Source organism: Pavona decussata, unplaced genomic scaffold, assembly GCF_977016875.1.
Source record: "Pavona decussata unplaced genomic scaffold, jaPavDecu1.1 SCAFFOLD_114, whole genome shotgun sequence".
NCBI classification, from domain to species: domain Eukaryota; kingdom Metazoa; phylum Cnidaria; class Anthozoa; order Scleractinia; family Agariciidae; genus Pavona; species Pavona decussata.
The window spans coordinates 6,312,501-6,435,897 of NW_028145528.1; the positions used below are offsets into that span (position 1 = coordinate 6,312,501).

Genomic DNA, 123,397 nt, shown 5'->3' on the forward strand with positions numbered 1-123,397 from the left:
TTATTGTCGAAGTCTAACACAGCAATTGTCCCAGTTGTTTTATTTACACCAATAGCCCAAGGCTCCTGAAACTCTCCCTGTCCTTTCCCAGTTGATCCAAACTGAAACGCAAATTGATACTGACGCGGGACCCCCTGCACAACCCAGGAACTATCAGTCAGCGGATGTCCATTAACTTGGATCTCCACTCTATGTTGTTCAGCACACCGTGGTGTGTATGTTACCGTATACTTGCCGTCTTTGGTGTCTTTGATGTCTGTTTTCAGTTGATCACCTCCTGGAGTTAAAATACTGACTTCTATTTGATCGTCTTTGTTATAACACTGCAAACCATTCGAATCTCTTGTTACAATAGTAAAATGTATTTCTGTCTTTTCGGCTTCTCCTTTGTCACATTGTCTTTCAACTAACGACATCGAAGGAACGGTGTTACTAACCACAATTCGATCCAAAAAATTCAGTTCATTTTGCAATATGTGATATACCTGTGGTGGTTTATAAATTTGAGGTTTTCTAGCATTCAGTAGTTCTTCAGAACGTCCAACGATAGCCTGACTTGTTTGTACAATTTCAGCGTTGATGTTTCTTTCTAAGATACTCTCGCCTCGTTCAACGCAGCTTTTCAATTGAGTGATCATCAATTCAAAGTTTTCCAGTCGTGTTGCGTGATGTTTTTGTTGGGAGTAATAAATTCCATCCAACTCAGCGTTTAAGGTCCTGTTTTGTTCCCGCAAATCACGAATAAATTCTTCCACAGAGTCTGTCATTGTCTTTTCGGCGGCCAAAATTTCGTTTTCGTAACTCTCCATTAACTCTTTCTGCTTTTTTATGAGGTCCTCGTACATAACAGTTTCCGCTTTCACTTTCTTCGCAGCTTCTGCCATTTGCATCTTTTGTACTTGTGCAGCTTTCTGAGTGTCTGTCATGGTGTGTCGATTATGACTCACTACACTACACTTGTGGCAAATAGGAACCTGGCATTCTTCGCAGTAAAATTCCAGGGCTTGATTTTCATGATATTGATGTGAACACATGACGGGTCTGTTGATCAATTCTTCGACATCTTGCGCTTGCAATTTGTCGATCAAAACATTGCGATGACCTCTTGTGGCCTTCAAGCGTTGGTGAGCCTCAAAACAGTCTTCGCAGAGATAATTATGGCACACGAAACAGTAACTAGTTGCAGTGTTGTTGTCTTCACAACTATCGCATTTCTGAGCCTGTGCGCTGCTTTCTTTCAGAGCGAGAACATCCACCAGTCGGTTGAGATGAAACGATGTGGGCAAATTATTGAATGTGTTTTCCTCGGGTATTTGAAAAGACGTTTGGCAAACTGGGCATTTGATCGTTGTTTGTAGCTGTCTTCTTGTGAAGCCTGCCAATTTTTCGAGACACTCCAGGCAGAATGAGTGAAGGCATGGCAATGTCTTGGGATTTTTCACCGTTTCTATACACAGTGGACATTCTGCTTCTTTCTTAAGATTGTTAAAAAGCTGTTGAACATCCATAATCAACTCAATATGGGTGCGCGAGAATTCATGCGACGTAACCCGAACCACATATTTAACACCTACGGTATGTGCAGTGGCGTGTGTCCATCACGCCACCCGCTGCTCCGTCGCTCCGTCGCGTGTGATCGATCTTGAAATTTTGCCAATGAGGGAGGGGCGTCTCCAGGGAAAACGTTCAGTCTGGCATTACGTTCCACTTGACTGAAATTCAAAATGGCGGGCAAACAAAACCAGGTAGTCTAGTAACTTCTACTGGTTTAGGTCAAAGCCTGGTGATCCGAAAGCCCGGGTTAGAATCTCGCTCTATTTATGTAACTTCTTTTTCTATCTTAAAAAAAATATTAAGTGTAATTTATACTTTGTGTATTAAAATTTTAAGAGAGGAAGGGCAGTTTGAGATGTGGAAACGAGTGCTTACCAACAAAACCACACACTTGCGCCTAAATACAGGAATCGATCCGACATTGTTTTTTTTTTGCAAATAATCTAAAAAAAGAGCAAGGCTGATTTCACGGTCAGGGAAGTATATTTTCCGATATTTCGAAAGGCACGGCCTTTCTTCTTCAAGCACAGGCATCCCAAGCTCGCGTCACTAGAGAGCGTGTAATAATTAATTCAGTAGTGGGCATGATGACCTTTGAGTGCAAGCAGCCATTGAGAATTTTTAAAAACGCATTATAAGACTTTGTATGGGAAATAAAATGCTGTCGATTATGAAGGTTAAAAACGCTAAATTTAAGTTTCATTCAATAAAACGAATAAAACTGCCAAGTTCGCGGCGTCAGGCGTCGTCAGGGAGCGTGTGATAATTAATAACTAGTGAGACGATGACCTTTGAGTGCAAGCGGTATTGGGTTACGGGCAGCCGTTGAGAATTTGAACGCATTATAAGACTTTGTATGGGAAATAAAATACCGACGATTCTGACGCTTAAAAAAACGCTAAATTTAACTTTCATTCAATAAAATGAATAAAACTGACTCACCTCTTGTGTATTCTTGTGCGTTTTGGGGTTTATTTTGCCGTTTCGGGCATTCTTTGAAATCACTGTCATTCCCTTCATAAGACGGAGTCAAGGCAGCACACTCAGATTTCGATCGTAAGCTCACGTAGTCCGTTCAGAGGCGGTTTGCACCTCGAAAATCCATCCCAGCCGCGATTTTTTCACGCAGAGCTAAAGCCCCATCATTCTCAAACCTCGGTGAATGTTTCGACGTCAAAAATCCCCACTCACTTTGCTGGAAATGAGCATTTTCTGCTTCCGATTCCACGATAGCGTCGTTTCTCCAACAGCTGATGATTTTGAAAATGGTAACGGAGCTTGGGTCCGAGGTCAAATTAACTCCACCCGATGGGGTACAGTTATTTCATGTACAACACTTACCCCATCCCCACGTCACAGCATCTCGGTCAGTTCCTTTGTTACGAGCCACCAATAGCGTAACTGTGGGGATGGGGTAAGTGCCGCCTCTGAGCGAACTATGTGAGCTTACGATCGAAATCTGGGTGTGCTGCCTTGACTCCGTCTTATGAAGGGAATGACAGTGATTTCAAAGAATGCCCGAAACGGCAAAATAAACCCCAAAACGCACAAGAATACACCAGAGGTGAGTCAGTTTTATCCATTTTATTGAATGAAAGTTAAATTTAGCGTTTTTTTTAAGCGTCAGAATCGTCGGTATTATATTTCCCATACAAAGTCTTATAATGCGTTCAAATTCTCAACGGCTGCCCGTAACCCAATACCGCTTGCACTCAAAGGTCATCGTCTCACTAGTTATTAGTTATCACACGCTCTCTAGTGACGCCGCGAACTTGGCAGTTTTATTCGTTTTATTGAATGAAACTTAAATTTAGCGTTTTTAACCTTCATAATCGACAGCATTTTATTTCCCATACAAAGTCTTATAATGCGTTTTTAAAAATTCTCAATGGCTGCTTGCACTCAAAGGTTTTCATGCCCACTACTGAATTAATTATTACACGCTCTCTAGTGACGCGAGCTTGGGCTGCCTGTGGAACGAAGGGCTGGATTGTATGTGACGACAAGGGGTACTCGTATAGGTTGGTTGGTGTCGGAGGTGTCTTTCGTAGCTATAGCGTCGGAACGTGGGATGCCTAGTCCTATTTCTTGGTTGAGGAATGAAAGATTGTATCCCCGTTTGTTGAGATACGTTCTGAGTTCGTTTGTTCGGAGTTTAAAAGTTTCGTCAGAAGAACAAATACGTCGAAGTCTGAGAGCTAAGCTGAATGGAATGGCTCTCTTAGTGTGTCTAGGATGACATGAAGATTGTAACAAGTATTGACGTTTGTCAGTAGCCTTAGTATAAAGGTCGGTAGTGATAGTGCCGTTATAGAGAGGCACACTGACGTCCAGAAAGGGTATAGATGTGAGAGAATAATTGGATGTAAATTTAATAGTGGGGTGAATGTTATTGAGATGAGCAGTGTTCAAGGTTTGGAGGTCGTCGAGAGAGTGTGTCCATATCATGAAGATGTCGTCTATGAAGCGCCGCCATATGTGTGGTTGAAATGGAGCACGTAGTAATGCGTCCGTCTCAAATTTGGCGAGATACAAATTGGCGTAAGAAGGAGCCATTCTGGTTCCCATAGCAGTTCCGGACAATTACCCAATAACGCCATTCTTGTCACTCTGGACGTCTCTAAAAACGTTATTTACATGGTACACTGCAACCGCTGCCACAAACAATACATAGGAGAAACAAAACGACGACTTAAAGACCGTTTTAACGAACACCGTAGACCAGTCGACAAACAAACAAATAGTTCCAAACCCACCATAGTTTCAGAACATTTTCTTTCTAACGACCATAACGCTTCTGACATGCTACTAATTCCTCTCGAACTCATCAAATCTAATCATGACAGTGTACGCAAAGCTAGAGAGGCATACCTCATCGACAGAGGTCAAACTATTAAACCCTTAGGTCTTAATAGGAGAGATGAGACATGAACATTTTTCCCGTCTTTCATCTTCCTAAGTTATGTAATTAACTCATTGTTACGTGTTTTGTTTTCGTCTACCACCTTGTAACGTTAGCTTATTTGCTTATACCTATTTACCAGTTTGTATTTTCAAATTTCAAATTGTAACGTTTTTGTTTATGTAACTTTTGCCTTTTTTCAGGTATCTATTGTAACTGTTTAAAATTGTAACGTATCTTGCCACAGGGTCAGTCTCAAACATACCGTGCCTTTCGAAATATCGGAAAATATACTTCGCTGACCGTGAAATCAGCCTTGCTCTTTTTTTAGATTATTTGCTTTACAATTTTTTTGCTGATTAGATCCTTCACTACAGGATCCGGTACTTTTATTTTGTCACGGTGGTCCTTGCAAACACAGTTTATCACTGGTTTTTACTGAATTGTTTTTTTTTTTTTTTTTTTTTGCCTCATTCCGAAGACGGCATGTCACGACATCACGTGTGGTGACAGCTTCTCGCATATTTTCGAGGCGTGACAGTGTGTTTGGTTCATACATACGGCATGATAAATGATCATTAAGGGACTCTGTATAATGAGGATACGGACGGGCGGAAGGCGGACGGCGAATGGCGGATGGCGGATGGGGCTTTTAAAAAAAATAAAATAAAATAGTTTGTTGGTGCTGTTAAATTTATCGGTTAATTGTCACCTTCTAAGAAATGCTAGCTTTGGCTATTTTTTTTTTTTTTTTTAATTTGAATTAATTTTTTTCCTAATGTCAGTCAAATAGCGAAAACGTTATAGAATGTTTCTTGTCGTTTATCAACCAAATCAGTCTGAGTTTGCAGTGGAACTCCGTACATTAGTACGACACACCATCCGGCAAAACAACACGTTCACATTCATGGACATTTACGGGATAATCTGATTAACGGGAAAAGTACTGTATGAGCTCTTGTTAGGCATTATAGATTGTGTCACCTTTTAACGAGGAATAGTGGCTTTTCTAACTCGTCTTCCTCTACATCAGACATTTTGGCAGAACGTAACTTTTTCGTTACCGCAAACGTCCAAATATGGAACCTATAAAATTTTCCCAGAGAAAAAAAGTGACATTTTTTCAAGCACGAGAAGTTCATGTTTTTTTCAGCGAGGGATTACAAACAAAATCGCGATCTTTAATTCGTCACGATTGTTCAAGACCAAGCTGATTAGCGACCAGCTCTGCTCTAAATCAAAACTTGAAAGGAAACGTCGCTTGTGTGCAGATTTCCTGGGAGGAACATGACACGTTCGCAAATTCTACCCAGGGAAATCTTTGGACATCTTAAAATAATTTTTTAATAACTTGTATCGATCTGTCTGATCGAACAATAACCACGATTTCCAATCTATAATGCCTAACAAGAGCTCATACAGTACTTTTCCCGTTAATCAGATTATCCCGTAAATGTCCATGAATGTGAACGTGTTGTTTTGCAGGATGGTGTGTCGTACTATTAAATGTACGGAGTTCCACTGCAAACTCAGACTGATTTGGTTGAAAAACGAGAAGCGTTTTCGCTGTTTGACTTACAATAAGAAATTAATTAATTCAAATTAAAAAAATAGCCAAAGGTAGCATTTCTTAGAAGGTGACAATTAACCAATAAATTTAACAGTATCAACATCCTATTTTAATATATATATTTAGCCAAGCCTAAAAGCGGAGCTCCAATTTTTTCATAGCGGAGCTCCCGCGCGCGCCGCAAGGCGCGCGCGAGCGGAGCCCCATAGCTAAGAGATTTTGGTAAACCCATCAGTGCGAAAAATTTTGGTTTGGTTATGACGTCACTTCCGTCCGACCGACCGTACAACGTACGTACGTACGTACGCTCCTCCATGTAAGCAATGTGAAATGAGACACTCAAACCTTGTGCTGCAAATCAGGTTTTTTTCGGCGGGAAAATGCATGGCCAACTGCGCTGCCGGCCGCGTTTGTTTGGCAGGAAATTGCATCGCCAACTGCGTTTGAGAAAAAAATAATAATAATTTTAAAGACGACGTGTACGACAAAACACAAACTCAATTTATGAATAAGTCTACAAACATGTAAAGCAAAGAAAGGGAGATAGAGAGAGATCGAGAAAACAGGCGACGAAGAAGCGAAGTTCAACGTCATAGAGAGCGATTGAGAGCGGTAGCAAACAGGCGAAACATGAGTGACGAACAAAGAGAGAAAGAACAGGAAAGGGTGCCGAAAAAACCCCGTGTTGCGGCACAGGGTTTGAGAGTCTCATTTCACATTGGCTTACATAAACGAGCGTATGTGCTGTAACCCAGGTTATTTTTTTGGCGGGAAAATGCATGGCCAACTGCGCTGCCGGCCGCGGTTGTTTTTCGGCGGGAAGTTGCATCGCCAACTGCGTTTGAGAAAAAAACAAAACAAAAAAAATAATTTTGAAGACGACAAGATACAAAGTCAATTTTTATATGTGACCAAAATCAGGAGAAAGAGCAAGGCAACTAGCGGCGGGAGAAACAAATCGACTGGCACATCATCAGAATCATTTTACTCCGATCCGGCGCAACGAAACGTTGGATTTTTTCTCTTGAAGTGAAACGTTTCGCTCACTTAACGTTGTAAAACGAATGGAAAAATCAGCAATGGAATAAAGGGACTGGTTATTCTCAGAAGAGGCGAGTACATTCATGCAATTTTGTTGACAAAACTTTGCTAGTTTGCTGGTTTGCAAGATATTGTTTTCTTGCATTGTTTCGTTCCATGTTGATTATTTTCCTTGGAGTTTTATTTTCTGATCTCGTCCAATTTTGCCGTCAAACAGCGGGAGAAAGAGCAAGTTGGATCGCGATGGGAGAAACAAATCGATTCTTTCAGCAGCTTTTAGAGGCGGCACTTCATAAACAGCGGCCGAATCTTGAAGAGAAATTATTTTACTCTAATCCGTGTCTAATCCGGCGCGATAAAATGAAATTAAGATTCGATGGATTTTTTCCTCTTGAATTGAAACTCAACGTTGTAAACGAACGAAAAAATCAGCAGTCGAATAAAAGGACTGGTTATTCTCCAAAGAGGCGAGTATATTCATGTGATTTTGTTGACAAAACTTTGCTGTTTTTGCAAGATATTTTTTTCTTGTAGTGTTGACACTGCAACTTGTTTAACCTCAGAGCAGCCTTTTGAGCTCATTTTTCGGTCCATGTTCGTTATTTCCCTTGGAGTCTTATTTTCTAATCTCATTTCATTTTGCTTCATTTAAAAAAAATTGATTCTGAGCTAAAATAGTCAGTCAAACAAACGTCTCCCAACATTGTATCGTTGGCATAAACTACTGACAAGTTTTTTCTCGCATACATTTCTGACAATCTTGACAGAGAACAAACAAAAATACTTAAAACAGTAGGATATAACCGCAAAGATTAAGATGTGTGAGTAATTTTGACTGAAAGTCTTTTCAAGGAACGTTAAAAGCGAATGTAAAATTAAAGTGTGATTCCATTTTCATCAAAACAAAGTTTACGCAAAACATTGATTCGCTTGTTTTTTGTGAATTTTTCAAAGATCGTTGTTTAGTTTATTTCTGTAGTTATTGCTATGAATTATCACAGTGCTTTTTTCATTTATTACTCAAAGATATATTTGATGTGTGTTTTTTGGTTAGTGTATCCATTTTCTCTGAGGTTTATAGCGTACGGCCTTCTTGATAAGCAAAATTTACTAGACAGTGACAGTGCCGGTAGCGCGCGTTGGCTGTTCACCAACCGTTTTGCCTCGATCATCTTAAAAACTAAAAACAATAATAAAAACAGAAAATATCATTTTGAGCCATTTAAATTCCGCTTTTATAACACAGAGGGCAAAATGTTCCTAAAACTATCAAGGAACTTCGTAAAACAGTCAGTAAAACACTCATCGAAGGCGCAAGCAAACCAATGAACAAATTATTTAATTTTTTCGTAGCGTACAAAACAAACAAAACCGACGAGAACAGTTCCCATTAAACACATGTAATTAAGAGAGAATACAAGTTTAATTCAGGAGCAAACTAACAACTATAAATCAAATGTTAGGCATCAATTAATTGTTCACCTGCGCTGTAAAGCTTCCTACCGCTTGGAAATCACACGAACATAGATTTATACTAAAATAGCAAACGATGGATCCAAAGAAGGAACTTGCGGAGTAATTTCTTCCTGCTCCTTACTCCCATCAAAAGGACACTTTCATGCTCGGATACCTTTCGTTGAAAGCACTTGGACGCCATGACTGATTACAGTTTCTCAACCAAACAAAATAAAATCAAACCGATCCAAGTCTTTAGCTTTTGACACAAATAATCTTTTGCTGTTTCTTGTGAGAGACACCAAAATTAACCTTTAGGAATTTCCCTCCTAGCTGCAGCACTTGATTTCCATGTATTTTTGGTACAAAGAACCCGGCTTAAAGAGTCGAACTTCGAAAGAACCTCAAAGAACTTGTTTATTTGGACACAAAATGCAGAAACCAACAAAATGTAAAACTGTCGTGCTCAGCCAAACAGGAGCGAGTATTTTCGCCGCTCGACCAATCAATCGGTGAAAGGAAAATTACGAAAAACTGCCCTCTGTTACAACAAATCAGCATTCAGTAATTTTGCCCTCTGTTTTACATTGTTATTGTTGATGAGCAGTTAGCTGCATATGCATTAAAAATGTACTGTATAACTGCAGAATTCGGATGAGGAACTCAGAAGGTTATTTTCTTAGTCCTTTGAGTCCTCCCGTGGGGCATAGGGCCGCTATAAGGTTATTACGTTCATACAATAAGCAGACTTAGGAGCTCCGCTTTTAGGCTTGGCTAAATATATATTAGCATGAGGAATCTGCTTATCGTATGAACGTAGTAACCTTACCAGTTCCTTATCCTTTCGCCAGTTATATATATTTTTAGTGCATATACAGCAAACTTCCCATCAGCAATAACAGTGTAATACAGGGGTACAATCATTTAATGCTGATTTGTCGTTACAGAGGGCATGTTCGCTTCATTTTCACAATTTCGTCCCAGAGCCTTTCGCGCGCTTTAGGCCAAAAGGAACCAAAAGGAACCTAAAAAGGAACCAAGATTGCTAGTACCCAGATTCTTCGTACACACGCGCGAACTTGAATTTCATAAACAAATGAGGAGAACTTTGTTCTGTTGGCTTTGTTCTAGAGATTTGGGTAAGAATAGCAGTATTTAGACGTGTTCCTGTATTAGGATGGTGGATCTTATAAGCGTAGTGGATCAAGAATCTTTTTAAGCGCTAGAAAGCTTTGCAAAATTTAGTTTGGAGGCGATCGAAGATTTCCTACGCCTCCTCTTATTTTTCCTGCGTGACTGTGTGAAAAAGGTTTCGTTCTACAGCAGATTTATTGGGTTAAAGGAAAATTTAAGTGTGATAAATGTCAAAAGTAGAAGGGATTTTGCTGTGTCGGTGGAAGACGAAAGGTCCAACGGTTCTGTCAATCAAGGAGGTAAGATAACTTCAAATCTTTATGTATGGTTGATTCACACCTTTCTACTTGAGGGAGCAATTTTCTAGAAGAAACCTTTGATCTTTAATCAAGATAACGTTAAAATTGCAAGCTAATATGGACAATAGTAGGCCATGTGGTCGGTAACATAATAATGCACAATACTAAGAGATCGTTTCAAACTGCAGACCAATTGAAAAACGAGTCATTAATTATGGGGATTTTCAAAATATTTTAAATTTCATCGTTTACAACGTTAAATGAGCGAAACGTTCCACTGCAAGAGGAAAAATCCAACGTTTCATCTCGCCGGATCGGAGTAAAATGTTGGGCTGCCGGTGACAATAAAAGAAGGAACGGTGGAATGGCGGAAAATCACCCCAAATCCTAAATAACGGAACGGCGGAAAATTACCCCATTAGAAAATAAAACTGCGAGGGAAATAATGAACATGGGCCGAAAAAAATATCTCAAAAGACTGCTCTGAAGTTAGCGGTATTTAGCTTAAGCTTAAATTAAACGGCGCTTCAACACTGCAAGAGAACACGATCTTGCAAGACAGCAAACCAGCAAAGTTTTGTTTACAAAATCACATGAATATACTCGCCTCTTCTGAGAATAATCAGTCCTTTTATTCCATTGTTGATTTTTGTCGTTTGTTTTACAACGTCAAGTGGACGAAACGTTTCACTTCAAGAGGAAAAGTCCAACGTTTCGTCTCTCCGGATCGGAGTAAAATGGTTTCCTTCAAGATTCTGATGATGTGCCAGTCAATTTGTTTCCTCCACCACTAGACGTCTTCCTGTTCCTCCCGCTGTCGGTCACATGAATTGACTTTGTATTTTGTCGTCTTTAAAATTATGTTTTGCTTTTCTTTTTCTAAAACGCAGTTGGCGATGCAACTTCCCGCCGAAAAACAAGAAAAACGCGGGTTGACACACAGGTTGAATGTGACATTTCACAATGGCTTACATAGAGGGGCGGAAGGACGTACGGACGTACGTACGCCGGACGGACAGTGACGTCATAACCGAACCAAAATTCTCCCATTCACGGGTTACCAAATTCTCTTACCTATGGGGCTCCGCTGCGCGCGCCTTCGGCGCGCAAAGCTCCGATATTATTTTTTTTTTTAAAAAGCCCCATCCGTCATCCGCCGTCCGCATCCGCCCGTCTGTATCCTCGTTTTACAGAGTCCCGAACAGACTAAGCTACGCATCAGTACCGTTTACATCGAGCAACTAGCGTTATCTCGTCCAATCAAAAGTCGGATCGATTCCAGTATTTAGTCGCAAGTGTATTTCTTCCGTCATCTTGGCTTACTGCGATCGCGTTGGCTTATGGGACTGTCACGAAAGAGGAGGCTCAGATCTAGTCACGCAGTGGGAAATAAAACGCCGAAATAGGAAACACTTCCCGGGTTTCTTGGGATTTATAGAAACAAACGTTTTCCGCAAGTGAGTGTTTGGAGATCTCTCTACTTCGAGAGTGTCATTATCCTGGGGGAGGAGGTAAGTAGGTTCCTCTAAGGGCCCCTACCCAATTATGGTCTGTGCTGTGGTCACAATTATAGACCGCCTTTTGGTCACTCTTTAGGAAATAGGAATTACGTGATCCCAACTAAGTCACTCTCTGTTTGTATGCCTCTCTTGTGGACCGTTCCGCTAGGCCGTCCTCAAATAAAATTCTTATCTAGGTTTTCAAGAACTGAACGTGCAACTGCATGGAACAAGAACAGGTAATTTTCTTATAGATACTTTATTATGGATACTGTTACAACAAATGAGAAGTTTTTTTGGTGCACAGCTGTAAAAAAGAACACTTAGCAGTGGTTAAAAGACGGAGATACCACTACCCTGGTTGGCTCAGTTGATAATGAACGATGACCAAAAAAACTATCCCGCCATAATACAGTCGAACTTGTATTAACCCTCGTGGAATGGCTAAGTGCCCGCTTTTAAAATACAGGTGTCATATGCGTCAAACACAATAAGTGACATTTTATACAACATTTGATAACTTAGTATACAGGCAGGTTAAATACCAGTGTCAAGAAAGTGCAGAAATAAAATTGTATGACAAGGGAGAACATGGTATAGAAACGGACTATAATAAAACATTAACGCCAAGATCGTACAGTCAGTATTGCATTTATTATAATTCAATTGCCTGGCACATTTGTTACCATAATTGAGTGGTTTCCTTTTACAAAACACACTTTTAAAACAGGTCAAGACAAATATTGAGAAACACTGGAGCTCGTTGGAACTTAGACGTTGGACTTTAGCAACTGACTGCTTAATTCACAATCTCCTACCCAGAGTCCTCAGGCTTTTTGGTCAGCGGGTGGGTGCCAGGAGAGACTCTGGGGACTTCGAATTTTTGATTTGCAGCTCCGTAACGGCTTCCATTGTTCTACCACAGAAATCCTGCGGTTCCCCAGAGTCTGTCCTGGCGACTAACCACTGGCCAAAGAGCCTGAGGACTCTGGGTACGAGATTGCTTAATAGAGGGTGATCGCTTTTTACGGTGCCGCTTAATATAACAATAGCCCAAGCCGCAGGCGAAGGCTAAAATGACTGTTGAGAAGGGCCAAAAACATATTTATGCCCAAGATCATCAACTCTAAGGGCAATCACAAAAGGAATCAAATACAGTACACCGTAAGGCAGTAAGCGATATCTTGAACACTGCTTGTCGTGTGGCCTTTTTTATTATTATTGTACAAAAGCTTTCATTGTCACATAAGTTTAAAACTTTGACAGAACACCGCAAATTTGTCAAAAGAAAGGAAAACAGAATTTTGTAAAAAGCGAAGAAATAGTCACAAGTGATAAAATAAATTGTGCAATTGTTAAACTGAGCGGGTTTCGCTCGATGAAGACAAATTTACATTCACCTCGCCTCCGGCCATGGAGCTACCACAAGCATTATTTCCACCATCGTTCACGAGTTTCTGTATTAAAGTCTTCTTCATCTAGCTGGGGCGACTGAGAATTTGCTTCTTCGTTAGGTTTTTCAGCCATTTTGTAGCAAACAATTTCTTTCCAGATGACAGTGCTTCCAGTCAAACAAGCAAGAAAACGGCACAAACAGTTAAATGGTTCCCAGTTCTGATTGGCTGGCTACGTTATTTTTCTTCTTTCTTATTGGCTTAGAGCAGCGGGCTAAAATATATTTTAGCTCGCTGAATTCCCCATTTTAGCCCGCAAAATAGGCCGCAATGCTCGACGAAGGTCCACTGTTCGAGGTTCGTCTGCACGGAGTATAAACTCTTGCATGCAAAACGTCGTGAAGCAGATAAGAAAAAAAACTATCAATACTGAAGTCCGTGGAAACGAATTGGGATGGGGAATGTAACGGCCTCTCAACCGTTTAGGCATTGCGTGAAGCAAAGAGACACACACGTGTGATGACGTCATAACAGTCCCGTATGAAAAAAGCTCCACGTGGAGCAGAGACGTCGCTGAACGTCTTGACAAGGTTTCAGCTCAAAGCGACAGTCTTTTCCTACGTAACTCGTGCAGATTAGAAGCCTTGCAGTCTTTGATGGTCTTGTATGCAGCTCAACAGTAGCACTAGCTCAAGCTGTACGTATGTTTGTTAATTTGATGCCTTTCGATGATCGCCTGATCTCAGCTACACTCTGGGGTTTTTTTTATATATAAACGTCTAATTTTGGAGCTGAGACTAAACACTCTTATATTTTTTTTTGCGATTTGAGGCTGAAAACGTTCTTAAGATGTTCTTAAATTACGTGGTAAACACCACATGTATTTCAGTAAATCAATGCGAACGTGATCAGGAAACCTATCAAAGTGCATTGCCTGCTGAGATATGGTATCAAGGACTGCTGATTATGACAAACCGATATGTGACAACATTGTTAATGTTATACAAAACATTTTGGTGAATTTACATTTGTTACCTTGATTTTATATACAGATAAGCAAAATAAAAAAGTCCTTAATCGACTCCCAGCCTGAGAAATGTTCTTAATACGTTCTTAAAATTTTGATGAATCTCAACCTCGACGTTCTTATAAAAAAACAGTGTAGTGACTTAAAATCAGCCGATACGGATCATGTTAGACTTGTTGGGCATTTGTAATCGTCGTTTCCACCCGCCTTTTCTTCGAAAGAAAAGCGGTCGTTACAGGGAGGGAAGGGTGTGATTGGATTTGAAAAATTGCGCGCTCGTGTGAAAAAATCCTTGCTATGCCCCTGTTAATTGGCCCATCTGTTGAATGTAAAAGAATTTGCTCTTCACCTACCCAGGGGCGGATCCAGGATTTTTGAAGAGGGGGTGACTGACGCGACAGAACGATATCGGAAATTACGATGATAATCAATACAGCGATAAAATAGCACTATATGGTGATTTTAGTTGTAGAGTAAGATTATATTTTACGTATAGTAGGCTGTGATCACAAACAAGCAACTCTTTCTGTTATTACTGCGTTCCTTAGCCATGCGTGAAGTGATCTTTCAGCTTCCGTGCTTCCCATCTGTAGCACCGCAAGGATCGTTAAAAGTTCTCGGATGTTGGGAAAGAACATGTTATTAGCATGTGTCTCTATAAGGCAGGTTATTGAAACTTTGTCTGACACTGCTTGACGCTTCCAGTAATCGGTCCAGCGAAACAAGTCACTTTCAAAGGTTGGCGGAAGTTGCCGCAGTACGAGATCTCACTTCTCTTGCAGTACTTTACCAATTTTGTACATGGCTTCTTTGGACTTCGTGACGATTACAGCAAGAAAGAGAGCACAGAGTTCGCAATTGACCGTTTTTTGTTTGCCGAAGCGAGATTTCAGTTCTCAGAAAATTATATCCAGTAAAGGTATTGCCACTGTTCGCTTCCAGTACTGTACCACTGAATCTGTTGGGAGTGTAGTCTGTAGACCCCACTAGTTCTGAAAGAGTTTAAAAAGCGTTCGAACGACGACTTTCGATTTCATTTCCAGTATACTTCAACCAGGTGGCCTTGTAGAGCAGCAGCGAATGGTCTCATTGGTTCCAAAAGTTCCTTTGCGCAAATAAAGCTCAAATATGTGAGAAGTTGTCATGGTGTGCCTCAGTTCATTGTTTTAGTGTATGTGTGTCCCAGCTCCATTCTTCATCATTCGAGTAAAAGCGTTCGTCGAGTCATTTGTGATACTGACTTTGGATCCCTTTTATATTTTAACCTTAAACGACCCGAAAGAGGGGGGGGTGGCTGGCCACCCAATCCACCCTGCCTGGATCCGCTCCTGCTACCAATATTCTATCTTATTATTCAACACATTGTAACACTGCCCGAATATGGTCATGGTGCACTGAATATTCGTCGTCCTTAGTCAACAGTTATCCTGCGATGTGCGTAATTTCGTGTGTCGCGGGAGAAAAATGGCAAAATAAAGATCGTCCACAGCTCTTCCGCAATAAAACTGTGTTTGTTGTCAATGTGTTGGATAATAAAACAATTATCCTACTCAATCTTGCGGAATATCTTCAGGCAATCATACCGAAAATGTTTGAAAGCGCGCTGTCAAAATAAGTGAATTGCAACATTCTTATGTAACTAGAACCTTTGTAAAGAAGAGAGAAAACAATTTCAAGTATAAATTAGAATTGTCAGACTGATGCAGCTGTTCCAACTGTCCTTCCAAACACTTTCTTCAGCAAAAAGTATGCCGAGTAGAACATAAAACCACTTGCTCGAAACCACTTCATCAAAGCTGCATGAGAAGGAGTTTTTAGCAATGGTCGACTGAGCGAAATAGTGGCCTACCCAGGCCCTGGTTCTTAATCTTAACGCAGCATCAGCTATCTTCGGTCTGACTTGAACTTCTCGTCTTGACATTAGCAGACATTTCCCGAAGACGACGAACCCTCCTAGTCATATTTGCAATCATGAATGCTGAGAATTGGCCATAATTTTAACCGTCACTGACTGAGAAAAAGTATTTTTTTTAAAACTGATACTGAGAAACGTTAACTGAAACTGTAAACTGAGATTTTCCAAGATTTGCCTGAAAATGGTGTGAATTTTAATTGCAAATAACTTGCCAATAACTGTGTAGCTAATACCTGAAGGATACTGTTCCTAACGAAGATGACTCGGAGTTCCTCAAGTTTTTTAGTTGTGAGGTGGTCATTAGGTTCGGAAATTTTCGGATGATATTCGACACGGTTCGGTTAATGAGAGGAAAACCGTTGATACGACACAAAGCAGCAAAAAAACGTGAGAAGTAAAAGCTAACTGAAGTCCGTCAAAATTAATTGCAATTGAAACTCTGAAAAATGGCCGAAATTTTAGCAGATAGCTGACAAATGGCTTACCTTTTAGCTCAAAGCCGAGAAATAGTTGCACTTTGAACTAATAACTGACAATTCACACCACCCCCCCCCCCCCCCGATGATGAAGACCCGATGAAAAATAGAACTACAACGACCCCTTAACCAAGCCACTGCTCATTTTGTCAAAGGTGGGAAAATAAATTACTTATTATAAAATTAAAATTCTGACATATATCGCTTCACATTTTCAGCTGTATCGAGCCCCACCGATAAGGATTGGCGACTACTCAGCACATGGATGCACTCGACTAATCAACTCCTATATACTTACGCATAATTTGCGCGCGCACCCAGATTGCGTTGATCATGGAGGTTCAACACCTTTTTAAGAATCTTAAGAAGGAGGCCGAATGCCCACTGTGTATAGCAACAGTGAAAAATCCCAAGACATTGCCATGCCTTCACTCATTCTGCCTGGGGTGTCTCGACAAACTACCAGGCTTCGCCAGAAGACAGCTATAAATAACGATCAAATGCCCTGTTGGCCAGACATCATTCCAAATACCCAAAGGAGATACGTTCAATAACTTGCCAACATCGCTTCATCTCAACCGACTGGTGGAGGTTCTCGCTCTCAAAGATAGCGGCGCACAACCACAAAAATGCAGCAGTTGTGACGAGAATAACAACGCAACTTGCTACTGTTTCGTGTGCCAAAACTTTCTATGTACCCCCTGAAATTCTACGAACAAATCAGACCTTCATTGGACGCTGTGAAGAACTATTAAATGCAAAGAAACCTGAAATTTATAAGCCGCCGCATGTGCATTACATACCGGAAAATAAGCTGCATATTTTGGATCGAATTGTGGTTAGTAACACCGATCCTTCGATGTCGTTAGCTGAAAGACAAAGTACGAATGAGGTAATGGAAGGGAAAGAAACACATTTCACGATTGTAACTAGAGATTCAGATGGACTGCAGTGTTATCAAGAAAGTGATGTCATAAAAGTCCACATTTTAACTCCGGTAGGCGATCAACTGAAAACTGATATAAAAGACTTGAACTTGACTTACAACCTAAAACAACTTTAAACAGGGAACCTTTAGATTCCACGAGGTTTTTATGGAAAGGAACGAGCAATTCTTCGTCATTCAAAAGTGACAGAAAAGGTCCCAATGAAAAAAAGAGAAAGAAATGGGAAAAAATAAAAAACATATGCGTTGAATATAAATATATGCGTTATATGTGTTTTTTCGTCTTAGATGGGAATCAAGTCCTTGAGATTTCATCGCTAAACGGATATTTTGATGATAACTTTCATTTATAAAAACCAGTATTCCGCTTTTATCCCACCAGCTAGTAGTGGTTTTGAACTTTAACCTCAGCCCGAATCTGTACTGTAATGTGCTTTACTTGATCTTTATCGTAAATAATGCTTCAAATCCGTCTGTTTTCTCAGGCAACGCAAGAACCGAAGGTTGAGAGAGGTACACGCATTAAAACAAAAGAACCAGTCAAAACGCCATGCGTTTTGTACCCTTGTGCTTGCGTTTGGGTTTCATTAAGATCTCGTGAGCATTACGTTGCAAGATGAAGAAAACTTGTACTTGGTTAATGCTGCAATGTATCTTGCAACGTTTTTAAAAGTAGGCGCCTAGTTTACGTATCCTGCAAGTTAGAAAGCAATTTTTATCGCGAGACAAGTTGTAAGACAAGTTGCCCTTTTTGGAAAGAGTATAAGTAAGTATATTATCACTGTCATCGTCATTATTATTATCGTTGCCATTGCTATTATTATTATTATAAGATGGGATGTTACACGCGCAAACTTGTCTCGAAATTACATAACCGCGTGCCTGCGTCGCTCTGTAGAAAGCAATCAAACATTTGATCTTTCTTAGTTTCTGTAGAACAAATGGAAAACAAGGTAGTCTTTACTTAAAATTATTACATTGCAAATTAAAATGCAAATAACTGAACAAATAATAATAATAATAATGTTTATTTCTTATATTGCGCAGTCTAACATGCTAGATATGAGAGAGTGCGCATTACAAAATCTTAATATAAAGTAATGAATGGCTAATCTAAATAACAACAACAATAATAATAATTTACAATCTCCGGAAAAAACAATAAAATTAAAATATGAGTTAATAAGAGAACTAATAAAAAGCTAATTTAAAAAGATGTGTCTTCAGTAAAACTTTAAAAGTATTCAATGATTGGCATTGTCTGATTTCCAAAGGGAGTCGGTTCCATACTTTGGGCGCGACATTTTCAAACGCCCTATCCCCTAGTGTCTTAGTGTCCCCTAGAGTGCAGCCAGTGGCCTTAAGTGATAGGAATATTACTTGAAAAAGAAGGAGGTCGGTCATTTCTTTTTGGAATCAAAGAAAGTTAGCAGTAAATATTTGTTTCATGTATCACTCTGGACCACAAATATTCAAACGCTTCCCGTAATCTTTCTTTCAACACTAAGTATGTAGTTCAAGACTAGTGACAAAGGCCTTGGACGCTGATAAGTCAACACTTTATTAGACTTGTCAGTTATTGTTTTTATTACACTAGGTCACTGCAATTCGTAGAATAAGTACCATACAGTAGCTTCAATGGTAAAATGTCGTAAAATACTCAATGCAGTAATATTAGATCAGCTTGTTTTCAGCTTATAGTTTCAGTAGGAAGAAGCTTGTTCTTGATCGCCTTTTGAGGCTTCAACTGTTCAACTGATTTTACAATAAAACGAAGAGCTTAATCTTCTTCGGAGGGTTTTTAAACGGTAAACTTTTAAAGTTAATGTTATGCGTTACAGTACATTAGCGTACTGAAAAGTATAACAATAAAGTCAGGTTAATTTGTGTCGAGAAACTAGTCTCCCTACCGTCGCTTGGATAAGTGCCACCAACAGATAATAGGCCTCTGACATTGCATTAACAGGATTTCTAGCCTTTCTTCATTTAATTCCGCCCTGCATACCAAAGGTTTTCGAAATGATTGCTGTTGAGTTATTTGGATAAAACATACGCTTTAGTGAGCCTCACGTGTTTCGTGTCCAACACCATGTTTAATAGTCCATGAACTCTTGCGGGTGTAGACTCCATTTGTAAGCTAATACAACATCTCCCCTTTTTGTTTGAAAGTGCAAACAAGCAAAATCTCTATTAAGTGACTGACACAAAATGTATCAAAGTTTATCCCCTGTTCTCGAGCTCTGAAGGTCTTTCACGAAGACTTCTGTATCCGGTCCTACTGGAGACACAAACTTTGCTCGGTGTCTGCTGTTGAACACGGTTACCTGTTCATGCACTCTCGTGTATGCAGGTTTTTTTAAGTCGGTCTAATGCGAGTTCAGCTGGGTGTGGAACATGGGCACAATGTTCCTAATCTGCCTTCCCATCAGCAACTGGGCAGAAGAGAATTTGCATGTAAGTGGTTTTGATCGGTTGGCAAGGAATCCTTTAGCGGGGTCTATTTCTTTTGTGAGCAGGTTCTTTAGTGTTCTGATTTCGCGTTCGACTTCTCCGTTTGACTGGGGAAATTTTGAACTACTTGTGGTGGAAGGTCTTACGTTCAACTCCTGAAGGAGCACACGGATTTTTATTTTCGAGTATGCCTGTGACATTTACTGATTAATATATCATTCTCATTTATTCACCAAGCTTAATATATTCCATCAAATTGTTTCCATTGCGCATATGCCACACATTGACATTCCAATCCTAGCAGTATGCAGGATGTTTGTCCCATGAACCTAGTTTAATGGCCTTAGCTACCACGAGTCTCCAGTAGCTCAGTGGTAGGGCATCCGAACTAGTAATCGGAAGGTCTTAGGTTCGACTCCTGATAGGAGCACTCGGATTTTTTCCCAGTATGCCTGTGTAATTTACTGATTAATACATCATTCTCTTACTTGTGGTGTATTTGAATCCCTACTCTTTGGCAAAGTGTGAGAATTCTGCACTGTCAAACTGAGGACCATTATCAAATCGTACTAGTTCTGGTGTCCCGTACCTAGCGAATATGGACTTCAGTGCTCTGATGACCTCACTTGACTTTGTCGTTTATGTCAAAGCTGCTACCTCCACATATCTTCAGAAGTAGTCGATAATGATTCGGGTAGTCGACACCTTTTTAATTCGAAGAGGTCTGTCGCTAGGACTTGCCAGAGACGATCAGGTAGCGGTTCAGGTGGATTGTCCCAGTGTAAGGCACAAAATCTGCACTGTTGTAACAAGTCCTGAGTTTTTCTACTAAGTCTTGGCCACCAAACAGAGCTCTTGGATCGCTCTCGACATTTGGTTATGCCTTGATGCCCTTCGTGGATCTTGTCTAAAATCTTTTGACGCATGGATGACGGGGTTACAATTCTTGATGCTTTGAGCAGGACGTTCTGTACTAGAAACGCTCACCCCTGCTTGGCGGGTAGGGTTTCATAGCATCGTTTAATAAATGCTTGTTGGGCCATCCCCCCAAGCAGTACAGTTTTTTAACCTGACTTCAGACTGGATCCTCTTCTTGTACTTTCATAATCTGCTGTAGTCTTGTGTCTGAGGCACGTGGCGAGGAGATCACACTTCCGACATTCGCGGTCATCTCGTCATCGTCGATTGTCGACTGGGCCTTTTGATCTCGAACTTGGAGTCTCGAGAGCCCATCGGCTATGTACATCTTCTTTCTGGGAACATGATTTATTTCCTTAAAGTGGAATATTATAATTCGCATTCTGAATCTCAGGATCCAGTGTGTAAGTACTCGGCAGTGGTACCAGAAGTTTGTGGTCCGTTTCCACAACGATTGACTTCCCCACGATGTATTTCCATGATCGTTCGTACGCCCATGTGAGAACTAGGGCTTCCTTCTCTATCTATGCTTATCGCTGGTTTCGGTTGGTGTCATCGCTCTTGACAGGAACGATACTGGCCTTTAAGAGTTGCATGGTTGAAAATGGAAAAGGACCCTGCCTAAGCCATAGGAGGAGTTATGCACCGCTACTTTCGTCTCCTTATTTGGGTCATATAAGGCTGGTACCGGAATTTAATTGTGTGAGATCGGCTTTGATTTTCTCGAACGCCCTCCGCTGCTCACTTCCTTTTATCCACTGGTTCTCTTTGTGGAGCAGGTCTTTGATGATCTTTTTCTTGTCAGCAAGGTCTTCTGTAAACTTGCTTCATTGGTTCACCATGCTCAGAAATGTTCTCACTTTTTGCATCAGAGGAACATGACATGCTTTGTGCTGAGCTTGCACTTGGCAAGGTTGAGTGTCAGGCCACCTTCTAACAGACGCATAGGAAATACTTCAAGCCTTTCCTCGTGTTCCTCCTGGTCTTTGTCGTGGGCCAAGATGTCATCTACGTTGCATCCCACACCCGCTAATCCATCCAGAATCTCATGTTTTTCTGGAATTTATCTGAACCAGATCCGATGCCAAAGGGTAAGATGCTGAAACAGAAGCGTCCCTATGGAGCGATGAACGTTGTTGGTGGTCTTGATTCACAGGCTAGCTTGATCTGCCAGAAGCCTGAGCAGGCGTCAAATTTTGTGAAAACTCTGAAACCTTTCAATCTTCCCAGCGCTGTGTCTACCACTGCAAGTGAATTGTTCTCTCTCTTGATGCACTCATTGACCTTTCTCGGATCTACATAGACGCTAACTTTCCGTTACTCTTAGGAGTTACGACCATAGGTGCTGACTAATCACTGAGATAATGAACTCTGGATATGAAGCATTTTATCCAACCCTTCTTTTGCTTTCTGATAGAGCGGCAGAGGCACTTTCCTTGGAACAGTCACTTGGAACGATTTTGCATCCTCTTTGAGTGTGATACTCTAACTCTTCTTCATGACACCAGGTCCCCTGACCAGCTTAAGATGTTGATCTGCTCCTTTTGTCTTGCAGTGATCACTGCTCAAGCTGTCAAGTCTGCTTATCAGCCTCAGACGTTCAGTGGGTTCTCTTCCAAATAGAGATCTCTCTAAATATTCAATCATATACACCCATTCTCTTGTCTGATCGAGGTTTTGCCCGGTGACCGACTTTGGAGCACTTCAAACATTTCCATTCTCTTGCTGGACAGAGTCTCTTTGCATGTGGAGGGCCAAAGAATCTTGGACATCTTCCTTCATCAGTCTTCTCAGCCTTGTACTTTGGTTTGGGTTGCTTTTTCCAATCCCTGTATTAAGCATGCACTTCTTTTCCCTTTCCAATCCCTGTATTAAGCATGCACTTCTTTTCCCTTTCCTTAGGATAAACGATCCGCACTAGCTGGTTGGGGCTCCAATGTATTTCCATGTAGGAACGTTTGTTGTTTTTTCACGGTCTCAGACTGATGGGTTTTTCGCTTCGGTTGTCAACGAAAGTGTCGGTAGGGCATAACACTATTCACAAGTACACAGGACAGCTATGGGAACCAGCATGGCACCTACGTACACAAATTTATTCATGGAAAATTTGAACAACACGCCATGTTCAAGCCTTTCGTTAATTTGGTGGAGGTTCATCGATGACGTATTCATGATATGGACAGAAGGAGAGGGACACCTTAAAGATTTCATCAGCTACTTAAACTCTATTCACCCGATTATCAAATTTACCCATGGGTATTCAAATTCCTCCCATCAGACACTACCTTTCCTACAGGTCCAAGTCCACTTAAACAACCACACATCCAAACAGATATCTACGCACAAGCTACAGCAAGCATCACTACCTTCTCAAAACTTCATGCCACCCAAACCATACCAAATAAACTATCCCAATTAGCCTCTTCCTCCTAATTCGTCGCATATGCTTTACCTACGATTGCTTTGACAAAAGAAGCAGAGAACACATCAAGCACATAGTCAAGCTTGGTTATAGCCGCTTTTCCCTACAAAGAGATTGCAAATCGAGTGCTTGGTATTCCCACGACACGCAACACTAACACAAGAACAGAAAGCCACAAAAACAGACCGAACACCCTTTGCCATATCCTTTAATCCTGCTCTTCCCAAAATCTCATCTGTTGTACCATATCCCCATCCCCCATTCCTCCGCCAACTGCAAAAAAGCCTTCCCTCATCCACCCGTTATTGCCTACATACGTAACGCAAGTGTACGTGATCTCCTGGTCCATTCCGAGCTACCTGAAAACAAGCCCTTCAATCAATAACCCGATATAATTCACAAATGCAGCCACTCACGATGCCTAATTTGCTCAAACGAACTACACTTTTTTCACCACTAACGAAACACGTACAATTACTGACTACATATCTTGCCATTCCAAAAACCTCATCTATGCTCAATCCAGTGTAAGAAGTGCCACTCTCAATACAATGGGGAGACGAAGCGCCAACTTAATGAACGTTTCGGGGAACACCGCAGATCTATCCTGAACCACTGGCTAAACAACCCTACTTCTGTGTCGCTACATTTCAACCAATCTGGCCACTCGAATGCTCACCTAATCCCGCTTGAACTTATACGCAGCAAACGTGACTCAGTTAGAAAGCCCTTGTGAAGCCCATTTAATCAACAAAGCTAAAACATTACATCTCTTAGTATAAATAGACATGACGAAGTACCCCAGTGACATATCTCACACTTGTAACAGTCCTAAACAACCAGTCATTGTCACTCATTTTAAATTTTAAACCTTTATTTGTGATGATCCTTTCATGTTTCTCACCGGAGTTTTTCCGTTCAGCTCCCGAGGAAGGTCTGTATCGCAAAACCAAAATAACGGGTAAATTTAAAATACCTTTCAGTTAGTCTCCGCCGTTAGGATCAGTCTGCCGTCTATAATTTGCATTTGCAACAATTTTCTGTACCAGGTAAACAAGAGATCCGACATCACTCATCGGTTTGTCGCTGCGGTCTTGGAGATTTTAATTGTATTTGTTTTGTTAGGCCACTTGATGCCGAGGATGAGCCGCAGATTTCACAGAGGAATGCGTTAAGCCCCTTTCCCCGTCTGGAGTTTAGATACCAAGACTCGTTGCCTTAGTGTGCTGAGGACCCAAGCTCTGTATATGGCCACCTTGGTGTGGATAGTCAGCTTGCCTTTTCCCTAGTCTATTTTGATCAAACTGGCAAAGGTGGAGACCGCTCGCCCGATACGCCGGTTGATCTTCAGAGTATCCAGGGAGAGGTAGTCTGACACTATTGAGCCCAGATACGTGAATTTGTTCACAACCCCTAGCTTGTTGTTATTGACTATGATTTTCGGCGGGTACTGGACACCCTGACCCATAACGGTCCAAGAGACAAACGTTATGGACAAACCTAATCTATAGTACTAATATAATACTATATTACCTGTAATACTAGTATAAAACTAATAAAACCTTGACAAAATCTCCCTTACATACAGAGTTGTTCTCGTTCCAGAAACGTTCCAGCATTTGTCTGTACTCCAAATCCTAAAAAGGCCCAATCTCTAATGTTAACTGTACTGTAAAATAGTAAGTCTTCTTTATTTGAGTGGTCACATTTCCCTTTCGAGTCTTACTTCACATCCGTTAAAATAACTGAGTGACACAACAGCCTCGCAACTAACTGTTCTTCGTTGAGCTCCGTCGCGAAGACCTAGAAACAACGCAGCACATGCATGGATTAAGCCTCCAACGCAGACGATCTTTGAATCTTCACGTCACGCACTCCTCTTTACGAAGGGAGGAGTAACGTGACGAGCAAAAGAACGATTGCGCATTCCGATGATTCCTTCTTCTGGCAACATATTAACTCCTTTCAAGTTATGCATCATTTACGCCCTTCAAATTAGTGTCAGCGCCGTTTGATCATGGAAGTTCAACAGCTTTTTAAGAATCTTAAGAAGGAGGCTGAATGCCCACTGTGTATAGAAACAGTTAAAAATCCCAAGACATTGCCATGCCTTCACTCATTCTGCCTGGAGTGTCTCGACAAACTTGCAGGCTTCGCCAGAAGAGAGCTGCAAACAACAATCAAATGCCCAGTTTGCCAGACATCATTCCAAATACCCGAAGGAAATACGTTCAACATATTGCCCACATCCTTTCATCTCAACCGACTGGTAGATGTTCTCGCTCTCAAAGATGGCAGCGCACAGGCACAGAAATGTGGCAATTGTGACGACAACAACACCGCAGCTTGTTACTGTTTCGTGTGCCAGAACTTTCTCTGCAAAGATTGTTATGAATCTCACCAACGCTTAAAGGCCACAAAAGGTCATCGCAATGTTTTCATCGACAAATTGCAAACGCAAGATGTCGAAAAATTGATCAACAGACCCGTGATGTGTCCACAGCAATATCATGAAAATCAGCCCCTGGAATTTTACTGCGAAGAATGCAAAGTTCCTATTTGTCAGAAGTGCAGTGTAGTGAGTCATAATCGACACACCATAACAGACACTCAGAAAGCTGCTCAAGTACAAAAGATGCAACTGGCCGAAATTGTGAAGAAGGTGAAAGCGAAAACTATTATCTACGAGAATGGAATTAAGAAACTAACCAAGTTAATGGAAAAAAACAAAAACGAACTTTTGTCTGCCGAAAGGAAGATGACTAACGCTGTGGAAGAAATTATTAGCGATTTGAGGGAACATGAAAGGAAAATGAAGGCCACGTTCCATGAAATTTATGAAGCGCAGCAAAAACATCACGCAGCACAACTCAAAAACTTTGAGTTGGGTATCACTCAACTAAAAAGCTGCACCGAACGAGGCGAGAGTATCTTAGAGAGAAACATCAGCGCGGAAATTCTGCAAACGAATCAGGCCATCGTTGCCCGCTGTGCAGAACTAGTGAATGCGAGGAAACCTGAAATTTATAAGCCGCCACACGTGTATTACATTCCAGAAAATAAACTGAACATTTTGGATCGAATTGTGGTTAGTTACACGAATCCTTCGATGTCGTTAGCTGAGCAACGAAGTGACACAGACGTAGTAGAAGGACAAGAAGCACAATTCACGACGGTCACCAGAGATGCAGATGGTTTGCAGTGTTATCAAGAACGTGATATCATAAAAGTCCACATCTTATCTCCAGCAGGCGATCAACTGAAAGCGGACATTAAAGACGCCAAAGACGGAACGTACACAGTAACATACACACCAAAGTGTGCTGGACAACATAGAGTGGACGTCCATGTTAATGGCGAACCGCTTACTGATAGTCCCTGGATTGTTCAGGTCGTCCAAGATCAGTATAAATTCATGTTTTCGTTTGGATCAACTGGAAGAGGAGCAAGACAGTTTGACAAGCCTCAGGGTATCGCTGTAAATGAAAAAACTGGCACGGTTGCAGTGGCGGATTACGACAATAAGCGAATTCAAATGTTTCGCTCAGATGGAAATTTTCTGAGAGAGATAACACTCGGCAGAAAGCCTTCTTCGTTGGCCTTTACAGAGTCTGGTGACATCATTGTCTGTCTTTCTGGCGAGGACAACCAGCTTTCTCTGTATTCAGCTCGTGGTCAGTTCATCAAACATATCAATCATAGACAATTGAATTGTCCGTATGACCTATCTCTTGGAAGTGATGGTCATATGCTCGTCTGTGACTGGACGGACAGAAATATCAAAGTCCTCTCCCCTGACGGCAATAACTTGCTTCAGTCCTTCGTTGCTCCAGGTTGTAATTCACGCCCGTGTTGTGCTGTTTATCACCAGGACACATTTTTTGTTTCTTATCCTCATGCTCATTGTGTCAAGGTATTCAACAATGCAGGAGTGTATCAGTATGATATAGGTTGCGAGGGATCTGGTGACGGACAGTTGAAGTTTCCTACCGGACTTGCTGTTGACAAGTTTAATCAACTGATTGTGTGCGATGCAGCAAACGAAAGACTACAGATTTTCACATTGGAGGGCAACTTTTTAACTAACATAGAAGGACAACATTTTGACAAGAGTAATCTTTCTTATGTTGCTGTTTCTAATATGGGACATTTGTTTGTAACTGATTTTAAGAAAAACTGCATTTATGTCTTCCAATAGAACAGTAAAAAATTATATTTTTAATTTCAAAGCATTTCAATATTTTAACATCGTGGACTTTTTTAGGACATTGATAATAATTTGTAAGCCCCGGCGTAGTAAATTTAATTATAAAACGGAGCAGACTGTTTAAGGCATAACTTGTGATCTATCGGCACCATTAGATTAAGATTTTGGTTAATTTGTAGTAGACATCCCTCACAAATGTGTCTAACACCTAAGTTGTTTAGATTTTACTACCAACAGAATGCTTCTTCTAATTTCAAACTTGCCTTTGATGAACGCCAACAGCATTCACTGTAATGGTGGTCACGGTTTTGTGGCATTGGATAAGTTCAAGTCTATTAAAGACAGTTGTAGCTCGGTTAAAAAATCATTTTGTTTCAAGTTCCAAGGAACCCGACAAACCTACGGTTGAGGTCTGGTACTCGTTATATTAAGTCTAAAACCGTCAAAATTACTAGCAGTTTCGATCGAAAAGCTTTGATCTTAATCAATATGATAGATTTAAGTTTTGTGGTGGTAAAAATATATATGCTTAAAAATGATGAAGATGTGAAAAAGCATACGAGAGGCAGCAAGTTGCCAGAAAGAGGTGTAACTATTATGAATGTCAATGCAATCATTTGCTGCATCCTATATTGTCCTATATTGTCTTGAGTTTTCACAAGGAAAACTATTCACTAGCTACATTATGTCACACAATCTTGACAGTCCTACAGAGAACCTTCAAAAATAAAGTGGACAGAAACTCTCCAAACTGGACGAATCTCGTCATTAGGTGTTCTGTTCCTTGATTACAAATACAGGAAAATGAACGAAGAAACATTTTAAAAGTTCTTCCTTCCGCCCGTCAGGGTACTGTGCCACGTCACTCCGAAAACAGTTCAATGACCTTTTTATCGATCAATATCTTGAAAGTGATAACACGACATCAGCTCAATCGCTATCTAATTACGCAGTTTCACCGAACCTAGATTTCAGAGCAGGTTTACCGAGTCCTATCGTCTATCATGGATGTTAAGCATTTAGAGGATGAATGCCCATTGTGTATAAAAACGGTAAAAAATCCCAAGACATTGCCATGCCTTCATTCATTCTGCCTGGAGTGTCTTGACAAGCTGGCAGGCCTCGCCAGAAGACAGCTGCAAACGAAAATCAAATGCCCGGTTTGCGAGACATCATTCCAAATACCAGAAGGAGGTACGTTCAACAACTTGACCAGATTGTTTCATCTCAACCGACTAGTGGATGTCTTTGCTCTCAAGCATGGCAGCGCACAGGCCCAGAAATGCGGCAGTTGCGACGAGAACAACACCGCAACTTGTTACTGTTTCGTGTGCCAGAACTTTCTCTGCACAGCTTGTTTTGAGGCTCACCAACGCTTGAAGGCCACACAAGGTCATCGCAAAGTTTTGATCGACAAATTGCAAACGCACGACGTCGAGGAAGTGATTCACAAACCCGTCATGTGTTCACAGCAATATCATGAAAATCAACCACTGGAATTTTACTGCGAAACATGCAAAGTACCTATTTGCCACAAGTGTAGTGTAGTAAGTCATAATCGACACACCATGACAGACACTCAGAAAGCTGCTCAAGTACAAAGATGCAAATGGCGGAAGCTGTGAAGAAAGTGAAAGCGGAAACTGTTAAACATGAGAATGAAATTAAGGAACAAATCGACTTGATGGGTAAAAACGAAAGGGAAATTTTGTTTGCCGAAAAGCAGTTGACAGACACTGTGGAAAAATTTATTCACGATTTGCGAGAACACGAAAGGAAAATGAAAGCGAAATTTTGCGAAATTAATGAAGCGCAACAAAAACATCACGTGAGACAACTGGAAAACTTTGAGTTGATTGTCACTCAACTGAAAAGTTGGGCTGAACGAGGCGAGACTATCTTAGAAAGAAACAACAGCGCTGAAATTCTACAAACAAATCAGGCCATCGTTGGATGTTGTGAAGAACTACTTAATGTAACAAAACCTGAAATTTATAAGCTGCCACACGTACATTACATACTGGGAAATAAGCTGCATATTTTAGATAGAATAGTGGTTAGTAACACCGACCCGTCGATGTCGTTAACTGAAGGAGAAACCGAGAAAGAGGTGAAAGAAAAGACAGTTGCACGTTTCGCAATTGTAACTAAGGATTCAGATGGATTGCAGTGTTATCACGAAGATGATCAAATAAAAGTGGACATTTTAACTCCAGCAGGCGATCAACTGAAAACAGATATAAAAGACTCCAAAGACGGAAAGTACAGAGTAACATACACACCACAGAGTGTTGGGCAACACAAAGTGCAGATCCAAGTTAATGGTCAGCCGCTGACTGGTAGTCCCTGGGTTGTGTAGATTGTTCCTCATGAGTATCAATTTGCGTTTCAGTTTGCATCAACAGGGAAAGGACAAGGAGAGTTTGACCAGCCTTGGGATATCGCTGTGAGTGATAAAACAGGAACGATTGCAGTGGCAGACACCGGAAATAACAGAACTCAGATGTTTAGCTCTGATGGGAATTTCCTGAGAGAGATAACACTCCAAAATGTCCCTTCTTCTTTGGCATTTACTGATTCTGGTGACATCATCAATATCATTCCTCGTATCCCTGAAGATGATATCATTCTTTCTCTGTTTACTGAAGGTGGTCAGTTGATCAAACACATCAACAATGAACAATTGAAGAAACTATACCATCTATCTCTTGGAAGTGATGGTCGCATAGTGACATGTGACTGGGCGGACAGACAAATCAAAGTCCTCTCCCCTCACGGGGATGACTTGCTGCGGTCCTTCAGTGCTCCAGACTGTGATTCATGCCCGTGGTGTGCTGTTTATCACAAAGACCAATTTTTTGTTTCTTTTCCCGCAATAAATTGCGTCAAGGTATTTAACAATGTGGGAGCGTATCTATATGATATAGGCTGTGAGGCTCGGAATTTTAAGCATGTTTTTACTAATCACTCTGGGTCGAGATTTTGCAACCGAATGAATATTTAAACTGTCTCCATTCAAAGTTTGCTTTTTAGGACTTTCAGGTCGAGGGCAGTCACTTCAATAATGTGGTTAAGTTCCTCTTATGTAGACTATAGCAAAAAATCATGATTTATCGGCGTCTCAATAGATCTGTCGACTGTTACGATAAACGAAAGTGATCAAAAGTGTTCTCAGTGAGTAGACAGCAGCATTTAATAAAGTTTTATGCTATAGAAGAACAAGTCACCCTTGGATTTTTCGTTCTTTATTTTACTCAATCGATAAATTAGAGACACCAGTGCACTGCTTTTGCATTGTCACGAGTAGCGGAAAAAGGAGAGTATGACAAGATCGTAAGGAAAAAGGAAAGTAAAAACTGTTTCACGCCTCGCCCTGTAATTGCTCTCTCTCCCAGAGAAGCCGTATCCTAATGTCTCAGATGTCTCAGTCAATTCCAAGCGCGATCATCCCGGGCATTTGACTCGATCGTGCTCAACTCAACTGCCGGTACATGTCATAGGCTTGGGCTTCCGTCAAAACTGCCTGAGAGGTTTTGCATAGTCAGCAAATTCAGTGAGATTATGTTCTCCTAAAATATTTCTGTAAAATATAGTACCCTCATAAATTCTACCCTAAAGATGTCAAGGATGTAATATTCCCAATGGTTCCAACGCATGTTTATCATTTTCAAGCTGTAAACTTGTTACCCTGCGTGCAGAGGCCCTTCGATCTTCCTAGATAAGTCGACTTATCTAGGAAGATCGAAGGGCCTCTGCTCGCAGGGTACAAACCTGTCTAAGATTTTCTGAATGTTTGGTTTTATTAACAGCGTGTATGTTAATTTAAGGTAGTCATTCGCTCTGACGAACGGCTAACGCTCGAAACGTCAACACTCGAATCTCCTTACCTGTTTACGGTGGTAAAATAACCTGATCAACGATCTTGATAAAACCAAACATTCTTTTAAGTCGTTTTTAGGTTTATACTAAATGGAAGGCAGGTTTCAATGCAAAAACGTTCTTGTTCTTGAGGTCCAAGTGAATGGACAGCCGCTGACTGGTAGTCCCTGGGTTGTGCAGGTTGTTCCTTATCAGTATCAATTTGCATTTCAGTTTGGATCTACTGGGAAAGCACAAGGAGAGTTTGAGGTGCCTTGGGAGATTGCCGTAAACGTTAAAACAGCAACGATTGCTGTGGCAGATTGCGAAAATATAAGAATTTGAATAATTAGCTTTCATGGGAATTTCGTGCGAGATATTGTTGGCATTTACCGATTCTGGTGACGTCATTGTCGTCTGTGTGCCTGATAGCTACAATCAGCTTTCTCTGTTCACTGAAGGTGGTCAGTTGATCAAAAACATGAACGATAACGACCTGAAAAAACCGTTCAATATATCTGTTGGAAGTGATGGCCACATGGTCACATGTGACTGGGAGCGGACAGAGAAATAAAAGTCCTCTCCCCTGACGGGAATTAATTGCTACAGTCCACCTTCAGTGTTCCAAATAGCGATTCGTTCCTGTGAAGCATTGTTTATTACCAGGACACATTTTTTGTTTCTCATCCTGCATCTAATTGTGTCAAGGTATTTAACAGTGCAGGAGTGCATTAGTCTGATATAGGCTGTGAGGGATCTGGTGACGGACAGCTGAAGGTTTTCTATCGGGTTCGCAATTTACAAGATTAACCACCTGGGAAATCCTTGTGGTTCTCCCCTATCTGGGCATCTGGATTGATGTTCGCGCTTGTGATTACGTAGCGTAACGGTAGTGAAGAAGCTAAAGTTGATACTGGCGAAGAAGAGGAAAGGAAAATCGTCTTTTAATTAACAGCACTCATTGTCCAATCGCTGTACTCCTCTGAGCATTGCGATCAATTATTTACCTGGGATTTATCAGGAAGACTATCTTTTCCATACTGTTAAGCGTGGGACGCAAGAGAAGTTAATGCGGAAGACTTTTCCTTTGCTCGTTGTTTGGTTTCTTTTCTTTGTCGATGGCGACTACTCAGTCATGAGGTAATCCATTTCTCATTTCAAAACTGTTCTTAGAAATATTTTTGCTTTTCTCTGGAATGAGGTTACTCACTAAAACAAACACAAAAATGAGACGCTGTTCTTTTTGGTACCCGATTGGTGGAATTCTGTGTTTATGCATTGTAGTATGTTCATTGATTGGCCTTTAAAAAAAAATTCGGCACACAAATAGAGCAGTTTCCAACTGAGTGTCGTAAAACCAAAACAAAGTAATTTTTTCTGGCCAATTATGAGAAATGAGCCAACAGCACAATGAACTAATGAGGACTTGAAGCGTGTACATGTAACCGGTGCTAAGCGAAGTAGACTGCGTGCGAGCAAGTCAAGTGAGTTTGGCTTCTCATTGGTTGACAAAGTAGTCAATCACAGCGCATAGCGGTGACGAAAACGAAAGCAATTACCATATTATTTTCGGCATTCAGAAAACTGCCCTATAGCAAAACAAGTTGATCTTCGCGAAGGTGCAGCAAAGCCTCTTAAAGACCGAATCGTTACTCCGCCGACAATTTCTGCAATGAAGCTACTATTTGTGTTGTTTTTTCTGGTCTGTCTCTCCATTGGTAAGTTCATTGGTTACATTTTTCAAGTTTTCAAAGGTTTTTACTTGATAACGTCATGTCTACGACAGAAGTAATGAGAAAGCTTAGAGGTTGGCAGGTGCAGCTCCATCGCTGTGCTTTCGAACGAGTATCCGCCAAACCTTACCCCTAGTTAACACTTCAAATTGGCGTAAGACCAATGAAACAATTCTTATTAACCATTCAAAATCCGAAATAGGTTTAACTCGTCAGCTTTGGCTGAATCAATCTGTGTGATACAGCGTCACTTCAAAACACAGGACTTACGACGTTATGTGTTAAAGTAAACTAAGCTACTGTTAAATCGAAATAAATAAAACCGCTAAATTTTATTCAGCTCCCTACTTCTACACAACTAAAATATCTTAAATTTCTTATCCTCTAACCTTTTTTGGTTCACGTAATTGCGAAAGGAAGCGTCTAAAATTTATTGCCCGCAAATTTCATGCGATTGTCTGGTTTATTGTTTGTCGACAAATAAGCTTGTCTTCGTGGATAAGGCCGGCAAGAAAAGGCGGCGATCACGTCCGAAGCTTGGTCTTTCCTCAATTTTCTTTTCTCCCAAGAAAGAGCCTAGCACATAGGAGCCAGTCAATTGTATGTGAGTCTTAATAAACCGATATTAAAAAGAGGAATACATGTTAAGTAGCAGCCAAATAATTTTTTCAGGCTAACTATGCAAACTGCTTATTTAAAAGTTCGGTGCTGTTTACATGAAGCTTCCGTGGTCCCCTTCCCGTTAATTCTTTCACCTGTACAGAGCTGTCGAGTTCATATTCATAATTTAACTAATATACCTTATCCGATATACTAAGCGGTCATGTAAGTCTTATTGCCATTATATTCAAGTGTTTTATGGCCGCAAAAGAATTTGCTTTAGAAAACTTTTACTTGTACAACTGTATCAGTTTTAGCTGTTTTCGTAACTGTCACGTAGTTAAGATGTGAGACTTGAGGGATTTCAACTGTAAAAGCTATATAAAGTGTTATAATTGAACAGAATGCAGTATGTAGTATTTTAACCAGAAAACTCATCGTTCTAAAGCAGGTCTGCTTTTCAGTTTTACAATTATCAATTATTTATCACGGAGTTCGTAAACTTTTTAATACTACAAGTATAAAGTGTGGCACTCGAAGTAAAAATGTTTTAGTGGAAAAATTTATCATTTTTAGTAATCGAAAGTCTTTATCTTTGTTAACACTATGGTTCCTCAGTTCTCATCGTCGGGGTCGATTTCTCATTCGGAAGGTATTTCACGTCTCGCTGAAAAGAAAATTCTAAGAAAGATATTTTTCCAGGAATAAATTGAGTCTCCAAAACAAACACAAGAATCTTTCAGTAGCCGATTGGCGAAATATTCTGAGTTTATGGACTGCAGTGTGTTCATTGGCTTGTTCTTAATGAAGTCAGTGTATAAATGTTTAAAATGATTTCGCTGAGCAAAACAAGTCCACCATCGCGAAAGTGCAGCAAAGATTATTAAAAAAAATACTCTCTCTTTCTCTTTCATTTTTCCGCGCTGAAGCCACTCTTGCTGTGGTTCTACTGTGTGGTTCTACTTTGTCGCGGTTAACATCAAAATATCACTTTAAAAAACTTTCAGCCCCAAGCGCTGGCTTTAACTAAAATCGTAATCAAGTTTCAAATATTATCGAATGTGATCGGCTCACAAGTCGCCAAAAATATTACATTGAGTTTACTTATTGTTTTACGGAAAGCAGGCAGAGGCATTCTTGAGTGTGCTTATAAGGCACTTTTTTGTTAACTTCAAACACAGGGGTCCGGCGTGATCAATTTGACTTGAATAAGGCTGTGTTTATTTGGGAGAATCCAAAAGCGGATTTATAGTCTCAGATCATTTGGATTCTTCTATCACCAAAAAAAAAAATAGGCGGAAAATCCGAAACAGGGTAATTTGTTATAAAAACACAGGATGGAGGCCAAAGGGTTGTCTGTGGTTTATATATTGAGCAGTGGAGCTACACTATATGACGGAAGCATGGTAGCGTGGAAAACGCATGATACCGTGGGGATTAAGACGGTTGCTCTAAACTTTTGCAACTTTCTGTGCTACAATGATGTAGACAAACGCCACAGACGGCCTTGTGTTTGGAAGAATGGTCGGACAGGTTTAAGCGTCGAGCGACTGGTTTGGATGCGTCTTTGTCATTTCTTTCAACGTCTCGAAGGTGTTAGCGGAAGCGGTCGTGTAGTCTTCTTCCTGTCTCACCAATGAATCACTTTCTGCATAAAGTGCATTTTATTGAATAGATCACATTAGCGGAGGTGCATGTAAAACGATAGGTTAATTAAATTGATCGCTTGGGTCCTGAAATTTTACTAATCGACGTTGTGAATGAAAGGGCAAGTTTTGCATCGTGCGCGCGCGAATTTTAAAACTACCAGGTTGATCGTCGGTTTTGAGTACACTTCTAACTCAAAAGTTAGCTATGTTTTTAGCGAATTTAAATGAAATAAGTGGAATGAAGTATACCACAATGAATGGATTAGTACTCCTTTCAGTCTCCACACTTTGTACCAAAACCTGACGTCAATTTCTGCTTTTGCCATTTACGATACGGCGAAAAAATACAATAAAAATAGTGATATTTGTGAAGGCAAAGAATGATAATACAATGGGTTTGTTGTATTTGTTTTAATAGGACAGGGCTTGAAGTGTTATCAATGCTCGACTACCAAGGATTGGGGCGAATGTTCAAAGATCCAATCAGAAGTCAAATGCCCCCCTGAGTCAGACCAGTGCTTTAAAGTCTTCTTTACCGGCCAAAAGGGGCACGTGTCAGGCGAAACGTACAGGAAGGGATGTACGACAAAATCATCGTGCAAACAAGCCAACGAGGAGCTGTGTAACAAGGCTGAATTTGGTCCAGGGATTAAGTGTGAACTGACTTGGTGCACGGGCGATCTGTGCAATGCCGCAGCACTGCCAGCTATCAGCTTCATCATTGTCAAAGCTTGCGCTGTTGTTCATTTCTTGAACTTTATCTACTAAAGAGTTTAAAGATAGCTTCAAAGTTAGTTTAGGCCTTCTGTTTGTGACCCAAGTAATGTTTCTACTCTAGCTGAAATGTTACAGGTACTGCTTTTGACGTATAGCGAGGTAATGATCCATTACAGTTCAACTGGATTGTACATGTATTTTTTTGCATAAAGAGAACGTTTAAGCGATGAGATTACCAAAACGAGTGACCAAGCCAAACGGCAGGAATTACTTTAAAATACTCTACTTGTTGTATAATTGAAAGGATACATGTAATATGTTAAGAAAAGCAAGGCTGATTTCACCAATGATTCGAAAGACGCAGCTTTTCCTCTTCAGGCTATTACAGATAATGGCGCTAAACATTTTCAAATTATTTAAAATAAGGGAGGGGGTACAACTGGATACCATGATAACAAAAGTTTAAGCGATATAGCTAAAGTCGCAACGTTTGCCGAAAGAAAACAAAAAAGGCGATTGATACCTCGGAGTAAAAGGTATTGTGAGCATGTTTTCAAACTTTGCTCGTTGTTTAATAGCACGTACCCATTCGAAACACACAAAAAGACAGGTCTTCTTTTCCGAGAAAGCGACACAAGCCACTCAAGTTAACCCATAATTACTTCCAATTATATTAACTTCCAAACATGGGTCTATTTTATTAGTTCAGGTGTGAACAGGTATTACACAGAAAGAGCAGAACCTCAAACAGTGTATGAAGCAGTTATGCACGATATCAAGCAGTGTTAACCTACTAAACGTTTCTTGTGCGCGTACGGTCAAGGTCAAGATTTCATTTCCAATGATAGTGGCAAGTACAAAACTTATATTTCTGACGAAGAATTCTTTCAAAGATCTGGCAAAGTAAAAATAACAGTTAATTGAGGCGGTTGAAAACGATGGGTAGCGTATGCTGACATGTTAACTTTAGCAGGCAAGAAACAAAATGGTGATCAAGAGATCAGGAAGAAGCATGTTCAAATCCTGCTCGGGGCAATACTCTCTTCTTTTCATACAAATATTTCAAACATTTCAATATTTCCGCTGATGTGGCAAGGAGGACGTCCAACAACATGGTGTGGGCTTCGCCATCAACAAAAAATCTGTTACAGCACGCCGAAACACCTGTTGGGCTCTTACCGCGGCTCGCGAAGCTGAAAATCTGAACACGGAATGGGCATCTTATTCTTTTCAGTACGTACGCTCCTACGATGAAGGCGGATGTAGATAAGAAGGATAGCTTTTACCGACTGATGGAGGAAGATCTAGAGGTCAAGAAAATCCACGCACTTGACTCTCTCCTGGTCCTCGGGGACAATGGGCCATGACTGGGAAACCTGGTCGAACTGTGTGGGAAAAGAGTGCGTCAGCAAGATGAACAATAACAGACAGCTGTGCGTGACTAACACCTACTTTGCTGGAAGATCCCCCCAAAAGACCACCTGGCAGCATCCCATTTACATCGCATCACTGGGATCCAGCTTAATCTGGTTCTGTGCAGGCAGGAGAAAGCTGCTCTGTGAAGTACTTCACACGAGAGCGTACCAATCGGCGGATGTGGATACCAGGGAAGGGATGAAAGATCGCAATGGGGAAGGCCACTGAGAAAGACTACGACCCTCTTGGAACCACCATGCATGAGCAAGCCCTGCGGCATTTCTTGTCGCAGACTAGAAAAGGGAATGACTGGTTTCACGCCAGTAGACTCGTGCCGCTGATTGAAGTGAAGCGGGCGACTCTTCAGCGGTTTCAGCACTTAGCTACCCAGAGATGTGCGAACAGTTATTGCTTCGATCTGTGCAGAAACATGCAAGTCGCAGCAGACTCGAAAACCTCTGTGGCAATTGTATGCCGGCATATAGACACCAATTGGGCTCACAAAGAGCAAGGTGGCGCCCGTCAAGGACTTGGAAGGAAACCTCCTTACGGATAAGGATCAGCACCCGTGGAGGTGGAATGAACACCGCCGGCCTTGTACAGTAATGAGCCCGACATCGAGCTCCAATTCAATAATCAGCTCCCCTACCTCCAGTGTCTTACTGACTTAAACGTGGCCATACCGACAGTAAATGACCCGCAGAAAGCCATCAGCGAATTATCAAACAAAAAGACAAACGGCAGCGACGGCCTCCTGCTGAACTGCTGAAACTATTTGCCGTTCGCAACAGCCCTCTCTAGTAGGAGCTCCATAGACATGTTGTTGGCTATTGGGATGGTGGAGAAGTGCCACAAAGGTTGGAGACCAAACTCACAGTCTACAGTGCGTGCGCACTATCAACCGCTACTGTAGGGATCCGAGAAGCGGTCAATCTACGTGGAGCAGATCACCAAACTTAACACGTTCCATTTGAGAAACTATAAAGGTGCATCCTGGGGGTCCGCCGGAGAGAGGACAGCATGCACACAATCCTCATGATCACAACCATTCGGCTCAGGCGGTTTTGACATGAATGCCGACTGCCGGATAACCGGCTACCTAAGGAAGCCCTCTTCAGCGAGACAGCATCCGGGTCTCGTCCTCTAGGTCGGCCAATCCCACACGTTTCCAAGATCCAGTACGGGATGACCTGTGGCACTGCGGCATTTCGTTGAACGGAGTGGAACGGGCATGTGCAGAGAGAAATGGGTGACGGAAGCTTGTGCACGACAGCGCTAAAAGTGGAGTAAAGATGGCGGGAGAAAGGTCAACCATGCCAGAAACAGGTGGTCTTGGCGTGGACGACTTGAACCACCTGGATATGAGCGGCGTGTGACTGGATTTATTGGCACATACCTGTAGAAAATTGGGTAGATTTTGAGACTTTCTAGATTGAAGGCATATACTATTGCTAGCCATTTTCAAGACTTCCGTTTGGGCTCATTGCAAGGAAACAAGGTCAAGGAATAGCATGTAAACATTCATTCAATCGTCTACTTTGTAGTTTCAGTTTGGTGGGTCAGCTGTAACCGCGAAAACACTTTTTAAAGAGAAAATCGTTACCAAGTCTTGCTTTTGCTTGCCTTTTTACTTCAATACCATATTTTGACCCAAGTCTTTGGCCTAAGCAAAATTGCCCCATAATTTCACCTTGCCCGCCTAGAAATAGTAATATATAGGAAAGGTAGGGGATAGATAGGTATAGGGGTATGGGGGATAGAGATATAGTGAGGCAATAAGTAACCACCAGGTAGAATTGCATTTCTTACAGTCAGAATGAAATACAGTGGAAAGACAACCTTTGGCATGCACGAAAGACACTATAAAAATAGACACATAAACAGATTAAGTTTCTTCGCGTCTGTTCATGTGACCCCGAGTCAAATGACTAAAAGTATTAAGACTTTAGCATTCATAGAGAGAAGTATCTCGGAAATTCTTAATGACTACTTTAAATCATTTCTGTCCAAACCTGTAAATATCCGGACTTGAACAATGATGACGGAAAACGCTTGCAAAAGCTTGCGTTTTAATACAATGCCAGTGATCACCACAAGATTTGGTAGAAAGCGTAGGACACTTTTAATTGAGTGTGGCCTTCATATGCACAACGATCATACCGCAAATTGCTGTTAGCGTCATCAATGCTCGGGGTCATACAGATATTTATATGTATTGAAAATAATCAATGTACAAATGGTGTCTGTCTCTAAATCAAAGGTGAAAACGTAAGGATTAAAGCCCGGGAATTAAAGCATCCCGGTATGAAGCACAAGGTATTCTACTTAACAAATGTTTTCCCCTGTATTTTAGTCGTACTGCAAATCATGCAATTTTATCTGGTGGTTACTTATTGCTTTATATCTCTGTATCTATCGATTAACGCATGAGACTTCGCGTCATCAGTTACGTTCAGTCGGTCGCGTTCTTTGTAGTCCGGCCGTGAGGTGCCGAGTTATAATTACGTGGGATGCCTTAAGGAGCTTATCGTGTCTAAAAATGGGTTCCAGACCATCGCGATCTCCCCCAAAATTTAAAGAATTTGATAACACGGCCGAAAACTTAACTCGTGCCGCCCGAGTACACAAAAAGAGACCGAGGACTTAACTCGTGGCCCGAAGTCTTATCTCGCCCATCGCGACCAAAAAAATAAAAAAGAATTTGATAACGCGACCGAAAACTTGACTCGAGCCACCTTACGGCCCGAGTAATAATAAAATAATCAATAGATAATAAGATTGAAATTTAGAAAAATTTAAAAATACTTTAAACTCATTTACAAAAATTTAAATGTTCTAAAAGATTTGTCTATAATTAGTTCAGTGGACCGTCGCAGCCATAGCGTATATGAAGGACTTCCTTGTCCGATTAGTTTTCAAATTGGGCACATGAAAAATGCGCTGTTTTCTTAAGTTGTAATAGTGTTGCAGCTGCAATTTGGAGGCAACAGGTTTCTAATCTTATGATTTGGGTCCGAAGGGATGCTGTTAAAAAGGGTGTTACAAAGCTGATCATGGTGGTCGCCCAGAGGTAAGATCGCCAAACCTTCCAACCCAGTGTTGTAACTGGTCCCTGGTACTATGATTGATATGGCACTAGTTCATTTTTAAGATACTGGGGAAGGGCATGGTCGAAGGCCTGTATAGCGTAATAAATTATTGACCTGATACATGCAGTATAGAAAAGCTCAAGGTCATTAGGCGGCACCCTAGCCCGTTTTAGCTGCGCCAGAAAATACACCCGCTTGCTAACCTTTTTTATTAAATCATCTACATGAAAGTTCCATGAGAGGGAACTACTTATTGTTACACCTAGCAACTTGACGCTGTCCACCACCTCCAGCCCCTTTCCGCCGACAATCACTGGGTCAAACAGTCAGTTAGTTCCTTGGCGAAGGAGATTCTCAGCTCTTGACATTTATCAGCGTTAAGGTGGACTATGTTATTATGAGACCACTGGATGACCCGGTCAGCTAAACACTAGACATTGCTGGCACCACCCTTCAGAACGAACTCTGACGCAGTGGTTTCGTCTACAAATTTCCAAAGGTGTGGTGAACTAATATCTAAATCATTAATCATTAAAACAAACAGCCAGAGGCCTAACTTGGTTCCCTGTGGAATTTTCTCCCCTGTGGGAGGGGAGAAAACTATTTTATTGTAAACTTCTGCTCTTAATGCCTCTATCGCTTCTTTTTTTTTAACCTGAACTCCAATAATTAATCTCTTAATAATTCCAATAAACTTAGGATCAGCCAAGATTTCTTGAGGAATGTTTTATCAAATCGGTTAGATATATATGTACATGGAGTAAATAAAACCGTACAGGCGGCTGGTATATCAGGGACTCTTTTAAGGCGTTTTAAGACTTGACATAAGCGTTGGACACGTTTAATCACTTAATTCTGATAAAAGAAATACTCTGCTCTCAGTGTAGCCTCCCGGAACAGGAGACGTCTACGCGCAAGCTACCTAGAATTCAGTCAATAGAATTCGGTCATGCACCGAGTTTAAAAACTTTCAATAGGTTGTTTCTAAATCCATCCAGTTGCCGACACATTTCTCAGAATTCCGATCACTTCCTGAGAAATTTGACTTCCGGTTCCAGTGAGAGGTTCAACAGCCTGAGTGACGTGCTTACGCATAATTTAACCCAAGCTACGTACTTTGGACATGGATGTTCAACAGCTTTTTAAGAACCTGAAGAAAGAAGCAGAATGCCCACTGTGTATAGAAACAGTGAAAAATCCCAAGACATTGCCATGCCTTCACTCATTCTGTCTGGAGTGTCTCGACAAACTGGCAGGCTTCGCCAGAAGACAGTTACAAACAACAATCAAATGCCCCGTTTGCCAGACATCATTTCAAATACCCGAAGGAGACGCGTTCAACAACTTGCCAACATCGTTTCACCTCAACCGACTGGTGGATGTACTCGCTCTCAAAGATGCCAGCACAGAAACCCAGAAATGCGGTACTTGTGACGAGAACAACAACGCAACTAGTTACTGTTTCGTGTGCCAGAATTTTCTCTGCAAAGATTGCTTTGAGGCTCACCAACGCTTGAAGACCACAAAAGGTCATCGCAATGTTTCGATCCACAAATTGCAAGTCCAAGATGTCGAAGAGTTGATCCAAAGACCCGCCATGTGTTCACAGCAATATCATGAAAATCAACCCCTGGAGTTTTACTGCGAAGAATGCAAAGTTCCTATTTGCCTCAAGTGCTGTGTAGTGAGTCATAATCGACACACCATGACAGACACTCAGAAAGCTGCTCAAGTACAAAAGATGCAAATGGCGGAAAATGTGAAGAGGGCGAAAACGGAAACTGCTATCTATGAGAACGCAATTAAGAAACAAATCGACTTAATGGACAAAAACAAAAACGAAATTCTCTCTGCAGAAAAGAAGATGACTGAGGCAGTGGAAAAAATGATTCGTAATTTGCGAGAACATGAGAAGAAAATGAAGGCAAATTTGAGCGAAATTTATGAAGCGCAACAAAAACATCACGCAACACGACTGGAAAACTTTGAGGTGATAGTCACTCAACTGAAAAGCTGCGTTGAACGAGGCGAGAGTATCTTAAAAAGAAACATCGGCGCTGAAATTCTACAAACAAATCAGGCTATAACTGAACGCTTTTCAGAGCTACTGAATGTAAGGAAACCTGAGATTTATAAACCACCACATGTGCATTACATGGTGGGAGATAAGCTGAGCATTTTGGATCGAATTTTGGTTAATGATACCGATTCCTCAGTGTCCTCGTTTGAAGGGCTATGCGAGACAAATACAGAAAAGACAGAAATTAATTTCAAAGTTATAACGAGAAATTCAGATGGATTGCTGTGTTATCACGAAGATGATCAAATAATAGTGGACATATTTACTCCAGCAGGCGATCAACTCAAAACAGAGACTATCGCCACAAAAGACGGAAGGTACACAGTAACGTACACACCACAGTGTGTTGGACAACATAGGGTGCAGATCCAAGTTAATGGACAGCCGCTGACTGGTAGCCCCTGGGTGGTGCAGGTCCGCGGTCATCAGTATCAACATGAGTTTCACTTTGGATCAAATGGGAAAGGGCAAGAAGAGCTTAACAAGCCTTGGGATATCACTGTGAGTGGAAAAACTGGAACGATTGCAGTGGCAGACTCCAAACTTAAAGGAATTCAAATGTTTAGCGCCGATGGGACTTTTTTGAGAACGATCAAACTCAAAAATGAACCTTTTTCGTTGGCATTTACTGAGGCTGGTGACATTCTTGCCCATATTCCTGACGAAGCTGTGTGTCAGCTTTCTCTGTTTACTGAAACTGGTCAATTCATCAGATACATCAGCGATAAATATATAAAGACACAACTTCACCTATCTGTTGCAAGTGATGGTCGTATAATCATATGTGACTGGGTGGACAAAAAAATCAAAGTCCTCTCCCCTGATGGGAAAGGTTTACTTGGATCATTTAGTGCTCCAGGTTGTGATTTGCCGCCACGTTGCGCTGTTTATCACCAGGACACATTTTTTGTTTCTTATCCTTATGCTAATTGTGTCAAGGTATTCAACAATGCAGGAGTATTTCAGCACGATATAGGCTCTAAAGGATCTGGTGACGGACAGTTGAGTTATCCTACCGGACTCGTTATTGACAAATGTAACGATCTAATTGTGTGCGATGCAGGAAACAAAAGACTTCAACTTTTCGCCCTTGACGGAAAGTTTTTGCGTAAGATTCAATACAAGTGTTTTGACTATAGCTATCTCTGCTATGCTGCCGTTTCAAATGAAGGCAATTTGTTTGTTACCGATTTTGAGAAAAACTGTGTTCACTTTTTCCAGTAGAACTGTGTAAAAGGAAATATTTCTGGTATCAAAGCATTCCTATATGTTACCAATAATGGACCATTGTAGAATGTAAAGTTTACAACTGTAAAGCCGTTGAGATAAGAATTTCGAATGATGAAATGGAATAAATTAAAACGGAATGTAACGGGCATGATTTCCTTCGATGCCACTGAAACCAGCCAATCAAAGGTTGCAATTTGAACTGACAGGAACACTTCATCACAGAATCCCTGCTTTCTTTGTCACGAGTTTACGATCTCATAACGAGTCTTAGACTTTTAAATTTAAAGCTTGTTTTTCGGGAAGAAAGCCAAGACAGCAGGAACAGCTAAACACATATTCACGGATTTGATTTAAGAGGACACCCTGTATTCCCTGTAATGTTCCATCTTGGCTATGATCTGAAGACAAAGCTGTTTACAATGAGGAAAGATGGTTTTCTTGTCAGTTAAAAGGAAGACATTTTAAAGCAATTCTTGACAATAACATTAGTTTACTGAATTATTTTGGTAATGTGAACGCTTCTACATTTGCTCTAACTATAGTCAGAAAATTTTCGCTTCGGCTGTGATACAGAAAAATAGGAAGTAACTATAGTTAGACCCAAGTAGGATGCACGGGTTAAGCCTTAGTTAAGAGGATCGCAGGTCATAACTTGCTCATCATAGTTTGCTCGAGCACGTATCATGATAGTAACGAGGCGATTAATCAAAACATGAATTGACTAAATGTTATTTGATGAACGTTTCCTGATGAGAACAATGATTTAATGCCTAGCTTAGGTCCACCATTAACTACACTTAAGTTCGACTTCATGTAACCAAGGATTAACTTAATTAACTGTAGCGTCGCTGATGTGGCCGCGATCATTCGACCGCTCTATTCGGAGTGCTAGTGAGCGCTTCAGATGAACAATAACAGAACCTGTGTCATTAGCAACTGGAAACCACATGAGTTGACATAGTCAGAAAAGCATTTGAGTGTCATTTCTGAGCCAATATCTTCGGCAACAATTATAACATTACCTTGAGATGAGACTTAAATATACAATTTACTTCAATAAAGAAAGAAAAATGACAGCAATTGATCTTGTGATACCATACTACAGAGAGTGTGTGTTACTGGGTTAGCGAGCGAGCGAGGGAGTGAGTGAGTAACAGTATATCTTTATTGCGCCTGACTCTCCAAAGGGAGTTAATGGTCTAGTTACAATAAAGGGTTCTATGTTAATGAATCAACTAAAACACTGAGTACTGAAAACAGATAATTTGAGTAGTATTAAAATTTAGATACGTGCGTGGATACTTCGACCTTAATAATGCCCCTAAAAGTTACGAAGTCGACATTTTTTGAACGATTCCTCGTCTTTTAATCAGATACAAGACTGAGTCATGGCGTTTTTATCGATGTAGTTTTTCCATGCAGAAGACTCCAAATCTGTCAGAGGTATTCCTGTTTTCTCGATCCTTGCAACTTGGGAGTCAGTTCCGGTACCCAGGGTACCTTTATCCCCGTGCGTCCAGTAGCATTGGAGAGGTTTAGAATTGCGTTCATGGCAAACGCAAACGTGAACTTCGCGTTATGACGTTTTCTTGAAAATAGATGAGAATAGCGCAAAATAATTTTGACCATTGATGCTAACGCAAAGCTACTCATTTTTACTGAGAAACCAAAAACAGCAAATACAAAATATGTAATTTTTCAGTACCCTTTTCAGAACTGGCCTCTAAAATTCATACCCATTCTCAGACTTTCAAACCGACCAAAATTATTAAAATCTACGAGACCAATTTTCCGACCAAAACGGCTAAAAAACACATACCCTTTGGCGCCGCACATAACTTTATAGCAAAGAAACAGAGCTCACAGTGATCACTATTCAAATTTTATTGTACAGCTGGTTTTACGTTTACAGTCTATCGTCAAGCACGGCTGTTACTTCATTGCAGTTTAAAATGTCCTTGCCTGATCTATAGTAATCAGGGATTTTGTTAAGCATTCGGTTAGGAGAGACCGAATTTAACTCAGTAGGGACCACATCATCGGGTAGAATTGCTCACACCCTTTTGAGAACAGTGTAACAACGGCCGCCGGTATGAAGAATATAATAGCAGTGCGCAAGTAATGGTCCCTGTGTCCTTGCTCTAACAAAAACCTAAGTAATGAACTAAAAGTACCCGGTTCCTCAATTAGCATATGTATCGGACTGCTTTCGGCTTTATAATTGAACGTGAACGAGGCTCTCTCGTCAACTAGGGAAGCCTCTTGCAGACAAGACCGCAGGGCAGTTGAGGGACCACTCCACAAATGAGGTCATTCCAGTACCCAGACGCCCTGAAAGGCAGGAGTGTGGTGTGCCCAGTCCACATGATTCCGCACGGTCCGCTTGCGTTTCCGTTCGGTTCATGTGGAGCCCAGTTCTTGTAGACTGGAACCGAGTAATCAGACCAGAGAAATTGCGTGGCAGTAGAGTCCCACTTGAGGCCGATCCAAATCTGTTTTAGCGCAGGGGCCCTTCCCCTTGTGAGCGCCAGGACGAACTCGTTTTCTTCTGCACTGTTAATTTTCACCAGTTCTCCCCCTAATCCTGTGCAGTATGCGTGGGCCTGGTCCCAAGTCTTTATGTTGCTTCCCACCAGATAACAGTAGTTATTGAATCTCGCCCAGGTAGTTGGACAAGGAGCACCTGGAAATGGTAGGTGAAAATTTTTTAGCTTTAGTAGGTTTCATGCAAATATTACAGCTATAAACAATGGCTCACTCCACGTAATCCAGTTTTATTAAATAAATATATGCTTCTGTCAATTACTTATAATACGCTATAATGTGAACTCTTTTATAATAAATTATACAAAAATTCTTCTGATACCAAAAAGATGTGGTACAAGATTAACTCAATAATGAATAAAAAACGACCTAGTTCTTACATAAGGAAATTGCATGTAAATGGCAAACATTATCAGTAGCTCAAATCTACGCAAATTTTCTTAATAAATATGTTTTTTCTATCCCAACCTCCATCATTTGCATCCTAATTAACCAAAACGGAACGTCGTGATGGTTGGCACCTTGCTCATAAAACATTCATTAAAATTCCCTACTTTTGTCAGCTTAAAGTCTTGACGGGAAGAAGTCGTGACGGTGCTAACCTTTACAGATGAAATTTACTTATCAACAGAGGAGAAAATTATTATAAATAGTATGGAGGTTATAAAGGTATTATTTCTTTCATTTTCAACCTTATGATCTAACTCACAGAGTGCATGATTTCCAATTCAGTGAGGCTTAGTGCAGTTTTCGTTTGAGTGTCGTAAAACCAAAACCAAAACCAAAGTAATTACTCTGGCCAATCGCAACAGATGTAAACAACACAACGAGCCAATCAGAATTCGAAGCAAATACATGTAACTCGCGCCAAGCGTGGGAAAACGCGTGTGGAGAAAACAGGATTTATTAGTTTTGGTTTGGATTCTCATTGGTTGAGAAAGTGGCGCGAGTTTTGTTAACCAATCACAGAGCATAATAATGCAAAACCAAAGCAAACGCGAAATTACTTTCGACACTCAATTGAAACATTTCCCTTGTAACATAGTTGAGACGAGATATCTAACACAAAAAAGCCACAAGTTAAGTGTTAAGACAGAACAGGAAATGTTTGCAAGTCTGTCAGCACATATGTGGGACAAATAACCACTTGCTTTAATGTTTTTTTTTTTTTTACAAAACTTTGACTGAGTGTTAGAAAATATCAGTAGATCGTGTAAAACATGGAACACCTTGAGATCATGTTTATAACTGAGCTCTTCAACTGATCGCAGGTCTGTAAATTGCTTAAAATTTTACACAAAAAAACATTACCATTTTGCAAACATTAATTTAAGAAAACAGTAAAGGGAGCCAAACCTCGGTTAAAATTTTCAGACTTTCTACCGGATTTACAAAATTCCTGTACGTGTGCACGTTCACAGCCGGGACTGGAAAGTTACAAGTAAAATATAAAGAGTTTACGGAGATCTTCTGGTTTGCACGTCTGCTAATCAATGGTCCCAAGGCAAGTCGTCCAGATTTTTTGCCCTAGGTAATTAGATTTTGGTTTGGTAGAAGCCACTGAGACAGGACAACCGAATTCCCTTCCTGATCGACCGACCTCAATCGATTTTCAGTCGAAACGCCCCCACAATCCACTTACCAAAGAACTGCCTCAAGGCTTGGTCTGTGACTTCGTGTTTGTCATCATCTGGGGCTAAAAAAATGAAAGTTAAAAAAAAAGCGGTTGAGCATTTCGGGAAAAATGATTCGTGTATCAAACACAAAGGAGTCCTTAGCAAAAGACAAAATAATTTCATAACGATATATATATAAAATCGAGGGGGAGATATCATTTCTGATCAACTCAGGGGTGTATAATTTGCGGAAGGAAATTTTTTAAAGTTTTGTAAGAGTTTGACTCCTTTATGTGATCTGATAAGCTGTTCCATACTCTAGCTCCACTGTACACCTAAAAGAAAAAAAATTACCTTAATTCATTTGTCATCAAAGAAAACAGTTTTTACAGCGGCGAAGTTCTGTTAGCCAACAACTACGGAAAATCAAAGTTCGGCAATATTCAAACGGAACGCAGCAACTCGCAAATCACTTTCGACGACTTTCTGAACTAACCCTTGGCCCTTTTGGCCCGCAAAACGTCATTCAAAATAATCCCAGAATGGGTCCGCACTGCTTTTTTCTCGTGTTTGTTGTATACGTTTCCGTTCCGGAAAGCATACCGGGCAAGTTAGAGGGCCAGAACTAGTTAAAACTTGTTGCCGCGTGTAATTGTGGTTACGCTATTATCAAGGCCGTTGAAGCGTTTTTTCCGGGGATCTTGGGCTTGTGCAGTGCCTTGTGAAAACCAAGCTAAAACACATTTGAGCGAATATTCAGACCATGAAGCTCATTCATTCATCCGTCGTTAATTGTTTTTTTCTCACTTACCTCGCGCAGATTTTGTTTCCAAATATTTAGAGAGGTTGGCTGCCCTGCGAAAGATAACCCACATTAAGGTCAACTGTCGTTTTCTGAACGGAAACGTCTATATATTATTTCAATGAAAAATGAAACTTGCACTCAGTTTTGATCATATATCTTTACACATTTAATAACAATAATAATATAATTAATTATTCTCCCCCCCTCCCCCCCCCCCCCCCCAAAGGGCCTTTTCAGGGAAGATGAAACAAGTCAAACAAACAGGAAGAAACAAATATCTCAAATACAGCAACACTGCTCAGATTCCTTATCCGATTTCATCTTACCTTTTTTCCAGTATGTCTACCCTTTCGGCAAGCTTCCGAAAACTGGTCGTCGCTTCCTTTCTATTGCTTTCGAGCACACCTACTCTGCTAGCTAACCCTTGCAAACGGTTTGATAAGTCGGGAGTTGTCGTGCTTTGCAATACGTCAACTCTATGACTGAGCCTTTGAAAAACGGTCAAATTCTCGATTTTTATTGCCCTTTTACGTCTTTTGATCTTCCTTTCGTTAGTACCAAATCCTCTCTTATGGTCGTCAGGCTTGTGGGACTTCAGAGCCTTTAGTTCTTCTGAAATCTGATCGAGATTGAGCTCGAGTACACGAAGGCGGTTTTCCATCGAAACGAGAGACACAAACAAAAACACGACGCACAACAGCAGGCATGCTATCACCACAAAGCTGGTAACACAGCGAAACCTCTCCAAAGAAGACTGGTTCTTGGTTTGCTTGAGCTTCTCGTGTGATGCTTGCTCCATTGAGATTCACTAACTCCATACACCTGGCTCGGGTGTTTTGAAAACTTGTAAGATTAACCACCACTTCTGTACTGCTATAGCGGATTTGAGCTGAGGACAAAACGTGTTGATCGAGTCAACGGCTGGACGAAATATCAAATTACAGTACAGCTGGCTCGGGTGTTTTGAAAACTTGTAAGATTAACCACCACTTCTGTACTGCTATAGCGGATTTGAGCGGATTTGAACAAAAATGGAATGAAGTTTCTCTGTTCTTCCCACGTTGCTGAAACGTGCTAATTCCTTGTGATCTCGTAAGTTTTGCGTGGCATGTAGCACTTGACATATTTTTGGCAATCAGCTAAACGAACAAAATCAAATGAAATTTGTTGGGGTTATGGCTAAAAAGACAAGGCCTTTTACCCCGTAAAATAGGACGACAAGTTGGCCTTCCCGTCAATTGCTTCTATGATGTAAAAATTTCCAGTCTTACTAAAACGTTAATTCCAAACTTTCCCAGCAAAATAGCCTGAGGGCCTCTTCATATGATCCCGGTTACCGGGATGGCTCGGTAAGCGGGATGAATTTTGCAGTCCGTTCATATGGGAAATTTCATCCCGGTTACCGAGATGAAAAGTGCTGACGCGGTCAATCGAGCGTAACATTTACCGAACAAGCCCGGCAAGAATTTTTCATTTTTATCGGTTCTACAAACCTCAAAAGTATTATATCTTTATCTCTACCACGAAAAGGAATTGTTTTGAACTAGAACATCTCATAAATAAGTCGTAATAATCAAATATATCCGTTCTAAGACGCGAATGTTTGGTTATAGACTTCATCCCGGTAACCGGGATACCGTGTGCATATGAGAAAATTTTCGTCCCGGACTCCCGAGATCTCGGTCGCTGAAACCGAGATCTCGGTAATCGGGCTGGCCCGCCTTCTCATATGAACACATCGATTTTTTTACAAAAGAAATAGGAATAAGGCGAGATCTCGGGTAGCGGGCTAGCCCGGTCAACCGGGATCATATGAAGAGGCCCTGAGAAGACCAAAAGGCCCGTCAAGTTATCAAGCGAAAAAAGAAAAAGAAAGAAACTCGAAGGAAGAAATGACACGAGGGCGAAAACCAAAATAATTAGCAGATGAGACTGTAGGGGAATCTTAGCAAACAAAATCTCATTTCCTTGGCAAAACAAACCCAGACTTTCAAAAAGGTTAGGAGTCTCCAGAAAATTTGTGGGGTAAGTGATTGTCGACATTCCCGTTTCCCGTGATTCGTGCGAGGATTCGTGCGCATGTCCTGTGCTTGTGGTAGTGACGTCATTTGCGTTAATTATGCTTTGCGGCTGCCAAGCCAAGATGGCGACGAGAAAGCCATTACACAGCAGTCACAACTTTGATACAGAATCTTGTGAGGGAGGAAGAGAATTATTCGAGGCTTGCAGAAACGGTGACGTAACAAAAGTTCGAAGGATAGTTAACGCTAACTCTAATGTGAACCTCAGAGATACAGCCGGCAGAAAGTCATCGCCGCTTCACTTCGCTGCAGGTAGGACATCGTAGAATGAAAACAAACAGATGGCACGGCCGATGTCAATTACTTTTATTGAAAGAAAGTCAATGGTTTTCTCATCTTTTAAGCACCTACTTGATTTTCTCTTTAATTCAAGATTCTTAGCTGTTTTGTATCGTGAGGATTTTTCACACTGTAGCGTGGTTTGTCGATTTCCAGATGTCAAAATGACAATAATTTGTGCCAGTGATTTGTACATGCTTTTAAACCTCCTAGCTACCGCTACAAATTAAGCGCCCTTTGGGTTAGATTATCACCCTCGTGCTTTCTTTTAAACTTTCATCACAATCATCTGTTTCTACAGACCAATCGTTGCTTTACTTTTTGTATTCTATTGCTTTCGAAACAGAGTGGAGTGACTTTCAACTCCAAAATCGAATCCAGCCATTGTGCTATGCACAGCATGAAGAATGGGTGAAATGTTATGAAATCCTCGCATGTTTCTGTAGATTGCATCTTCTAGCAGTCGCCTTTTCAGGCTACAAAGCTTAGAATAACGATCCTTTAATCCTGCCTTATTGAATCAAATTAGAAATAATGAAAAACTGAACTTGTTGAGACAGTTCTTTTGCAAAAGAGAGTTTCTTTAATTTAAATTGAAAGGCCCTCTTTGTTTATACTGGGTACGGGCTACATTGTACGTTATAAACCCGTGTTTTCGTGTTTTCATTTGGCTCAAAATGTAGCAAAATATTTTCTTTTAGATGAACACTAATCTGGCTTTGTTTAAAAGCATATGTACCTTTTTGTACAGTGGCTGTACTGTGAATTTCTCTTTTCAATGGTCTCCATTTTTTTTTCTTTCTCAAGTTCCTTTGTAGTTGGATTGGTCATGGACAAAAACACATAAAAAAAGTGTGTGTGTTTAAATAAAGTCACATGTGTGATATTAGGGCCTGAGAACAATACTTCAGGGAAGTTAGATCAATCAATAGTTCTAGAATGTTACTGGATTAGGAGGGGGATACTCTGCTATAGAAATTAGATTGGATTGATTCACATGTAAAAGATATGTTCTTTACGTCTCTGAGATGTTTGAGTCTGCAGTAAGGTACACTGTATACATGTAGCTTTGTTATGTCTGTTTGAAAGTAGTGATTTTTGAGGGAATAATATCTGTACAACCTCATCTACATGTATATACAGCCAACTCTCGCCTTGCGGACACCTTGCTAGTACGGACACCCCGATAATACGGACCGCAGCAAAAATATATTACAGATGTTTGATTGAAATTACAGTGCAACAAACTCAACTGGGGCAACACAGCCAATCACAGGTCACGTTTACAATAAAGAAGTCTGGCTTTGGTTAAGTTTGTAAACCAATCAAAAACAAGAACATTTATTTAAATTTCAAAGTGTCTGTTTTTTCGGTGGCCCCGGTTGAGTTCGTTGCACTGTAATTCCGGCTATTACAGACTCGCACTATTAAGGACACTAACTTGCGGTCCTGAGGGTGTGACCGTAATAAAGGGAGTTGACTGTACACGTTTATTGTATAGACTGGAGAGTTTCGCTATGCCCTACTCTAAACTTCATATAAAACTACATCCATGACCCAAGTGGCGTATTTTCCATATCCTCACGAGTGAGGATGTTGATGACATCATTTCCTGCTTTCTCACGGTTGTTTGTGCAAACAGTTGTTGAAAGTGGAGTGATAGATTTGTCTACATACTAGAAAGAAAATTATACGGTGGCTTGAAGATATAAATTTTATTTTGTTGTGTTAAAAACAACATTTTACTTACCCGCTGTGCTTGGTCTTAAAATATTGTTTTTACCACTTGAAAATGACTGTAATTCATATCTTTGCACCGCCATGTGAAATCCTCTATATATCTCATGCACTTTGAACAGGAGACTTTACTTTTCTTAGCTGTGAAAGTTAATTATTGGTGCCCAATTTTGGATATTTTCACATTCAAATAAATTTATTTTTCTTTACCTAGTTTATGAAATCTTGAGACAGCAGGTACAGTGTATGTGGGTACAGCTTATAAGGACTCTTTTTCAGTATTGTAATGAATCATGAATAAAATGGTCTCAGAAATAATCACAAAACCTATATTTTTTCTCAATTTCAGGGTTTGGTAGAAAAGAAGTTGTGGAATACTTGCTACAGTATGGAGCTGATGTACATGCAAAAGATGATGGTGAGTTGTTGCTTTTTCATTTTTGTAGTCTGTGTACTTCTGGAGTAGTGGTTGACTGCCTCAGTAAACCTACGAGCAATCTTGGAGAGCAAATTTCTACCTTATCATCTTAATGGGCACTTTTCACCATTGAGGGGAAATCATGTTGTTGTTGTTTTTATGAAAGGACACTTTCGAAATAATGAAGACTCATCTCAACATACGTTGGATTTTTTGTGCATGTACTTGCAATTGATATTTTAGTCTTGTGTGTAACCTCTGTTAAGTATAATCATTTGACACATTATCCAACCTCACAGTGACTGAAAGGGAAATTTAATCAAGGAGATGTTTTAAAGAAAAAAATTATTTATGGAAACCGTCATGTACCATGGAAACAAAGCAGCAGTACAGCATTACCTTACTAACTCGAACTTTGAAGGGAAACAATAATTTAAAATAGTTTTTGTTAGCAGGGAGTTTGAGTTAACCGAGGGGTTTGAATTACATGTATCTGGGTTCTACTGTAGCTTCAAAGTGAATTCAGGGACTGAACATGACCAGCTGGTAAAGACTAATCCCACAGGATACGCTGTTTTTTATGCTAACTCATGGCTACATACTAAACTCAAACTGATACAATTCATGGTAGGGAGTGGAATTGAATTTCCCACACCATCTTTTTCTCACTTACACTTGAAAAATTAGCAAATGACGAGAATCTTAAAATGGGAAATGGCTGTCTTACATGTGACCTAAAGTTATGATGATCTTCTCATAACAGAGGAAAAGAACCAGTTGAATACCATCCAGAATGATGACCCACTTATGAACAAACTGATGAATACACGCACTAATAATTAATATTATTATTGTGTGGTTTCTGAGACTAATAATATTTTTGGGGGGGTCAATTCCAAGAGAAATCAAAGTTTTGTTTGAGTTAGCAGAGAGCTCAAGTTAACCAAGTTCTAGTTATAAGTGTTCTACTGTATTCATTGTATTACTAACAGGTCATGTATGGTAAATTTAATTGTTGTGCATTAATTTGTTTTTAGGCGGCTTGATTCCTCTTCATAACGCTTGTTCCTTTGGCCACGCAGAAGTTGTCAGATTACTGCTCCGGCACGGTGCTGATCCAAATTCAAGAGATAACTGGAATTATACCCCTTTGCATGAGGCTGCGGTGAAGGGAAAAGTGGATGTCTGTGTTGGTAAGTCTTTTCTTTTTCTGATGTTATTTTCAGGACAAAACTGAGCAGCAGTAACAGTTTCACAGCTAATATGGTCCTTATCTTCACTTTGGTAGTTCTTCTCCAACATGGTGCAGACCCTAACATTCGAAATACAGATGGAAAAACAGCATTGGATGTTGCCGAAACATCAGCTAAATTAGTCTTAACAGGTAAGTTTCTCACAACCTTTTTGAGAGGGAGGAGGAGGATCTGGCACATGCACCTTACCTAAGAGGAGGCAGCGCTGTCATTAAGTTTTTAGCCACATGTGGCGTTGAGCTTTTCATCCATAACAATCTCGTTTTTTAAATTTCTGAGTGAAATACCCTTCAGCCATCAAGATCAGCCGTAACATCAAGGTTCTTTCAAGGGTATTCAGCTGTAACAGGTGTTACTGATTACGGCCCTCGATGACAGCTCTGGGAGGGAAGACTTCTTAGAACTAAGTTGTCAGTAAGCTAAAATGAGGAGGAAATGAATTGCCAGGATCAACTACAGTATGCTGCAAGGCATCAAAAGCCACTTTAAACCAAGTAAATGGGCTGCCCTACAGTCCAGACCTTATGGGAAAACACTAACGACATTGTTGGGTTAATTGCCCGGGTGAATTCTTACTGTGCTTTCTCCTGTTCTGTTTTGATGTGCATGCCATTTCTAACACTGGTTAAATTCAATTTGTCAATCAGGAGAATACAAGAAAGATGAGCTGTTAGAGGCTGCAAGGTATTGTCATTTACACAATTTAACATGTATACTGTAATGTTAATAGTTACATGTATCTGAAATCACATGGTTTTTCAAGCTACCAACTTTGTTCAAAACATACATGTACACCCTGGTTTTTTTTAGATGATTTAGATAGTTTATTAAAAAAACTGCATCGCAGCCAAAGGCTGAATTGTGCAATTATTTACAAACTAATGCTTTATGATACTTAAAAAAATTACAATTGAATCCTTGATAATAAGTCAAAAAACTGATCACAGTGTTAAAAATTCTATATAAAGTATTTATATTAAAATATGTTAACTTATAAAGTATGTATACATGTGGGATAAAACTTCAGCCTGGGCTGTTTCGACATCGCATATATAAAAGTGTTTCTTGTTCTGTTCGTACAAAGCTTTGGCATATTAAAATGGTACTGTTGTCTTAGGTTATAGCGTGAGTTGTCATAATCTGGTGGAAGGAGCGCTTTCAATTTATGGTTTGGATCACTAACATGATGTCATCATTTCAAGGAGATACAATGCATGCCAAATGAATGCACTTGATCATCTATGATTATACCAAGTAAAACATTATTTACTGAACACATCCTTGTTACAGTGTATGTTCTCTCATCTTTGATGTTTACTGTTGGCTTTGTTTTGCAGAAGCGGCAATGAAGAGAAACTCATGTCACTGCTTACACCTCTGAATGTGAACTGTCATGCAAGTGATGGAAGAAAGGTTACTTAACACACTTGAACTAATAGAATTGATTAAAACGTATAAAATATAAATGGCATGGAATGATTGATAGTTCCGTAGCCAAGGCTGTGTCACTTAGATTTGAAAGTACTGTATTGGATTAAAGTGAAAACAGTGGGTGGAAGGCTAAATTTGTAAATTTGATGATGGCTGCTGTATTTGAAATTCAATTACAGCCATAAGAAGCTTAAAATGATTTTTTAATTTGATTTAAAATATAAAACAGTACACATACTAAATTCTTTTCTAAATCTGAGTTGCCTTGATTTTCAGTCAACTCCTCTTCACCTAGCGGCTGGTTACAACAGAGTAAGAGTTGTTCAGTTGTTGTTACAGCATGGTGCAGATGTGCATGCTAAAGACAAAGGGTGAGTGGGGATGGTTTTCCTTTAAGTCACTGTCTTTAAATCTGAGTACAGTAACTACCTTGCAAACTGCCTTCAGTTTGAGATAATTTGCGACAATTAAGTACATGGTGTAAGTTGGTGTTGGAGAACTTGCACTGTATCATGACTTGTGATGGAAACCTGGCGAAATTGTCAACCGATTGATCAGTGGAAAATTAATTTTTCCGATTATTCAGCAAAATATAATCCACTTGGATTATAAAATTACCTCAGATTGCAGACTGAGGATTAGATTTTAAATTTAATCTTTTGTGAAGGCCAATTATCCATTTGGAGAGTTCCTTAAACTTTAGTAAACAGTTTGCATTTTGCACTGACTAGAAAAATACTACATCTTTGTACCAGTAATTAATTAATATGTGACCAGTAACGAGGCAGCAATTCTTCAGCAATAATCTAATCCCTACCTTCTGTTTAAAATTACAACTTTTGATTTCTTTTCAGTGGTTTGGTCCCCCTACATAATGCTTGTTCTTATGGGCATTATGATGTCACAGAATTGTTGATTAAGGTGAGAGTGTAAACTAAAAGTTCTCTTACTAACGTTCTAACCACAACAACCCAAACAAAATCAACATACCACCAAGTGAAGATTGGGTTCTTCTGTGTCTTTTATTCCTATTTTTGTTCTTTTGAAACACCCACATCATTACTTTGTGGGATTCTTGGATTAGCCAGGAGCCTTCACTGAAAGCCAGGACTCCCTAGACTTAGTTGACAACTTAACTGCTTGGTAGACAATCATACACTGTAGCAACCCTGCCATCAGTTCCAAGGCATTATAGCAACAGGCACCCTTCCCATCAGGGTTGCATACAACTTACATACATATACATGTAGATGCTGTATAGGAACATAGGTTGGGATCAACTTTTTACTATCTAGCATATGGCAAGTGATAGCCAAATCCAGTAAGTACAAAACAGCCAGGAAGCTTCATAGTTATTGCGAGCTTCTATAATTCAGTTTAATTCCATTGAAATCCAATTCACCTCCATTTTTATGTGTTAACCCTGTCTCAAAAGACAACATGCATTGTACATGTAGAAAGTAAGGCAGTAGCGATAAACAAAATAGTTCAGTTGGGAAATGTACATGTATAATAATTATTAATTATTGAAGTCTTCTGATAGTCCATCAAAATTAGTTATCAGATCTAGTAATAACAACAAATTAGAGTGTGACAGGTACAGTGTAAATTTTGACTGTCACCAGCTCTTCCTAGTTACCATTAATATTTTATGTTAAGCTTTGTTTAAGAAATTCTGTGAAGTCCTGCTTTCTTCTATTGACTTCTTCCATTATTGACTTCTTCCATTATTGTGATTTGTTTCCAAAGCATGGTGCAAGTGTTAATGCTATGGATTTGTGGCAGTTTACTCCTCTTCATGAGGCAGCTTCCAAAGCAAGGTACAGCTGTATGATATTAAACTTCTATTTTTCAGGGACATTTCTTTCATTGTTTTAAGAATATTATGTTATTTGGTGGCTTCAATCCTCCTGTGATTCTAAAGTTGCCTGTCAGGCTATGATTGTATTGTGTACTCTGTGATAATCCTACATACCAGGCCACAGTTGTTGAAAGAGCGGATAACTTCATCCAGTGGATAAGTTGCTTTCCAGCGGATAAAATGTACTCCGACCAAAGCTTTTGGCAATTTTTTCACACAGTCCCATACTTAAATTAGACAGACGCTTCTACTTTATACACAAATTATAGGGCTATAAGGAAATTCTTGTTCAAATTTTATCTGCCGCATAGCAACCTATCCAGTGGATGAAATTATCTGCTTTTTGAACAACTGGGGCCAGGTTTACATATACATGTACATGTAATGGGCTGGCAGTAAATTTTCTGACCAGTCACATGCCTTATGTTCTTTGATTTTCAAACAACTTGCCATTTACAACATTATGTTGGTTGGTTGTTCTATCCTAAGACACTTATAATACATACTTGTAATCTATGCAGAATGCAGAGATTCCAAGTGGGGGATTAAATATTATTGGACATAAATATATATATATATATTTTTTTTTTTTTTGGGGGGGGGGGGGGGGCTCCAGGGTGGAGAATTTGTAAAAAAAAAATCAAAAGCACAAATATTCCTGTACTTCATGTATGGTCAGTCACCTGCAATCTACTCAGCTCCCATTTCCTCCACTGGTTTTGTAAGTGCAGAAATTCTGTACCAGATTTGTTAAGGACGGTGCCTATTAATACCGAAGTATTTTTGTGCGGTTTATTACTATGCGAGAAAAGCAGATCTTAGCAAGGCCTATTGGAATCCAAAAAGAAAATTGGGGGTAACCATGCATTTTTCAGAGATAATTAAACATTAGTATCTCTAAAAAACGCCAAAATATAAAGCAATGTATGGGATTTTTTCCTAAATTGAAGCCTAATTATCTCTGAAAAATGCATGGTTACCCCCAAATTTCTTTTGAGATACCAAAAGCATTTGCTTAGTTCTGCTTTCTCTGATAGTTTTAAACTGCGCAAAAATATTCCTGTATTAGTAGGCACTAGACCTATAGGAAACCCGAGTATCTTGCGATGCGCAGAACGTATGCGCAGTAACAATAGTAGGCACCGTCCTTAAGGTCATCTGCAAAACTTTAGCTACAAAAGAGAAAAAACACACTTTGGATGTTTTTCTGGTCCTCTCTTACATGTAAATTGTACGGCAGATTGTACATGTATCACAGCACAAACGTTTGATCATTATTTTTTAGCAGCCATCCTCTGCCAACAAAACTTGTGGGAGTAGGGAAAAAAGCAACCAATCAGAATTGGGATTTGTGTGATGTCTTAACTAGTCATGGCATGATTCCAGCATTAATACACAAAAAGTGTTGCCTGGGCTCACTTTGTCTGAGATTTTTGGCCTGTTTAGCCACCAAACATTTTGTGTGATAAACATGCAATGCTGGGCAAAACCGTTTAACATTTAGCCAGAGCTTATTGTTTTTTTGTTTTTTCTTCCTAGGGTGGAGGTTTGCTCATTACTACTCGCTCATGGAGCTGATCCTACGTTACTTAACTGCCACTCCAAGGCGGCTGTCGATGCCGCACCTACTAGAGAACTTCAGGATAAGCTTTCATGTATGTTGAAATGTTTCTAATCTTCAGCGTTTTGTAGCTGTTACTACTGTAACTTAGGGTAGGTTAGTGACAGAAATCACAAGAATGCTCTTCTGTCCAAATTTCAGTCAAATTTCTCACCCTTGATGTTTTCATCCTGCCATCTCAAAATCTCTTTTGGAAGGGTCCTCAAGAAGGTCTTGGGCTCACCAAAAAATACCAGTCTCGTCATGTCTGAAAGTCTCAAATTTCCCTTTTGCCACCTCTTGCAGCTGTATATGTATTCTTCCAGGCTTTCAGTTGGTAAGAAGCAATCATGAAAAAACTTTCCAGTAATGTTCTAGAGGTTAAAGGAGAGAGGAATACTTAGGGAGGGCATGCAAACAAAACCTTGCAATATTTTTCTTCTTGCATCATTGTATCCCTTGGTCCCCACAAGTTGAATGCCTGGAACAGACTAAGCTGTCACAGGCTTGTTTATTTACTTGTAACAGGCCATAATAACCTTAAATGTGTAGTGTTAAAGTACACTACATGTATGTTTTGTTTGTCTTTTTATTTCTTCAGTTGAATTTAAGGGCCATCAACTGTTAGAAGCAGCTAAATTGTGTGACTCAACAAAGCTAAAAAAACACATCACGTCAGAGATTATTAACTTCCAGCACCCCCTTACATTAGAGAGCTCCCTGGTGAGTGGTTCATTTTACAGATTTGCATACTGTCGCAAAATGTCCTTTAATTCATGCAGTAACAATTAATTTTGTGATAACTTAATGAACCTTACTTAAGTTTATAAAGTCTGGGGCTTAGGGTTTAAGCCAAGTCAAACACCTAGCTTAGGGTACCAGTCAAGTAATTTACATGCAACTGGTATGAACATAGTGATTACATCTTACATAAAGAACATGATTGCATACACTGTATACTTGTAAACAACAACATTTCAATGTTCTGGAGGCTAAATCACCAAATAAAAGGACGTCAGATTGTTGTTTCAATGATACATTTGTACATTGTAGTTAAAAACTAGCATTGAAGACATTTCTCTATTTGGTGATTTACACTGTATGTTGTTTGTCCGTCTGAAATAATGTATATTTTTATTTTCTTAGCATCTTGCAGTGACTTCTGTTTGTCCAAAGAGGAAAGGTGCTATTGAATTACTGCTTAAGAAAGGAGCAGATTCCAACTTGCTAAACAAAGAGTAAGAGTATCAAATTACCTACAAATTTAGTTCTTTTCTGCACTGACAGATGTGTAAACTAATGATTTTTTAATAATAAATTGATGGTTGTCAATTCATTTCCAGTTCCTTGACACCTCTTCACATTGCCTCTGAGAAATCACATCTTGATGCAATGGAACTCTTAATCAAAGGTGGAGCCAAAGTAAGTGGTGCTTTATCATTAGGTAGTCTTTCAAAGTCATTATTTTAAAACAGAAACAGCCATGACTCTAGGCATCTGTCAGCACAACCTAGACAACAGTAAAACATTAAAGAAGAAAAAAACAGGAGGGGTACCTGTATCTTTGAAATGCAGGCAAACCTGCCAATAACTACTTGAGACAGCTCAGCACTAAAGATGAAAAGGTTAAGGCCAATTTAGATGGTACAACTTTTGCTAACAACAGTTTCTGTCCCATGCGATTTCTAGAGAGTGCGCTGCTCCCGTCATACAAAAAATCGCACACAACTCTCGTCACTCAACATTACCTATACCTACTATTGTCGTAGGATTTTAAAACATGTTTTAAAATCCTAGGACATTTTTTGTGACTTACAGGACAGTCGTAAGCAATTTGTACGTTTGATTTACACGAAACAATTTGTGTCGTAGGCCTGTTGTAAGCTTGTCTCATGCAACAAAGTCGTACCGTGTAAATTCCCCTTTAGCATTTTGCCGTTAACTTGTTGGTACATGTAAAACAAGTTATCATTGAAATTAATTGTGTTTAATAAAATAAAATAAATGTACATTGATGTATGTAAATTTGTTATATCACAGGTCAATGCAGTTGATGCCTTAGGGGAATCTGCACTGCATCGAGCTGCAGCAGCCGGCCAGATCTCAGCTTGTCGTGTTTTACTCACACATAGTGCAGACATCAGTTTGCGATCATTTCAAGGCCACACAGCAGCAGAGGTGGCTTCTGAGCCAGTGCAAAAAATTCTGCAAGGTAAGGAGCAATTTTGTTTGTTCAGCAGTGAATACATCAGAGTTTTAATGTAAAGTTCAGCAGTTTGAGTTGATGGTCTGCCATCTTGCTCTCTTTAAACAGCCAAATGCTGTTTAAATGTTTGAACAGCATTTGATGCATATTTAACATTATATTGCCCCACTTAACATAATAACCACATCTATCATGACATAATTATGACATTATAATTATGCATGACATTGTTGAGCAAAATGGAGCATCAGGCCAAAGACCATCATCATCATCATTATTATTGTTGTTGTCGTCATTATCATTACCTTCATCACCATCATTATCATCAACATCGTTGTCTTTATTGTCAAAACTCAAAAAGTTCTTCTACATCCTTTTTCTCGGCGCACAGAACCATATTTCATTATTTGCTTTAAAAAGAAACTTAGCTCCTTATGTTTCTGTGTGCCAGTAAGTTTAATTAGAAAACCTTTTACTAAAATTATGCTGGAAAACTGTGGGGCTAGGGGTGCTCCCAACCCATCTGGGGAGGAGTTATTGATTAAGATGCTCCTTGTTTCTCTAGTGGAGGTTCTAAAGTTGATGGTGCAATGGATAGGTTAAGGCTTAGCTGTGTAAAATGGGTATCGATGACATGTTGCTTCTGAGGATAACTAGGATCCCATCTGGGAATTTGACAATATGCCTAGTTCCTTCATGCTGTAGAAACTGGGTTTAGCTTTGGCCACGTGGGTCACCTGTGGCTCATGTTGCTCCATGCCAATTGGTGTTAGTGCCAGCCTTGTACAGTACGTGTTTGGCCGGAGTGGTACTTTCCTTTTCCATTAATTTTTTTTGTTTCTCACTGGCATTCTAAAGCATTTTGGGTCATTGCCTTATAGAGGATCCACCTTCAACTGGTTCTGATGTTGAAAAGCAGCTACTTGAGGCTGCAAGATCAGGAGATATGGAAGTTGTCAAGGTAAAGAAATATGTGATCAGGGTTCTCATTAGAAGGCGGGACCCGGGTCCCGGTACCAGGATACACAAGAGTCAGTACCTGCCTACTTTCAAACTGAACATAAAGAAATTCACTTCAAGTGTAATTTTCTGCCCAGCTACTCTCCTGTAGGTGCTCCCCTACTTCAAAACTTAATGAAACCCCTGTGTGATGAATATGTAATCTAAAATGTGTATGACTCTGACTTGTAAAAAAAACTTTAAAACAAAACATTTATCAAAAAACTTAGCAAGACGTTTCGGCCAAAAATCTTAGGCCTTCCTCGTTTAAAAAATGACAAATAAGCAAATGCTTATCTAACGTATCTAAATGTGATGGATTTGTGATGAAATCTTGGTTTCTTAGAGCACACAGTCTACATTTAGCAATTTCAAGATATTAATGCTACCTGCTGCAAGTACTTACATGCAGGTTTTCCTTCTTTACATTGCATCAAGAAACTCTGCACACCACAGACAGTGAACTGTAGAGATCTTGAAGGTCGGCATAGCACTCCTCTTCACTTTGCTGCTGGCTATAACAGAGTAGCTGTGGTGGAATATTTGCTGCAGAATGGAGCTGATGTACATGTCAAGGACAAAGGGTAAATTACTTTTGGATGCCTGATAGTTTTTTAAATGTACAGCTGTACAGTAGCTCTTTTTTTCTCCCTTATCAAATGAAGGGCTGGGAGCATAACCGACCTATGTCGAATTTCAGCCCGTTTTTCGATGTAGCTCGGATTTGTCCAAACTTTTGCATGTGTACTGCAATTCGATTGAAAACCATTGTCCAGTATTTTTTCACGCCGCTTTGTGTTTCGTATTAACGCCATTGAGAAATTTTACCATCTTGTAAAGATATATCGGTAACATTATAGACACTGGATGACCAAAAGGACAATGCACTGAGGATTAAATACTTGTATTCAATATACGCTCGTTGTCTTTGAAACACGGCACACGAAAGCGGTGTTTTTCGCGGGAGCAACGAAAAGAATGCTGTCACGCTTTTATTTGATTCTGTTACAAACTACTATGTACGTGACAGGAATGTCCCAAATGTAAACAGTTACATTCTCCAAGAGAAAATGTGTCCATTTCCTGGCGTAAAATCCAGCTTTGTCCCGTTTGTCGACATATCACTCTTGATAACGCAAAATACTAGCATTCTACACGATTAACAGGAAGACATGTAGCCATTTCAACGATTAACAACGATTAACGGCAGTTCTATTAAAAAGGTAAAGACTATCTATTCTTTTTACCACCAGTCGGTGTTAACCGTTGAAAATCTCTGTTAATTGTACTTTTATTGAATCATTGCCTTGAAATTGTCAAGTTAATCGTTACATACCGAATTTCAAGCCTGGCAAACCACAACTAAGGCTTGCAAAACACCTTGTATATGGCGGGATTTGTCTCTGATGCTCCCACGGGATTTGATAATCGAATTGAAAAATTCACCACGGCACAGTCATCACTACCAAGGAGGAATTCTTTGGACAACATTTCCACCAGTTCCTGTGAACTGCATTCGTCAATTTCGTAACTTTTCAAAAGATCCATAGATGTCGTGCGTTTTCAAACTTCACCAAACAAAAGCGAAAGCAACTAGCCAGTACGATACGCAAGTTGTTTATCCCGACTGCCTTGATCTATTTTGGGCTTGTTACAACCCGCAAAAGCAAACCATGATATCATCTCAAACGTTACTTATAGCAACAACAACTGGTGCGACTAAACACGGCTCGTGGACAGTGGAAACTTTTAGCCTACCGATAATTTGGAAAACGAGTCTGACGTGGACAAAACCTATAAAAAAATTTGCCTTCCAAGCGCGTTCACTTGTAGAAAAGCAAACTACCAAATCCCCCTCCCCCCCCACCCCCCTGACTCAATGTTGTCTTTTGGGTCACGAACAGTTTCCTGGCAAGCATCGCTTCCCACATCAACATTGCATAAGGGGGAGGGGGGGAGGGAGAAGTAACTGTGGTAGAATTATGAAGGGAGAAACAGTAAGTGAGTGCTTTTTTGGCTGTCTGTGTTCGGTTGTCATTGCATAGGGGGAGGGGGTGGGAGGGAGAAGTAAGGAAGTGGTTTTTGTTCTGTTCTTGTTTGGTTTTCTCAAGGAGTTTTGTCCACGATTGTAAAACCGCAAAATGTTTTCCAAACCAGGGAGAGCCAAAATTCGGACAAATCCGTGCGAAACCGAAAGCCGCGCTAAAATTCAACATAAGCCGGTTATGCTCTCAGACCTTCAAATGTTGTCTTCTGTTACTACTACTACTTACATATATTAATACAGTCAAATCCTGTTACTATGACTAGAAAATTATTGAAATACTTTAAAATAAATCACTTTTTTAAAGTGTCAATGTACAGTGTATTTAGTGCCGAGCACTAATTGGGCACACTTTCCAAATTAAAATGGAATTTGGAAAAGAACAAATACATGTCTATTAAATAAAATATTAATGTAATTGTGTGTTACAAGGTCAGAATTTTTTTAGACTTCCCTCTGTCTGTAAGTAAGAAACTTGTCTAATTATGTAGAAAAGGAAAGTCAGGAAAAATAAATTTACCTGTGAAATTTTGATGTTGGAAATATTTTCTTAATCAACATTAAGTAGATAATTTGTAATGATAAGTTTGTTGTTCATAATAATATTATTATTACTAACATTGCATTGAGCTTTTCACAAGTTTACATAATTTGTTGTTTCTTTTCAGAGGACTTGTCCCTCTCCATAATGCTTGTTCCTATGGCCATTATGAAGTTGCTGAATTACTTGTAAAGGTAATACTGTATGTGCTGTCCATTTCAAATCTTTTGTGCCAATTGCCTTAACTTAGCAAAATTCATGTTTTGCAAACAAATGGTCCAAAAAAAAAGTTTTCCCACAGCAGAAATTGACAAGGTACATGTAAAAAGAGCATAAAAATTATGTGGCTGCTTAATAAGCTTTTGTGGCTTTCTAATGTTTGTTAATAAATCATGTCTTGTAATGTTTCAGCATGGGGCTGTGGTAAATGTAGCTGATCTGTGGAAGTTCACTCCCCTCCATGAAGCCTCAGCGAAAGGAAAGTTTGAAATCTGCAGACTTTTACTGAAGGTAGACCAATCTATAACTAACATCAGTCATTCATTTGTCATGATTTCTGTTATAATTATGTTTCTCACTTTTGCTGAGATATTTTAATGTGTGTGTTCATTTTCCCAGGTCCAAGTTTTCTCTAAAACATACCAAAGCAACATACTTGTCAATCATCTGCAAAGCAGCCTAAATTTAAATTGAGCTCAACCGTTATGAAAAATGGTATCATTGACTTGTTTTCAGTGTCTGTTTTGGCACCAATGTGACTTTTCATATCAATTAGCCTGAAGAATCTCAGAAGTGTGTTTACATATCTTTTGGCTGTTGATCTTTATAGTAGTAAATATGGACTCCCCTTGAGTCTTGCAGCAGCAAATAAAAATGCTGTTTGGGTTGACAGCTGCTTCTGACAGGCTGTCTCAGTTTATGTTTTACATTTTTGTTTGCCTGTATAGCATGGTGCTGATCCACAAAAGAAGACTCGCGATGGTCAAACTCCCTTGGATCTTGTAAAGGAAGGAGATACAGATGTAGCTGACTTACTAAGAGGTTTTAGTTCATTTTAATTTTTTGTTCTGTAGGAAATCCCCAAGTCCTATGTTAAATTAATAAGAAACTATTGAATTACTTGGAGATGTGGCAAGCTATCATTCTTTGCTTGTAATATCTCTACCAGCACCTTCGCAATGGATCAAAGTGATGTTTGTTACTTTTTGGTGAAAGTTTCCTCCAATTAAGTTTCTTCATAAATTTACATGCAGTTCTTGTTTGTACACAGTGTGTGTCTCTTGGGTTGAGAAAGGTATTGGCAAGTAAAATGTTTTAATTTAAACACTTGTAACAGCAAAAGTGCTGAAATTGGAGATTTAGCCATCAAACTTTTAATTCTGATTTGGTTGAAGGACTACTGCCATGCATTCACAAAATTTATTAATTGCCTTGAAATTTTGTTTTGTAGGAGATGCAGCTTTACTTGATGCAGCAAAGAAGGGTAATTTGACTAGGGTAAGTGTTGAACTCATGTTTATACTTTCTTTCAATATTGCAAGTATCTTCTGGACACTTTGCTGTAAGTATCTGAATGAACATTTATGCAAAATAATGATAGGATTAAATTAACAGAAAAAAAATCACATGAAATTGAAAAATGTACTTTAGCTTATGCAGTTATCTTTTAATAGAGAATCCAGTTTAAAAGTGAAGCTTCATCTTGTACAATGTTTAAAAATTTTTGGATGTGCTTGCAGGTTATGAAATTATCGACACCAGAGAACATAAACTGTCGAGATACACAAGGACGCAACTCCACTCCACTGCATCTTGCTGGTGAGTAGTTTTCTTTTACAACATGGGCCTTACATATACATGTTTGCATTTTGACAGATTTTCAGTGTGATTTGTAACCCTATTAACAGCTATGGTATCATGTACATGTACCTTGAGTTCCTTGACAGTGATACACAAAAGGATTAAATACATGTAAAATGGATTGAAGGTCAAAAATCGCATGACCATTTTGTAATTTGCAGCTGGTTATAACCATTTTGAAGTAGCAGAGCATTTGTTGGAAAATGGAGCTGATGTGAATGCACAGGACAAAGGAGGATTGATCCCATTACACAATGCTTCTTCATATGGGGTAAGTTCTACAAAGAATGTTTGGCCATGGTAAAGAGATATGAGTGCTGGCATTTTGAGGGCTAGTCCTTTGACAGAGTGAATCAATTTGCTCTGACAAAGGGCTAATGCTCGAAATGTCAGTACTCATATCTCTTTATTGTGACCAGATTGCCTAACGAACTCTGCTCATAAAAATGAACCACAGTTTCTTTAGAAACCAACCCCCTCAAGTTGTATTAAGGCCATGCCCTGCATTGGTGCCCTTGTGGGGATGTACAGGGATAATAATTAGATCAGAGTTCATAGCAAGCCAGTTTGCCACTGTTAATTGGTTGGCTAACCCCCTAGGGGGAGAGAGGTTACTTCCTTATGGGGAGGTGCCTCTGGACAGAGTATGGTTTTTGACCCCTTTGTGCTGAACAGGGTATTTTATTTTATGCAAGTCTGCCCTTAAACAGGGTCTGATCCTTTTCTAAACTTGAAATAGTCACAATAAATTTATTGTCACTGTAGAACAGTAGGTAGTAATCCAAGTTGCCGCATGCAGGGTAGGATGCCTTCTATCCTGACAAGTGCCTGCCTAGATGTGTGATGTGGAAGATGTTTCACTGCAGTTACCTTCTTTTTAAAGAGAATGCTCATCTGTTCTCTTGCAGCATGTAGATATTGCATCTCTTCTCATAAAACACAACACAGATGTTAATGCCACTGACCGCTGGCTCTTTACTCCGCTGCATGAAGCAGCTCAGAAGGGAAGAACACAACTGTGTGCTCTTTTGGTGAGTGAGAGAAGGGATGCAGCTATTTCAGTCTTTTATTGTCATGTACCCAATTGAAGAGCTGATAACATAACCATCTTATGTCCAAGTGTAGACTGATTTTTCTTTTTGCTCAAAAGTGAATTTTTGAATGTGGCTTTCAATTCAGTCAGAGAACATCACTGTGTTTTTCCCGCTGCTTTATGCCAATTTTTTCGAGAGAAACGAGGCCAAAATATCGAGTCAAACGAAAGAAAAACAAAGATAAAAATGGGAAAACAGATGCTTTCAAGCGAAAATAACACAGCGTGATAATCTTTGATTAAATTGAAGGCCACATAAGGCACTTTTGAGCAAACGAAAAATCGACCTAAAATTCGCATGCTCTCAGCATAATCAGTCAAGCCATTCACGATTTTATGTTGTGCTGTATAGAAAAAGAGAAGAATATCATATATTTCGATTGAAATTTCTTTTGTGTGTTTAAGTTGATAGTCTATAAATTATTATCTCATTTTGGAGTTTACAGTTCAGTTTATTGAGACAGTATTCTAAAGCATAAAAAAAAAGATTTTCGGTAATTCTGAATCTTCAACCCATAGTTTCATTTCATTTATTTTATAGATAGCACGAGCTGTGTTATTATTATTTGTATGTATGTTGTTGTATTGTTATTTCAATGTTACATCTAAATTAAACTGAAGTGATTGTATTATTTCTTTTAGTTGGCTCATGGTGCAGATCCCACTATGAAAAACCAAGAGGGACAGACAGCTTTGGATCTTGCTACAGTAAGAATATACAAAAGTAATACAGCTTTAATTCCATGAGCCTACGCCAAGCATTTGGTTTAGAGTGAGACCTACATGGTAGACACCTCCATGCTAACCAAAAGCAATGCCAAAATTTGATGGGTTGTTGATCCTGAATGAAACGAAAGTATTTGGGCATTTACAGTGCAATAACTCAATGCCAGTATCTGTAGCGTATTCAATGTTCCATTGATTCCATCAAATAGGATTAGGTGATGTTACAACAACACAATTATGATTATGATTATTCGAAAGTGGAAGATCAGAAAGTGAGCTAGTTGCACTTTAATTAAAAAATTCTTATTTTTTCTTCATTTCATCTTATCTCGGCACTAGAACAAGTACTGAGAATTGCTTTGTTCTTAGTGCTACTGAGCGCATCTGATGTCACAAGACTTGAATGATTTAGCGACCAAATTTGCTGGTACGTTAAATAATTGTGTGGTTTTTGTTGATAGGCGGAGGATGTGAAGTGCTTGCTAAGTGATGCCATGATAGCTCACACAGCTGCTCACCCACCCAGTGCCGCGGTAACGCCTTCCAACAGCTCATCACCTGCTTCACCCAACACAAGCAACACTTCACCATTGTCTCAAGCTAATGCCAGCCTACTGGCCAACAGTCCTGCAGGCTCAGGTGATGGAGCAGTAAACAAAAGATCAATTGCTGAGGCACAGGGTGCAGGGGACACCAGGACTGTTTTCCAAGGTATAGCATAATACTCTTATATAAAGGTCACTTCACATGCCACAATTTATTAGTTCAGTGGTATCACAGCGTCGATGAGTCATACTCCTTATTCTGGCTTACCACCGTAGGTCGCGTCTCTCAGCACTTGTTCCTAATTATCTGTGGGATGTTAAAGAACCTGAACCACACTGTTCGAAAAGAGTAGGGACGTAGTCCCTGGTGTGGTGGTCTATCTCTACAATTATTGTAAATCGCCATGAGACCGTGTGATGTCTGCGGTATTAGTATATAGATACATTACCATTCCCGCTTAGTGCTGATTTTTAAAATGGAAAACTGTCTGGATTCAGAAAACAGATTTGCTGAATCGGGCTGGTGTTTGGTTTTAAAGTAATAGGGCCAACAAAATTAATTGTGTCATATAAATGGACCTTCCTTAGCTGAAAACATTAGACTAACAAATTGTAGCATGATGTTCGGCCTTTGAACACCAAGAATGCGTTAAATTGCCCTTACTCAGTTAAGACATCTCCATTTGAACTGTATATCAATGAATCTTGAAAACTATGTATCTGCTGGCACCCAAAAGGTCAGGAGAAAATTTTGTGTTCCAGGCGCTCTAATTGTTAGGTTTAAAATAATAGTAATTTGATGTTGTAAATGATCATCTGTATTGTTTCTACCAGTCATTCTTACTTACCTAAGTTCCTTTGCTACCATTTTGTTTTAGAGTATACGACAGAAAGTATTAAATGTTCTTGTTCTGACGATGCTAACGCTGTTTGATCATGGCATTTTTAGGTCACCCTGGTTTGGATATCAACGTGGGAGAATTCCTAGACAACATCCAGCTCAATAATCTCAAGGACATATTTGAAAAAGAAGAGGTTAGAAATGCCAAATTAATTGTCGGATGCAAATCGCTTTATAGTATAAATAACGTCTCGTTTCTGACCCCTTGTTATACTTTTGGTTCACAGATCTCCTGGGATGTGCTGGTTGACATGGGCCATGAGGAGCTGAAAGAGATTGGGATCCACGCGTTTGGTCACAGGCACAAAATCCTGAAGGCAGTGAAGGAGAAACTATCTGGTTTACCAGAACTGGGTAAGTCCACTTCTTATTGGCTATAGTTTAGCCCTGTAATTGTTTCTTGACATCGTGGCTTTTTATAGAAAAGGTAACAGGGAGTCTCAGAAAACACGACGATAACGCCAACGAAAACGTTACTTGGTCATTTTCACGTCGTTGTTTAGCCGCGTACGGCGAACAAATGTTCCAGAATTTATAATGTACGTGCAGGGCCTTTGTTTAACTGTTGTTTTCCATGTGGAAGAATGTTATAATGTTTTCCCTAGGTTACTAAGGCAACTGTTGACAGGATTACTTGTCATTGGGGGAATTGTTTGTTAATCATCTTTTTCAAATTGTTTTTGTTTTATTCAAGGCGGTGGACCCTTCACCTTCTCAAGCCAGCAAGAAACAGTTGTTCATGATTTGCCCACTGACGACAAAGACTATATCTCTGTAGCGGAGGAGGTAATGAAATCTAGTCAAAAAAGAAAACTGTAATCTCTGTGCTAGGCCAGTTAAATAGGAGACTTGACGAATAGTTTAGTGGTAACGCTCGCTAGAAGCATAGTTTGGCTCTTGTTTTGACCCCTGATAAGATATATCATACACACAAGATGGGAAGGTCTGAGGATCTCCAATCTGTCTTGCATTCAAAAGGTTTTTTTACTAGTTTTATACTGACCCAACCATTTTTGCTGTCTTTAACCTACTTGTATATATAACCTGCATAACATAGCTTGTGGTATTGTTGGTGTTGATGCCCATATGTTGATCTGCAGCAAATTACAACGAGATACAATTTTTGGCGAGTGGACCTTTCATTACGATGCTCTTTCCAAGTAGCTCATTGTACTCCATGACTCCAGGTCGAATTGGACTGAAGTTTTTGGTAATTGGAAGATACACCAGTTGTACTATTTGTGTCTTAATATGGTTTTATCGTATTCAGATGCAGAGCACTGTTGTAAAACACAAGAAAGATGGCGGCGTGTCCGGTGGAGTATTCGAATCTTATAATATTCTCAGAGTAAGTATTTTTTCTCTTTGTTGAGCTTTATTTTGCCTCATCACACAGTTTGCCTCCTCCATTCTTTCACAGCTGATGTGGAATAATGATAATCATGGTGGGCCGGGCCAGCCAGGCCTCTTCCCCTACCGTTATCGAGCACTGATGTACGAGACAAGGCCAATAGCGTAACGCCCGCACAAAGGATGTGATCATTTGAACTGAAACAAGCTGGTGTCGAGCACAATCAGGGTGTTCTTGCTACATGTTGCTTAAGCTGATTTTAACCCGTAACCTCCTTCTGTGCGGGCTTGCCGCTTGCTAACTCAGGGACGGACCGTTTAATTTCAGAGGAGAAAAAGGGAAAAGGCCTTTACAAAGGAAAAACAAAAACGGTCCACAACGTAACAAAACAAAGAAATATCTGGGAGACTTTTCAAAGGAAATGTATAAAATGGTTCTTCTCGTAGAAAAAAAGACAGGAAAAAATTCCCTATCTTGTTCTCCCCCCTCCCCCCACCCCCACTTCCCGAACTGAAGGGAAAGGGTCGTCATTTATAGCTACTATACAGAAGGAGTCGGCTGAATAGAACGTTTTTTTTATTTCTTATTTAATTTTTTAGTTAGTCTACTTTACATGTTCTATTGCAGTTCTTGTGTAACCTAATTTGTTTTGTTTCTTTCAGATTCAGAGGGTTATAAACAAACGACTGTGGGATAAATATGTGTACAGAAGAAGAGAGGTAAGAGCGTGTTCACTCAGTGTTCTGTAAGTGACTGTGTCAGACACTTTTAGCTGATTAATAAGGCTTACTTATCTCTTGATTCCCTATCTACAGGTTGCAGAGGCTAATCACAACCACAGCAATGAAAGAATGTTATTTCATGGTATGTGATAAGTGCTAAGTCGTCGAGGTCTCAGAATAGTTTGCGATTGTTCGGTAATAGCCTACAATAGCAGAAGCTTTTTCGGCTTTTGCTTCAATCCGGAAAACGCGTCTGCTCACGCACGCTGGTCGAGAGTAGCTAAGTGTTTGTTTTGTTTTGACGCGTTGTAACATTGCCTTGGTGAACTGTTATTGTTGTAAAATATACAGAAAAGAAAGAGTCACTTTAAAATTGATCACTTTTGTGTTTAGTTGAAAGGTGGGGTCGTGGGGTCGTGGGATTGTTTTTTTTTTTTTTTGTTTCATCTTTCATTTCCTTACTATGGCTAACGTCCACTAGGAAATTCATGGGTTCACTTAAGCATTTTAACATACACTGCAGAGTTAATTCTCTGAGCTATTATTTCTGTCATTAGTGCTAGCGGCACAACATTCAGTGTACTACCACAGTTAAGAATTTGCCACAGCGTTTTGACAAAGCTTTTATCGAATTCTTCTTTAATTTCTTGTTTGTACAGGTTCGGCGTTTATCCACGCTATTCTACAGAAGGGATTCGATGAGCGCCATGCTTATATCGGAGGCATGTTTGGAGCCGGTAAGTTTGCAGCGCAAGTCCCACTGTAAAGAAGTTACTCTATCGCGATTGAAGTCTGTGCTAGGAGAAACTTCAATAAGCAATTTCCGCTAGACGTCAATAGAGGCAAGGATAGTGAAGTAAACCAATCATAGCTCGCTGTTTAGGCACGTCACCTGTGTAACACGTGAGAAATCACGACTCTTTTTTCTCCCTGATTTCGTGATCTAATCAAACAGCTGAATAAAGGATTGTGTCATTTTTTCGTTGTTCCAAGAGACAAAGTGAAATTATTGCGTCATGCAACTAAAAAAGTGTCAAAGAATGCAAAAATTCAACCCATTAAAAGACAAGTTTCTTGTAAAAATTGACCAGTATTTGTTGTGAATTAGGAATTATTTATGTAACGGGATTGAGTAGAATAATAATTACGGAGCACTGTCATGGAGATTTCTTTGTGTTTTGGCTAAACCTGCTCAAATATTTGAGAAGAGACATTCTCTCTAACATCAAATTGCTCTTAAAGGACCGAGAAGGAAATGTTAAGTGGTTTCTCCTGCAAGATTAATTTACAAACTATTATCAGTTTTTGGGCGATTTTCTCAAAATTACACAGGAAGAAAGTGAAAAATTAGCCAATTTTTCAAGTTGCAATCCATTTCAATCCTGGCCATCCAAAGCCAAAGGTGATCAATACTATTTCCTGTGTACTAGCAAGGTTATTTTTTAGCAAAACTGAAACATTATTTTAACCTTTCCATCGATACAAATAAGTTTTTGACCATTCAAGGAATGAGTTCTTAAAATTCCTCTTCGTCGTTAGCATGCACTTCAGTTTTTTGTTACAGTTGTGTTTTCTTGCTGTGTGTGAGTGAAATATGATAAAGGAACTAACGCTGCCATGTGTACAGGTATTTACTTTGCGGAGAACTCTTCCAAGAGTAACCAGTATGTGTATGGTATTGGTGGAGGATCAGGCTGCGCTCTTCACAAAGACAAATCCTGTTACTTATGTGAAAGGTAGCGGCTGAAGGATCTCAGTAACGGCAGTTTTCTATGGTCTATACTCTTATAGACCATAAAATGAAGTAAAAAAAAATGTTCAAAACTCAAGTGGAACCATAATCCACCGGCGAGTAGTTTCACTGCCAAGTTTTGAACATTTCATGGCGTCATTTTATGGACTATAAGAGAAAAGACCATTGAAAATTGCCGTCGATTTGTTTTTACGATAACATGGAAAAAGTACGAGGGGAATTGGTTTCATTTTCCCTTGACAAAGCGCGCGCGTTATACCTGACGTCATTATTATTGTCTGTATTCTTGTAGACAATAGCAACGAGCCAATCAGCGCGCGAGAATTTTGGCAGTTACTGTAAAAAATCCAAATAGATAAGGGGGTTAGTTTCTAAAGGAACTCTGGTGCTGCGTCAGTGTAGAGTGGAAATGAATGTTTGGTTTTATCAAAAAAAAAAAAACTGCTAACGTTTCGAGCGTTAGCCTTTCGTCAGAGTAAGAGCTCTTGAATCGCTGTACGGTGGCCAAATTACTTTACCAACTCTGTTTATAAAGCCACACTTATATATTCCGCTTGATAACTAAGCCTAGACAACAGAAAGGAACAGACATGCAGTTCTCAAGGACTTGCCATCTAGCAGAATTTTATTACTGGTATAGAAAAGATCGCTGAAGGTCTGTTACCTTTTCGAATTAGGGTGATTGTTTTCTTATTAATAGTTGAGAAAAAGTAAACCTTGAAGAACTAACGTGATGCTGGGCGGTGGGGGTACTCTAGTGTTGGACGAAATCATAAAGAAGTTTCCAACTGAGTGTCATGAAAGTACTTTCGAACTGACACTAAATTGAAAACTGTTAAATGTAACAAGCTGTTTTTTTTGTGTGTCTCTCAGGCAACTTTTGCTATGTCGCGTGGCCCTTGGTAAGCCGTTTTACCAGTTCTCAGCTGTCAAGATGGCGCACTCTCCTCCAGGGCATCATTCAGTTATAGGAAGGCCCAGCTCTGAGGGTCTCTCGTTTGCTGAGTATGTGGTGTATAGAGGAGAACAGGTAAGCTGATGTTCATTCGGTTAACGCAGATGCAAGGCTCAATTCAAACGTCGCATTTTAGTGGCGTCTATTTTAAATGAAATCCTAGTCGAAAAATACTGGCAAAAATTGCACTAAATTACCGCAATAACTGCTCAAGAGAAGTAAATAGCTTACTCAAAAGTCGAACAGAATGTAGATTGGATTCTCATCTGTTTTTCTCCAACTTACCAAACAAACGAGTTCATCAAGAGTGTTGAAAATTTGTGGATACATGTAAGTCTAAAATACGCGCGCGAGACAAAGAAAGAAGCTAAGGTCCGCCAAAACTGTTCTTCATACACGTGGAAAATAGTTCCTACTGAAGAGTTAGCCTTCTTTTAAATCTACTAGGTCTGTAGACTGTTATGAGGCAAAATGTACCGAACCAACGAGATTTCTCCTTTTTATCATGAAAAATTTACATATTTAATTCCCTCTCCCCAACCCGCGCTCGGCTCCATATTCTGCACGATTTTTCGCGCGCCCTATTCTTCTCACTGGAACGTATTAACAGGCCATGACATCATGTGCAGTAGTCTTCAGAAAACTTTATATGTACCTGACAATTCGTATCTTTCTTTTCTTCCTCTTGTTTACAGGCCTACCCAGAGTACCTTATCACCTATAAAATTGTCAAATCCTCGAGCGCAGACAGCTCTCCATAATTCGGCAAATATCTGCTGAGAGTTGCAGGCTGATTTTCTTCAAAAGAAATGGAAAGAGTCGACGTACAGCAAAACTCGCAAGTGTACACACTTTCAATTAATTCACCTACCTTAAAATTCCGAATGTAAGCGCTTGTTCAAAGGACTTTGAGCAGCAATTAAGACGTTCAGTTTATTTTCGGCGAAGACTTGTTTTCAGAGACAGGGGAAAAGGCCTATTATTGAAGGAATTTTGCGCTTAACAATAGGTTTGCTTGACAGTAAAAAATAGGTTAAAAAGCGTGAAATGCGTTGCTGGTAATCTCACAAACGCATGTGAATTAATTGAGTGGTCTCACTTGACGCGTAATGCTGTAAAGTTGCTTACAATTATTTTCAACCAGGTGGACTAAAGAGAAAGTTGGTCGAAGGGGAGGTCAAGGATGTTTTTAGTTAGTTAGTTAGTCTTGTTCCAAAGTATGGCGCTTCACTTGAGCTGCCCAGTTACCTTAACTAGATGTTGCCGCGTATTGTGGCGGCAAAAAAATGTAGTTTTTTGGAGTGCAAAACGAAAAATTGATCTGTCAGGTTTTTGGCACACACCAAACCTGCTTACAGAGCTGTCTTTTACTAGTTCGTGAAGTTTTAGTAATAAGTTGTTTGCCCCATAAAGCAGCAATGTTACATGGGCTAATCCCTCCCGACCGAGAATCATTCGCTTTTAAATTGTTTTACCGGAAAAAAAAAAATGATTTCAAGACTAATTTTCCTAAAATCCGTATCTGTAAATAAAGTTATAAAATTGTTTAAAATAATAATGTCAGGAACACAAATTGTTGACGAAATTTCCCCCTATAGTTTCTTTGCATTGCCTTTTTTTTTTCTTCGTATTTTTTTTATTCAAAAGTGTTGTAAATAGATTTTCGAGTATACCGTTAATATGATTCATCTCGACAAAGTATTCCAAAAATGTTTCTTTCTCAAATTTTCCGTCCATGCTACATACATGAAAATAGGTACGTCCATTGAATGTTGTCCTAGCAAACAAATGTAAAATTGTTACTTAATATATTTATGTATTAAAACAAGCATAGGCTATGAACTTGTGGGTTGCAAACCGAGGAACAGCTTCGTGCTCAGCAGAAATCTTGAAGAAATCGATGTTAGTTACAACCAAGATAATCTGAAATGTAAAAAGTGCTTATCATTGAACATTCTTGTAAATAAATGTTATTTTTTTTTGTTCACAAGACGTTTACTGATTTGATACCCCCTTTAGAGGTCAGGGCAATAGAGCGTTTTTATTCACGTGACTACTGGCCGTATTGGTTTACTAAAACAAAAGAAAGTATTTGCATAAAAATATAGTTCAATTCCCAGAGGTTTAGTTGAGGTCACCTACATGGCCGCCATTTCTTTGTTTTGGGACGCCAACATGGCCGTCGTGACGTCATGCGAAAACACTCTATACTTTTTTAACCTCATTATGAAAGCGAGGCTAATTGCAAGGTTTTTATTATGAAAATTGGTTTTCATTCATATGCAAACGAAACTAATTTTCATATGAAAAGTTTTGCACTTAGCCTCGCTTTCATACTGAGGTTCAAAGCAACTCGGAAATGGCCTATTCTTTTGCGTTGTAACAAATCTCCATCCCGACATTTTATGTGCGTTCAGAAAAAAAAGGCTACTTTTAGGGGATGGCCGGGGAGTGTAATTGCAAATGGGGATAGTGGAACTCTGGGGCGGATCTACCGATGAATTGAAGCGTTAGCACTAAAAATATCTAGGGAGCTCAGGGGGTTTGCTGCCCCGAGAAAGTTTGTAATAAGGTGGTCGCAGCATTTAACTACTTATAAAAAATTGGTTTAATTTTGTGCTAACAGACTAAGTTAAAAACGTCCTAACATGACCTCTGCTATAAGTGACTGCTTCCCGTCTTTGACATTTTGGTTGGTCACCCAGGGGAGCCCAGCTCCAACTGTATGGAAGCTTTCTCGTTGGATGAGGCTTCCTCTCCTTTCCTTTTCGTTGCAGTAATATTGTTTGTAAGCGGTACGCCATGAGTGTCGACTGTACTGGTTCTGCTACCTCGCTGAAAAACAAAACAACAACAAAACAAAAAATGTATGTTGTGAAAAGGCTGCCTCGTTCTGGGAATGTTTTTGAATTGTCTGCATTCGGCTGCATTTTATATTGTAAGAGTTCCGACAGAGATTTAATTTCCCCCTTTTTTGTGAGTACCTTTCTTTACATTTATTCACTACATTTATTTATCTATTTATTTAATTATTAAGTTTTTTATTGGCTAGTGTCTAATTTGCAATCGAACCAGTTTTATTTTTCAAATCACCTGTAATGAATGAAATAGTGTAACCTTTTTTTTTTTCTACCCGCCTCGACTAGCTTTAGCCATACGCGGGTAGTCTTCATCTGTACAATGGATATGAAAAAAGAACTTTTTTTTTAATAAAATGATGATGATGATGATAATGATGATGATGATTTTTTCTGGTATTTGGACTAACCGGTGAATCTTTAGGGAAGCTAAATAAGTGAAATACTTCAAATAATAAAATAAAATACCCCAAGATAGGTTATTCAAGAACTGCGTGCAAACTGGGTACGAATGTAAATTTCCGAGGAAAGCTGGGTCGAGTGAATAGGAAAAGGCGCTGAAATTCCAAAATGGAGTCCAAGCCAGATGAATCGGAACCTTCTTACATGGTTGTAAACAAACAGCTTCAAGATGTTATACGCTTTCAACAGACGGTCATAGCTAGAATGAAAGCCAAGGTGAGGGATCCATGTATCTAAGGAGCGTATTTTATTCGATCACACTGATTTCAATGAAACAATTCGATAATCGTAAACAAAAACCTGTTGTTTTTAATACTCTGATATTTTAACCATAAAATCTGGATCAATCTAAAACTAAAGGAAAATAGAAATCAAATGTGGGGTTTATACATTTAAAACCAACGCCAGCTTTGCGACCTAAAGGGAGCAGTGTGTCACGGTGATCTGCAAACACAATGAGTCTGAAGAATTCTCAAGCTGGGCTGGACGAGAAATCACAGCTTTTAAATTTAGTCGATGATGACATTTTAGCATTAACGAGCTTCCTCCAATCTGCCTGTGGATCTTTGCAGCGTAACTGCGACAAAAGGTTTTCAAAATTCACTAAAATATTAAATTTTGCTACTCTTTAGCATTAACTACTGGCTGGGTCGAAAAAGGTAGTTGACCTGCTCCCCATGTTATATGCCTGGGTAGAGACCAGTCTGCGGAGTATGGCGGAATTCGACAAGATTTCATGCATGCAAAGGTTTTTTACTGGAGTGCACTCTGTGCAGTATGCTCTTTGAAGTTTCATTGCATGGTACTGATCAGAGCAGGCTGCTACACTTCAGTAAAAAACCCCACCTGCAGATTGGGGATCTCCAATCTCCTGAAGAAATATGGTTACCAGAGTTCAAAGTGCAGTTGCCATTTAGCATTTTTTTGTGTGTGCTATTCCTTTTACAGATGTCAAGAAGAGATGACCGTGTGTCACGTGAAGAGTATGATAAATTGGCAAGGGAGCTGGAAGTATATTTTGATTTATTTTTTCTACCATTTGGTTATATTTAAAGGAATGGCCATATGCATCTGAGCTGATTTTTAGCAGATGTGAAAGCATCTGAGTTTCTTTGAATGATAATTTTCAGCTGGTGGACCCTTTTTGATTTTTTCCCAAAATAAATTAATTCACTGTGGTATGGTTGTATGTTGCAAATTGGTAAAATGGAACCTTCAGTTGGTTGGTGATCTCTGCACGATGAGACATTGTTTCCTTAGATCTATGTCATCTCGAGAAACTTTACTCCTTATTTCCACTATCTTATACACCGGTGTATCATCATTATGGGGGAGGGGAGGGGTTGTAGTCTTACAGGAAATATGGTTTGTTCCATCATACCTCAGAAATGAAAATAATTGCCCATTGTCAAAAATTGTGTGGACCACTTGTGGCCTGTCTCCAACACCCAACACTACCTTAAATATAAGGCCAATTCACCTGAATTGATAACAGTTTTGAGAGTTTAATTGCATTAAGTCACTTTAATAATATTTTCGAGACAATTTTGGATTGTTGCTCCAAAATTATTTAAAAAATTAATATAAAATTTTACACAAGTTTGAATTTGCTCATTAATAAATATTATTGTTTTTTTGTAAGAATGCCATAATTCCCACCTCTAATAAAATTATGTTGTCAGTGAGAGTAATCTTAGTATAGGTATTCAGTTTCCCCCAATTATTTATTTACAGTCATGTAAGTCCCTTCCCCCACTCTAGACTGTAATAATATTAGGTGACCAGTAATTAAAGTAATTTAACTTATTAACTTAAACTTAAACTGCTTTGTTTTCTATTTTGTCCTTAACTATAGGAAGAAAAACTTGAACACGTGCGCACAAAAGCTAAACTTGCCAGTGAGAGTGAAAAATTACAGTTTGCTTTGGGAGAAATAGATATTCTAAACAAGCAAATTCAGAGAGAAAAGACAACCTTTGAAAATGCGTAAGTACGTGTACATGCTTACCTTTAGCGTTGCTAAATAACAAAACAACTTAACAAGCACTGATGGGCCTTAAGCATTCTCCTCCAATCTAACTTTGGATATTCACTCCCTAAACACAAGTAAGCCCTGCAAGTAAGCCCTCCAACTGGGGTTTCATGTGAGACATATTTCAGGCATCAGCAGCAAGCGAAGCGAGCTGTGAGAGGATTAGTCCTCTCAGGGTTTGCTTTGCTTGCTGCTCGCACCCTCTCATAAGACCCCAAATTGAAGAGCTGACTTGCAGGCTACTAAAACGTGGACTGTCTTATAATCCAATATATATATTTTTAAATCTTCTGGCATAGGTATGGTCAGGTTAAAAACAAAGCACTGGAAGAAAACCAAGAAAAGAAGCAGTTCCAAACAAAGTGTCACGGTAAGTGTCTCAATTTGATCTTACACTTCAAAAAAGGTGGACCTTGAGGAAGTGTTACACTTTTAAGGTGGCTGGCACTGGTTTCCACTACTTTCCTGTACTTCTCCTTTAATAAAAACACCCTGATTTAAACAATGAGCTTGGTGACCCCACCCCATTTTTTTTATTATGGAACTGGGATCAGCATGTTCAGATACAATGCTTTCCAAACCTTTAAAAAAATTTGTGGCAAGTGGCTAAGAAGCAACCTAGTCTTATACTTTTCAAAATTTAAGGTAGAAGTAAATCAGACATGGCAGAATAAAATAACTGCCTGAAGAGTTAATGATTTTTCTTGGTTTTCAAGTCTGAAAATTCATGCTTGGTTGACTCTTTCCCTTTGATGTGAGCCAGAGTTTCCACCTTTCACAAGCAAACATTCACCTGTTGGAAATATCTTATGTACATCCCTGTTTAAAGGCGGTGAGGCATTGTGCTGCAAATGCATTCTTAACAGAAAGATGTTTCAAATTCTTGAAACCTTGGCTTTTCTTTTGTTTTGTCAACAACTTAGTTTGTGAGTGACAGGTAACTGTTGTTAGTCCTGGCATGCCAATGATCCACAAGCCATCCTATTATGTTCAGACATGATCTCATGTTTCAACTTTGGTGCTTTTGTAAATACTCTCAGAACCCACCTTAAAGAGGGTCCTTGACAAGTGTTTGAATCTCATTTATCATGTTTAAAAATGTCTCTATTTTTCAATGATGATCTAATTATTAATTGATTATGTTGTTTTGGTTTTAGCGATGGAGGAGCTCTGTTCCAAACAGGATGATATTTTAACAACAAAAGATGCCAAAATCAAGGAGTTGAAACTCCGCCTGGTGCGCCAGAAACAAATGCATCAACAACAGATTTCTGATTTGGACATCCATCGGCAGCAAGAGCAGTACATCAATAACACCACACAAAAACCTCAAGAGAACCCCAAAAGAACTCGTCAGAAACGAGTGTCTTTCAGATAATGTTTGTTACATCTCAAAGTGCCACTGGTTCCAAGGAGGGACCTCTTAATCATAAATTCTATAGACTTGCCTATGAATTGAGCTCTGGAATTTTTCTTGGATCAGGTCGAGTGCTTGCACCACAATACTGGTCGAATGAAAGTTGGCTGTCTTGTATTGCTACTCTAGTAACTAAAAATGAAGGTCAAAATGTGGGAAGCTTCTTGTAAGAATCATTGCACCAGATGCTTTCAATTTTTTTAAATTTTCTTTTAAGGCCTTGAGCAAACAAAAATTATTTGTTTTTTTAAAAATAAATAAAATTAATATAATTGTTCAGATATGTCATCTGGTCAGTGGGAATTTCACGTATCGTTTTCAACTAAAGGAACCTGATTTTTGGCAATATACAATAATACTCATAATATTACTTTTAGTCAATTCAACAATGTAGATACTGACTTGAAATACAAATATGTGTAAAACTTTGCAAAAAGTCATCCCATGTTTCTGGGAGTACGTCTCTCATGTTTGCAATGTAAAACATTGTAAAAACATATGATATATGTACAGGTGGTGTTATTTAAGTTATGATATAAATATGTAATATAAATGTGCAGAATTTTGCAACCACGACTTTTTATAATTTACCAATTTCCTTTATTTTGTAAATAAAACAATAGTTTTTATTCTGTTTTTTAACATTATTATGTAGTGCAATCCATTCTAACCTGGCCATCTCTAGCTTCCAAAAATGGTTAAAAGGTGTAATATGATGTTTGCTGTATTCAGCTCCCTCCTATAAAATACCCCCCTCCCCCTCCCCCTCTAATGCATCATTGTAACACGATAATAGGCAGAATGCCTAAGTCCCGGGGGGGTACTCCCAAAAAAATTGGGTAGGGATGTGCGGCCCACTTCCCAAAACCCTTACCCTATTTATGACCAAAATCTGTGATCTTCCCTACCCTATCTATGACCTGACCAAAAATTTGATACCCTATTTATTACCTGATAGTGTCTGTTCAACTTCAGTTCAAAACTCCCTGGAGCCCAGAGCATGACCGGAGCGCGTGACAAGCCGTTGCGGCACGTACACAGTTGCCGTAAACATCATAATGAAGAAGTAGCTTCTTCTAAAAAAAAAAACAAATTCAAGACTAGAGTGCAAAAATCGATACCCTATTTATTACCAAAATGGCTGCAAAATGGCTAAAATCGATACCCTATTTATGACTAAAGCAGCTGAAAAACCATACCCTCTGGCGCCGCACATACCTATAGAGCCCATATAATGGAGTACCCTCCCCCCCCTCGACCTAAGTACTCTAAATCTCTTGCTTAGTTATTTTATTATCTCTCTCTCTAGGATAAATTAACGCCTATGATTTTTGTCTTTTGTTTGTTTGTCCGAAACATAACGATTTAAAGCTATTTAACTAACCTGACAAGAACAGCAACAATAGCAACCTGCAGATAAATGTAATTGTATTGTTTATTTTCCTAATATTGTTGTTTTTGTTGCATCTAAGGTTAAAAATAAATTGCCCCTTCATCTCTGTGAATTTTCTGCCATCTAATTATAAATATACGTACTCTGTAGGTGGACCAGTTTCATTACCACGACAAATTCCGCATTGGGACAACATCCTCATATTTTATCTCTACCTGAAGTTGATCGCTTTCGAATTCCATTGTCGTTCCAAGTGATAAGATATTAGATTTATGCACTAGTCAATTGAAACCCCCACCCCCCCCGGACCCGGGACAGATAGGGGAATAATAGGGGCATATAAGCACTTTTGATCAGAGATCTGTCCCCTGGGGGTGGTAGATAAGATGTGTTTTGCTTCTTTATATGTCCCCACCTCGAGGAATCAGGGAGATTTGACTGTGGTTGACTGGTACCGAAGTTCGTTGCGAAGTCAATCGATTGCACGTTGTCATTTTCGCGCCATCCATATTGGCTGATTATTGGCAAAATGCTTCGCAAAATTTGGTTTAAAGACAATTCAAACTGAAGAAAGAAGAAAATTCATAATTTCTAGCTCTATGGAAAACTCTCCCTACAAACCCATGGTGCAGCCATGGGTACAAAAACGGCAGTCGCCTTTGCCAATATCTCATAGCTAAGGTTGAAATGGAGATTTTAAAACCGCTCATTTGGAAACGATATATAGACGACATATTTTCCCTCTGGACTTTAAGGAGAGGAGATAAAGCAGTTCATTGAGCAAGCAAACAAACACCACCCCACAATTAAATTTACGGCTGAAATTTCAGAAACAGAAACATTTCTGGATACAAACATTTATAAAGGTGAAAGATTCAGAAGCAAATTATTCAGTTCTTGATGTGCGTACGCACTTCAAATCTACTGAAACATGTCAATATACGTACTCCTCTTCGTGCCACCCACCAGGGGTCAAAAAAGGCTTCATCAAAGGCGAAGCACTGAGGCTTGTCAGAACAAACTCTTCTTAAAACATAATATTTATTTGAAGAGTAAATTCAAAATCCTAAATCACGCTGACAGGCGAGAACCTTGTTCAAAGGACCCTCTCAGAAATGCAATTTGAAAACAGGAAACTAAGACTCCTTCAAAAACCAAAGGAGAACAAATGAATCTTGCCTTTCGTTGCACAACACTACCCAGCAGTGCCAAACTTTAAGCAAATCCTCACGAAAGCCTGGCATTTAATAGAGCAACAACCATTGTTCAAAGAAGTCTACACTACAAAGACCTTCCCCTCATATGTTACACTGAGAGGGCGGTCAGTCAAAGATATACCCGTAATCGCCAAATTATAAAAAAAGGCTTAAACACGCGCTAGGGAGCCGTGCAGGCCTGTTACTCTTGTACCCAATATGATTCCTTGTGATAATCCTGGCTACCCCATAGAGTGGTTCCATTTCGAATGCATGGGACTTGTGGATGCACCAAGTTGAAAGCGGCTTTGCACTGAATGTGATGTTTAACCTTTTCAAAGCTACCACTGTTCAGAAATGCTCTGTTGCAATGTGAAATTCATATTCTTGCAAAATTTAATAATCCACAGCAAGTTTTGTTGGGCCCTGCCTTACTTTTTAGACCAAACCGAGGCCCCGTAGGCCCATGGCACCGAGATATTTCGTTATTAAAAGAGAACTATTGCCCAGTATTAAAATATATTTTGCTCCTGATTAATTCAGTGTGAACGATTTCTTTTTGTTTTGTTTTGTTTGGTTTGGGATTTTTTTTTTAATCCCTTGCCAATTTGTTCCCAGGGGGACGGGGATTTGATCTCAAGATTCTCCCCAGGGGCTGGAGGTTTTGGTATGATTTGATCAGGGCCTTTGTCAAATCCCCCTACCTGTCCCGGGTCCAGGGGGGTGGGGGTTTCAATTGACTAGTGCATTAAGCCTACAAAACTGCAAATTTTTATCACAGTCATAAGACCAGTTACATATTCATTCATTTTTTATTTATAGCTTATCAAACAAATCGCATGAACAAGAACTCAAAGAACGTTCGAAGGCGTTTATTCAATTTTTTCGCAACTTCTGGTTGACGCAGTGGAAATAGAATTTTGACCGGAAGTGTTGGTTGGCTTTGCGCATGAACATAGAAAGAAAAGCGCTGACTCAGAATGACAACAACAATGGCGGGAGAGAACTGTGAAGGAAAACGGGCGCAACAAATGGTAAAATTTTTGCTACCTTTGTAGAAAGCAACACTAGTATGGCGAGACCAGTCCTTCCTTTCGTTTGTATGTATCATCTGTAACATTTTAGGAAGGTCATATAAAACTGCGTTTCGAGAAAAGTCATGGATGGACCAGCCAGTCGGGTAAGTGTTCAACATATAAAATTTGGGATTCTTGCCAATAATTAGTTTGGTCCTGTAAAACATTGTTCAGTAGTAGGTTAACTGAAGTTTCTTTATCGCTGAGAAAGGGTTCATTATGTGAAGGGCGAACGTGTTTTCTTCTGGTATGTAGTTATTAAGAAAAGGGAGCCTTTTTAAACTTCCTTTTATTTTTAATTTACAGTTGTCAAGACTTAATATTGGTTGAAGTGCAGTAGCTAAATTAAATTTGTGACTCCTTTTAACCTTGGCACAGTTACACTTTCCATTATTGATATAAGCTCTGGGGCCTGTTTCTCGAAAGTTCCGATAACTCACTGGGCCCAAAATCTATTTTTCATGAGATCTTTTGATGTTGACTGATTATGAAAGGTAAATTTTAAAATTCATTGTTATTTTATGTAACATACCAGCAAGTTTGTGCTAAAAATTGCCACCATTGGGTTTAAAGATGGCCATCTTGAGAAAAATGCAAAATGGGACCAAACAATTTATTGGAGCTTTTGAGAAGCTGGTGTGGGATTTGCGCCTGGGATAACAAATCGATATTTTCAATACTTGACTAGAGGTGAATTTACTCTGTTTTCAAAAGTGATACTAATAATTGAATACTTTTGGAAATCAATAACTATAATTTTAAATAATAGTAATACAGTCGACTCCCGATAACTCGAACCTCCCGCTAACTCGAACCAATTTTCCTTACCTTTCAGGTCATTTTGTATATAATTTTACCCACGATACCTTGAACTCCCAATAACTCGAACCTTTTTCGATTTCCCCTAAGGGTTCGAGTTATCGGGAGTGGACTGTAATAAGAATCTTGAGCAAAAGTCATTAGCTTAATCTGTCAAATTCAATCCTTTTAGCCCCTTTAACCCGTGATATCAAAGAACAAACTCTCTTATCTTGTCCCCATACTTTTCTTATAAAAGTACTGACAAGAAGTTATTAAGTTAACTCACATTGAGTGATTATATCCTTAATTCTCATGACATCAGGGATTGAATAAGCATTGGTATTACAAGGAGAAATTTTATGCTGATCACTGTAAGGGCTTAAAGGGTTAACATTGTGCTATGTGTCACATTCCTGACACACTATGATGTCATGAAAACAGATTTTACCAGATGTTCTATCCTGAAGAGTGAGAAGATAGGGGTAAAAGATTAAGGTCAAATTCTCGCTTGTGTACTTCTTCCAGAGTGCTCTTCAATTAACAGTCAGATCAGATCATCAAATAACTTTTTGAAATACGTACCCAAAAAGCATTGCTGCAATAGTGAGCAATCTTTCCAGAAATTTGTATATGAGTTTACTGACATTGCATGAAAGCCAACTCAATATTCAAATAGTCTTAATTAAAGTCATCCTGAGATAATTATCCCAAGTTATGCACATACTGGATATCAATTATTATTATGCAGATAGTTATAATGCAATCTGTACATGTGCACAGCTTTCTCAAAACATCAATGCCTGGAAAATTGAAACATTCATGGTTGTAACATATATTGAATTTTTCTAGGTGCGCGGGCGACGAAAAAGGGCATCTGCAAATGTTAGTCCTCCTGTGGATCAGCCATCAACTTCATCTGCTCCATGCGAGGATCAGAATCTTCCTGTGTTAAGTGTCACCCAAGATGAACATAGCTCTGCTCAGGTAACTGCTGTTTGAACCTTTGCAAGCTTTCCCCATCCCCACAGATTTGTTTCTGGCCTGTGATTCCAGTAATAGGGACATGCATTGTGTATTGTGTATTTTTTACGTTACTGTGTTATCCAGTTTTTTTGTCTTGCATTAAATTCAATTTACCTCCAATAGAGTTTTAAGTCTTACAAATCATAATTCACGGTCTTCAAAAACTTACCAAGAAGTCCAGATTTATAGAAGCAAATCTTCACCATTTATTGAAATATTTCAACAAAAATTCCCCTAGGTACAGTATATTTAAAATGGAACAAAATATTTCGAAAATTTTCTGCAGAGAAAACAATATTTGGAGAACTATGTATGACATCCTTGAATGATTGAAGTTATGTCCTTGAAAGTACTCAAGTCCTTCACCCACAATGTGAGGCAGAAAACAACAACAGAAAAAAAAACTTTAAAACTGTTTAAATGGTGTGAACCCAGAAGTCATTTCAAAAGTCATGTCATGTCAAAAATTTTATTAGGAAATTAGTAAAATACACACAATGCCACAAATAGCAGCTGAAGAGCTATTCAAAGTGGGAGCAAAACTAAAATTTAGGATCCGGAAGATATGATTTCTCAACTACTTCACAGAAACTTTTCTGAGGCTAGTTTTAGACGGTGGAGTGGGGTGGACATGCAATCTCCGAACTGGGTGCGGGATAGCTGACTGAGACTGGTTTATGTTATGCTTGCCCCTAGTACAAATCAGCATACAGGAGAAGCAGTAGAAGGTTGCAGAATGATGTTACACTGAAGCCTGACCCTGTTACCATACTTTCTTAGACTAAAGCTTGGTTTACACGTACGGCACACAACTTTGAGCATAAGCACAAGCACAAGAAACCTACGTGCAAACTGGTGTGACGCAAGCATAAGCACCTTGTGCTTAATGCTTGCGTTGTCCCGATTTACATGTACCATGCAACGACGCAAGCATGAGCACAAGCACAAGAGAATGGAACAATTCCCATTCTCTTGTGCTTGTGCTTGCGTCGTTGCATTGTGCGTGCAAACTGGGATGATGCAAGTATAAGCCCAGTGCAAGGAAAAGAAACTAAAAAACAGTGACAAGTTGTCAGTGTACATTCTAGTCCACTATATTGGAATCAAATCGCACGCTAAAAGGCAGTCCAGCTGCGTGATTGTGCCACATTTTTATGCTTTTTTGCTTGTGTTTGTCACTTTATGCTTATGCTTATCGTAAGTGTAAAATCCTTGTGCCTATGCTTGTGCTCAACCAGGCTGAAGATACATGTACTTCACTTGGTATATAACTCCAGTCCCCAAAAGGTATTTGGTTACTGGCCAGAAAGCTATTAGTCTGAGAAACTAAACAAAAATGTTTGCGAGGCAACCCTTTGATACTGATGTCCCCCTCGAGGGAGAGTAGTGATACTTCTACTTTCTTTGTGCTACAGAATAAACTGAAATTAGATGACTTTTAAGCTTTAGTTGTTATTTTCTTTTGAAAAGGAGGAATCAGAATGTGTTTCACAGAAAGTCAAAAGAAGTAGACTTCATGAAGATAATGAAAATGAAGAGAGCTCTACAGAGACCAGAACAGATGGTGAACCAGTGATCAACATAGAGTCACCTACAGTACGATGTCCATCTGAAAATAAGAGGAGAAGAATATGTGATGATACAGAAGAGAGTTCTGCTGATATTGGAACAGACAGTCAACCAATTACTGTAGAGTCACCTGGACCCACAGCAACTCACTCACAAGAAGATGTCATGATTGTTGGTGATGTCCAAGTTGCAAGGCCAGAAGTTATAGATTTAGAGAGACTTCCAACAATTAGACAAGGTGATTAATTTTAAGCTAATGGGAGCTCTTTTATGTTGCTACTAAAAGCTGGCAAACTTGCAAATTATTGCAGCATTGAATCCACAGTTCAACTGAATCTGGCTGATTAAAAGATTATTTAATGCCAATTATTTTACTTCAGATCTCTGTGAAGATATTTCTGTCATTTAAATGTAACTTTTTCTTTTAACTTATATTTTGTTGTTGGAAAGAAACCAATATCTATGATAGTATTCTTTAAAATGAGGGCCAGACAAGAGAAAAATGGCTGGCTCAGTAGTGTTTCACTACTGTAATTATTGAAATTTTGTTTTTGTTGTATAAATAACATTACTATAAATAACTTTGTGACACTGAGATCATAGCATTATTTGAATGTATTGTTGTTGTTTTTTTCAGGTGGCTCTGTAGTTGTTGATCTTACAAATGATGCCAGTTTCCACGACAGCAATGTGGTGGATTTAACAAGAGAAAGCTCAGCAGATTTTTCAACTGACCCCGGTCCCGTTATTGTGGTAAGTTTATCACAATTAAATGCATTTTAAGGTGTACTGTGAAAGGGACATAGCTCATCCCAGATATTTGATTTGTTTCTGTCGCATGTTTTAGACACATGCATGGTAAATAAACCATTTTCATAATGTTGGTGTTGAACTGAAACTGGTTTGCACATGCTTGCGAAAGCCCTAACAACTGCTTTTATGCCATGCTTATTTAATTTAAAGCTATTCACAGGGAGATCCTCATCTGAGGAGCCTTTATGGCTTCTAAGGGGATTTCTTGCCTCTATTTCTCTAAATAAATAATAAAATTATTATTAAGTAATGTTTAAAACATGGGCAGCAGTGTTTTTATTGGGATTTAAAACCACAAGGCGCAACCAAGTGGTTTTAGACCCCAAACTTGTGCTGCAAGTTTTTTGAACAGCTTCAAAAGCATGCCTGGAAAAGCATGTCAAGAGAGTTCATAACAATGATGCTTTTGTGAACTTTGGAAATTAGCATACAAGGAGGAGGTTTTATCGAGTTTCAAAACCACTACACGTGGTGTTTTATCTACCATTTGATAGGTCAATGGGCTTATGAATTATTAATGAGTTTTGAACAAAATATATAAATATAATGTAGTGTATGTTACACAGCAAAATCTAATAATAACATTTTCTGTGGCTGCATTTCAGTGTGTAAATAGAATATACCACAGAGACCCCATAAGCCAGCTGCCATCTTGCCGGTTTGCATCATTCCCTAGTATGTTGGACAGAGCTTTTAGTGTGACTGGTTCTGATGATGAAATACAAGAAGTTTCTGACAGCAGTGTCGCAAGACAGCAAAACACAAGCTTGTTAAATGCTTCAACATCCAGCACTGAAGATCCAGATACCGAGGGAAGTCCAAAGAATAACATAACTTGTCCAATCTGTATGGATGATGTACAAACAGTAAGTATTAAATTGCCTATTCAAAGTATTGTAAGCTATTTTAACCTTTGTAATTAACCTCCAGGGTCCAGTTGTTCAAAGGCCGGATAACTTTATCCAGTGGATAAGTCGCTATCCGTCAGTTTCAATCTGTGCAAAGATTTCAGTATTTCCTCTTGTACAAGCGAATATGTGCACTCTAACCACAGTTACGTTTGGGAATGTACGAAAACATTGGAAAAGGTTTTACGTGAAGTATATTTTAGACCCTAAATAGTGCCTTATCCAGCGGATAAAGTTATCCGGCCTTTGAACAACTGGGGCCAGGAGGTACATGTATATCTGCAGTGTGGTCCTCGGAATTTTGATTGAGGTGTGTGGCCTTGAACTCCATTTCAGACCACAAATGTGTTTCCTACACTGAACCGTGTCACGTCACATCTGCTGTACATGTACATGTATGTCATTTTCTTTACCATGCAGAAAAATTGTTTTTGAGTTTTGAGCTGATATTGTTATTCTTTGAAGTCTGTTCAAAGTGAGTCACATAAACACAGCTTGTGTCAAAATTTCTGACTTTTGTAAGTGAGCTGTGAACTGATTTTTTGTGTGAAAGAATGATTATAACTGCCCAAATAATAGGTCAATAAAATGTCAGTCAAACAAAAACAAATAGGAAAAAAGAGGAACACACCATTGTGAACCTGGACCTTTTGCTGTGGTAGTAAACCATGCATCCACTACGTCACTAAGGGTGCACCCTGCCTAAGGCATTCATATTAACTGTGATGATATATACCACTACTGCAAAATTGGCAATCCACAGTGTACATGACTGTGCATGTATACATTAAGACAATGAGTTGTACCACCAAACAGTCATAACCCTCCCTGGTTCCCCCCCCCATTTTAGCTTCAGACTTTTACTTGTTACATTTTGGCTCTCGTGACCCCACTCCCCCTCAGAATTTGAGTGGCCTTTCAGGGGAGTGGGAGTGGTTGTGGGAATGGAAACTGAGCATTATTAGTCCACAATGGTACTGTAGTGACACAAAAATTATGGTTTTCAACACCCTGTTTTGGAACTGACCCCTTGGCCAGGTGGTATCAGTCTCAATTTTACAGTATTGTTTTTATTTTCAGATAAAGAGGAGAAAAAGGCAATTAACATCAACAACTTGTGGACACGTTTTCTGCGACAAGTGCATAAGAAGTGCTGTACAACTGCAAAACAAGTGTCCAACATGTAGGAAAAAACTCTCTTTGAGACAGCTACATCCAATATTCCTCTAGCACTACTTGGAGAACTCAAAAAAAAGAATGAGGGTTTTGCTGCATTTACCTTCTCCTCGGTGACAAGATTTCAGTTTTCTTTGACTATCCATATTGTAGTGATGAGAAACTTGTAAATTGTGGAGTTTTGTGGCTGTGTTGGTCAGCTTTTTGTGAGCGATTGATGCCATTAATTAAAAGTTAAGAAGCTAATACATATGTTGTAAGCGCCTAAAGATGGTCTAGCCAATAACTGGTGTTAGTCAAGATTAATTAGTGTAAATAATCATAGAAAACCTGTAACTGTCCTACCAAGGCACCCTTCAGTTTTTACAGTAGAGCAAAAGGGGGTTTGGTGGAAATTTACCCAACCAAAATAGTTTTTACCCACCCCGTCTCGGAATTCTATTTTGTTATGACCTTTACCGCCAACAAAAAAATAAAAAAGTATAAAATGATCATACCTCAGCATCAATACCTCACATCAGATTCCTTCATCACTTCTCCCAATTGTTTCAATGACCCATAGGTCATCAGACTTCTTTACTTTGTAGAAACCTGCCCTTGAAGCAAATATTTTTGGTAATACTTCTCCCCCCCCCCCCCCCACGCCCTTCTCAGATTCCATTATTAAGACCCAACCCACCCCAGTGGAAGAGGTAAAAATTATTGCAGGAAAAGATACCTATTTCATAGATAAAGATTTTTTTTATATTTTTTGAATTGTACTGAAGAAGCTGTTTGGCCCATAGTGTCAAAGTAACAGATCAGCTTTTACAAGTTTTGGGTGCCTAGAATATCATTTGTCAAATTTTCTTCAATTTCACTAAATAGCAAGCACCAGAAAGTACTGCTTAGACTATAAATGATTTCATTTATGGACTGAAAAGTTGAAACCACCATTTATTCTGCTCAAGGTTTGCAAGGTTAAGGGTTACTGGCATATCTAACTTAAGGCGCGTTTTTTGGGACTTTTTATTTTGGAATATCCAAAATCAGAATACCTCGAAATATAAAATATATATTTCTTCTTCTAAACAATAAAAAGATCTTGATTCTTTTACTTTGGCCATTTGGATATCTTTTCATTACCGGGAAATAGATACAATACACATTTTTTACTGTTTTTCTTTTTCAGAATACGCAGAATAGAGTGTTTTCACGGTGGCCATGTTGGAGGAGCCATACAATAAACTGTATTATTTTACATAAAAATAACATTTATTTCCCAAAGGAAATCATTCCTCCAATATGGCCGCCTGGTGAACACACTCTACATTTTCCAAAAGAGACGCCCTTAGTGTTGATATGTGATCAGAAGGTTACATCACTGTAAGTTTGGCATGTGCTAGTTCTTGCTAGAAAAGGAAGCTGATACATTGATAATTTCCGTGTACTGACCCTGGTGCAATTACTTGAGTTTATGATGACAGTGTTTCTACAATGTCATGCAGAATTAAAGTTCTTCGGTTGTGTTCTTTTTAACTTGTTTGTTGGAGTGATGGAGGTTAGATGCCATAACAATCTTAGCCTGCGATCAAGCTCTCCAATCGGGGGTCTCAAGTGAGCTGTGAGAGGATTGGGGTAATCCTTTCCTGGTTTGCTGCGCTCAAGGCTCTTGCCCCAAATATATGTCTTGAGTGAGACCGCAGTTGGAGAGCTTACTTGCAGGCTATAACAATCTACACTGCGATCACTAATGCGCAAGCCATCTGTAGCTCAGCAGGTAACCATGGCAACTGACTCCGGCCACAAGTTTACCTGTGATCCCTGTGAACATTGAGATCTCAGTGGAAAGAATACTTTTTTAAAAATTCATTTATTCATTAACACTATTACAAAAGTATAATTAGAACCAACTACACAGGCGTAACTAACGTTAGGGAGATTAAGAGTAATTTAAATGACCGCGTGACCTTGTTTATCCTTCATTTGCCGCTCGCTGTTTTCAGTTTCTCAGTAAAATTGAGTAGTTTTGCTTTGGCATCAAAGGCCAGCACTGGTTTGCACTATTCTCATCTGTGTACAATTTTTTTTTTTTTTTTTTCAAATAAACATAAAGCCTCATGTTTGCCGTAAACGCCATTCTAAATCTCTATATTAATAAATTATTACAAAAAAACCCGACGCCGACAGCTATTGCAAAAGCTTACAAACGCTTATTAGTCGCATAACAAATAACAAACTAGTTTCATATGGCCATAGTCTTGACAGTCTTTGCTAGAAAAGTAATTTAATGGGCAGTGATAGAAAAGACAGGTGTGGCATGGAAGCTTCCTCAGAGTACTTTAGACTGGAGACTGGAGAATAAGCTGAGAAGGTGGGAAGAAAGATGGATTGGCTAGTTAAAACTGAGTACGGGAAAAAAGGAACAAGGGACTTTCCTTTCGCCGTTTATTATAAGGGAAAATAGGCTGAAATGTCAGCGGGTCTGTTGTCTTCCGTCCGCGCTGCTGTGTAGCAACATAGGTAAAGTTTCTTCACCAATCGCTTGAATCTCTGTCGTATGCAGAGATTCAAGACATGGCTGAAGAAGCGTAAGGCATTACCTACTGTACAAATTACTATCAACGACTCACTCTGGAAAGCTGGTTTACTAACTTAGAACAAACGCCACTCAACCGTTGCCTACAACTACCTGCACCATACAAACGACTTATTGACAATAACAACGAAACAAACAAACAATAGACATTTTACTAACAATAGACTCACGGACATTTTGACTAACAAAAGACGGATCGAAACGCACCAATCACTTTTTACAGTCTTCACAGCCAATAACATCACGGCTTACTGACAAACGACCAATAACATCTGGATCTCGTTGACCAATCAGATTAACAACCAGAGACGTATATATACCTCCTACTGACGTTCCACAATTCACTTGACTCTGAAGATGACTTCCGCTCAGGTTGTCGAAACGTCAGTCAAAGTCACCACAAACAGTCCTTCTCAGGACTACACTCACCCGGATGATCATAATTTACGTACTTATAAAGTATTCTTAATGGAATTTACCCCACCATATAAGGCGTAACCATTATTTACTCAAAACTATTAATATTGAAGTTGAATTTGTGTTGAAAATCGGTCGCCCATCTTCAAACATTGAATCATTGTCAATAAAGATTTATTAAAAAAAAAAAGATTAATATTGAATTTGAAGGTCATAAATGTGATGAGTAGTAGAATATCCCAAAATTTTGTAAAGTGAAGGCCTCGGGAACGAAGGGAAAACTTTTTAACGAGATCCAAAAGAGCTTCTAGCCATCCGTGCGTGTTTTTCAGTTGATAATGAGGTGGGAAACGGGGTCCCTCATATGTGCCACTTGACAACTATACATGTTAACACATAAAAAAAAAAACGCGGCGATGGCCGGGAAGGAATATTATCACACTCTTATTTTTTGTTTAACTTACCTTGCCTGTTGATTTTCTGGGTGGCGATTCACCGCTGAACAGATGGGCACTTCCTGCAGACTCAGTGTCAGTTTTCTCCATCACGCATGTAACTTGCCGATCTGGCAAAAATGACGCTTGGTTCCCTGATAAGGATAAAAGTCTATGCGCGGCTGATAATCAGACACCATGATGGCGTTTGATTATCAGCCACGCATAGACTTTTATCCTTTGAAACGCATGTAGCTTCAATCCCTGGCAGGCATGGTGCTTTAATTTCTGTCAAGCATGGGGTTTGAGTATAAGCCGCGCATGGAGTGTTATCCGCCGACATACACCGAGCTTCAATCGCTGACACAAGTGGAGCTTGAATTGCTGATATGTATGGAACCTTCTCATTGGCGTTAGCTCCAACAAGTTAACGCGTCCCAAGGGCAATGAATCCAGATGGTTGGCATGTTGGGGGAGATGGCTAAGCAGCCCTCGGGAGGGAGGGTCATGATAAATGGAACTGTTTCTTCTGCAGGGGTGGGTGGCGTAGGGTTTCCTTCCTCTTGACCTTGACAAATTGTAAGTGGTTCATTCCAACCGCTCTGAGTGCAGTAAGCATAATCGAGAAACAACATGTAGTTAAAGTTTAAAACATAATATTCTTCACACATGCCTCTCCCGAGGTTGAATGCCCATTCAACAGTTTCTTTCATCTTTTCAAAAGATAAAAGAAACTCTTGAATGGGCATTCAATTTCCTCCTTTAAAGAAGAATACAATTTTTCAAGATTGCTGTATTTTCCTTTTTCTGTTTTTAATTCATCCACTGCTTTTGTTCTCTAATCACTCTGCAGTGAAACGAGAACAAATCATTTTCACTCTAGAAACCATGAAACGCAGACAAGAATCAGGAATAGGCATCTCGTTCATTGATAACTAGAACACGGGCAAAAAAAATGAATAAACATACTACAAACTACAGCTAACGAAGACGTAAGCTAACAATAATGTCAATAATGTACAATCTGGTAATAACCTTTCTGAAAGATTAAATATAACAACAAAAAAGATAACAAATACAAGAAAATTTACAGAACGGTAGCGAGAGGTGCCATCAAGTGACCTTGAATCTGCAAAGAACACCTTATATACCTGATAACAAATAATCACGCACACTGTCAAAAATAACTCACGCGACAAATACCAACACATCCGTATGCAAAGCACCGAAGCAACGTGCATTCCTTAACGCGAGAAAATACATTCGTTAGTCCTTCCTTCCATTGTTCGTCTCGATTTCTTAAATATTCCAATTCCTTAAAAGGAATTAGAGAATTTGAGAAATGGAGACGAAAAGGCATTTATCATATTTTTGTCATTCCACGACTTTTCAATAACATTGTGCTACTTGACTTCTTTGTCAGTATGTTGTTGTCTTCTTTCATACGCCAAGCTTTAAATTTCGGCATGCTGTTGCTATATTACGTTGATCAGCTGTTCTTGAGTATATGTGTTCGCAAGCGGTTGGGAAAACTCTTCTGAAACAAAGGCACGGTAATCGGCCAAAAAACCCCTCAAAAACGGTAACGCGGTTGACACTCAACTTTACCGAAAAAATCCCCAAAATACCGTCTCAACCCAAAATCATCTCGCACACGCGACAATGGTACGCGTACCTTACTTACGATAATTCAAATGTCTCTATGAGTGCGCGAGCTCTATCCGCGCGCGCACGCCAGTTCGTTCTCTGTCTTCTAACAAAATTTCTCCTGGGATCATGGCTTCCAATTATTTGAACAAATCATTGGGAGCCTTGATCCCAGGAGAAAATCCGTAGTTTGTTATGTCTTTCCGGCGAAAAAATTTAAGGATAAAAGACGAAAAAAATCATTTCTCCGCTGCACCCTTGTGGCATAAGAAACTTAAATAGAAAATAGTACGATGTTAAGTCAATTTTATCATGCAGGCTAGTAGCAATACTTCTTGACATTTCAAGGAAAAAGAAGAAAAATTCTTTCAAGTTGCACGGGCGATTTCAGAAGGAATTAAATTTCCTACACCGCTAAGGCGTTAGTATGGGTACTCAATTTCACGCGCGTTTTGTCATAATTCTAAGAATTTCCCGAGCATACAAAACGCAAGTGAAATTATTTTCTAACTTCACGAGTATACCATTTGATTACCTTTTAATATCATGGGAGAGTAGTTTCTGTTAGCTGTCCTTTAGCAGAGTTGAATTGCTGAAAGTGTGTGCGTGTGTGTCTTTTTTTTTTATTGAGTAATTAGCCAACAGAGAGAATAAAAACATTGCGTGGAGAACTTGAAGCCTAGAGACCCCGAGTCTAAGTTCCCTCTCTGACCATGAACTCGATTTGTTTCATGGTCGGTCCGATTCCTTGTTGAAAATCCTCAGCCATCCTTCACTCTTCGAACATTGTGTGTAAAACTAACCTGATTCTATCTTGATGTGAAGTAGTCCTGTCTTGCTATTCTTCAGATCATAGTTCCTTTTCAGGATCCTTGTGGTTTGTAGCTCTCCCAGCTCCTGTACAATCCCGGGAAGTACCTGCTCAGTGAGTTCCCCTCAACTCCATCTTTACTTGAGAAAGAGCTTTTTAAACCCTAAGCAGTAGAGCACTGTTCATGAGAAAATCGTTAAGTTGGAGTGAGGGTACGTCATTTCTGAGGCATGACTTCAGGACAATTACGCCAGAACGCCTTCCCCCCTTCCCTCCAAGTATAAATCCGTTAACTCTTGGAAGCCAATAATAACAAATAATAATAATGCAATTTGTATTGCGCAATTCTCATTAAAATGTTTAAATACGCATAACAATAATAGATAAAAATGCTAAACAAAACAATACTAAGTAAAACAATTATTCCAATTCCGCCTGTTGGATATAGGATGACCGTGGCCAACTAAACTCGTTTCGAATATTAATTTTGAGGACATTGAATCGCCAAAAAAGTTGTCCGGAAAACGTGCTAAGACAGGCGTTCTGAAAGTAAAAACAATAGTACTTTACCTTTTTATAAGACAGCAATCTGCGGACCATTCTGAAATTGCCCTGCTTCGGTTAATGAGCGTCAGACCCGTTGTGATAAGAATCATGTTTGTCTGTGCATGTAGGGTATGTGTTTTTTTTTTATTTTATTTTTATTTTATATATATATATATATATATATATTTTTAGTTTTGGGGGAGGGAGGATCAGCAGCGGGTCTGTTGTCTTCATCCGCGCTGCTGTAGCAACATAGGAAACGTTTCTTCACCAATCGCTTGAATCTCTGTCGCATACAAAGATTCAAAAGATGGATGAAGAAACGTTTCCTAATTGATATAGGATGACCCTAACAATATACCACAATAATAGACAGAGCATCATACAATTAGAGAAGGAGAACATTTGAATGGAATCCATCCTTGTGGGAGGGACAGATAGGCGCCTTGAGCTCAATTTCGACGAGGTTGTGGTTCGTCGTTAAATCGATGAACAAAGTATTCTAACTGGAATTCACCCCACCATATAAGGCATAACCATTATTTACTCAAAACTATTAATATTGAAGTACAATGTGTGTCGAAAATCGATCGCCCATCTTCAAAACATTGTACCATTGTTACTAAAGACTTGTTTTGTAAAAAAAAAAAAAAAAAAGATTAATATTGAATTTGAAGGTCAAAAATGTGATGAGTAGAATATCCCAAAGTTTTGTAAAGTGGAGGCCTCGGGAACGAAGGGAAAACATTTTTAACGAGATCCAAAAGAGCTTCTAGCCATCCTTGCCTGATTTTCTTTGATAATAAGGTGGGGACTAGGGTCTCCCATATGTTCCACTTGACAACTATACATGTTAACACATAAACAAACACGGCGATGGCCGAGAAGGAATATTATCATACTCGTATCTTTTGTTCAACTTACCTTGTCTGTTGATTTTCTGGACAGCGATTCACTAATGGGCAGATGGGTACTTCCTGCAGACTCAGTATCAATTTTCTCCACCACATATGTAACTTGCTTATCTGGCACGAATGAAGCTTGGTACCCTGATACACATGGTCCCTTGATCTCTAGCACGCATGGCGTTTGATTATCAGTCACGTATAGACTTTTATCCTTTGAAACGTATGTAGCTTCAATTTCTGTCAAGCGTGAGTCTGAGTATCAGCCACACATGGAGTGTTATCTTCCGACATACATGGAGCTTCAATCGCTAACACGCGTGGAGCTTGAATTGCTGACATATATGGAACCTTTTCATTGGCGTAAACTCCAACAAATGCGTCCCAAGGGCAATGGATCCAGATGAAAAGCTGGCTCTGAGGAGGAGATTGGATGGTTGGCATGTTGGGGGAGATGGCTGACCAGCCCTCGGGAGGGAGGTTCACGGTAAATGGAACTGTTTCTTCTGCAGGGGTGGGAGGCGAAAGGGTTTCCTTCCTCTTAACCTTGACAAATTGTAAGTGGTTCATTCCAACCGCTCTGAATCCCGTACGCATAATCGAGAAGTAACTTGTAGTTATAATTTCAAACACAATATTGTTCATACATGCCTCTCCCGAGGTTGAATGCCCATTCAAGAGTTTCCTTCATCTTTTTGTTTTTCTCCTTTAAAGAAGGAGAAATACGGTAATCTTGAAAAGCTGTATTCGAAATACAATTTTTCAAGATTGCTGTATTTTTCTCTTTCTGTGTTTAATTCATCCACTGCTTTTGTTAGTCCTTCCTACCATTGTTCGTCTTGATTTCTTAAATGCTCCAATTCCTTTTTAAGGCGTTTACCATATTTTTGCCATACCACGACTTTTTCATATAATTGTGCTTCTTCTGCTTCTTGACTTCTTTGTATGTTGTTGTCTCCTTGCAGCCAACTTCTTTCATTCAGCAAGCTTTAAAAAGCTTACTTAATGAAAGAGGTTGGCTGCACGAAATTTAAAAATTTTGGCATGCTGTTGCTCTATTACGTTGAGTATATGTGTTCGCAAGCGGTTGCAGAAAACTCTTATAAAACAAAGGCACGGTAATCGGCCAAAAAAACCTTCTAAAACTGTAACGCAGTTGACACTAAACTTTACGAAAAAATACCCAAAATACCGTCTCAACCCAAAAACATCTTGCACACGCGACAATAGTACGGGTAACTTACTCACGAAACTCTAACTGCTTACGAAAATTCAAATGTTTCTATGCGTGCGCGAGCTCTAACCGCGCGCGCACGCCAGTTTGTTCTCTGTCTTCTAACAAACTTTCTCCTGGGATCATGGCTTCCAGTGATTTGTTTTCATAAAACAAATCATTGGAAGCCTTGATCCCAGAAGGAAATCCGTAGTTTGTAATGTCTCTCTCGCGAAAACAATTAAGGATAAAATACGAAAAAAAAATCATTTCTCCACTGCACCCTTGTGGCATAAGAAACTTAAAATGAAAACAGTACGATGTTAAGGTAATTTCACCATGGAAGCTAGTGGCAATACTTCTTTACATTTGAAGGAAAAAAGATGAAAAAATCTTTCAAGTTGCACGGGCGATTTCAGATTACGTGTACCCTTCACCGCAAATAAATTCTTATTTGAATCAGTTTTTCCTTTCTGCGGCAAGTTTCAAGTTGCACGCGCATACTATTTCCCTTTCTAATTTGTTGACTAATAATAGTTCGACCATCTGCCCCGCTTTTTTGCTGATTGAAAATAATTAAATATTATTATTCTATGTTATCTTGGATGGGTTTACTGTGTACGTAATAAGATGGCGCTTTAGTGGTCTTTAGTCAGACATGTAATAGTTCATCGCCGTCCGTTTTTTCAGTCGTGGGAAGGGTATCTGCTTCAGATGTATGCAACTATAGATCTTAATCTTCTTAGGAGAGTTATAAACACAAAAGGATGTTGCATATCTTTCCACAGCGGTATTCAGTTTCAATTTCAGTTTATTTTTCCCATTATTTTTACATATCATTACAAGATAAATATACATTAAAATATAAAAAATGAATGAATAAGAAAAAGAGAGAAACATAGGGCGAGGATGCCCATTAAATGGCTCTAGCGATTGACCATGAAAAATGCTGCAAACCTGAAAGTTAATTTTTCCGTTCACGACTTGTACATCATTACGAGAATAACAATCAGACGAGATAAAAAGAAGAGAAAAAATAAATGAAAGTTGGATCCTGACTCGAACTTGGCTCGCCCTAATCTCGTACCCAGATCTCTCACATTTCGGCATTCCCGAACCAACTACGAGATTAGGCTCGCACTTGACTGGCGCTCGAACTCGGACTTGACTCGTCCTACAAGGAAACTCGATCAAACTTGTCGTTAATTCTTTGCGAGCGTGTCGTCGATCCTTTGCGAGCGTTTCCTTGATCCTTTGTGGGCCGAGTTCACGAATTTCGAAAATTTTTTCCAATACCTTTCCCTTCTGGAGAATAAACCACATTACCTACGTACGCGGCTTCTAACATGCCTCCTCGGGTTTTGGCCTCTGGGCCAAAGCCCTGCGGGGGCAATTAAACGTTTGAAAATGCGTTTATAGAGCAGAGTTGTTGTTATGCGTCGTTTTGCAACTTATAATGTGCGACATTAGTCCGTGCAACTTGCAGGGATTTTATGGTAGGCATGTATTTTTTTCAGGATCGTTTCCGAGTTTTTAAAAGGGACATATGTCAACACAGTTTTTTGTTTTCCTCTCTTATTTCGTCTTTTCGTTAATTATAACAAAAGGAATTAAATTTTCTACACCTCTAAGGCGTTAGTATGGGTACTCAATTTCACGCGCGTTTTGTCATAATTCTAAGAATTTCCCGAGCATACAAAACGCAAGTGAAATAATTTTCTAACTTCACGAGTATACCATTTGATTACCTATTAATATCATGGGCAACAATTTACGCTCACAATGGTGAGCTTTGACAAATTGCCATAGCAGTTTTGTAATTTCAGGTGTGGATTAAATATTAACCCTGAAATTTTGCGCCAAAATTTAGGAGTAATTTGTCACCCACGATGTAAAGCGGCAAAGCATCAAAGCAAAACGGCCAGTTTTGTCCCCCGAGTGCAAATCGATTTCTAAGACTATTTAGGCCGTCTGCATGGTTTGTAAATATTCCCCAAAGTGAACCGCTGAATGCCTCTCGGCTGATTTTAATTTTTGTCACGGGGCCCTAACGCGTATACGGAAAGTGAAAAAAAGTGTGCAATTCTTCGCAATCTACTTTTCGTTTTTGAAAAAATTCAATACGCATCTTACCTTGTGTTGACAGCTACCTTTTCTCAACGAAAAGATCAAATCTCCACTGAATAAACAGACTTTTTCAAGCTTTATAACGGAACAAAACAGTTCCGCGAAACGAGAAAAGTTTCAGTTGTTATAGTGGCGATTTCTTACGACATAATAGACAAACGTAATTATTTAATTTGCACTGCGTGCGCCATTCAATCTCGTACCCATAGTCCTCAGGCTCTTTGGCCAGCCTGAGGACTCTGGGTACGAGATTGCGCGCCATTGGAAGTAGAAAACGATTCAAACTGCAATAATTTTAATTATTTGCAGTTGGAAGAGTTGCATGCGTGATGTTCATTTTCTGCTATGAAAAGGGACGTTTTAGCATTAGAACATCTCTTTTAGCTTCTTTATAGTAGAAAAGCGATGTAGTGTACAGCGGTTACACGCGTTACATACGGGACACTTGATTGATGATGATCAGGTTAATCATACCCAGGCCCTCTTACAGTGGGATAAAAAATAGGTATAGATAGTTTGTGTCAAAAATGGTTTGAAAGGAACAAAGACGTTTCGGGTATATAACCCTTCTTCAGTGTGGAGAAAACCGTTGAAATACGCGTATTTCACTGAAGAAGGGTTATATACCCGAAACGTCGGTGTTTCTTTCAAACCATTTTTGACACTTTTTGATAATTATTTTTATATCAATCCAATCCGAAAACATTTTCAAGTGTCACGCATCTCCAAGGAACTTTCCTTTCTCCGTTCATAGATAGTTTGTGTTGAAAACACGTCATTACATGTCGCCAGTGAATGAGACTTGACATTGCTGCTAGTACCTTATGCCATACAGTTTATGTATAGTAATGTAGCCGTTTTATCCGTTTGTCTTATATCATTGTAATAGTAATGTCTGTAAATTTTATTTATTTTGTTCTTCACTATTTATTTATTTATTTATTTATTTATTTATTGTTTTGATCAATAATGATTTCTTGAAACATAAGCAAGCGAAAATTAAAGTTAATAGCCGACACCATTCTCAAGGCAAAGTGGATAAATTAATGCGTAGATTTGATTTCTATACTTTACAATCTCTACAAATTTGCATATTAACAAAGGATCACAAGTTCTTCAGGTGAATACCTTTGCGCGAATCGAGTCTGTTTGCACGTTTAGGGATGGTTTAAGTTTTCTTATGAAAAGCATCTCCTTAATTAGGCAATCAAATTTGTTAGAACATTTAGCTAGCACGTGAAATTGTTCTGAAAGACAACGAGGCACGTTCGAGTTATGTTCGCTCAAGTAGCGTTTACAAATAGACGACGATTTTTGTTTGTGTCCATCAATGCGTTCGTGGAGGTGGCCGCGAGTGTAACCAACATATCCTGCGTCGCACAGGTTACATTGAAATTTATAAACTAGACATTGCTGGTTAACAGTGGCAGGCTTGACTTCTCGAACTTTAAGGTCTTCGTTGAGTTTTCTGCTGATGAACACAAGCTGAATTGTGGTCTTGATTTTTGAGCTGAGGTCTGTGATACGTTTCTTCACTACATTAGCATTTATTTATTTTATACAGGGCCGTTCTGAAAACCACTTTTGTGAGAACGCACCCTGTTTAAAGATGATGATGATGATGATGATGAATATTATTATTACTATTATTATTATTATTATTATTATTATTATTATTATTATTATTATTACAGTTTTACTGCATGGTTTTACAATGCGCGAAAATCTCAGTAATACACACTTGTTTTTGTTGGACTCATACTATCGTTCTCTCCACTGGAGGGTAATACTTTCCCCCTAAACACTGAAGGTGGGAGCCTATTTTAAAATATTCTTGTGAAAACATTGCGATATTTGATGAGCCGCATACAAAACCGAGCTCGAGAAACGTACAAGGCTTATTTTAGTCGAATTACAATAAATAAGTGAAAGAATGAACAATGTTAGTAAACGTTGGTAACTTTAAATAGTGTCAGTTCCCTTCGTTAATGTTATGGCAAGCGAAATACAAATTTGCTGGTTAATTTTGGACGAAACTAGCACGGCATTAAAATGCATACGTTTTGTGTTGCTTAGTTACAGCTTGGAACAAAGTCAACTCCAGCCTCGCTTCCACTCAAAGGCCAGGCCACTAAGAACACGATTGTGAAGTCCGTCACAGTCTTCCCGTTATCGCTAAGAATTGAAAAGTTTTTTAAAACTTTGTTTTCCTCGCTTTAGATAGCCGAGGAACCGGAAGTCCACGGTCGAGTTTCGTATTATGTGGCGGATTGTAAGGGTGGTCCAATAACCAGTTCACCGCGCGAATATAGAACCCAGGCCTAATATATAGAGCCCGCCTCAAACGTCTGAGAACTAAGCTGATTATGGGGCTTACTGCCCTACCTTTAAAATAACTTACATTACAACTTCCTTAACATTGCAAAACCACATCTACAATCCTAGTTACCTCAGCCCCTTTTTCTTGGCAGTTCAAGTTACCAGAAGCGGGACGTTCAGATCCCGTCCCACCCCACCCCACGCCAACTTCCAAGGCGTCTTGTTTACAAATAGCATTCGTATCATTTCAGTTTAGATACACTTTAAATTTGAATGACTTGGAACAATTACGAAGTAGTTCAATTTGAAATTAATTTAATTTTCAAATGATGTTTCATTGGTGTTGGTAAGCAAGAACTCTAGAAAAAAAAAAGACAATGTTCAAATTTTGTGTCTGGAGACTCAACTTGCTCCGAGGATAATCGCAGGGTACGTTTGCTGCAAGAAATGCGCCAGTCGCCGTTTTTAGGGTAAAAAGTCAGAAAAGGTTCCAAACTTGCCCAGTTTTAGCATGCAATGCAGATGTTGTGTTTTACATGTAGATCCATATTTCATTTTTACGCTAAGGCTATATTGCGAAGGATTTTATCACATCGAACTGTCACTAGTTAACTGGAGTTTAATATGGGTTGATTGTGACAGCTCTGATGTTGTTGATGGTGATACCTGTCATGACGTCATAGCAGTGGTGGTGATCATGTTGATAATGGCGATGACATGCTAGTGGTATCTGTGGATGGATAAAAGAAAGTTGGATTAATAAAACCTCTTGATTCGCGCTTTCGTTTCGAAGCGTTACTTGATGTGAAGGCCACTGGGCGTGATTGATATGTGGATAGCGTTTTATTCTTGCGCTGGTTGCTCTTAACAGCAACAGTCAAAATGAAAGATAAAGTACAATATTGTTTGAAACTGAAATGGTTATGAAAAAGTATTGCAAACGATCGCTGGAAATGTACGACTTACAATTCTGTGGCGGTCCCGCTTGATTGAGAAGTGCAAATAAGCATAACAGTTCGAGACCTTTCGCGCGCGTTTACTTTCGCGCCAAAACTAAATCTTACACTAAGGGCAAATCACCTCTCTTTATAACTTGCTCAAGTGACGGAAAGATCTAGAGTCTATGAAAATAAGCTGGGGCTACCAGCTAGTTGACTGCCGACAGGACAGCTGGTTAAAGCAAGTGTGAGGGCTGATAATAGTGATTGTGCATTTGGTGTCGATGTTGCCTAGTTCCTAGGTCTCTCTGTCTTTCATTGATCAATCCGTTTTGGTCGTGAGGGCCCGGGAGAAAGCCGGAAAGGGACTTGGGAAAGTATTGATGGTGGTGGTGGTGGTGAAAAAAATGATTTTAGTAGTGGTGAATTGTGGTACTGGAACTGATGGCGAGCATCATCGAGACAATAATATTGTAACTTTGGTTATTTCGACACACCGTGTAGCATTGCGCACAAAATTTTTCGTGTGAAATAACAGTTTTTCTCAATACTGCATCATGTCCTGGCCTGCGTAGGATCACCTTGTACAACATAATAAAAGACCTGGCCCCAGTTGTTCAAAGGGCGGATAACTTTATCCAGTGGATAAGTCACTATCCAGCGGTGCAAATGTACTCCAAACAAAACTTTTGGCAAGTTTTCCACACAATCCCACACTTTAAATTAAACATACACGTCTACTCTATACACAAATTATAGGGCCATAAGTAAATTCTTACACATATTTATTTGCCGCGTAGCAACTTATCCAGTGGATAAATTATCCGCTCTTTGAACAACCGGGGCCTGCTCGACAGTTTTCATTTGAATGGGTCTTACCAGGGGATTTCAAGAAAGGAACACTACAAGATTGAAAGTTTGAGTTTTCAGTTTGACGATTCTCCACCTCAGAAGACCAGTTTACTAAGAAAACGAACAACACGTTTGATGTGGTCAAAGATACAACAGTTTATTTACATTAACAGCTAGCAAAATATCCTTTATTTTCAAATCTTATTTGTGGTCCATGTGCCTCATGCAAAAATAAATATTATACATCAAACTAAAAGCAATCACAATTTTTCAGTTTTACAATGAGATGTACAAAAATAGCTTTTAAACTCTACAAAAATATTACAAAAAAGCTGTCTTGAAAAAATAACTTACGCATGTGGTTACGAATCCTCACGAATTCTCAAGCTACACTTTTATCCAAGTCAAAAACTACCAAACTGGGGGGTGTAGAGGTTGCTGTGAATTTGGTTCACTCTTGTAACCAAAAAAGCAATCAAACAATTTAAGTCGATTGCGTGTTCAAAATGGATGACATTTCTACTGAAGGAACGCCTCTACTCATGCATGCAGTGTGTGCTTGTGATTGCTCAACCGGCACAACTGAACCAGACTCGAGGCAAAGAAGACGACTACCAAAAAGGGCCTGGCTTTTATCAGCAACATACGCACAATCAAGAGAAAGGATAAACACAAATACAAGTTAGAGAAATCAAAGCAAGCACAGAGATCAACACATGCACTTAGATTCCTCGGTGTCTGTACCAACTCTAACTTGGGGTTTGGTATACGCTTGTGTTTGCATCACTAATGAAAACCATGCCAAGTAATCGATGAATTCACGTACTCAAAATGGAGCTAATAAATAGTCAAATGAATATAAAAAACTTGTCTCTAGCCATAAATCCCACAAAACAACCCTCTAACTACATGTACAAATTTTATCGTTACTAAAACTATGCTATTTATAAGCCATCAAGAATTTTCCTTCATCATACAAAATGCACGATAGATTTCAAACTGGAACCATTAAACAAAATCTCTTATTCTATTTACAACATTATTTACAATGCAAACAAAATGACATTTGTGAGGGAAACTTGTAACAAAAGCCCTTGTGGGATACATGCACTAACAAAAGTAGTCTACAAATATCAGGTTTTTGTTCTTTGTAAAGATGTAACAGCAATAGGTAACACAGGGACTGAGCTTTTTACGCCACAAATAAATATATTTACAACCTTCAAATCGGACGCTGCTCAACATATCTTGAAAGAAAGGCCTTGTGAAAGCCAGTAAGTCTGAAAATAATTGCTTTCAGGAGAGATGTACAAGTATCTTAGAAATAAATAAAGCTGGTGTTACGAGCTTTTAAGAACCAGTGGTGAGAGCAGTTAGTCAGGCCAGCTGACTGACTGATACACAAGGTTAAACTCCTTACAGGTGCAAAACACTAACTGATCACTACTACAGTGCTAGGCAATAAAAAGAACACAAAAAATGTGTACGAGTGCAAGGATGAAAACTAAGCAAGCAGGTCATTTTTATCTCTCACATACCTACGAGGCACGTTTTGGCATTCAATATTACAGGCTCTTCTCCTTAACGACAACAAATGTCCCACTTTCACAAAGAATGCAGTTGTACCAATGTTAGTTCATCCTCTCATTTTTAGATTTCTAACTTTGTAAAAGTTTTATTTTACACGATGGTATCGTACAGATGATTTTCCAGAAGTGGAAAAACGTGACACGCCTCTCTCCGTAAGTAACAGATTATAAAGCTGTCAACTCTACCCAATGAAAATAATGACGTGTTCTAACCGGCCAGAATGATGGTATTCATATGATATTCAATGCAAACATATGTTAATATATGCAAAATTAGTTGAATAGTAATGTAAACGTATGCCAAATACATCACTTTATACTGATGTAGGTTAAGTCTCCATTTTAATGAAAATGTATGTAAACGAATGCAAAGTTTCCTCAAAACAGTGAAAATTAATGCTGAAATGACGCAATTTGTGCTGATTTATGACACGCAAATTCAGCACCTTCTCATTTTTTAGCCTCGTTAGAACAATAAAATGGGCCTTTGTTACAGTTAAGTTTCCACTACAATACAGTCTGGCAAATGTAGATTTACTCAAGACAATCTCTTATGTAAAGGAGTATAATGGATATGGTGCCCCATCTGGAGTCCTTGAGGTTGATGTGCAGGGATATGATGATGCCATCAAGCAGTGTGGGTGTATATGAAGTTGATCGTCTGTGCCTGCTATCATTGGAGGGCCACCCATTGGTGCCATACCCAAATGGTAAGGTGGACTAAAAATCTGCGCTGAAGGAATGAAGATTCTTGATGCAGTGCACATGTGACTGGCTAGAGAGTCAGGTGGCGGGGGCATATGAGCGCCATGTGATGAGATGTAAAGGTCGGGATGATCTGCTGCTACCAAAGTAGGGCTCCATCTTCCTGGATACAGTGTTACCCCAGCAAACGGTAGGTCCTCCTCATAGTGCTCCTTTGGCTTTGGATGAGGGACTGACACTATTTCATCCTTCCTGCTAGCTGGCAAAGAACAGGGGCAGTCTGGAGGACAAACCTCTTCAGTGACATAGCTATACTTTAACTTGCTCAGCTCTGGGTTACCTGTGTGTCTTTGATGGGAAAAATGAGGTTTGGTGTGCTGCGGCACATTGGACTGCCTTCGGAGCCACTCTGCAAAATGCTCGTCAACGCTGTCAGATGAGGGTGAGTGTGTAAATCGCCCATCTAAGCTTTCCACCATTGCCCGCTGATGTCTTTTTTTATCATGTTTTGGAATGCCGGTCTCTTGCTTTCCTGATGGATACACCTCATCCAGGCTTTTCTTGCTCATTGTCACTGGTGACCTTGCAGGCAACTGGGGTGAAACTTTAGGTTTGCCTTGAGGTTGACCACTGTAGGTCGGTGCATCATAAAGTGGGGGCGTTTCATTACTGGGCTGCATTTCCCTGATGGAGTGATGCCTTGAGCTACCTTCATATTCTTTCCTTAACTGTGACTGTGACGCATGCCTTCTCCCATCAGCATCCTTGCCACTAAACAGTTTTGGTGATACTTTAGGTACGTCCTGTTTATTGCCCTGAGAACCTTGAACATGCGCCACAGAGTGGCTCTTTGTCTGTGGTCGTGGCGGACTATCATCTGATGTCAGGTCAATAACTTCACGGCCTTTTCTTAGCGTGCTAAACTGCTGTGGTGAAGAGGATTTGGGAACAGCATCATGTGCAATTCCTCCAGTGACCCTTTGAAGACAAGCAGCCTGCACAGAAGACAGTTTGGAGTTGCTGTTTACACCAGACATGTTCTTAGCATAGATTGTATTGGTTCTTGCACTGGTTTCTTCATCACTTCCCATCACTTTTATACACCGATAGTTCGCATTGCGCTGACTGGATGGTACCTGAAGTTGTTCTGATGGCGAGACTTCTGCTTTTGTCCTGTTACTCCATGGTTTGGATTCCAGGTACTCTTGTTTGATGGGTCTGACAGCAGCTGGCAACAAATCTTGCTTATCAGCTGGCGACAAATCTTGTTTAGCATCATCCTTGATGATAGTTGACATTGTAACAGTTTGTGCCACAGGACTTGGTTCGGTTCGTTTCACGGCATTCCCCTTTGCTTCAGTTGTCACGTTTGTCTTTACAGGCAATGTTGGCGTTGATGACAGTTCAGCAGTTCTCTGTGGGGCTCTGACTGGATTATTCCCTGGAGCAGCTGGATTAAGTTTTACTGCTGGGGCGTTGTCTGTGTCAGGATTTGTGTTAGGCTTCTGTTTGCTGTTGGATACTGTTAGTCCTTGCTTTTTCTCTGGTTTATTCAGAGGTTCTTTTGGCGCAGGGTTATTTACAACAGAAGGGTTCTTTTCATCCATCTGTTTCTTGAGTTGGCTTCGTATGTGTCTCTCATATGGCAGCAGTAACCTAAGGGACAATGAAATTATTAAGAATAAATCCTTTCATTGTGTGCCTCCATTGTGCTCTTTAAAATTCCTAGGAAAAAGACTTTTAACTTCCAATCTATTCCGTAACTTACAATCAGCTAAAATGACACAACATTGTACCACTACATTGTACCTTTCGTAATGTCTCCTGGTGTATGTAGCAGCACTCGTAATTGTTGTACTTCCTCCAAGTGAGTCATAAACACGGCGCCACAAACGCTTGCTTGTAACCTAGAAACAGGTTGAGAAATTAAAAAAAGCCCAGATAAGTTTACAAACAATGCAGTTCCACAAACAGGATCCATAGCTTCTTCAAGAAGGATGAAAACATACAGAAAATGAACTAAACAAACTTCCTACTTATGCCCAGTCAAACTACCATTATATTCTATTATCAGGACCTCAACCAATCTTTTCTTTATGGCACCTGATGAGATTTGAATTTGATTATTGCCATATTGATTTAATTTTTCATTTTTAAAAATGCACTCTTCAAACGAAAAATGCAAAATTCTAAATGATCAAGTGGCCGTAATAGTTCATTAATCAACTTCAAATCTTATTCTTGGCACAAATGCTTGACCTGGTTTCACTATCCTTCCTGTTGCCAAATGAAAATTGATTGAAAAACAGGATAAGTAAAGAACATGTTTATTTTAGCAATCTGTGGACATGCTTATCTTTGAAAACAATTACACACTATGAATGCCCCTTATCTCCAATTTTAGTAAACATTCATGCCCATAACTTTTTTTTCCAAATTGAAACACTTGGTTAACTGTACTATTTTGGGGAATATCAGGAAGTCTGGATAAACAAGTGTTCTTCAATTCTTCAAAAAGTTTTTGTTGTTGTAAGCAAAGTTCAACTGCATTATCTTTCAGGTAAGTACAGCTGGATGCAAAAGCTTAGACACCACATGCAATGCAAGTTGTCTGTAGCACATGTGACTTTTCTACTTACAGCATCATATCCACCAAATCTCTGAGCCGTGGTGTACATTGTCCAGAGGTTAACTGTATGAAAAACAAAACAAAAACAGCTTCAGAATATGCAACCACATAAAATAATTTAATATTGAAGGGTGGAGACAGGGTGGTTTTGTGGTGAAACTAAGTTAAGTCACTCAGTGGTTTTAACTCTTCGTCACTGGACAGGTATGGAAAGGTTAAAAAAAATAACTTCATGGTGTGGGGTGGGGTCGAAAACATAATCCTAATTGATTCACACTGCAAAACACAGGTTATAGGCTTGTGATGGCTCCTCCCCAGGTGAGTTCTCCCGCTCAGTTAAAAAAAAAAAACAAAAAAAAAAAAAACAACAACAACAACAACAACAACACGAAAATCATTGGGAAGTCACACATTTTTACTGTCAACCATGCCCTGGTCAAGCCTGTAAATACAGTTTCAACACTGAGGGTGTTCACAGTGCATTGCATGTCCTCAGGATGGTTTTCAGGAATGTCGCTAAGAGCTGGCTACCAACAAATTTCACTATCTGAAAGAGATCTGGCTAGAATTTCAACAGAACACATTGAAGTCAAACACTTGAGGCTAATTTAAAGGTGCACAGTCCAAAAGAGCCGGCTGGGTTTATTGATGAGCCTGCTGAGGTTTTTCTTAGCTACATCCCTGGGTATTTGTCAGGTCATGAATTTTTTTCACTTCAATAATAATTGTACTTAGGTAGATAGATAGTTGATAATGATAATTACAGGGGGTATGTAGCTGATGGAATTACCATGTCAAAATAAAGTTATCCTATCGTATTGGTGCTTTCTTGTGTGGACATCCCCTGGGGAGGGGGAGGAGGGGGGTGGGAATGAGAGATATGTAGCTACATTTACAACCTTGTACTGGTTAGAATAGTGATTTGCTCATTAACTGTACCTTTCTTGAAACCCAAGGCAGGAAGCTTGCCAAGAGGCTGGTTATTTTTTCGCATAAAGTCACGCAGGGTCTGCATAAAGTACTTCTCGTCATCATCATCATACACCTGGTTAAACATGACATGGAACATTTTAACTTAAAACACAATACAGTCAAACCTCTCTATTATGGACACCAAGGCGACAGGAATAAGTGTCCTTATTATAGAGGTGTCTGTTTTAGAGAAGTAGGTTTTACACGGATTTTGGTCTCTCAGGGACCAAGTGAACTGTCCATAATAGAGAGATGTCCGTAAGGAGACGTTCCACTGTAATTACATCTACATGAAGTGGGGGCTTATCAAAAGAACAATGTACATGTTGTAAATACTGCATGTGAGCTAATAAACACATGTGGCATTTCATTTTTCAGGTAGCATTTATCAGATCAGGTTTACTTGAACAAACATTGATAGCAAAAAACCCTTCAATGTTCAAAATGAAGAAAGAAAATGCCAGGAAGCAAAAAGCCTCGTTTCTTTGAACAAACAACTATAAATAATATTTGTATGTTATACCTAAAGCAGTGCTTTCCATGCCCTTCATATTTTAGGGCTTATGGGATGGACGACATTTTATTAGACAAAAAGTAATAGATTATTAATTAACATTTACAAAGAGTTGTCATCTTGGATCATTTTTGGTAGTTTAGAAACATTGTTAAAGATCCCATGTTTGCTCTCAAGTGTCCTTGTACTTATTCAAGGGTAAGACTTGTTAGTATTTTAGCTCTTGCAGGCTTTGTTGGGGGCAGTGCTTAATAAGGAGAGGTGCTATTTTAATTATTAAGTAAACTTATATGATAATGTAAATTCCCATAAAACTATTTGTCAGCCCTGTGCCATGTGAATGTTTGGCCATCTCACTTTTTCACTCCATGCACCTCCATGTAGTTGGATGGCTATCATGACGTAAAATTAACGTAAACGAGATTAACAGTACCAACCTCATCTTTGACACTGCCAGGCATTCGCAGCCTCTTCTTTTTCTTTTTCCACACAACATGTTCCTCAGATTGGTCTAACTTATTCTCTTTCTTCTCTTCTGAAACACACACTGATACTGGTGGCTTTGACGGCCTCTCTTCATTCTCCTTACTTGGTTTTGATCTCACAGCTAATGGACCTCCTGTATTGACACCTTCAATGGGTTTCCCAGCGGATGACGTAGAGCCTGCCATTGGTGCTACAAACTGTTGCGGTTTTGGGGCGATAGCCTGAACACCAGTAACAGGTTGCGGCAAAGATGCTACTGGTTGACTTCGTACTCCAGGACTTGTGGACGCTGCCAACTGAGTGCCAACAGTTCCTTGGGTTGTGGCCACTGGTCGGGTACTTGTTGCTGGTGAGAGAGTGTTTGGCTTTGCAGCTGTGACTGTCCTTGTGTGTCCAATGCTATGAGTATTTGTGACATTTTTCTCAGCTTGTTGCTGTGTAGGCTGCTTGCTTTCTGCTGATAAATTCAATATTTTTCCATTCCTACCTGGCTGAATGTTATCTGCTAATGGTGATTTGACCAGCAAAATAGTGTTGTTGTTGTTGTTAGCCTTTTCAAGTTTCCTTAGCTTAGAATCCATGGAATGAATTTGCTTTTGCATAGGCACTGTACGTGAACACTCCACCACTTTTACACTCCCTTGCTTCTGGCTCAGCTGTGCACTACATCGCACATCTTTTATTGAGTTAGTGGAAATAAGAGGTGGAGGGACCTTTGGATTTGACACTGGCACATTCGGAGCTGCTGCTTTAGGGCTGATCTGTACTTTAGGCTTCATCAGTGGTGGGGGACCATTGCTTTGTGCAGCTTTCACTGCCTGAGGAGGCACCTTTATTCTCTCCAGCACGCCTTCCGACACGTCAGAGCTAGCACTCTCGTCTTCCTCTGATATCTTGCACCTCTTTGCTGCAGGTGAGCTTACCAGGTGATTCTGAATGTCTGCAACAAATTTTTTCTTCTTGAGAACACTATTCTGGGCTGCACTCAGCTTCTTTTTCTTCCTTGGTCTGCCTTTGAGAACTGGTGCTGTTGAGAGGTAAAAAACATAACAAATAATGGACTAGAGAGTTTGGTGGAGAAGGGGCAAAAATAACGGATTGACCTTGAAATTAAAATTTCTCTAAACTGACTTCCGTATGACATACAGATTGGTTACCCTGCAACAGTTCCACATTTAATTTTTGACCCTATGCTTCCATCTAAGAGTAAACCTTTGGACCTGTTCAATTTAATTTAATTTATTTACTTATATAGCGCCCTTTAACATTAGAATGATCAAAGGCGCTTTACAATCCAAGAAAACTATATTAGATATTACAATAAAAATGCTATTTGCTATAGATCATTACAATAACAGTACTAACATAAATAATAATAACAAATAAATAATGAATAAATGGATGAATGAATAAAAAGAAAATAAATAAAATACAAAACTCCTATAACACCGTAATGCAAAACTAAAACGCTAGCTTAAAAAGATAAGTCTTAAGAGATTTCTTAAATAGTGCTAGCGAATCAATCGCGCGGATGTGTGCAGGCAAGCTGTTCCACAGCGCAGGCGCAGAGGCATGAAATGAGCGGGCACCTTAAGTCGTGCGCATAACCCCTTTTGGACAAGGGGTTACTAGTCCTGTTGCTGACTGAAAGATGAGATTCTGGTACAACTTGTGATGATGTTGAACAGGTGAACTCTGTTTTTCTTTTAAAGTCATTCTTGTGCTGACTGTGTCTGAAATTTGTATTCCAGTGTCAAGATCTTTGTAAGAGCCTTAGGCCCAGAGTATTACATTATTCACACTAAATTATTCCATGAGTGTGCATTGGATGTGAAATGATAGATAGCCAACAAGGCACACAGCACTGAGTTGGCTACATCATATCATATCCAACAAGCGTGAGTGGAATAATTGTTTTATCAAAGAAAACCAAGAAATATTGCTAGATCTTGCTGATTTCGCCTTGCAAAAACAAACAGAAAACAATTTAATGGTCGCTATTTCTTGGACACGGTATAATAATGGCTGATATACAGTGCCATGGCCGCCAAGCCAATCAAAACTCTGGCAATATTTACCTTTATTATCACCTGACAGTTCAAACTTATCCAAGTAGGGATGATGGAAGCTGTCTCTGCAGAACAACACTCTTGCACTTCTTTGATCTCCCAGGATTCCACCTAGGGCAATCAACTGAGCTCTAGACAAACAAGCACCAGACAAAAGCCTCTTCTTTAGGGCTCTGTAACGACAGTACGCTGGGAATGTGAGGATTTGAAGGCTACGAGGCTGATCTCCATTTTGCCATGCTAATCTTGCCTTTTTCAATCTTTCTCTCTCCTTTGCAGCAAAGTGGTTGCTCAGATAGTATTTGTCATCAATACAAACAAAGTCACTTTCATACAATGGTATCATTCCACAGTCCCACTGCACACCTGAGTCCTCCCAGACTGCCATATCATGGCATTTGATAACAACCTTCTGGTCAGCATAGAGCAGCTCATCCTGTAAACAAAAAAGGCTTGTTACACGTCTGAACAAATTATGGTTTGATGAAATGCAATTTTAAATGAAAATGATTTGTACGGAAATAAAACGTCCTTCTAATTAATGTGTTTTTTCTTTCAAGGAGGAAAAACTCCAAACAAGATTAATTAAAATTAATTCTGTCCATTAACTGAAAAGTAATTAGCAAACACAGGAAACAACCTTTGCCCAGGACTTTCACTGGAGAGGAAGGCCTCACACAGTGCTATCACTATCAGATCTCACCCCAGACCTTTTACTGATTGGTTGACAAACAATACTTAACAGCAATTAGCAGACGTTTGCCATACCATCTGTACATTTGATACCAACTGCATACACTGATCTCACTCCCACTAAATTCTGGTTGACAACCTGCATAAAATTGCTGTAGGCAGATACGTAGCTTAATTTATTTTAATTGGGGATGGTTCACGGCTATCTAAAGAAATTTATCTACCAGGCATTCCTTTGTCTTTCTGTCATTTCTGACATTTTTTTCAAAGGTCTCATTTGCATGTATTAAGATAAAAAAAAAAAAAAAGAACAAAACAAAAGGAAATGGAATATTTACACAAAAAAGTCTTGAGATCTTGAGTGGACACACGGTGGATTTTATCCACAGATTAATATTTAAAGATGTTAATGCACCAGAAAGCAATGTCTGGTGGAGGAAAAGGTCATATACAGTGCACTAACTTAGGAATTTATATCCAGGCACATTATCTTACTAGCTAAGGCCCTTTTGTTTTCCGCACAGTCAACCTTCCTTTCCACAGCTAGGACAAATTCAACAGAAAATTTACACTCGTAACTAACAATCTGGGCCATACAGAAAGTGAGTAGACTAAACATCTTTAAAGTCTTATGGTGATTTTTTAACTTGTTTTTGAACTCCTTGTTGAGTACCGTACAGATCGTGAGGCTGTGTTTTCAGACCGTATCAGTTTGTCAAACCACACAGATCGCGAGGCTGTGTTTTCAGACCGTAGCAATTTGTCTGTATTGGACATGACTGCCAGATTGCAAACTACAAACTTGTGCAACAGTTTTACTGAAATTAAATTCACCCCTGGTTACTGAAAATGTCTTTAGAGCAACAAATGTACTAATTCCCATACAACCCTTTAACATAATGGCATCATGATATATGATACAGAAAGAAAAGAAACAAACAAACCAACACAAAAATGTTGGTTTGTTAGCTGCTCAGTAATATTATTAAAGTATCACTTGAGAGCCACATTGGTGGTATTATCTACAGATCAATTGTGTTAGTACACCAGATCACAATGTCTGGCGGAAGAAAAGGTCATATATGCTGGAACACAGGCTTGGAAATTTTTAATAATGCAGATTTTTTCATGCACTTTTTAATTTCATGGTCGATGCCATTTTTAACAGCTGACTGTTAACTACTGAAAATCTCTTTGGAGGCATGTACTCACTTCCACACCATCTTCATGTCATGCGTGTGAGAATAGTTTATTTAGTAATCTAGCTAAAGGTCAAGTGTTCATTCCTCTTCTAGAAGTCAGTCGACTAATGAAGGTTTTAGGAGAAGCAGGTCAGGTAACATGGCAGACTGTATGTCTTATATAGTAGATTGTGTTTGTCACTGTACTGTGTTGGAGACTTTCCCTACGTACAGACATTGTCTGTCGAATAATCGGTCTTCAGGCAGATCACAGTTTTTTTATTTGGCATAAATCCAACCTAATCCCACAATTTATGAGACGTTATTGTTGTTGAGGGTCTACAGCTGTAAGTGTTATAAGGTTTCATTCTTATAAAGGCAAATTATTTTTAGTTGATCATTCTTTGACAGACTTGGAACATTTGTGAGAGAACTTTGCTAAAAATGCATTGTTTACCACACTGGCCAAATTTCAATGTAGACATACTTTACACAACTGTAGCAGTTAATTTGCTCAAATTGTTTTTCTCTGAGAAAGAAATCTACATGGATAGGAAACATGTTACAAACAGAATATAAACACAGTCTGCACCTAGAAACCTTAAAAAAACCAGCAAACAACAACTGGAATAACTCCAATTTTCACTGATTTCAAAACAATAGCAGTGATTTTCGCAGTTCTTGTTTTCTCAAAATTCTAATTTTGTTCCTGTAACCTTTTGCACGTCACCACTATTGTCTTTTGCCTAACAGGTTTAAACTGATCGTGTAACTTGAAGGTGTTCATTTGGCAAAAATGCCCAGGCCCTGGTTGTTCAAACAGTGAATAACTTTATCCAGCTGATATTGTTATCCAGTGGATAAAATGTATTGGTTAGGGTAATAGCGATTTATCCACTGGATAGCATTATCTGCTCTTTGAACTACCGGGGCCATGTGGATATAACATGTCTGCAAACCCAAGTGCATTTTAATTGTTTTTCTAACCTGTAAGCAAAAATGTTGTTTTCCTTGTATTTATATCTTTTATATCTTGTATATTTATTCATCATTTTTTTTTTATTTCAACCCTTCACCTTCAATAAAAATTCAAATTGGTGCCTGACTGCAAATTAGAAGACATTCACTTGCTAGGAAATATATAATGGCAAACAATAAAAACAACAGAGTGTTTCTGTCCCAGGACTATCAGAAAAGTCTGATAGTTGCCCCTTGGAAATTGAAGTTCTTCAAACTAACACATAAGTGCTTGAAGCTTCACTTCTTAGACTAATATTGTAGCTTTAACAACATAACATTTCTGTGGGGTGCCAACTACCAGCCGATAGCTCCTTGGCTGTATTGTTCAATCTACATGTAAACAGAAAGAATGAAAAACATTTGTTGTCATATAAATAGATGTAGGTGTTTGACAGAACAACAATCTGTTTATATCGTGTGTTTCAATAATGTTATTACTGTTTTGAGCCGTTCCAACCTTTTGCGACCTTTCTATAATATAGAAGCACACAAAATGCTTTAATATGTATGTCATCTTGAAAGTAGCAAACTAACTCAACGTACATATTTACTGTCCACATATACCTTTAATGCCTGTTTACATTTTTGCAAATCGCAATTTTATTTTTGTTGCACTTTTTTAGTGCAGCAACTTTTGTCTTACTCAAGTTGCACTTTCAGATTGCCTGTGTGAACTATTAGGGGTGGCTTCAGCGTGATATTGCAGGGGTTTCTAACATGTTTGAAACTTATGCAAACTTGCATTGTTCCCCAGAAAACTGATATCACATGCTGAAATCAGAGCTGGTTTATACAATGTGATTTGAACTCACAGCCTTGCGGGGGAAAACTTTTAGTGAGGGTGTGACAAAAGTTGGATCAAAAATCGTATGTGTGAATGGGCCTTAACAGACTCAACCGAAAATGGTTTTAAAGCTTTCAGAGAAGGTGTTTACTACATGTACTTAAAAGCTTATTTTCGTATGGAAATTATCAATAGCATCTATGAAATTAGTGAAAGTGATACACAGAAGAATGTTCACAACTCCACAATACCAACAACTTAACATTCCAGCTACAGTAGACTTCTGGGTCCTTGGGTAATATTTGCAAGGGTGGTGTTAATGAGTAACAAGCCTGTGACCCAGTAGGCCCCAGAATTAAACTGGAATTTCAAAATTCTGGAGTTGCGCAGTAGGTTTTCCAAAATCAGTGGGCGATCTAGAAGGAATGGCATTTTCCATTTGCGATTCTTTGGAACTCTTCTTGATATTAACCCTTTAAGTTCCTATAGTGACCAGCATTTAATTGGCAATACTATGCATTGATTAATAAACAAATTCTCTCAACTTGTCCCATAATAAATACATAGAGAATAGTAGGGAGAATCTATATATTGATATTAAGAATTAAAGAGTTCAAAGAGACTGGACACAGAGAGATGAAAAATGGTACCAAATTTTCCAGTGTTCCATTATAAACAAGAAAAGAAGAGTACATCTGAGGTGTCAACCATTTGTAAGAAAAAAACAGTTGGGACCACTCTTGAAAAAGCGTAACTTTTACCCCTCAAAACTAGCCTCCCACGCAGTCGTTTTTAGGGGACTCGTATTACCTCCTCCCCACAAACGCCTGCTTACCCAAGCGCCACATTCCTTTCCGCCGCTAAGCCAATCACAGTGAACCTTCTAAAATCTGGAAGGTTGACCTTGACCTCAGAACGCCTCTCGCGGGAACAGTGAAAAACATCACAACAGAGACAGAACTTGAACGAGCTTACGTGAGTTTTTAGCACCGTGTGCCCTACGTTCAAAATTTCTCGTGTAAATGCCTATCAACTGACTGCAATAACAAAATTCGTGACGGGAAATAGCGATATTTTCGTCAATTTGCCGACTGGTTACGCAAAGTCGCTTTAATATTTATCAAGCTTTGCCTTTAATCTTGTCGACCTTGTCGGTGTGGAGGAAACCGAAATATTACCCGATATGTCGGTAAACTTTAAAGATTTTGCAGTTGAAACTCGCTTTGATGTTGCAATTTGTTCGGGGGCATGTGCGACATTTTCCACAAGGACCACAAGTTGATCGGCTCTTTGTCGTTTAACTTTCCGTTTAAGAGTCTTTAATGGACTGATAAATACTGCAGATCTCCCCTTGATACCTTCTACATTCTTCTTTGCTTTCTCGAATCGAGTTAGTCTCTCGTAGCACTTCGTACAAACAAACAAATCTGCTCCAGAGTTTCCGCACCCGTAAGAGGCGATATCTTCACCGATTGTCAACTCGATCAGGCGGGGAAGATCGATTACACTTTCCCGAAGATTTTGACTCTCCCAGCAGTGTCAAAACATCGCACAAGAAGCGCTTGTATTCACATTCTATATTTATTTTGGTGTTTCAGCCATGACCAGCCATTCCAGAAGTGAACTGAAAATATATATATTCCAACTTAACTCCCGCATCTCTCAAGACTGTAACAGAGACTGTAAGCTCGCGGGAAACGGAAGCGACCATTGTCATTAAACACTGCCTCGATGGTGATTGGCTAGGGTGCTTGGGGAGTAAAACAATGGGAAAGGAATGTGGCGCTTGGGTAAGCAGGCGTTTGTGGGGAGGAGGTAATACGAGTCCCCTAAAAACGACTGCGTGGGAGGCTACCTCAAAACAGGATAACAACGGAAAGAGATGGCGCTTTCCATGAACGATGTCATGGGAATTTCATTGACAGGAGACCGAAAAAGGGTGAAATCACAAATGGTACGGAATTTCCTACATTCTGCTCTGAATGAGGAACGAGGAGTACCATTAAGGTACCCTGAAAATTTTGGATGGAATTTATAGAAATGTTTGGATCCATTTGATTTCCAACTGAAATTTTTGGATTTTTTGTGCAAATGGTTAGCAAGCCTGGAATGACCCTGAGATTTTCAACCAGAAATTGGATTTTTGACGCAATGATAGTAAATAAACAAGCCAACTACACGAAATACAAGAGACGTGAATGACTCCGTACATGCTGAAAGACTCGCCAGAAGGAAATCTCTGTTGGCAGTGTAAGTAAACACTACCCACACCTCCCACACACACACACACTCACACCATCATATAACCAGAAGAAAAATGTCTGAGCAACAACAAGAACAAACTACTGACTTGTGATACATGTATCAATGTTGTGGACTACTCCACTAAAAAATAGCCTTATGTGTGAGCAACAAACAAATTACCCTGTACCTGCTATGGCTGTACAACAACCCAACAAAAAAATAAAATTCAGTAACATTTGCTGGATTTATTTATTATGACAATGACGTTTTGGTTTTCTGAGAAAAAATGATAAAGAAATACAAGAATTGTAGAAAAAAATGCTGGCAAGCCGATAGGCAATTCATTCTTTTGCATGTGAAATAAAAAATGTGGTCCGACTGATTATCCACATACACGTGTTAAATGTCAATTCGAACATTTTATCAGTGCTAATGGTACCATTGATTAACAGTACTGTTATTATCAAAAAAGAGTTCAAAACAAACTAAGAATAAAAAAAAAATGATTGGTCATGTAAAGCACAGCTTGTTAGAGGAACTAAAAAAATTGTAATGTATCAAAAGAATAATGGCATCACAAAGTTGATTTGACACAGTATAACTAAAAATGCCATTCTTCAAATGGACTAAACTCTAAATTCAAGAGTATTAGAGACTAATAAACTCAATACAGAAGGATCTAGTTGAATAATTTTAAATGCAACTTGAAACCCAAGAAGCAAAACACATTTTGGAATGTGGCTTCACATTCAACTGCAACTCATTTATCCAGACAAGCAATCTTCCTAAGATGGAAAAAAAATTAAGCTTTGAATCAAGGGTAGATTTAAATGGGTCCAGAAAAAAAATTTAATCTGCATACCAAAATACTTAAATAAAAGAAGGCTAATTCACCTTTACAATTATATAAAAGATAGAAAAGATAAACATTAACGTTACACAGGACGACAAATAATGAAAGCTATACACTGATGATTGTTAAATGTTGAACTTCAGTGTACCAATCTCTCAATTTGTCATAAAAATTACAGTACTTTCTATTGTGAGAGATCAAGATATATTTCATTTTTCAAAAACAACACAAAGCAGACAAAGTGCTCAAGTCACAAGACAATATTAATCAAATCGGCGGCCGTGCGAGTGCGCGAGTGTTAAGAGAAATGAGAGAAAATATAAACAAAACATGAACGATCTTTGTGAAAATTCCGCTCTTTTAAACACAAACATGGAACCAGGCCACAAATTGTGAACATACATTATGGAATAAACACAATGGTAAAACTGATTTAATCTCATGATCAACCTTGAATAAAAGATAATGTAATACAAAACTTAAGTAACTAAATAAGTGAAATTTACAAGTGAATGCGAACCTTGTTTTTGAAATTGACATCGTTCAATTTCACGTCCGCAAAACATTTTAGCGATCACTTGAAGGAAACTAAACATCGAAATATATTCCTTTTCACTATATTTCGAGAAAAACAATTCAAGGATTCTAATTCCAATTAATATCAAAACCATGTGGTAATTTGTTTACACGGACCGATCTACGGTCAAAATGCCCGCTAACAGTTGAAACAGGTCCAAATGATTCAAGCTTAAATCACGACAAAAAAGAAATTAAGCTTATATATTTTTTCATCCTGACACATTATCGAAAAATAACTATCGATAGGAAAGGAAAAATCCGATTAACATAATGTCTAAAAGCTAAAAGGCAGGTTATTATTTTTATTCAAATATTTTCTATTGTGTTTCCCTTAATACGCATCTGTCGTAAGTACGGAGGACCGGAGGTGATACCTTTTATCAAATACAATGTCAGGCTCTGCTCGAAATCGCGCCTCCAGAAACGGGTACTTTGGGGTTCACGTTTCTCGCATTTAAAGCCAAAATAACGAAATCGAAATAATGGCCAAAAATAAAATATGCTTAACAAACTGAAATACAATCTGATGGCCGGAAACATTGCGAGCGAATTTTTACCTTGCTGAAAATGCAAATCAATCTCTATTGTTAATGCCCGAGAACACCGCTCGCCGTTTTACAGCTTCAGATTATAGATTTCAAATAAAAATCTTTATTTATCAATCT

The 123,397-nt window shown here is 39.2% G+C and overlaps 8 protein-coding genes and 1 pseudogene across 8 annotated transcripts in view; 6 read left to right on the top strand and 3 right to left on the bottom strand.

Annotated features, from left to right (window-relative positions):
- The window catches only part of LOC146470483 (E3 ubiquitin-protein ligase TRIM71-like), a 2,509-nt gene extending 959 nt beyond the window's left edge, over positions 1 to 1,550 (bottom strand). Inside the window, exon 1 of the mRNA XM_085122534.1 lies at positions 1 to 1,550. This exon is cut by the window's left edge and continues 959 nt beyond it. Within this exon, the coding sequence (XP_084978660.1) occupies positions 1 to 1,508 (1,508 nt within the window). The 5' untranslated portion in view covers positions 1,509 to 1,550.
- Positions 1,551 to 23,844: 22,294 nt separating this feature from the next.
- Positions 23,845 to 27,203, top strand: LOC146470484 (E3 ubiquitin-protein ligase TRIM71-like). The gene has a single exon (XM_085122564.1). It carries the CDS (start codon positions 25,021 to 25,023, stop codon positions 27,199 to 27,201), a length of 2,181 nt encoding a protein of 726 aa, XP_084978690.1. The 5' UTR covers positions 23,845 to 25,020; the 3' UTR covers positions 27,202 to 27,203.
- A 730-nt stretch (positions 27,204 to 27,933) lies between these two features.
- On the top strand, positions 27,934 to 30,214 carry LOC146470485 (E3 ubiquitin-protein ligase TRIM71-like; annotated as a pseudogene).
- Positions 30,215 to 41,349: 11,135 nt separating this feature from the next.
- LOC146470486 (E3 ubiquitin-protein ligase TRIM71-like) lies at positions 41,350 to 45,260 on the top strand. Its single transcript, XM_085122535.1, has one exon. It carries the CDS (start codon positions 41,396 to 41,398, stop codon positions 43,574 to 43,576), a length of 2,181 nt encoding a protein of 726 aa, XP_084978661.1. The 5' UTR covers positions 41,350 to 41,395; the 3' UTR covers positions 43,577 to 45,260.
- A 182-nt stretch (positions 45,261 to 45,442) lies between these two features.
- Positions 45,443 to 49,596, bottom strand: LOC146470487 (uncharacterized). The gene is made up of 4 exons (XM_085122018.1): positions 48,874 to 49,596; positions 48,554 to 48,597; positions 47,769 to 47,822; positions 45,443 to 46,265 (listed from the first exon to the last, which is right to left on the bottom strand). The coding sequence occupies exons 1-4, from the start codon at positions 49,344 to 49,346 to the stop codon at positions 45,832 to 45,834; spliced, it is 1,005 nt and encodes a 334-aa protein (XP_084978144.1). The 5' UTR covers positions 49,347 to 49,596; the 3' UTR covers positions 45,443 to 45,831.
- Positions 49,597 to 50,654: 1,058 nt separating this feature from the next.
- Positions 50,655 to 76,057, top strand: LOC146470488 (poly [ADP-ribose] polymerase tankyrase-1-like). Its single transcript, XM_085122558.1, has 35 exons — positions 50,655 to 50,880; positions 52,994 to 53,062; positions 54,100 to 54,255; positions 54,351 to 54,446; positions 54,963 to 54,999; positions 55,653 to 55,728; positions 56,023 to 56,117; positions 56,601 to 56,667; positions 57,496 to 57,566; positions 59,147 to 59,262; positions 59,809 to 59,930; positions 60,354 to 60,445; positions 60,551 to 60,629; positions 61,248 to 61,419; positions 62,295 to 62,374; positions 62,851 to 62,996; positions 65,125 to 65,191; positions 65,409 to 65,507; positions 65,945 to 66,038; positions 66,448 to 66,494; positions 66,737 to 66,815; positions 67,019 to 67,128; positions 67,766 to 67,888; positions 68,593 to 68,658; positions 69,138 to 69,387; positions 70,171 to 70,256; positions 70,350 to 70,476; positions 70,817 to 70,908; positions 71,393 to 71,470; positions 72,136 to 72,192; positions 72,289 to 72,337; positions 72,855 to 72,932; positions 73,823 to 73,931; positions 74,822 to 74,978; positions 75,599 to 76,057. Exons 1-35 carry the CDS (start codon positions 50,667 to 50,669, stop codon positions 75,662 to 75,664), a joined length of 3,522 nt encoding a protein of 1,173 aa, XP_084978684.1. The 5' UTR covers positions 50,655 to 50,666; the 3' UTR covers positions 75,665 to 76,057.
- Positions 76,058 to 78,255: 2,198 nt separating this feature from the next.
- Positions 78,256 to 81,646, top strand: LOC146470489 (spermatogenesis-associated protein 24-like). The gene is made up of 5 exons (XM_085122590.1): positions 78,256 to 78,439; positions 79,172 to 79,234; positions 80,079 to 80,209; positions 80,555 to 80,625; positions 81,413 to 81,646. The coding sequence occupies exons 1-5, from the start codon at positions 78,332 to 78,334 to the stop codon at positions 81,631 to 81,633; spliced, it is 594 nt and encodes a 197-aa protein (XP_084978716.1). The 5' UTR covers positions 78,256 to 78,331; the 3' UTR covers positions 81,634 to 81,646.
- A 3,592-nt stretch (positions 81,647 to 85,238) lies between these two features.
- On the top strand, positions 85,239 to 91,873 carry LOC146470490 (uncharacterized). The gene is made up of 6 exons (XM_085122539.1): positions 85,239 to 85,441; positions 86,988 to 87,122; positions 88,632 to 88,968; positions 89,368 to 89,483; positions 90,149 to 90,409; positions 91,532 to 91,873. The coding sequence occupies exons 1-6, from the start codon at positions 85,421 to 85,423 to the stop codon at positions 91,679 to 91,681; spliced, it is 1,020 nt and encodes a 339-aa protein (XP_084978665.1). The 5' UTR covers positions 85,239 to 85,420; the 3' UTR covers positions 91,682 to 91,873.
- A 14,672-nt stretch (positions 91,874 to 106,545) lies between these two features.
- The window catches only part of LOC146470491 (uncharacterized), an 18,539-nt gene continuing 1,687 nt past the window's right edge, over positions 106,546 to 123,397 (bottom strand). The window contains exons 3-8 of the mRNA XM_085122556.1: positions 115,388 to 115,814; positions 113,261 to 114,336; positions 112,277 to 112,382; positions 111,348 to 111,400; positions 110,518 to 110,615; positions 106,546 to 110,364 (exon numbers count right to left, since the gene is read on the bottom strand). Of these exons, the coding sequence (XP_084978682.1) occupies positions 108,555 to 110,364; positions 110,518 to 110,615; positions 111,348 to 111,400; positions 112,277 to 112,382; positions 113,261 to 114,336; positions 115,388 to 115,814 (3,570 nt within the window). The 3' untranslated portion in view covers positions 106,546 to 108,554. The remainder of the gene's footprint in view (positions 110,365 to 110,517; positions 110,616 to 111,347; positions 111,401 to 112,276; positions 112,383 to 113,260; positions 114,337 to 115,387; positions 115,815 to 123,397) is intronic.

Bases quoted from the DNA above. Each gene is read 5' to 3' on its own strand.
- LOC146470489 (XM_085122590.1), top strand. From the start codon at position 78,332: ATGGAGTCCAAGCCAGATGAATCGGAACCTTCTTACATGGTTGTAAAC. The intron at 78,440-79,171 runs GTGAGGGATCCA...TTCCTTTTACAG, and splicing joins TAGCTAGAATGAAAGCCAAG to ATGTCAAGAAGAGATGACCG. The intron at 79,235-80,078 runs GTATATTTTGAT...CCTTAACTATAG, and splicing joins AATTGGCAAGGGAGCTGGAA to GAAGAAAAACTTGAACACGT.
- LOC146470484 (XM_085122564.1), top strand. From the start codon at position 25,021: ATGGAAGTTCAACAGCTTTTTAAGAATCTTAAGAAGGAGGCTGAATGC.
- LOC146470486 (XM_085122535.1), top strand. From the start codon at position 41,396: ATGGATGTTCAACAGCTTTTTAAGAACCTGAAGAAAGAAGCAGAATGC.
- LOC146470490 (XM_085122539.1), top strand. From the start codon at position 85,421: ATGGATGGACCAGCCAGTCGG. The intron at 87,123-88,631 runs GTAACTGCTGTT...TCTTTTGAAAAG, and splicing joins ATGAACATAGCTCTGCTCAG to GAGGAATCAGAATGTGTTTC. The intron at 89,484-90,148 runs GTAAGTTTATCA...GCTGCATTTCAG, and splicing joins ACCCCGGTCCCGTTATTGTG to TGTGTAAATAGAATATACCA.
- LOC146470488 (XM_085122558.1), top strand. From the start codon at position 50,667: ATGCTTTGCGGCTGCCAAGCCAAGATGGCGACGAGAAAGCCATTACAC. The intron at 54,447-54,962 runs GTAAGTTTCTCA...TTTGTCAATCAG, and splicing joins AGCTAAATTAGTCTTAACAG to GAGAATACAAGAAAGATGAG. The intron at 71,471-72,135 runs GTAAGTATTTTT...TGTTTCTTTCAG, and splicing joins AATCTTATAATATTCTCAGA to ATTCAGAGGGTTATAAACAA.
- LOC146470487 (XM_085122018.1), bottom strand. From the start codon at position 49,346: ATGGAGCAAGCATCACACGAGAAGCTCAAGCAAACCAAGAACCAGTCT. The intron at 48,598-48,873 runs GTAAGATGAAAT...TATCTTTCGCAG, and splicing joins GTAGACATACTGGAAAAAAG to GGCAGCCAACCTCTCTAAAT. The intron at 46,266-47,768 runs GTAAGTGGATTG...TACCATTTCCAG, and splicing joins AGCCTTGAGGCAGTTCTTTG to GTGCTCCTTGTCCAACTACC.